The 144,179-nt window shown below is 47.0% G+C and overlaps 2 protein-coding genes, 1 non-coding gene and 1 pseudogene across 6 annotated transcripts; all 4 read left to right on the top strand.

The window, feature by feature from the left end:
* Positions 1-61,291: 61,291 nt before the first annotated feature.
* Positions 61,292-66,915, top strand: LOC115328984 (annotated as a pseudogene).
* Positions 66,916-81,470: 14,555 nt separating this feature from the next.
* Positions 81,471-81,554, top strand: Trnal-cag. The gene has a single exon. It is a non-coding gene; the product is annotated as a tRNA-Leu (tRNA).
* Positions 81,555-83,914: 2,360 nt separating this feature from the next.
* On the top strand, positions 83,915-84,884 carry LOC8040324 (RPA-interacting protein A). The gene has a single exon (XM_002414116.5). The coding sequence runs from the start codon at positions 83,935-83,937 to the stop codon at positions 84,634-84,636; it is 702 nt and encodes a 233-aa protein (XP_002414161.3). The 5' UTR covers positions 83,915-83,934; the 3' UTR covers positions 84,637-84,884.
* Positions 84,885-86,718: 1,834 nt separating this feature from the next.
* Positions 86,719-143,767, top strand: LOC8040323 (influenza virus NS1A-binding protein homolog B). Of its 4 annotated transcripts, XM_042292416.1 has the most exons (12): positions 86,720-86,995; positions 87,380-87,520; positions 123,092-123,331; positions 125,713-125,897; positions 126,439-126,563; positions 127,967-128,223; positions 129,663-129,954; positions 134,540-134,749; positions 135,459-135,698; positions 138,508-138,633; positions 139,599-139,772; positions 141,781-143,767. In XM_042292416.1, exons 3-12 carry the CDS (start codon positions 123,170-123,172, stop codon positions 142,119-142,121), a joined length of 2,112 nt encoding a protein of 703 aa, XP_042148350.1. In that variant the 5' UTR covers positions 86,720-86,995; positions 87,380-87,520; positions 123,092-123,169; the 3' UTR covers positions 142,122-143,767. The 4 variants fall into 4 exon arrangements, with proteins under 4 accessions (XP_042148351.1, XP_042148350.1, XP_040355529.1 ...); XM_040499595.2 differs by lacking the exons at positions 86,720-86,995; positions 87,380-87,520 and adding an exon at positions 111,139-111,373; XM_029990463.4 differs by lacking the exons at positions 86,720-86,995; positions 87,380-87,520 and adding an exon at positions 112,331-112,538.
* The last annotated feature ends 412 nt before the right edge of the window (positions 143,768-144,179 follow it).

The raw sequence follows: 144,179 nt of genomic DNA, 5'->3' as shown, positions 1-144,179 counted from the left end.
TGCTGTTTATTTAATTATATGGGTCTTCGTACTATGATTTAGTGCACTGTGGTTAGAAGAATTTGGAGGAGGGCTGCTAATTAGCGTTAAGTGTTAGGTCCACCTAAACGGCAGAGAGATGACATATGACGGCTGTCTAAACTGTCGCATCGGCCGCGCTTGGCGGAAGTTCCCAAAAACATCATTATTTTCTTTTAGCTATAACGTTTTTTAGGAACTCGTGCAGTCCTGATATGTGGGACAGTAGTGATAACAAACAAGTCGAGGATAATATGTTTTACACGGTTGTTACACAGCGTGGTTATTAGGCTTTCATCCATTTCTCGCGCCATTTAAAGAGTAACAAAGTACTGCAATCCGTCTCACCTAAATTGTGGGGGCTAGCGCGTATTAGCGATGCACTGTGGTGATGATTTCTGCGATGATTTGTAGGCGTTACCGAAGAAAAACGCGAAACACGTTACTTGTTACTTGCAAATAAAAGGAACGCGTTACCGTCCTACGTTACCTTAAAATAAACGGAACGCGTTACCGTTACCGATAAAAAGCAACGCACGTTACTTCTGCGCTACTTTCTATATACGAAATTAAAACGTTTTACTGTTGTGACGTTACCCCATGCATAAGCGTTACATATAAAAAAATGTCTGCAAATACTAACCCCCCCCCCCCCCAAAAAAAAAAAAGAAAAGAAAAAGATGCGCGATTGCGCACGAATAATAGTGTCTGCCTGCTCGCTCAAGGGCGTCGTGGTGACGAAGGTGACATCCACTGGCGTCCATAGTTTACTCCGTTCCTGCTCAGCGTAAGATTACGATTCGCTTCCACAACGCTTCTATAACGTGCATTGCGCACCACCGAGATTGCAGTTCTTTTCAGAAGATAACTGGGGCCTTGTTCTCAGCACTCTAAGAAAAAAAGGGTGTAGTCGGGTGCATCAGGCGCTCATGCACCTTTTTCCTGAAAGACGCACCCTCCGTTGCGCAGCCAGTGTGCTTGTACACCGACAATGAGCATCCCCCTCTCCCTTAAAAATATCTAGGTGTACCAATGCACCGCCACGCTAGCCACGCGCCCCGACCAGCTTGTGCTTGGATTCCCCCATGGGGGTCACTTTTTGGGTTGGGCAGTTTCTTAGGAAGTATGGAGCTATCCTGTTCCCTCGGTATTGACAGTAGAGTGGACGCTATGCTTGTTTTAGGCCAATCGGGTCTCCGGGTAGGATCACGTGAATACAGTCTCCAAGCTAGAGATAAGGCAGAGCACGGCATTTGCCTGAAGGCCAAGGCCACGGATAGCATCCACTGCACTATTAACTTTAGGTCGAACTTTCAAGAGGATATAAGCGACAAATCCTTTCATTGTTGGGTTGCCCCTGAAGATAAGCCTTTGCGAGGGCGCCTCCTTTTGGCCTTGAAGGAGCTGCTATTTTCATACTAATTTCTTTTTCTTTCTCGCCCTAAGCTGAAAGCATGGAAGAAGGCGCGCAGTTGCCGGACCAATGAACCGGAGGCTTTTTTTATGCCTCGACTCCTCTGTCTGAGCGCGCGGATAACGGCAGGAGCGTGATCATGTGGTAAAGGTTTCACGGATGGCGTAGTAGCTTTTTTCGACCTCGGAATGTATGCTTCCCGGCCTAGTTGCTTGTGTGCTGTGCTGCGACCAGCGGGGCTGCCGTAGATTTCGCCCGCGACAACGTGTTCGAGTGTACCAAGATTTCCAGTGTTTGAAAAGTCCTACGCGTATATCAGCAACAGGGGATTTCTTCAAAAAAGCCCAAGGAATTCATGTGATGTGTTTAGTGTTCGGTTCGGCAAATTACTGCTTCTGCCGCATCGTGTTGAATCTTCACGAACCCCTTTCTTTTCGTTTTTGTGTTTGTGTGGTTCTGCAGTGCCCGTGTCGACATATATATCGGATTACATAATTCAAGTCCGGTATTTTCATCGTAAGTGCACTGCAACCTACTCCTTTGCAACAATTCACCGTTTCGTTCCGGATTACATCCAGAATTAGGCAGTGTCTATTTCCCAGCAGCCGGGAGAATAATTTCCCCGAAATTCTATCGGCAGTTGCCTGCCATTAGCTGTCTACAATCATGTGACAACTGCAGGTGGAATACTGACTTTCTTATATCCTCCTGGCGTTTTGTGAAAACACGTTTTTGTCGATACACGTTTTGTAGACACGTTTCATCGACACTAACGTTTCATCGTCACTCGTTACGCAAAATGCACACTGTAGTTACATTTTGTCGCTCGTGTATCTCTGAGGCGCGTGCTCACCGACCCAGCCCATCCGTTCGCGCCGCTTCGTCTCGACAGTCTGCGGCGGCTCATTACAAAAATTATAACCCACCTCTCCCACCCATACACGTCACTTCGCGGATACATTCTGGGGCGGCTCATTACAAGAAAAGAAAGGAGAGAAGCTAATATAGAAAAGCTAATCTGAGCTGTCGATAAAACGTCGTTCGATGAATTAATGGCGATTTCCGGTGGAATTTTGTGGAAATAGTTCTACCGACTGCTGGCAGAATGGACACTACCTAAGACACCCCCGGTTCTTGTTTGCTTAGTAATCATTTCAGTTGTGTAACAGCTTCTTTGTACGTCTTCAGATATCACGGATTGCTTGCAAGTTTGTACTTGTTTACGGAATAGGCTGTCTAATAAACTTCTATGAGATTTAAAAACAATACCGTGTGTCCGTTTACGTGCCTTTTTGCAATCACCGGGACGCATACATTTTTTACTGTTTTCCTTGATGTCTTAAATAGGTTTATGAAGTTATTAAACGGGTGCATAAAGTGGTGTGACCATGCACCTTCGAATCGGGTGCATCTGTGTTCTCTTCGAATTCAGTGAGTGTAGAAAGAGGTGTAACAGTACACTATTGAACGGGGTGCTCTTGTGTTCCCTTTTAGAGCAGTAGGTGTAGAAAGGGGAGTAATGGTGCACTATTGAGCAGGGTGCATCAGTGTTCCTTTTGAGTGAGGTGGGTGTATGAAGTGGTGCAATGGTACAGCATCGAATGGGGTGCATCTGTGTTCCCTTTCATTTGATTGGGTGTAGAAAGAGGTGTAGGTGTACACCATTGAATGGGGTGCACCTGTGTTCCCTTCGAGTGAGATTTCTGTATAGAAAAAGGTGTAAATGTGCACCACGCCAACGGGTGTACACGTGCTCCCTTATTTGGGGTGCACATGTATTCCCCCAAAGGGTGTAGTATATGTGACAAGCACTTACACCCCCTATGGGTGTACCCCACGACACCCTTTTTTTTTAGAGTGAGCCTGCGCTCATCGTGTCGAACTCGCCTTTCGGCCGGCAACTTTATGAATTAATCGGATGTTTGATAACTTCAAAGCAAAGCAGTAAAACAGCCATGGCATCTTACCTGACTGATCGGAACTGCTTTTGCGACTAGGCCAGTCGTACGATTTGCGGTACCGCGGTACGAACTTTGCGTCACACGATGGAGCTGATCGCAAGGGTTGTCATCACGACGCTCGATCCGGTAGTTTCGCTTTTGCCGTAGACCCCCGAAACAAAACTTTGAGATAAGATATCTGCAAAATTACACGAGGCTTCGAGAAAAAATGACACCTCGTGATTCAGGACACTTAATTTCTTCACTAAAAGCAGTCGTTACCCTTAAATTCAGAAAATGTATCGGAGTGGTTCATCGTGCTTGGTCTGTTCAAGATGGTCGTAGGGAGCCAAAATATCTATCCGCCTTCAGCTTCCCGCTTTTCGTCCAAGATGCCGGCTGCTTCAAAACAGACTCTCATCGGGCTTTCTTCAATATTCTCCGTTCACCCTTAAAAAGACACTAACACTGCCCCCCTCCCCCCCCCCCCCCCCCCCCCCCAAGAAAAAAAATGTATTTTTCGTTATGCAATTTTTTGTCCAGGGATTACTTTCGTTATAATTATAATGCAATTAAATGCAAGGGGGCAAGCGAGCTGACAAAGAATGACGAAAATAATCCCTGGAGAAGGGGAACATGAGGGACAAAGGACAAACACAAATCTCCAAACACAGCTAGGTGACTGGTGAGCGTCATTCTTGTCCAGCTCGCTTGCACCTTTGCATTGAATTGCATTTAATTATAACCTTAAATGCAAGCCTTTCACCCTTGCTGGTGTTAGACAGGTGGCAGCTGATAAAACCTGTCTGCTCAACAAACGTCTAACCCCTGGTTAGCTCAGTTGGTAAAACAACAAAGAAAAAAAAAGAAGAAAAAAAAAGCTCAGTTAGTAGAGCGCTTCACTGGAAATGGAGACATCTCGGGTTCGATACCCGGACCAAGCGGATTTTTTCGGTGCTCACCAGTCACCTAGCTGTGTTTGGAGATTTGTGTGTGTCCTTTGTTACTCCTGTTCCCCTTCTCCAGGGATTATTATCGTCATTCTTGTCCACCTTCGGTTGGGCCGCCGCCATTAGTACGGTAAAAGTTAAATTGCCATTTGAGTCACCAGATGGCACTGAATTCCGGAAAGGGTCTATTATGGTGTCGAAACACTACCCAATCAATATTTTGCTACAGTGTCACGTATATTTTTAATAAAGTAAAAATACGCAAGTTTTCGAAACCGAAACCGAAACTGGACTGGGGAGGAAGAGAAGTTAGAGGAGGAGAAAATTGAGCTACCAGAAATCCCATGGCTGTGCAACTTTTTTTCTTTTTTCTTTTTTTCAGTCAGCGTATATGGTTGTTTTGTTCGAAATCACAAACAATGGGTATAATATTTTTGTCTATTTTTTAGTATTGTGTGTGTTCCTTCGATGTCCCACGACTTTGATTATCTTTGGTGGTAGTGTCTAAACCATAGAGACGGCCCGCGACCACCGAGAAGAGAGTGAGCGCGACTCGAACCGACCAGCTCTCGATCTGCGGTTTTCGGGTGGAAAGAAAACAAATTTCGAGCTGCACAATGTGTTCTAAGTTCTGGCTTCTCATATCTCATGTAAAATAAATACCTTGGGGAGCATAAATACCCTCCTGTCAGTGTCCTTTTAAGCCGAGGCAAGAAGCTCCGCCTTCAGCGCGAGCTTGCTGGCTTCCGCGGTGCTTTGGTTGCACTTGCCTGTGCGTGCACACTTACGTTAGCAAGAGCAGAAAGCTCGCCTTGAAGGCGGAGATTCTGCTCTCAGCTTAAAGGCCGGTTCAGACACTTGCGTTTGAGTGCGTTTGACTGCGTTGCGTCGAGTGCGGAAAACTAGTCACCGGCACATCTGTGCTTCGTATGAAGCGTAGAATCCAATCCAAGGAATCATCTTGGCACGCGATATAAGCAGCAGGGATGTCCTGGTTTCTCGCTGCCGCAACGCAGTCAAACGCAGTCAAACGCAACTGTCTGAACCAGGCTTTAGGGTGAACGGAGTATAGGGAGTATTCACTGGTGGGCATAGCTGTGTGCGCGAATGCTGAGCGCGTGCTGATGGCGAGCTTCCAGAGTTATTTTGCAACGTGCATTCCGCACCCTCAAGAGTGCCGGTCTTTGCAGCCTTTTGATGTGAGCTCGTTCTGAGCATGCGCTCTAAACAGTACCCACAAATTTGGCGTCCAGTGAATACTCCCTATACGCGGTGAGAAGCTCGCGAGGAGCGCCTTCTGTTTTCCCCACTCTGGGTAGTGCACCTACGCGGTTATGTTTTCATTTTTATAGTGCATAGAATCTTGGCCTTGCACGTGCTTGCAACAGCAGAGGAAGTTGAACTACCATCACTCTGGGTTGTGAAGACAGCACGGCTACAGGGCCCAGCTTATCTCTGTGGTATCCCGCCACATAATCCCCCGGTTTAAAGTGCCTGCTGCACGCAACCACAGATGGAGATCTATCGTTATCAACATGGTTACCCCTCGGTATACCACGCGGTGCATAGTGATTCATCACCGGCTAGCCGGTTGAAAGACACCCCATAAATCTTCCCCAATGTCTACTTGCCCTTCGGCACACCCCAGAAAATCATTGATCTACGCGAAACAAAACTTGTTGAGCAGCAGGGTGGAACAGTTCGGTCGCAGCGCCTCTGTGCAGAAAACTGCGAGTGCTTTCTTGGTCGACGGATCATGGGACCCTTATCTGAATGAACACTTGGAAAAAACGTCGGCGACAAATCCGGGTACCGTGATCGGCCAACGCCGCACTTAAACTTGGCGCCGGCCAATCATAGCCGCCGAATTTCTCGCCGACTTTTTCACCAAGGGTCCACTTTGGGGCCCCAGGCCGTATAAAAACGAAGCGAGCAGATCCTGTCCTGCTGTGGCGGACTTGTGCTCCAGCAACATAACGCCACGGAAGAAAGCGACACGGCGGGGCCTATACAAAACCCGGTTCACACAATACGTTTTTAGTTTTTTTTATTGCGTTGAAGTTAACGAAAAAGCCATTTCGGTCATTTACGTCATTAACTTGAACGAAAATTTTAAATCCGACTTTCATTTTTTTTTTTTTTTACAATTAGGCCTTTACGCAAGATTAAAATTTTAGGATTACGTCATTGGCAGTTGTTTGCGATAATAAAAACATACCGAAGTTGGGGTTTGTCGGCAGCCTCTTAAAGGGGCACTGACACCCCAAAGGTCGTATTTATTTTTATTGTCTAAAACGATGCAAGTTGCAGTCATAGACACGCAAAAAAAACCGCATCGCGAAAAAAAATTTTCCCGCGCGCGCGCGCGCGCTTTTTTATTTTTGGCGTTTGATTTTCCCGCCTTCGCCTCCTCGCTTCTTTTGATCGGTGACGTCAAAAATCAGGAAATTTAGAAGCTTTGTAGGCGACATCTCTATAACATTTAATAACGGCAATCGTAAAACATGTTTTTTAACGCAATTGCGAACGCACCACGGCCCTTCTTTTTGAAATACCAAAAATCGGGAGTTCGTTGTGGTGCCGTCTCCTGGATTTGTATCCTCCAACGGAAAACAGGCGACACCGCTCAAAACCGGTCCGCCGTAACGCCGCCGCTCACTCCTTTCCTCCTCGCTTTGGGTCGCCATGGCAACAGCAGGGAGTGGTGAAAGAAAGTCGACTCTCAGGTCTCCGCGATTTTTGACGTCAAGGCACCGGCGCCGATCACGCGGGAACTTCGAATTCGGCATTTGGAAATTGTTTTTTTACTTCACAAATACTGAATTCCCAAATTTCAAATTTTAAGGGTAATGTCCCGGCATCGTTTTCAATTGTTTAGGATAATAAAAAAAAATATGATTTTGATGTGTCAGTGCCCCTTTAAGGCGGATCTCTTAATGCTCTGGTTACACGGCAGCACTTAACTGACTAATGGCAATTTTCATCGCGTGTTTTCGAACCTACTTTCACGACTTCTTTACACCAGCAGGTGCCATAAATATCCGATTCCCTCAAGAGGGCTGCAGCGATCGAACACTTGCCGACGCAGCTTTGTTTTGGGCACTATACTCGTTTTCATTTTTAAAAAAAAAAAGAAAAAAGAAAGGAAGTTTTCCACATTGTTCATAGGCCGCACGAAATAGTTCTTACAAAGTTTGGTTTTCGAATCAACAAGCTGTGTTTTTTGGCGTTTCAAAACGTGTACGTCTTGATTAGGTAACAGATATATATATATACTTCGAAATTCACTTACATATACTTACCTCTCCATATAAAGGGAGATATTAGTAATACTCCACAAGGAGCAGTATTTTTTTTTTTTTTACCACGGTTTTTATGTGACGTCGATTTCGCTTAATTGCTTTTCTTTTCGCTTCCAGATATTGAGCGTCCATCGAAGCTGTGCAAGAGAACTCTCTCTACTTCGTCTGAAATAACTGTCCGTGGTATAAGGTGCCTTAATGTGCGCTTTGTGGTGATGACATCTAAACATTTGGTTCCAAGTGCTCTTTTTTTTTTTTATGAAGCGCGTGAAAAAGTTGCTTTTCTGCACGCGCTCTTGGTTAGTTGGTGAGTATTCACTGGCGGCCATATCCGTGTGCTCTGCTGCTGAGCGCGTGCTGACGGCGAGCTTCCGCAGTCCTTTTGGAACGTGCATTTAGCACCATCGAGGTAGCCGGTCTTAGCAAGCTATTAATGGGAGCTCGTTCTGAGCATGCGCTCTAAACATCGCCCTCAAATATGGCGTCCAGTGAATACCCCCTGTAATTATAAAAAGGTGATTTACGCTCGCCGACCTTGACTTAAGTCATCTTCTTTGAGCGAATGAGTTTACGTGTTTTTTTTTTTTTTTGTTTTTGTTTTTTAGATGAATTGTGTGAGTTTGGCTTCCTACACCACGTATGTGTGGAGGTGATAGAGGGTTGCCTTGCGATGCTCAGGGGATCCAGTGCGCAGGACCCATTCTTCAAGGCTATTCGGTCGCATTTGGTGTGGTAATGCCCTCTAGGGCTTCCCGTCTCATCTCTTCACTGCGGGGACAGTCCCAGAAGAAATGGGTCTCCGAGGCGGTCTCCTCGCAGTATTCACAGAGGCTCTCGTCCCTGGGCTGGGTCGAGGGTCCTGCTTGTGAGTCCTGAAGTTCTGCCTCGTGCTGTTTTGTTGCTAATCTGCTTTTCTTGAAAATGGCTTTGCGTTTAGGAACCATTGCTGTATGTGTGCGTAATCTTCTAATGCATATTTTCTCCCAACGGGTGTAGTTATCCGCTGGGAGGGGATGCGGATCTTCTCAAAGAAGGCTCCCGAGCCGCTCGCGGCGTGCCTGGCGTTCGACAGCCTTGAGTGCCAAGGGGTCGACTTCTTTTCCTTCCGGTTGGATTGGAGATCCAGTGTTCAAATTGTGTACGTCGTCGAAGTCAGTGCCAAGGCCGGGTAATTGATGAGGAGGGAGGGAGCGTCCGCGACGTCGTTCCCGGGTATTTCTAGGTGTCCCGGGATCCACCTTATGGTTACTGGTCTTCTTTCGCTTCTGTATATGCGTGCAATTGCTTTGACGGCTTGCACCGTCTTACTTCTGCTTGAGGGATTATGATGCTCCTTGAAAGCCCTCTTGGCGTCTGTGTACATATAGATTTTCTTGCGTGGGATAAAAGCTGCGGTTTCGATAGCCAGCTGGATGACTACGGCGACATTTAGTTTTTGGCGATTTCTTTCTATTTTTCTTGTGAGTGCCCTCTGTCGGCATCAGGCCCTAAAAAGGATTTCATCACCTTAAACAAAAGGGCATTGAGGCACCCTAGTCCGAGGGTATAGATTAACTGTGGTTAAAGTGACAATGCAACAGTTTTCCTAGTTTCAGTAAATACCGCTTAGCATTATTCCTTGATAATCATAGCCTATAAAACATGCGCTTGTTTTTTGGTTTTTTTACTTTTTGGCAGCCGCTGAAAAAAATTCTAGAAGAACCCGAAGTGTTAACTCACTCAACTCCCAGTTAGAGACAGTTAAAACAAGCGTCCACGTGATCTTTAGCCGCCAGTGACACCTCTGCAAGTGGGATACCGGCTTAACCTCGAACCGCGCGCCAAGGTGAGGCGGACCTACTTTCCAGCCAGGATGTTTGCTGCTTGTATAGACGCTTTACACACGCGCCAAATCACAGCCGCCATTGCTGACGTTCTCTTGTCTTACCATATGTCTTACCGAGATGCCGAGCAACTGAAACGGTAGTCGACGATCCTCTACAAAGGCCGATGCTTTAGAAAAGGACACAGTTGAATCTAATGTGGCAATAACCTGGCCTGCTATGGTAATGATGAAGTGAAATAAACGAAATAAAAGGAAACAAAAACTGAAGGTCAGTTATGGCGGCGTCCATGCACAGCTGCTGCAAAGCGTCTTATGCGAAAAGGCATATATATTAAGGAATGCTAGAATGAAAAACAGAACGAACCTTTGTCTTTGGAAACGTTTTTAGCACGCACTACGTGGCTATTTTCATCCCAGTTAAAACCAAAAAGAAAATATAAACGCTTCCAAACAATGCAAGCGGAAGGGACGTCAGGAGCCGCATTGCCATTGCATCAACGATGGCTGCGCTCGAGGCAGCACTGGCTTCCACGACGTGATGGAATCACGTCGTTATAAAGTTTACAACCATTAAATATGCCCCATCCTGCAATATTTTATGCCACGATTGTGTATGGCCATCTCACCCTGCGTTTCGAAACAGTAGATACGTCGCTAACGTGCGCTAGCGTCGGCCATCGGCGACGCAGCAGGCGCCGCCATCTTGTCCTCGCTCATCTCAAAGGCTCGCTTTCGCTGTTTTAATTATAAGTTTACCATGCACCACCGACTAGCCCACCTCCAAACATTAGCAGAACGTTGTAATTTCTGTTGTTTTGCTTTGTTATACAAGAAGCCCCTGGCGGCATGCATTGTACCAGGTCCAAAATGGGGGGATTTCCGTCAAGATCCTTGAAAAGAAACGTCCAACGCTGTAAAGCATGCACTTCGAGAGTCACATGCCAATGCTTGGAAGTATAATAATATATAGACTTCCGAGCTCGATGGTATTCTTTGCACACGCCATCGTGTTGCACTTTAGTTGGGCGTAAGTTTGTAACAGACACGGTCAACGGAACGCGTGATGGTTGATTTCGCTTGCGTGACTATGCGATTTCCTCAAGCATATCCCATCGCATTTGTGTTCCGAATTAATCGAATAATTACTACCTAGAAATATTCAATTCGCTATAAAATGTAACTTCATAAACAGAAAAAAAAAAACTATCTAATTTTTATTTTGAGTTTAGGAGACCAAGGTTGTGAAGGCAGGTTGACGAGATGTAGCTGTAAAGATGGGATGACGAGTTAGCTTTAGCATAGGCCCTCCCTTAGTTAAAGGGACCTTAATGGGCCGTGTGATAACGACATACCTTTCCCCCAAAGGGACCTTAGCTAAAAGTACATTTACGCTGCCGCGCGAATGGGCTATTCCTCTGTCGCGGGCTTTAAAGGCCCGTTCACGCCCTTGTGACCCCTTAGAACCGATTGTCCTTAAAATCTTTTAGGAGGAGCGAACACACTGGAACGCTGGCGCCACCTATGCGGTGACCCTGGAGCTCCATTTTACTGGAATTTAGGTCTTGCGGCATTTGCGACGTCAAATGTACGTACTAACGAGGAATGGTCGTCTTTAACATTGACAAGAACACTTCGAGCCAAGAGAGGAAGAATGATGCGAAGAAATAGGAAATATATGGGGCCGCCAAATGTTCAACTGCCACCCCATAGGTGGCGCCAGTCTGTCTCCTCGTCGTAAGAAATTGTAAAGGTTGTTACAAGACCCTCGGTCCTAAGAAGGCGCAAGTGTGTGAGCGTGCCTCGATGATTCTGAATGACGGAAATAAGCTTCCGGCGACTTCGGATAAAACTTCAGATAAATGGCAACAATGATTGTAGGCAGCAAGATGGCTGAAATAAGTTTTTTTCACTCGGAGGCCTAACTTACTTGGTGAATCTATTATCGCCTTAAAAAATGACACGAATCATGGTGTTGTTCGATATATTTTTTATATAGACAAGGACAATGATTTGGAGCGATACTATGCACATAAGTAGAAAAGAACGTAGCTAAACGACTGTCTTCACAAAACACGACTTACTCTGACTTTTCTCGAGATCGGGAACTCTCTCTCCACTCATATAAAACACAATACTATTCTCAAAAGAAAAAAAAGAAAAACGGAAAAGTTGTGTTTTGCGAGAACGACCCTTAGTAAAGTAATTCGCGTATTTTAAAGTTTCTCTATCATTCTGGGTCACTCGGGGGAGCACCACCCTCTCCAAAGAAAGAGCATTTCGACGCCGGATTCATATTGGTACCTTTGGCGCACTTAAAGGCCTTCGCGAATTCTCTACTATTGATCACGGCCTTGTTGCAACGAGGTGAAGCTGTCAAGTCTCCTTGCCTCTCGCAGTAGGCACGGCACAGGCTCATGAAAAATACCTGTTCCCCCGTATACTTTTCCGACAAATCTAGACCTTCGGCTTCCTCTTTGGCACTCTCCTTAAAAGCCCGGAAAGCGACTTCCATGGCGGGCACCTCAGGAAAAACACTGCTCCACTTGCCGCACTTCTCGCGTCTGTTGTAGCGGTCTTTGTATTGAGGAGTCCACCAACTGGTTAATACTCCCTTGGGGCTAAACTGAACGCCCTTGCCACTGAACGCCTCCACCAACCGCAGCGCGAAAGAGTGGCCGAGGCCGCCGTAGTTGATGGCAGGGCTGCCGTCGTGGTAGTACAAGGGATACTCCAACATCTCCACGCCCACGGAGATGCTGTTGAAAATATGCTGGTAGGCCATGCCTGCCGGAACTGGGATCCCAGGCAGGCGCCAGTTCTGAACGATATACGACTGGCGTTGGATGACTTCCTTGGACTTGAGGAGATAGTAAACAAAGGGTTCCTTCTTGCCGGAGAGGGCGCTGTAGATCCTGTTAACATCCGTGGAGTTCGGGAAACTCGAGTCTGGCCACAGAAATCTCTTCATGTGCCGAAGCTTGAGTTTGGCCAGTCTCCGACTGTCGGCGTCAATCCAAGTGGCCGTGTTCAGCGCCTCCGTTGCCGCAACGCCGATGTTGTCCAGAATTCCGTTGATGATACGCTGCTGGGACTGGTTGCCTACCATCCCAAGAAAAATGGGAAGCTTGAAGGCTCGTGCCGTCGACTGAGAGCATAGATCGTAAGACAGTGAGTCAGCGACGGTCTTGGACTCTCGAGAAAAAACATGTTGCGAGACATCTCTCGAAGTAATCATCAATTCCGTGAGAAAAGTCAACCGAGTAAAGTGTTTCAAAATAGTGCTTTGGTTGTTCGATTCCGTAAGGTTTTTAAGCATCGACAAAATTGAGCTATCTGAAACCATCACTTCGTCGCCTGGCGTGAAACTTCTTTGTTTTGTTCTCACGTGTTTGTTGAGCGCGTCCGTCCACACACTCGCGTTCCAGACGGGCGTGAAGCTAGCGATCTTTCCCAAAGGAAACAGCAGGGGCTGAGATTGCTCGCGCCTCGTCTTGTCGAGAGTGCGGAACACGCCATCGTCCATACGGTAATCGAGGTCCGTTGGATTAACGCCGGGTGCCAACAAGTTTATGTATCGCTTCAAAGATGTGCGCCGGTTTTGTAGGTGCAGGTTACTGAAATCGATTCCCAGGGACGCGCGAGGCTCAATGAAGATTTGCCTATTTCCGGTGTTCATATCATTCAAAATGGTCAGCTTAAACCAGAGGTATATCTGCCAGTTGACGGCGAGGTCTACGAGAACTTCCAGAGGATGCACGTTCTTCCCTGACGATAAGCTAAAAGGAAGTCCTCTCTCGGTCGTAAAATTGAGCAGATATTTTTTGTTCATAATGCTCGAATGATCGTTCAAGCAGACGTTGAACATTTCTCCAGCTGTTTTCAGGGCCGCCAGCCCGGTGTTTTCTACGCTTTTGATAAAAGAGTTGATATTTCTCAACCACTCGACGGAAAGGTCGACTTCTGCGCTGGACGAGACACTCTGATAAGGCTCCCAACTGGAACATATGTAGGCGCCGAAGTCGGCGCACGGATCCAGGCTTGAGTCGAGTTTTCCGAAGAGCGCAGCATGTTGGGAGCAACCCTCTGTTCGACACGAGTGCGTATCCCGAGTGGTCAGGACAATGGTAGGCCTGGCAATCTTCGCGAGCAACCAAAACAAAATGGTGGCCCCCAGGACCAAGACGAGGACAAAGCAGGCGCCCTTTGCAAGAGACATTCCGTCTTTCGCTGACTGGTCGTTGACACGCCGTTCTTGATAGAGTTTCTGCACCTGTTGGCGCCAAAAACCAAAGCGCATCGTTAAAAAATATATATAGTAAAAAATTGGCAGCGCTTTTTTTTTCTAAGATGTTTATTGCATAAAATGCAGTAGGGGAGCTAGTCCAGACCTAGTAGCCATCGACGAGCTCTCCTTCCCTTTTCCCCCTGTTTTTCTGCCATAATAAACGTGTCTTATTACCTCCACAGCATTTAAGGAGCGATCGTTTCAATTTGTTTACGAGAAATTAAACGGTCGTTGTGGGAGTCCAAAAAGCACCTACATTTCTACCAATTTCCCCGCTATATTTAGCGGGAAAGTATAATTGGTGTATAGACCGGTATGTCAAGTTTTAAGCCGCTAGACGACGTCGTCAGCAGCGCAATTCTCAAGATGGTGGCGCCCTTAAAGAAAAGGTCTACAGATCGCGTGACGTCGATATTCCCCGCTAAACTAAGTGGGGAAACTAGGGTGCTGCTCAGATCACGCGACGTTAATTTTCCCACTAAATATAGCGGGAAACTGAATTGGTGTGTAGGTTACGTGATGCCAAGTCACGTGACGTCAACCCCCCCCCCCCCCTCCCCGCCCCTAAATTTAGTGGGAAAACTTTACCGGCGTTTAGGTCTCTTGGCTTGAATGGTCAAGCTAAATTCATGGCGAAAACGGAATCGGTGCTTAGGTCACACGACGTAATGCCACCTGACATCAATTTCCCCTCTAAATTCCGCTGCAGATGTACGCACAAACGGATGGGCCAAATGTTGGGATTACTAAGGTGTTAAGGTAAAAAGCCTTTCGTGGCAGACTTCCACGGTACTCTTTGAAAGTAATACTTGTAATCAATTACTTTTTTAGGGTCATTCTGGAATTATTTGTGCGAATTTATTAGGAAGTGATCACTCGAGTAATCTGACTACATTTAAAAATACTAAAAATTACTTGTAATCGTTGCCTTTATTTTACCTCCCCTTTTTAATGGCATCCTTTGCCTCCACAAGTCTCCTACTAAGGAACTTTTGAACCAAATCTCGGACAAGAGGATGATCTACCAAAATCGGTGGATTTAGAAGATTGATAATTTATAGTGCGGTTCTTCTAACCAAACAATGAACGGTGCGGATGACCCGTTTCGAAAACGGCCGAAAAAAATCGATAATTTTGAAAATCGGAGGTGATCGGAAAAGTAGCGGTTGCATCTTGATGTAACGGTCAAATAGTTTTCTTCTCGAGTAATCTAGTAGTATAACTGAATAATTTTGTAATCAAGAGCGTAAGTAAGTGTAATCGACAACTTTTTTTTGTTTTGTTTTCATGTAACATAGACTGTGCGTTATGTGAGCACGCGGGGAAGGTCGTCTAAAATGGAGATGTGTTCGATTAATTGATCGGGATCTCCTACTCTCGCTCTCTCTCTCTCTCATCTCTCTCCACCCAAATTGTCCTAAATAACGTTATTCCCAATAATAATCTCTGTGAAGGGCGGGTTCCCACGTTTGCATTTGAGTAAGATTGAGTGTGCTGCAATTGCGTCACCGCTTTAAAACACACACACACACACACACACACACACTGACGCCACAATCGATCGGGCAGCCCCAAAACTTTTTTTTTTCATTTTTTACGTTTTTTTTTCACTACGGGTTTTAAATAATTCTTACGAAGTTATGAGCGATCATGTCCCATAGATAGTGCGAATATTAGATCTGGCAAGCACTACGACCAGAATTGAGTTCCACGTATGTCGTAGTGTTCCAGGACTGTGCTGCTAGATGGCGCCAGTGGGCCAGCCACTGTTACACGTTAATATGCAATGGTAAATCTTCGATTTTGGTAGCGAAACCTGCGGCAGACACCCTTTGAAAGTTGCGTGCCCCGCTGTAAGAAGGTTCGAAACCGACATAAGCAGTGGCCGAACAAGCGACACCACAAAAAGTGCGAATCTAAAACTACGTACACAAAAAGATATATTACACTGCGCGCTCAATTTTTCTTTCGTTATTCCTGGTATATGCATCAAACATAAGTATATGTCTACGGCCTTCATAATCCAACTACGAAAATATACAACTTTTCTCTCTCTTCTGGCTCTATAGGTGATCGGGCAATACTCCCACTCAAGTTGGGAAAAGTAGACCGTTTTTTTTTAAAGAAAAAAAAAAAGAAGGAAATAAAATAGTTTTGACCCCGCTGTCTTTTAGAATGTTAATCTGTCTATTCAAAAGCCCAAACGGCCCTCAAGAACGTTTCTTGCAATGCGACTTGAGAGTGGCGTGACACCCCAAAGGAGCCATAAAAACAACTTAATTTTAGTTCGTAATTGTTGTCCTAGGCAAGTTTTTACTTTCACATTTTCGTAAAACATAATAACCCACCATGCACTGCGCAGGAACCAAAAATGCAAATGCAATGAAGCACGCACAAGACCGGAAGCTCATGACACTCGATCCCGGGTGACCGGCTCCGCATTTAGAAAAGCTACAAGTGCGTTGCTTTGTTCTCGTCAATATTCCACGTAAAGCATAATATAGCTCCAGGTAGAAAGCATAAAACCCATATAAAGCCCAAATGAAAAAAAAAAAAAAAAAACTCTGCTAAAGTTGTTTGAAGAGAGTATGAGTGCGGCTGGCCCCTCACTGCATCATCGCTACACCCTATCCACGCCCAGCAGCACCCTATTTTGTAAGCGCTTGGGAGAGCCAATGGCTGCAATCTACAGAAGACCCTTCGGTTAATGAGGAGGTAAAAAAAAAATCAGAACAGTCACGTTCAAAGCCACAAAGCAAACCGATTTTTGTTTTTTTTCTTGGGGGAGGGGGGTGGCATTTTTTTATACGAGTAATGCATCAAGTCCCTTGAGTAGATTGCAGCAATAAACTATCCCGAGTACTTGGAGGGAAAGTAGACGCACCAGATTTCTAAAGCCTGGAGCCATAGACTCGTCTAACACAAAGTAGGGCGGCCGAAGTTTACGAAGCAAGCGGATGACTTTTGCAATAGTGACAACCGCTTTCTTTATATTTTTTAATTATTTTTTAGGATTTAGTTGATGAGTCTTACAAACTATTGGCGCCAGCTTTGTATTCGACGGGTCTGGAAACACCTTCCCCGTGAATCGAAAAAAAAAAGAACGGTGAATTTTGCATGGCGGCGGTCGCTCTGCACGTGGAATCAGAACGGTGGCTGTTGCGCCGCGCGAAAAAGGGACGACCACTGATAAGCCTGGTTCACATGCAGCGGTTTTGGCCCTAAAGCGGCGCGATTTCTGCCGTCGCGGCGCTCTGGCCAGCCGCAGCGGTTGAGCGTCACGAGCGCCGCGACGGCAGAAATCGCGCCGCTCTAGGGCCAAAATCGCTGCATGTGAAACGCGCTTTAGTCGGTGTTTCGTCGCATCTTTGCTTCCTGGAGTCCAGTATTTAAAGGGGCCATGAGACGATTTTTTCTATTTTCGCTATATGCTACTCAAAATCACTCCCTGACGTTAATAACCGAATAAACTGGCCTTAGAGCTTTTTTTTCTTCTTTCTAGTCAATTGCAGTCGCCGAAACAATTCGAGAAATACGAGCATCGTTCAATTTCTCAACTCGGAGCAAGAATAAGCGGCCACGTGGACTGGTGCCTATCCTATGCTGCCAATATTAATCATAGCTGGGGTTGGCAACGTAGAAAACGGGTGCTGAGCTCCAGGCGTTGTTAGAGTTGGGCTATTCTCATCACCGCAGAGGTTGGACGCGAGCCATTACCCGCAGTGTCCGCCGAGGCATTGATAGTTACGAGCCGAAGTCGAGTGCTCACGCAGTTCTCGTGTCCAATCCATGAGCCGCGCTCGATTGTCGTCAGGCGGGTAAACCCCACTCACAATTACGTCATCCAGCTTTGCAAAGGCAGGACTGGAATAAATCTAGTCCCCTTTTATCCTCGCAGTTTTACCGCGACCATGGTGACCGCGACAAAGAAGCTTCTGAATCATTGGCAGTCTGTGCAAGTATACTTGGGTCAGACTATAGGACTGGCATGCCCCTGCAAGGTCAAGAACATTCCAACCCGATATCATGTCGGGTTGGAATGGAGAAGAGCCGAAGTTACTGCACCAAATCAGTTAGGCAACTGACCATAGACGCCGCGCCTCCACGAGCAGTATGCCCCCTCCCTCTTCCCCAGCGTCCGCCTCCCGTCTGGCGCGCCACTGATTTTGGGGGGACGGCTGCTATGGTAACTACAGTTACACAGGTTTTGAAGCACAGCGTCTAGACGGCGTTTAACCGTAGAATCTCCGGAGAATGGAGTTTTGAAACACTAGACTTTCCACGGCGCTTTGAGCGACCGGTGGCTAAAGCCCCGCTTTACAGTAAACTGACGACATCATTGGAAGAATGCCACCTGCTATCTTGAAGTGGTACAGGCGGCGCTACTTTCGACGTGCGAATGTAAGAAGAGCGCGAAACAGAGGTAAAAGACTCTGCACGGGGAAACAGGAGGTAGATGGAGGGCTTATGATGCCAGAGCCATAGAGTTAATATAATGTACGCAGCGAGCTCATCTATGGCCGTCAGTGAATACCACCTATACTACATAGAGGGGCTTTACGGGGGGCGGTCTTCAAAGGGAGAGGGGGAGGTGGAAGAGGGGTATTCCTCTCCGAGGTAGTTCCACAAATTAGTTGTCCTGATTACGTTGACAGAAGCTCTTGGGACTCACCAGCGTCTTGACTCTCGCACGACGCTTCTCTTCGAGGGTGTCAGCCCCCATACTTCCCAGAGCAACGGGCTTGGGACTGCGTTCGCTGCTGTTCTGCGGCGAAGTCATCTCCTTCTTGGTCTCGGTCATGTTCGCTATGATTAGGCGACGGCGACGCTGGCGCCGGCGGCCACGGCAAGGGAGCGGGAGAAACCGGACGAGGCGTTCGATCGCCGGACTCGAGTTCCGAATGATGAAAACGCGACCAGCGAGCGGCATGTGCGGCACGCGCAATATTACCGCATCACCACGTTCACGCAAATTTTGCATGCCATCGAGACAAACTCACGAGACAAGTGTCATGATCGAGTTATAAAAAAAGATAAAAGAAGAAAACTTTTGGATAGACATTTTAGGGACTGCGAGAAGAAAAATCCTCCAGGGCATTGTCCTCACCTACCTAGAGAAGACCGGCCTGGGAGACGACATATAATTAGATTCTACCCCGATAGCCCTTGAGTTCCTATATAGGCTCCCTACGGGAGCCAGAGTTGCGCGTTCATCCCCGTAGCGCCGTCTTTCCTGCACGGCATGTTGATCCTGCTCCCCACGTGACTGCATTCGCCGAATAGCGGCGCCGCGCGTTCGAGACGCGCGGCGCGCTCAAAAGCAGGGGAACGTACATCGGGGCACGTACAACGTCTACTTTTCCAGCACAGCATTTGATCCGGCTCCACACGTCATCGCATCTCGGCGAATAGCAGCGCGGCGGCACGTGGAAAACAGACGCGCAATAGAGGAACTCTAGATAGCCCAACATCCCTGCCCCCTCTGGCCCTACCTTAGCGTAACTGCCAGCTGTACCTTTGCCCAACAAACGTTTCTCACACATGCATATAGGGTCCTTACACGAGACCATGATCCAACGCCGCTACCGGTTAGTACATCTCACTGCAACCCGCCAGAATCAACGGTGGATTCGTCGATGTTATGTTTTGTGTGCTTTGGGGCCGTGTAGGGCCGTGTTCGTCCGCTCACTCAAGGTTTAAAATGGCCAGTTGCGCCGTAATTAATTGTTTCAGCCGTAAAGTCGACTACAAAATGGAGCTACCGCCAGCAGTATCGTTTCTTCTAGAATTCCGGCAATCATTAGAAACAACGGGCAAGGCTAGAGCCACTAAATGAGCTACGGTTAAAGTATCGGCACTTTGTTTCCCGATATTGTTGTGGGCACCGCCATCTTGGTGCTTGTGGAGAGCAGACGCAACCGCCGATTGCCATGATTCAAAAGTGCGACTTCCTCAGCATTAGATTCGGTGTTTGGAAGCTCATGTAGTATTGCTTTGCTCTGTCGCGAACTGTTGAAATATTTGTGAAGGACTGAAACGCGTTTCCTGTGATTTCAAATAAAGCCTTAGCTAACTGGCAACCATGATTTTAAGCCACAAGGTGGGTAAGTGTCGTTACCCTGAGGCGTAGACAATTTATAGTGAGTTCGTCTCACACGCACTGGCACCGTTTGAGTTCTCTCCCAGAATGCATCGAACTCGTGGAGTGTCATTATGTGCAACTAGCAACGCGAATACGACAAGGAAGGATAGACAAAAGGGAGAAAGGATAGAGCGCTGACTGACACCTGCATGTTTTAAAAAGCATGCTCAGGTTATTTTTATTCTCTCTCTTTTTCATTAAACGTCAGTTGTCAGTCAGCGCTCTACCTGTCTCTCTTGTCTCTCATTCCTTGTCGTATTTGCGCTGTTAATTGCACTAAATAATCAACCAACTAGCCCGCCAGATGATCGTGATGCAGTTTCTTTCTTCTTCAATGGGCCGTCTTCCGTGTGTTTCTCTAATAGACTCTGTTTCTTTTTTATATCAACCTGATCGCCATCTCAACATGCAAGGAAAGATTCTATTCTGTCGGTGTCAGATACGGTGCAGTTCCACCGGACCTACAAGGTGTGTTCGGCTCAGCAAGGCCATCCCAACATCATGCTAGGAGGATCTGCAAGATCGTCCGCGCTGAGCTGTGGAGGCAAGTACGGTATTACCGAACGTGCCTCTGGGTTCTTGTAGAGTTCCTGCATAGGCTCCCTACGGGAGCCAGAGTTGCGCGTCTGTTTTCCACGTGCCGCCGTGCCGCTATTCGCCGAGATCCTATCACGTGAGGAGCCGGATCAAGTGCCGTGCAGGAAAGACGGCGCTACGGAGATGAACGCGCAACTCTGGCTCCCGTAGGGAGCCTATACAGGAACTCTAGGTTCTTGCTGGCGGTGGGGATCCTGGCGGTGGCCAAGGGCGACGACACAGGTCCTTCCTGGATGAAGCAAGTAGGGCGAAGGAATTCTTGTGGTCGTCTTATGTACCACACATAAAAGGCTTCCGAGTACAAAACACCAAACGCAGAGGAGAAAGAGTGACTTTGGTGGGAGATGTTACTCTACCCGTAGAATTGAGCAAGATACTTGAAAAAGGACCGAAAGTTTGCACAGCACCAAAACACCAGGGAGTGCAGCTGTTGTCTAACATTCATGGCATTGCTAATAAGGCTCACGAAAGTGAAAGAACCCGATGTATCGAGGACAGTGCCGACGTGCTTTTACGATCTGTGCCAGATGGCAGTCAAAGGAAGATGAAGATGTCTCGTTTAGTTAAATACTTCATCGCAAACGACTTAAACCTGCTAGTGTCTGATAAGGAAAGGGGCTTTGCGGTTATATCAAGAAAAAAATACCTGGAAAAGGCAGGAGTGGCCATAGAGAAGAAGTTTTACCATCTAGAAGTCAAAACCAAAAAGGTGAAGGCCATGGTGCTCCAACTGTGCACCAGGCTTGAGTTGATACAAATGAAGAAGCTGATATCGACTACCAAAAAATATCATTTAGACATGTTTTTCACAGCCAAAACTCACAAAGACGGTTGTCCTTTTCCGGTCGTTGTAATTGAAAAGGGATCATGGCAAGGGGTGATGTCACGCTTCTTACTGCGTCGCCTTTCTAACCTAGTACTGAATGATTCATTCGTGATACCAAACTCCGAGGAGGTTATACAGTACCTTCAGCAGGACACATCGACAGTCAGGTACGGATTTTCGCTCGATGTGGAAGACCTGTTTTATTCGATCCCACATTCAAAATTATTTGCAGCCGTCAAAGAGTATATTGAGGCAAATGGAACCACATCCTTTCAAAACGAATGTGGAATTTCGGAAAAATCATTTCTAGAACTTTTTGCAATTCTACCTCTCTGCCACGGTCGTTCCGTTTGAGGGCAAGACTTACTTGCAAAAGAAAGGAATTTGTATAGGGTCGCGCGTGACTCCAGTCCTCTGCGATATTTTTCTATCGCAGTGTGATCGGGCAATAGCCAATGCCCTTCCCACCGGCCAAGTTTCCCGTATTTTTAGGTACGTGGACGACTACCTGGTTCTACTCACACAACGTTCGACAGAAAATGAATTACGAATATTCGACATCATACAATCCACCTTCTTGGAAAAAGGACAAGAGCTCAAGTTCACATATGAGTTACCGGTGAACACCGTCTTTCAATTCTTGGATCTACGACTGTCGTTCTTTGAACATCATAATTGTTGGAAGTATGCCCCAAGGTCCAAAAAGGCCTCCTGCAATACGATATGGCACATTCGAAGATTATTAAGAGAGGAAGAGTAAAAAACTCCCTAAATGTGGCGCTAAAGAAATACTATGTACATTCAGCGGGAGACAGCTTTCATGATCAAGTGCAGCGTCTTCAGGATTTTGGCTATCCAAGTTCCATCTTGTATGACGTCGCCGAGTCCCTTATCACCTCACGCGGACGACAGAAGATAAAAAGGGACACAAATATCCGACCGGCTGTGCTTCGATACATTCACCGCATTTCCCATAACGTTAAGAAGATTGCATCGAAGTTTCACGTTAAAGTCGTGTTATCCGCACCGGACAAACTAAAGAAGTGGTGTCCAAAAATTAACAAGCAGCAGCAACAGGGCGTATGCGGAATTCAACATCAACAAAGATGCGTCGAATGCCAATGTGCAGTCGCATACGAAATACCGTTTACTTGTGGGAAAGTGCATGTGGGTCAGACAGAAAGGCGTCTCAACGATCGTATCGTCTAAGAGAACATGCACTGTTACTAAAGTCGTCGCCAGCAGGCCACTTTGCCATACATGTCGGGGACTGCCAGTGCTCCACCTTGTTCAGGAAAACAAAAATCCTGAAACGTTTCGGGGAACGACGAACTCGCGAGCTCTACGAGGCACAGTTTAATCTGTCCAGTGGGGATGCCTGCGTAAGCGCGCCGTCTGTGGCCTTGTCACCAAAATAAATTTATTTTTTTTATGTCGCGATCTTTAACGATCCTTAGCATCTGTGAATATTTTAGTCGTACACTTCCTCTTTCTTTTTTCCACCGGAGTTTCTTTGCACGTCGTCCCAGGACTTAATCGTTTTCATAAAGTCTTTTAAGCAAGCAGCTTAAAGCTTAGTATCCTTAGCAATTCATTTTTAGGCAGTGTATGGGAGCACCCTAGCTATAGCATATGTTTTTGCGAGTTTTCATTATGTATGTTTTAAAAGCATTCTTGGGTTCTTTTACCTCTTTCTTTTTCATTAAACGTCAGTTGTCCTGTCAGCGCTCTATCCTCTCTCCCTTGTCTATCCTTCCTTGTCGTATTTGCGCTGTTAATTGCACATAATGATCAACCAACTAGCCCACCAGATGATTGTGATGTCTAGGAGTGTCACACGGAGAACTGGAGTCAAACGAACTTGCCAAATGCACTGAGTGCAGAAGACTGATGCTGCCGCCATCTATGTTGTAGAAAGAATACCGATCTCAAACCGAAACTAGCGCCTTTCTGCTCGACGTGATGGGTAAGAATGCGAAAGGTTAGTGGCGTACCAACTTGTTCTTGGGGGGGGGGGGGGGGGGGGGGCCAACCAGACCCTCGTCCCCTCTCCACAGTGCAGGGGGGCCGTGCCCTTGGTATCCCTTGGGCGCCGCCGGCCAGTGTTTACCCTGCCCAGTGGCAGCTATTTCAGGGGGGAAGGGGGGGGGGGGGCAAAACACATGCCTTGCCCCCCCCCCCCCCCCCCCCCCCCGGTTGGTACACCCATGGCGAGAGTGCAGTTGCTACCAACGTTTATCCATAAACGCTGGTCGCTGCAACCTGTAGTTTTTATTTGCGATCGTTCAAGTAACTCTGCTGTCGTAGAGATATTTACAGACGGCGTAAACTTCCGCGACCAGCTGACTCCAAAGCAGCTGGGGTTCACACTTGAGAAAACTGATGATGTTGTCCGCGCAGAAGCTTGATCCGCTTGAGCCATAGAGATTATACATACTATGGTATTATGCGTGAACCAATAACGGTTACGTTTTAAAACTAGTCTGCAAGATTTTCCAGCAAAACATTTTTGTGGGACTTTAGATTTCGATTGTAGTTACAGGTGGACCAGATTTTAGCCTTGGTGAGGGCGTCGAGAACGAGAGCTTTCTCAAACAAAGTACGACGGGGCAAGATAGCTGACGTAGGTCAGTGTTAAACATGATGATGTTGCCTAAACCTCGGGTAAATTCACTATGTTTAGATGTCTCGGGGGCAAGCACAGATTTCTGCTGTGGGAGCTTTGTCGACAAATGCTCAATTTTTCACCCACGCACGAATGTTGATAAAGATCTCGGCGGCCGCTGGTGCGTTTGTTCTGAGCATTTCTTCACACACTGGTATATTTCAGGGTCTGTACGGCAACAGAGTGACTAAAATTCAGAAATAAAGAACGGGTTGTCAATTGCTTCCTTCATGAAATAGCAGACGCTCATAATTAAAGCTCGCGTTTGATTCCGTTGCCCGCGGGACACGATTTCTATCAGAAAATCTACGTTCTTTCCTTTCGGTTCCGCTGTACGAATGACATATCGTAGAAGACGAACCCTCGTCGTCTGCTCCACTCTTCGCCGAAGCGAGGCATGACGGGAATGAATCTTGGCGCACGCTCGATTTTCTGGGTGCAGCAAGTGCATGCACGTGTGCTGTGTCGGCGCTCAAACGAAGAGAGAGCAAGTGGAACCACTCGTAGAGTGCCGGCCAAAACGAACCCGCTCTACACTGCGAGTGGGCACGCGTGGGCACGAGTGCCGTGAAACAAACTCGCTATAACACAACCGCGTGCACGGTTGCAACCCCATGGCGGTGAGTGCGCCAGTGCCCTCTACCCGACGGAAAGACAACTACTGATTCTATGGGATACGTACGTACCCCATAGAATCCACTGCAGTTACCAAAGCCGTCATGCGCATCGGACGACGGGAGGCGAGTCGTGGTGAGTGAGGGGGGCTCCTGCTAGGGCCGCGAGTGCATGCAGCGTCTATGAGCAGTTCCGTAACTGACAACCAGGTAGAGGGGCTTAGAGTGATAAACCGGAAGTGATAAACCGGATGTGCTTCCCCGCTAACACTCGCGTTTATACGTCTTCGCAAAATAGCAAAGCAGAAGTTCTGCAGACTGACCGTTTCGTGTATGCGAATAAACAGTTGTCTCCAGAATCACTTCTCGCTCGGTGATTCGCTCTTCGGCGCTCTGATTCACTAGTGACGGAATCGCATTGCCCGTAGAGCGATAGCGAATTCCCCGGGAACTCGTCACGTATACATAATTTACAGGCATTTTCGGATGATGGATTACGTCTCGTTAGAAAATACCTTTATTTTCTCCCAACGGTAATAATAACGCCGCTCGTATACGCATCGTACAAAAGAACACGATTGTTCGGCGCAGACGTGACGGCAGGATTAACGGCGGACACGGCTCAGTCATGTTCGAAGTCCTGTTTGCTTGTTACGTGCTCCCAACGCAGTCTGCAGACAGCTTTTGTATGAGCAATGTGCGATTGCCGTCATAACAAGGCAAAAACACTTGCCAAAAGGGGGTCTTGAGACTGCTTTTTTTGTATATATACGATGTATGTTAGCACGTGTGAACGCGGCTAGGGAGAAGCTACCGCAATAACCAAGGTATAGTACAGCACCCAGCCTGATGACAGGACGGCCGACAAAAGTCGCTGTCTAAACAAAAAAAGAAGAAGAATAAAACGAGGAGAGGCGCGACAAGAAAGCGCGCAGAGACCTTGTCGCCCCCTAGCAGCGGTGGACGGAAGACCGTGGGTCGAAATGAACGATTGCTCCGAATGAGCGCCTCCAAGCTGTCGAAACGGGGTTCCCAATTCGCAGCGCGCCGCCGAGTTCTATTTGAGAGACGTGACGCGCTGCCGGCGCTGGCCCCGGATCGATCCTTTGCCCAACTGCAGGACGGACGGCGGAGGAAAAGGGAGGGGGCTTCCGAATATCCCTTCGGTCCCCCGTTGCTCCCCCACAGCCCAACCGCCGGGACCCACGTGCGAGCAATCCTCGCCGGCATCCGCGGCGGGCTGCAGCGCGTGTGCGAAGCGTCGCAGGTGTTCTTCGTCTATTCTCGAGGAGCGCCGTCGTCTCGCGCGCTAACAGGTTGCGTGCTGTCGCCCCGCACGAGGCTCGGTGTGTTGCTTTAAAGTGATCTGGAAGATGCGTGTGCTTGTCGAACCGACCGTGTGCGCCGATGTTTCCCCTCGTGACCACGTTCTCCCGGCCATATCCAGCACGAAGAGCGCGGCCGGGTAAGGAAAGGGAGGCGGATGGTGGGCTCACCGAACGCGTAGCCCCCGCCGCACTGTCCGCTTATCGGAAAACGAAACAACGCTCGAGATTCGTAAAAAGGACAACAACAAAAAGAACATTAATCGAAATGCGAGCTGTTCTCTGAGAAGCCCGACGAGTTCTCGCGAGCGGTTTTCATGCGTGAATGTGCGCGAATCTGTGTATGAGCGTGGACATATATGTGCTTGCGTGTATTTGTGTGAATATGCGTTTGTGTGCGTGTGTGTGATGAACCTTACCGCAAGGGTGGTGTCGGTTTTTGAGGTTGCCGTGTGAAGTGAAAACTGTTATTTGTTGTTTTCTTGTTTTCTTCCTAATCAAATACAGCGTGTGTGTTTGTTTGTGTGTGCGTGTGTACGTGCGCGCGTGTGTGTGTTTGCGAGACACTTATGATGGCTACAGGCTCACACTGTGCGACGTCGCATCAATAAAAATGCCAACAAAATGGCTTGTTTTTTTTGTTTTTTTTTTTAGAAAGAAAATGCATGATCGATGTTTATTCCGCCTACATTTTAGATTAGCCAGTTACGCTGGAATTGTCGAGAAATGTGTTGGATTTAAACCATTATGTCAACCGCAGCGACCGCATAAAAAAAAAATAAAAGCTACCCAGCAAACTATTCAAAATGCAATACCGTATCGCATTCTTACTGGGGAAAAGACGCGAACCACAGGCAAATCTGGGTCGGCGTGTGGCATATTCCGTAGGATCATAATCAGCCCAGAGAGCACGGTAAGCCAGTTTGTGGCCATCATTATACCAGACACGGTCCCGCATAAACCATATTTTGTGTTCCGCTTAAGCAACAGCCACACTGCGCATACATCGCACAAAGGACACCGTGTTCGCTGCCGACATGAAGGCAGAAGTATCTGCGGACACTCATGTTCGAAGCTTCGTACATGTTCGAACATGTCTGCAAACAGTTGCTGTATAGATGTTTTACAGCAGCTGTGCATGGGCGCCGCCATAACCGACCTTCAGTTTTTGCTTCCTCTTATTTTTATCACTTGCCTCCATCCCTACGACAGCAGGGCAGGTTAGTGCCATTTCAGATTCGGCTGTGTCCTTCTCCCCAGCGTTAGCCTTTGTGGAGGCTCGCCAAAGCCCTCTTCAGTGGCTTGGTATCTCGGTAAGACAGGAGAAGGTCAGCAATGGCGGCTGTAATTTGGCGCGTGTGTAAAGCGTCTATAGTCATCCAAGGATGGAATAACGGTGTCTGCATGCAGATTGTTTTGTGCGAAGCAGTGTGAGCGCGGCTTAAGGACGGCACCGAAGACATGGCGAAAGGCTAGGCACCAGATGTATTATACCTCGCTCATCCACACGAAAATCGTTCGTTTGGACCGTCCTGCAGCGGCGCAGACATTGTATATCGTATTTGTTGAGAATATACTCCTTCGGCGCTCAGCAAACGAACCCTTCCCCGTCAAGCAACACTGGCGGCCGCCTTTCCTCGTAGTACGAAGAAGCGTGTGACTGGACCCGAGTCGTCACCGAACGCTGAGCGCACGAACACGAGCTAGACAAGAACTACGATAAAAATAGTGCTTATTGCTCTACTGACGTCCAACTCATGATTAGCTCGGTTGGCAGAGCGCTCCACTCGATATGAAGAGGCCTCTAGTTTCGATATGCCAGGACCAGGCAGATTTTTTTGTCGGTCGCGCACCAGTCACCTAGCTGTGTTTGGAGATTCGTATTTCTGCTTTGTCCCCCTTGTTCCCCCTCTCCGGGGAATATTATCGCTAAACGAAGTTCGGATGATTGCAGCAGCAACCGAGCTAGTGAAACTGGCGATTACGAAACTGACAAAAACTCTGCCACAGTGACAAAAATAATCTGTCGCACTATATAAAAAAAAATTTAACTTCTTGCGTGCGAGACCATACCTTACAGTTACGACCAGAGTCAGTGTAAACAATATAATGAAGGGTATAGTTATGACCACATCCATGCACAACAGAATAGAGATCCCTAAAACTATCTTCTTTTTTTTTCAATTATTGCGATTTTTGCGAAAGGATTCCAGCAATAAGAAGAGGCTTGAATTTAAAAAAAAATCATTTCTCCGGGAGTATAATACTCCTCTAAACCCGTCACTGCGTGCGTTGAATTCTGGGAACTTGTGGGCCAGAAGCAGAGAGCGAATAAATTTCCCTTCACGCTGATTCGCACAATGCATGACGCGGCATTACGCTTCGAGTTATGGAATAAAGCGCCCATGAGAAGGTCAGGTTTTTTGGGCCAATAACATTGATCCGTAGCTTTGATACTCCGTTATTTTGTTTGCTGCTGTAGCAGTCAAAGGGAAAAGACGTTGTTGTAATTGTCCAGAAGGATAGCCGGGTGATATGAGATCCCCCGCTACTTTAATTTAATAAAATTGATTGCCAAAAAGAAAAAAACATTTGAAGGGGGGGGGGGGGGGGGGGGCTTGTTGAGGTAATTTATTTGACATAGGTTATTAAGGTGGTGCGTTCTTTGCGTAATCGGCTCTACTTGTATGGCTTATTTTCAGAACAAAGCAATGTTACGTAAGCACCGACCGGCACTGGATTTTCCCCCTTTACTTCGAGCAATTGTGACTCAAAAAAGGCGGGGCTTTATTCGTAATTGAAGTCTCGTTCTGTGGCTAGTCTATGGGCGACGTGCGCGGTCAGAAACGTCGCTGTGGTCGGCTTTCCACGATTGGCCGAAAGCTGACTATGATGTCAGCAAAGGATTTCTCATCGATGGAAATAAGAGTAATCCAAGATTTTTAATTCTGATGGTGTTGGCAGTGTTGGTTTCAGATCACAATGATTTCAAGCTTCTACCGTGCTCATTACGAACACCATCGAACTTGCTGTTCGCAAGGTAATGACGTCACGAGAGGAAACCGTATGAGGGCGCCACCGAAACATTTCGCCGCTAATAGACCGTTCCACTAGGAAGAGCGGAGAGATAAAAAATGCCCTCCCCCCTCACTCCGGGCGTCGTCTGCTTCGCCGATTGGGCTGTATATAACATCCGCCTGGCGTTCAAACTCGGTTGAAAAACGCATCATTTTGGAAATTTCAAGCGCAGATCTGCGGATTTTGCGTCGCGCGATGACAGCGCAGCAGAGGTTGGTTGCACTATTTCTCCACGGGGCGCGGTGCCGCCGGGGCTGAGATGCGCTCCGATAGCAAACCGAAAAAAAAAACCGTCGATTTTGTGCGGTTTTTCAAAAAGCCGTAAAATGCTTCGCGTGCCTTCTATCGTTCTGTAATTTGTTGGGTTAGTGTTTTTCAATGATCCAGAGCAATTTTCTAATTTAGGCCATGCCCTTAAACATTAAAAAAGTTAATTACGCAAAAATGATTAACACTTAATTATCCCGGGCTTTAATAATTTTCCTAAATAGGCTGCTAGCCCAGGAGCAAAACGCTACAAGCCTTTTTTCGTTGTGATGGGTAGTTTTCGCAGGAGCGATTTGGCCTGCGTTCTCTGAAACACCCTATATATATATATATATATATATATATATTTATATATATATATATATATATATATATATATATATATATAAACGGAAAAACTGTGTCACAGTGGCCTGTCTCTCCGGCGAAAAGTAAATCCGGTCGTTGTAGCTCTTTTATTACACGAAGTTAGCACTGGTGAAGGCCTTTAGCGACAATGAGTGGAAGGCTGGAATAATAAATAAAAGCCTGCTCTCCTGGCGCAATAGACGCAGTGGTTGAGAGTAGTACTGCCGGCTGACTCCACTGATATCGAAGTAATGAAAGATACGCTAGGTGGTCATTTACTGAAATAAAACAACAGAGCGCTATCAGGCTGATTTTGGAGTAGCCATAAATATTCTAAGAACGCGAATTACTTCACGACGGCAGCCACGAGCGAGAGTCCGATGTTCGGTAAAGACCGCCGATACAGCCCAAAGATGGAGAACGGCAACCCCCCGGTTTGTCGTCTGCTAGCGGAGTCGGGAGCGTGCCCTCTCTCTCGTTTTACCCAGCCGAACCTGCTGAACTTCCCGGATGTGTGGAGAGGGTGCTGCGGTCGAACAAAATGGCGCCGCCCTGAGAGCGCTAATTGGAGTGGTCTGTACATTTTAAAGAAATGCCCGTGCGTCTACTTTCCCGCACAACACACGGAGAGCCAACCAATCACTGCAGCTTGCGGAGGCAGCTCATCGAACGGCGATGCCGAAACATATGTTTAGATCAAGAAACGCAGTCTGAGTTGAAACATTAAGCAATGCAAAATGTCACGCTTGCATTGTTTAATGTCGCAACTCAGACTGCGTTTTTCGGTCTACACTCTAAAAAAAAGCCCGTGCGTCTACTTTCCCGCACAGCACTCGGAGAGCCAATCACCGCAACTTAAGGAGGCAGCTCAGCGAATGGCGATGTTGAAACATATGCTTAGACCAAAAAACGCAGTCTGAGTTGTGACATTAAGCAGTGGAAAACGTCACGCTTCCATTGCTTAATGTCACAACTCAGACTGCATTTTTTGGTCTAACCATATGTATCGTCATCGTCATTCGCTGAGCTGCCTCCATAAGTTGCGGTGATTGGCTCTCCGAGTGTTGTGTGGGAAAGTAGACGCACGGGCTTTTTTTAGAGTGTATAGTTCGTTTAAGCGTAAGTCGAGGCGCAGCCGAAGCTTCGAGCTAATGGGACCAATCAAACAACCTCAGCTTTTCTCTCCGTGATAGGTTTAGCGATGATAGAAAGCGTACATAAACGCGAAAAACACAATGATGGGCAGTTTTCGACGGTCTCTGATTGGTCCCATCAGCTCGCAGCGTCGGTTGCGTCCAGACTTAAGCTGAAACGAAGTATAGTGTTGATCGCTGACGTCTCTTCACAGCGCGTGATGAGGTGAGTTACTGGAGCCAAAAGGTCACACATACCGGAAGGGCGGTATAAGCGATTCTTGGTGAGCTGGTACACACTTTACCGTCGCTCGCTATAGCCTACAGTCCCCGACAACTTAAGAAACGCAGGGTGTGAAGAGGTCCAAGCATTTTAATAGTGCTCCTTAGCCAATGAGAATGCGGCATTGGCTGATAAGAACGCCGACAAACCAATCGCGGTGTGCGTATATTAGAAGTCACGCCCTGCGGTCCTTGAGCTGTCGATGGCTACAGCCAATAGGCGTGCGTGCATAAAAGCGGGAATTCTCGAAACATCCTTTCGAGTGAACACTGGAAAAAGAACTCCTGCCCTGAGAACAAAATACGAAAAGGGCAAAATGTTGACGGCTTATATTCCTATTTTTCGGTTGTGCGGACGCCGCCACAAGTGTCCTACTGGTTTGTGATGCTTTATCAAAAAAAAAAAAAAAAAAAAAAAACTTCCATAAATTTTGTGTTTTCTTGTGTGTGTGTATAGTTTTTATTGAACGGCAATTGTCTTTTGTGCTTCTTTGTCGTGTATAGTTTCGGATAAAAGACAACGTGGTCAGCAGTGACGGCGTCTTGAAACGACCAAGCTGGATGACAACTTATACTGGTAAAGTGATTCGGCTCCATGAAATTTGCTGTGGGAAAAAGTACACACGGAAGTATATATATATATTTTTTTTCCGGATAATAATAGAAACAAAATTGTGTCCACAAGACGCAGAGAATATTTACTTTTTGGTGCACTATCGAGGTCCTCAAACCAGGGTGCACGCATCACGTATACTTCTGACGAAGGACCGAATCGCCTAAATTCTTCCGTTGTTGTTTTCACCAGGAATCGTATAATGAAATATATATATATATATATATATATATATATATATATATATATATATATATATATATATATATATATATATATATATATACATATATATACACACTCCGGAAGCCATTAAAAGCAAGAACGCATTTCGTATTTGTTTTTGTCACGTTTTCAGGTGCGGTACGTTTTCTTGTCCTTTGCTCGTATCTGAAATCACCCATGAATGACGTCCGGATTTAATGTCCCTTGCTCGTTTGGCTTAGAACGCTCATGATGTCATTACTACGTCAAATATAATTCTTCGGGGTGAATTTTGCAAATAATTATTTGTTGATAGCTTTTGAAAAGCAAACATTTCTTTCTGTGAGCACAGAAGTCACGGAAATTTCGCTCATGTGTGCCGAACATTGAAAGATTAAGCTCGTTATCGTTATTCAAAGCGCGTGCTTGGAATAAACTCGTAGTACTCGTTAGACTAAACAAATACTCTATAGACCGTTAGAGCAGCCAAAGAAGCTACGGGAAGAGTATAAAAGCACTCTTTTCATCGAATTTCTTCTGGGTGACGCCATGTTTTTGCTTAGCGCAGAAATACGCAATAGACCGATCTCACCAGCCAGGTTGACTACGCCACCGCTGCCGCAATACATCGAGGGAACTTTAGTCTTTTTGCACGTGCGATAACTTCGCTGGAACACTTCGCGTTTAAAGCGCGAGAAGGCACGAGCCCTCGCGTGCATGGCCTTCTGCCGCCTGAGAACTAAAGTTATTGCGGCGTAACGCATGCACCGAACGCTTAAGCCCTGTTCAGACAGTTGCGTTTGACGGCGTTTGACTGCGTTGCGGCAGCGAGAAACCAGGACATCCCTGCTGCTTATATCGCGTGCCAAAATGATTCCTTGAATTGGACTCCACGCTTCATACGAAGCACAGATGCGCCGGTGACTCGCTTTCGGTACTCGACGCAACGCAGTCAAACGCATTCAAACGCAAGTGTCTGAACCGGCCTTTACTGAGATCGGTCTATTGGCCTTCCTTACGATCTCAAAATGCGACTTCCTGAGGTTTTGGCGCAGTGTCCGGAAGCTCATGGGATACTGTTTCACTCTATCGCGGACTGTTTTGACATTTTTAAAGGACGGTAAAGGCGTTTCCTGAGGTTTTAGATAGTAATTGCGTTTTGTGTATGCCGGAAGCTAGTCAGCCTTAATTAGTCAGACCCTTTCAGAAATTCGGTGCCATCTAGTGGCTGAAATATCAGTCCAAATTGTTCTATGATCATGGCGGACAAAATCTGGTACCTATTCATCGAAGTTACGATGTTTTTCGGTGCTTTTTGCTATCTGCTTCAGTTTCAATGGTGTCAAGAAGCTGTCACTCTGCACGAGGTCTCATAATTAAGTAAACCTTTTGTTAAAATTTACATTTTATTGTAATGAGCTGTTTGGTGCGTGGCGAAGTCGAACATTCCAAGGACTTAAATATGTAAGCCCCGAATACGTAGCAGATAGAAGTTTATAGACCTTTTTTTATGGCGAACGCCACCAGGATGTTCTCCAGTCTTTGACGTCCAAGAGAACTTTCGGTTTATAAAAAGAATAAACAACGCCCACCTTAACACCGCTGATTTAAATGTAGATGAAAGTTTAGCCACCAAATCTCCAGGTGAACGCCAAATACTTGCCCTCGCAAAATTCAGGCCTGGTGCTCGAGCGACAAATGTCATTAAACCCCATAAAAAGTGTCTACATGCACAATACTCGCAAACTTCTAACTTATCAATACGCATCGGAGAATCAAATCCTTTCAGAAGTCTCGTCCTATAAGTACCTTGGAGTTCTAATTAGCTACAATTTACATTGGAATACTCATGTTAACTACATAGTGCGTAAGGCACTGTCGGAACTATGGTACTTGCGTCGAAATTTCAAACAAGCTAGCGTCGATATTAAACTGACCGCTTATACGACATTTATTCGTTCTACTCTCGAATATGCTGCGGTCGTATGGGATCCCTACAATTCACATAATATTTCCTTACTTGAAAATGTACAAAAGAGAGCACTCCGTTTTTTGTTTTCAACAAATACGGTCGTCTTGACTCAGTCTCAGCCTACATTGCAGCATAGACGTAAGGTGGACAGATTGAAGTTTATGTTCAGTCTAAGTTCTGGTCATGTAAACCTGAATAAATCTTTGTACATAACACCACTTGGGGTCCCAAGACATCCTTCCAGAAATCGAAATAGAAGAGCCTTTGCCGAGTTTAGCTGCAAAATAGATGCTTTTAAGTGATCATTTTTTTCGCGAACAGTCAATGAGTGGAACAAGTTACCCGAGGAAATTGTTCATTCTTGCAGCTTGCCAGAATTTCTTAATCGCCTAAACAACTACCTGTAATTTTTTTCCTTTGCTCAGTGTGTATTATTTTTGTGAGCTGTGGCTGTAATATGTAGGGCGTATTCTTTTTGTGTCTTTCTTGTGTATCTTTTTGTTCTATTGGCGTGGTCGACGTTTGTATGTATGCTTCGTGGTGTATTTACATAAAAGCCCATTGTTCATTTTTAGGCACTGTCGGCTGTTGGACTGTTGTTTTCTGTATATTTGAAGTTTTTTTTTTTCGCTCCTATCATGTCTCCAAATTGGAGTATGTAGTACTTATAAATAAATAAATGAATAAATAAAAGAACGAAGAAGCGCGAGATCTGTGAAAATTTTTCGAGTATTCTCGTAAACCAACTCGCCTTCTCCAATATGCAATATTGTACAGCCGAAGGCCCTTATTCAATTTCCAACTTTGTTGTCCGTGTAGCATTTACTCTTTCTATCACTGGTGACATAAGGAAGCTCAACAGGCTTGCAAAGACGGTGCAACCGGAAGTCGCTTGGGACGCAGGTGGCAGTTTCTGTTTGTAAACACCAAAAGGGCGTCACAGTGACATCGAACAACAACACAGCAAGCTAACGTCTGGATGCTTAGATACCACATCGGGTCCCGTCTTCAAATTCTTCCTTCAGCAGCCATCAAAAGGCCGCCATTCGGATGTACAGATGATAGACACTTAGGTGATGATAGCTATCCAAGTGGCCAGACTGAATTTCAGAAAAAGTCTTTGTCACGTCTGGTGTCTCGCCTAAATATGAGAAATTTAGCAAAATTTAGCCTGGTGTCTTTAACGTGCACCACGCATTAGTGATACGCTTTTAGGTTAGGAACAGCTTGATCTTAAGAGGGGGAAACGTGAAAGTACAGAGATAGAAAACGAGGGAGAGATAGCTAAACTACCAACTACCAACTTTGGTTCAATACTTCTTTCTCTTCGTGTACCTTGATTATCTCTTTCTTTCTCTTCATTAATATAAGAGCTGTATATACAATTTAGTTTGATTTGACCGCATCATAAAAGGTAAAACACCGAAAATATTGTTTTTCTTTTGTGTTTAGCTTGATGGAAGGCACGCTGACATATGTTGCTCTGTTTTCTTCGATGGCCATGGTTTCAAGCATCTCTCGTGCATACAAGCTTTTGCTTCATGCAAGGGCGGGGATGCTGCTGGACGCTGCACCGCATTTACAGATGCGGCAATAAGCCCGTAGATAGCCTGCCGTAGTTCCCTTGACAGATGCTGCGTGCTCTCTTGTCCCGTCATTTACGCACCTGCCAGTTTGACCAATGTAACATATTTGCCACATGATGAAGGAATGTGATAAGCAACCCCAGCGTAATAAAGTGGAAAGTTGGGCTCGTTGGTTGCGGTTATACATAATGACAAATCACAGCGCGAAAATTTCAAAAATGTAAGAGACACACCAGACAGAACAGCGCTCTGTTCTATCCGGTGTGTCTCTTCCCTTTTTTGTCATTTTTGCGCTGTGTATTTGTCATTATGTATAACCCCAGCGTCCCACGGGGCATATTGTGTCGTATGGGAAATGTTGCACATTGTCTTCTTTATTCTGTTGCAGTTTTCTTTTTAGCACACAGAGTACGCCTTGTTTGGAGCAGAGATTACGACATTAATATTCTGCCTCCCGGCTATCCTTTTTATTTGTGAGTTATGCCATGAATGTAAGGTACTAGTGCGATTTTTTGTTTAGTTCTTCTCTTCTCTTTTCCATCTGTGTCGGCTGATTTGCGCTTCAATGATAGCGGTACGCGACCGCGCCCCGTTACGATGCTCATCCAGATCGAAACGGGCAGGGATGGGGATTGAACCCAGGCTCCCTGCGTTCATCAATCAGCGCGAACTTTCGCTCCACGAGTATTAATAGACTCGGTCACCGGCCCCTCTGATTTTAGATAAAGATTCTCATAACTGGCAACCGTGATTTTAAGCTCCAAGATAGCTGAATTTCCGTTACTCCGAAGCATGGCTTATTTTGTAGGTGGGGCAACGACGTCCACCTTCCTAAAGATCGCGTCTGTGTTTTTGAGCTCATACATGTACGGTACCTGACGTCATCGCACCATGTTAGTGGTCATCCATTTCCTACGTGTTTCTTCCGAGAAAACAAAAACTAGTGAAAAAAGTATTCTGCAGAACGTGCGCGCGCACAGCAGCTATGCCACTCTAGCCGTCTCGATGACCCCGAAGCAAATCGCCGGCCTATGGATCTCCAGCTGGCGGGTTCGAATTTCGGCCAAGGTGCCCGCAATCGACGCAAGCGCACTGCGGAAAAGATGTCGTGTAACCGAGATTTCGGTCGCACATTAAAGGATCAAAATTAATCCGCTGGGGCGTGCCAGGTGCCCTTCGTTGGTTTGGCTCTTAAACCCTCTAAATATACCTGAGCATTACCACCGCGATGACAGCCGATATGTGGCGGCAATGCAAGCCACGCATAAGCTCGCGGTCGCGGCGTTTCCTCGTGTAGTACGCACACGCTCTTAATAATACATCCACAAAACAACAACTCGATTCGAAGATTTCTATCACAAACGGAAGCGACGCAAACAGCAAAACGGGACGTCGCAGCTGGCTCGCTCAACGAGAAGCGCCCAGCGCCAATGCCGCGTCTAGAGCTGGGTGAGGGGCTGCGGGGCCAACGACCACTGCGGTCTCTTCGGTCGGCCCTCGTCCGCCGAGAGGCGACCCGAAGGCACGTCCACGCCAACGATCGGAACTGCCGCTGCCGAATGCGCCTCGCCAGCGGGGAAAGCCGGCTTGCGGGACTTCCCCCCTCTTCTCCTCGCTGCCTTCCCTTCCTCGTGGAGCTTCTCCGCGTAGCGGCGCACAGGCCGTAGCCTCGGCCCCCCGCACCAGCGTCACGTACCGAGCCCAGCTAAGACTTTCACGAGCTTCGCAATCTACAGTCATGCTAAGTTTACGCGCGTTTGTATTGCACCGGATCGGTTTTCACCGGATATCTCCGTTTAAAAGCGACGTCTCTCCTTCGTCACAAACGCAGTACGTGTTCACCTCGAAGAGAGTTCTATTTGAGTTTTCGGGAATCACCGGCAGTTATTCGGCCGTCACAAAAACAAAACAACAACATTTGGAACAGTATAGCCCTACGCTCGGTTTCTTACATCCGAGCGGTGAAACCGGGTAGGTGCGAACGCCGGTGTAACTAAAAGAAGTCGTTCCCTGGGCCGGCGGTATCACCATAAACTCGTCCTGGCATCGAGTACACTTTAGCTTTAGCTCGGAGAACGAAACCTAGGTTCTGAAGAAACTGCTGCAAAAGCAACCAAAATTATGGGGGGAGGGGGGTGGCGTAAAACATTCTTCTAAGTCGAATCCCGACCACGCTGAACCGAAACCGTCGACGCGCCGAGAACGTAAAGCAAGCTTCGCCCGCTCACCGTTCAGCGATGTGGTGCAGCCGAACGTGCAGCGATCAGCAGCAGCAGGCGGCGTCCCTGGTTTCCTTCGCGGCTCTTGAGTCGTGCGGGGAAGCACGTTGCGGCGGCGGTGGCAGCAGTGTGTCGCACGGGCAGAGTGAAGCCGCCCTCATGCGGAAGAGGAACCCACCTTCCCGGTGTTGCGGTCGTTGCTCGCAAAAACCGAGGGGGGACTACTCGGGGTCCACGCCAGACGAAGGGCCGAACCCTTGCTCTTCCCTATTTATCCCCTTGCGTCGAGAGTACGACGCTCCGCGCATGCGCGCGAGCTCGGGAAAAAGCGGCCGCCGCTTCTGCTCCCGATTCTGCGCCTCCTCTCCCCGAGTCTTTATCCCTCTCTTTCTCTTATCTTTCCCGCGGAGGAATGAAGAGCGAAAAAAAAAGAGACCGCTGGATTTCTATTTCCCTGTTTTTCCCTCTCCATTCATTCATTTTGTTATCCCTATGATTGTTTTTTTGTTGTTTCGGTTATGCCTGTCCTTGTTTTCTTTCTTTTCACCGGCATCTTCTCCCTTTCCTTCCGCCTTTTCGCCTCTCCCGATGTTCTCTCAAAGCCTCCTCTCTCTCCTCCCGAATCGGGAGCGTCCATTGACGGGGAGGGGGAAGGGAGGGCGAAGGGCCGGGCGAGAAAGACCGTTCCATGTGTTGAAAGGTTGAAACAAAAGGGAGGGGATCGAGGGGAGGGTGACCGTTCCACTTCGTTTCGCCAAGGGTGGGGCGGGGGAAGGTGGGCCCGCTCCCTTTTGAACCGGGAGAGGGAGCAAGAGGTGTAGAAAAGCGGAAAAGGGAACCAAGGTAGTAAGCGGAAGTGAGGGAGGAGGGGGTGAATGCACCGGCTCTTTCGTTGGCCTGTTTTCTTGTTGACGTTAATTTCGGTCTCTTCGAGAGAGAGCCTGCGTGTTTAACTCGAGTATTGTTCGCGCGGCGCGCACTCTTAATGAACTAATTCGAACTATTTGGGGATTTCGGACGCGCGTAATGTGCGGACGCCTTCAATGGTGAAAGATGCCGTAGAAGCGTACAAATTGAGTGCAAGCTTAGTGCTGGGCGGAAGCGGATGTCTGATTTTAAACTGGATTAAAGAGTCGTGGGGCGTTACTGTCTTTGCGTGAGTCAGAGCGCGTGCGCCTTCGTGACTGCCTTAGTACGTGTGTTTGCCCCTGTGTTTTTTTTTTCTTCTTTTTTTGTTATAACCTTACGGTACACAGCACACAGAACAATTTTAATATTCAGTTGCAAAAAAAATTCTTATATTCCTTACAGGACCAGTTCCAGTGTTCACAAAAAAAAAAACTGCAAAAATCACTGTCAAGAAACAAAGTTATATTTACTTTTTATAAGATTTTAGAGAGTTTCTTCGCACCCATGATAACGGCCAGCAAAACGTCTAATATTCGTATCAGTTTGTAGGTTGCTACCTTTTGCGCCTTTCGGGATGTTTCCTGTGAAGGGATCCAGAACTTTTGCAAAATGTCGCTCATTGTATTTTATCGGGGTGAGAATTAAGGAAAATTACTCACGGTATCACCGAACGCAATCTCGCCAGATTTATTAACAAGAAGCAACCTCCGACCACACAATATTTTTGGGGGGATAGCACGAGTTTTTTCGTTGTTCAAGAATTTAAGTATTTCCGGTGTTTTGTTATCAAGCAACCCTTCTTGAAAAGCTCATGCTGATTACTTATCCTCTAAGGCTAGTTGCACCTTAAAATGTTCTAGACGTAATTTGAGGCAGGGACCCGCAAAGCTCCGATAAACTTTATGAAGTTTCGTCGCATCTGACAAATTTTTTCCCCGGCGAGTCAACTTTCACGGCAAGTCGTTTCATAGTTTACGGGCATCTTTCCACTTCTGACTGAACGAAACGTGGTGAAAGTGAGTAACATTGCTCACACCAATCTGCGATGAAGCGTTCTGATGATAGCAGACATAAAGCACATTGATAAAAAAAACTATGACAAGCATTACACGATTAATTAAATATGCGCCAATATACTCCAAACTTCTGCCAAAAACCTCAGTCGGGAGTACAAACAGATTTGCACTGATTCTATGGAACAACACGCAGCGGAAACTGACTCGCTGGAAAAGATCATCACTTGGGATGAGACGGGGGCATTTTAGTACACTAGCACCTTTTCAAAAGGTTCGCACCGACGCACATGTCGGCCATTGCTTAATCACATACTCCGAGCATGTATTGGACACGAATATGAAGTCACCGTTTGGCGAGGATTCAGATCCAATCACTTGCTTCGTGTCCAATCGATGGATGGGTGGATGCATGAATATTGACTTTATATCGGGTGGTAGCTAGCGCCACCATGCCTAGTTTAGATCTCTTTTTTAGACTTTTAAAGCAACATTGGCGACCGCCAATAATGCTCGATGAACTTTTGAAAAGGCTATATTAGACCATTGTCAGAAGTCCATTGAGGGAAACAAAGGTACAATTGATGCAAAGGAAACCTCACACGTCACCGATGATTAAAACGATGAGGCAATACAAAGTTCGCACGCAACGAGGTATAAATAGGGGACAGAAGTATGTTAAAACCGATAAAATTAAGTTGTAAGATTGTTTTTAAGATGACATTTGGCCACCATTTAATACGCGAACCTCGTATTCTTTCATGACGAAATAAAAGCGAAATAAAATGCGACAGACGCAACGTGTGAACGTTTATTTTCTAATGACCCCCTTTCGTCAACAGTTGTTGTTTCTTACTGAATTCCTCGATAGAAATAATGCAGCAGTCGTTTTATTGCTACGAAATGCGTGCTTGTAAACCACTGTCCACGGAACGCGTAGAGGTTTTCAGCATGCGCTAAATTAAAACGGGCATCAGTGACCTTTGCGTGTCGCACCCTTTTGACGACAAAAATGGCATGGCGTCTAGAATAAGAGGACATTTCGTGTGATTAAAGTAATGAAGTGAAGTAACCATAATATTAATAAGGCAAAAACACAATGGTCATCCGTGTCTAAAGGCGTTGACACACCCACGCACGCACTTGCTTAAAAAAATGATGTATACAGCATTTAAAGTAGTACTGCGCCCGCTCGTTTATAAACTTCTGGCTCAAAAAAAAAAGTAATTCGGTTAATTAAAATACACATCTTTCTTCTGCTCCTCATAAGAGTACATCTTCAATTACTAAATTTTCACAAACTTAAATTCTTTTTTTTTTTTTTATCTTTCAAAGAAGATCGCTAACAGGCTCCACAAGTACAAAGTGGAAAGTGTGCCGGGAGCTGTATCACGATATTCCAAGAATATCCTTCAAGTGGAGTAACCATCAAAAAACCAGAATGAGTTTCGCTCTAATTCAGTGTATTTCTTCTGCGGCGGGTATATTTTTTTCGGATAAATTTATTAACTAATTCGCTTAAATTTATAACCCACTTCGTTCCTTTACATGCAGGTCTAGTCACCCGTGGCACGTGTTTTGTCTATTTCTTCACCTGCATGTTTGTATTAATGTTAGAGTTGTGTGTTATGTTCATAGCAACATCCCATTTCGTTTCATTTCTTTCTTTTTATTTAGACGCAATATAAGATTTGTAATTTCCTTGGATCTTTCTACTGTTCGCCATGACTGGCTGTATCCGTATAGCGCAAAAAAGTAAACTCACGTGCTCTTTTTTTTTTTTTTTTTGTAGGGTGTGGTTGTTAGCCTTTACTTAAACAAGTGAGACGACGGGCTAAAAAACTGCTTCATCTTATGGTAACACTGTATTACCTTTATGCGAGCACGACACTGATCCAGGAGTCTAAGTGAACAAGTTTACTTTCCCAGTGGCCCCTCTCCCAAAACGCAAGCGCGGCAGTCCATTGTGTCGTTCGATTTGAAATGAAAACCGGTTCGCGGAAAACCCCTTTCGAATCAGTATTCTACTCGACGAGAACGATCTCGACTCTTCATTGATTCCGGTGAATGCTTCTATTTCTCCCCCTCTCTCTATCTTCCCCAAGTTCTAATTAGAAGCTACTCCCCGAACATGCCGAACACGAAGCGCTCTGCGTCTGACTCGATTTTTTCGCGGTTCCTTTACTCGGTTCCCTTTATACGCGTGAGCGCGCGCGTCTGTTCGTGAGTTCACGAAACCACAAACAAGAGAGACAAAAACGCCAATCCGTTCGGTGCACAAAACACACAATGAAAGAGCGACTCGTCAGACATACCATGGTCATGGATCCCTTTCCACGCACAGTTCGAACAGCGACGGGGAGAACTTCGACATGTTGCGTTGTCGTCTCCGTATATGGGAACTCACAACTTAAGGAAGCATATCATTATAGCGCCGCAGCCAATGAGATGGCAGCATTAGCTGATAAGAACGCCTACGACCCAATCGCAAGAAGCCTAAAGTATATAGGCCACGCCTCGCGTTTCTCGGATTGTCGGTGGCCACAATCGTCGGCCGCCGAGGTTTCGAACAAGGAGCACATAGGGATGCGGATGCGAACGGCGAAGATCGGTTTATCGATGTATCGATTGATTCGTCCGCGGAATGTTTCCGCACTGCCGGAATCTGACCGAGGAGTGTACGTTGAGCAGTTGTTGGGTGCGTGGACACGTCGTTTCCGGCCGCCTCCAGCGCGAGCTTCCCACCTTCGATAACATGCGGCCGTCCAGTGAGCACGCGCGCCCGAAGTATGCGACGGAAGGCAGCCAGCGCGTGCAGCTCGATGTCTGTCACCACCAACATGTCTGTCGGTGCTAAATACAACGCATGATCATTCATTTCAATCATTTAACGGGTAAAGAATTTTAATTGCCGCTTGAGAAGCCCGATTTGGAGTATATACAGTTTGTGTTGCTTCAATAAACAGCCAGTTGAAAGTAGCGCTTTATCACTGTGTCTCTTACTTTCTGTCTCTGTCCTGCAACGCTTACTGTCCAAAAGGAACTACACTCTAAAAAAAAGCCCGTGCGTCTACTTTCCCGCACAACACTCGGGGAGCCGATCAGCGCAACTTACGGAGGCAGCTCAGCGAATGCCGATGCCGAAACATATGTGTAGACCAAAAAACGCACTCTGAGCTGTGACGTTAGGCAATGCAAAACGTCACGCTTGCATTGCTTAATGTCACAACTCAGACTACGTTTTTTGGTTTAAACATATCTTTCGGCATCGTCATTCGCTGAGCTGCCTCTGTAACTTGCGGTGATTGGTTCTCCGAGTGTTTTGCAGGAAAGTAGACGCACGGGCTTTTCTAAGAGTGTATGTACCAACTAGCCTATATACGTCACCACTGACGCAATTTTTTCTTTCTCGGGAAGGCTGTCAAAGGCACTGGCTTGTGTGCCCCCTCCCATTTTTTTAAAAGCGCCGATTACAGCTCTGTGCGCGCTCTCCTTCTCTCCTCCGAAACGGCGAGAAAAGTTGTCCCCGACTATAACGACCACGAGGGCGACGCAGCATATCTTGCACGCTGTTTCCAAAGAAGCCACCACGAGGTGCGGGGCGGGCAGACGCGCAGTCCCCACACGAGGTGTGAGCACACTGCGCGTGCGCAAGAATCAGATTCGTGTGAAGTGGGCTGTCTCCGCATGAGCAATGCCGATAGCAGCGCCACCGCAGCACCGTCGCTTCAAGGCCGCGTGTTGGTTAGGGAACGATAGTTTGTTGCAACATAAGGTCAGCAGTACATGCTTTACCTCCAGCGCGAAGCGTTTCTATACCTTCGATCACAGTTTCGGCGCACGAGAAGCAAAACACGCCGAAAGGCAACCAGCCCGAGGTGGGGGCGGGGCGTTGTTCATTTTATGTTGCAACAGGCTGTGGTAGCTCTACTTGAGGCCCCGACACTATTCTTCGACCTAACGATTTGTGGAACAATGCGTTACGAGTCGACAAATTTTCTAACTAATTATTCGGTAAAAAAAAATATATATATATATATATATATATACATATACCCTTCTATGGGGTTGTCCCATGCATCATCTTCGTCACTGTCAAACTCAACATCAAGAATTTGATTCCTTGGCGAAACTCCTGCTCCTCCAAGACGACATGTTTTTTGTTTGTTTGTTTTTATTTCGTTTTTTTAGGACACAATTATGAACTCTTTTTTTATGTCTAAATATACATTTGAGTAGAAATCTCCTAGAACCCATCTAGCGTCTAAATTACTTACCAATACACAAGTAGCATGCAAAGTGTCGCTGTCGCAAGCCGTACGATAAGGGGGATGAGGGATCAGGAAAACACTGCGGTACTATTTTAGTTTTATAAATCGTCTTATATTTAAATGAATTCGATATTACAATGTATAAATGACATATACCTCGCAATTTCGATTACTTCGATAGTACTTTCTACACTACTTGGGTTATCTGTCCATGACATCTGAATCTACACCAAAATAACCAATAAATAAAATGAAATGACTTCCTTCAGTAATACTGCACCGCTGATGCTTCCCAAATGTATAATGCTAGTACTGGTTGGAGCTGAGCTAGTTCGATCATATTCTTATTGCTGTTCAGCTGGCACCACCCAAGGGTGTAATGCTACGTACGTTTATCCTTTTGCAATTATTTAAATACGCTATCCGCCCGTAAACGTTAGATCCATGAGACTATTAGAACTTCAGAGTGGGCGAGTCTGTTGTTCATGTTGGTCGACGTTGCAGCGCACCCAAAACGGAGAAACAAGGAACGAGGAACCTGTAAGGCTAGTCGCACCTTAAACTTTCCTAAGAAACGCAAGGAACAAAACTCTCTCACACACTCAAACGTAATCTGAGGCAGGAACCTGTAGGGCCAGTCGCACCTAATATGAGGCATGAACCAGTTAGGCTTAGATAAACTTTACAAAGTTTCGTCGCATCTGGTATATTTTTTTTAACTGCGAGTCAAGTTCCGCTGCAAGTCGTTTTGTAGTTTACAGGCATACAACAAGGAACCCATTTCTTATGGGTTCCTTGTTGAGTACGCTGCAGTGGCTAGCATTACCGGTTCCTTGTTCCTTGTGTTCCTTAGCAAAGTTTAAGGTGCGACTAGTCTTTTGGGTTCTTGTCTCAAATTACCTTTGAGCGCTGTGTGAGGGTTCTGTTCCTTGTATGTGTGAAAGATTTGAGTGACAGTTTCTTGAGTGCGCTGCAGAGTCGATTAGACTATTTGTAAATCAATTAACGTTGACCAATTATACCCGTAAATGTTTTTATTCGATACAAACTCTTAGTGATAAAATATTCGTGAAAAATTGCGCGCGTTGATAACATGTCTGAAATTGAAAAAAAGGCAACACGACGACAGAAGAAAAAGAATAATGCCAAAATCGCTGTTACTGCTACTCTGATTCTCGATGAAGTTCGTTAGCATTCAGCTCGGGGGTTCGCTGTCTTCGGAGAGCCAGTCTGTTCTCCCGGGTGTCGGCAGTTCCGGATGCAGCCACCACAGCCTTTACCGCTCATTCACACTGGAAGCGGATCCGCGTTCCCAAAGCGGTTGCGAACGTGGTTGTGTAAAGATCTAGCAAGCGCACTCGATGACATCACGTGCGCGTGCAAGTGTACTGGATCTTTATACAACCGCGTTCGCAACCACCGCGGATCTGCTTCCAGCATGAATGAGCGGTTAGAGGAGTGCGTGCCAACAGCGGCAGGTCATTGGAGGCGAGCCAGAAGACTCTTTCCTTCTTACAAAAGAGGGAAAGTGGACGTAATGAGCGAATGAACGGAACGAAAAAGCACGGCGGGAACCGCGTAGCGACATCGCGATTCGCGAAACCAGAACGGTCCACGGTCCAGTCCAGTACAAACCAAATCAAACCAAACATGGCTGCATACGTCAAAACAATAAATGCTAACGCATAAAAAAAAACAGGTACACACTACACAGGGTGTCACCGACAGTAAGCACGGTAGCAAGTATGTCTACTAACAAACTTGCTATGCATAGTATGTATAGCAAGGGGATCCATGAGGTGTATGTAATACATACACTTCATGGATCCCCTTCGATGTCCGTTCTCCCAAATGAAAACGCGTTTTGGTGGGACCGAAAGTGGTTATAGACGCTTTAAGCACACGCCAGATTGAGCCACCATAGCCGAGAGTTTACGAGCCTCCAGAGAGGAATATGCTAAGGAAAAGCACGCAGTATCACCTTAATTGGCATTATAAGCTGGCCTGCTATGGTAATGAGGAATTAAAGCGAGCGTAATAAGAGGAAACAAAAACTGAAGGTCGGTTATGGCGGCGCCCATGCACAGCTGCTGTCAAGCGTCTATACACTGGTATTTAGCTGCACTATAACCGGCGAGGAAGGTTACATAGATTGCGGCAGTAATGACCTGGCCCTGGCCTCCGAGATAGCCGATGCTTCAATGTCCTGACTATCGATCTATGATGCTATAGAGAAATTTCTACCTCGCTCACAAAACAGGGGGGAACTGTCTCTCGTGCATATAGTATACTATAAAATGCGCGTAAAATGTAGGCACGCTGAGTTGGAATCTAACAAAAATTTGATAATAGAGCTTAATTATTTTTATCACGAAAAATGGGCATCCTTCTGAGGCGTCATCATTTCTGCAGCAGCGTACAGAAAGCGAAAGAGCCGGCGGTCAGTTAACGGGGTAGGTAACTGAAAAGCGTAAACTTGAAAAGTTCGGGAACCGGAGAATGGACATGCGAAAATCTCCAAAGCCTGCGTTCACGAATTATGGGAAGTTCCTAGATAATCATCCTTGCTCCCGTAACGTCTACCAAGCAGTGCTGCCGAATCGCGGTAAATTTTTTTTAAATATTGGGAGAAAGCATGACACCTAGGGAAAAAAAGGAAAACACAATTGAAACACAAGTAAAATGTGGGAAATATTTTTTTTATCAAAAACTAAACTGGCCTTATGTCGTTTTCTCAGCTACGTTGAACAAAAGGAAGGAACTTGGAAGTGGCACCTATCGGCTCCGACATTTTGCTGTTCTTAAAAGCGAATTCAAGAAGTTTCAGCAAAGCTGGCTGGAGGACCCACCGTTTAATGGCTGGCTAGCACCCGTGAAAGGTGATGAATTTCTGTTCCGGTGCGTAGCATGCAACGTTACTTTGACGTCCGTTGCATGCTTTGACGTGCGATGACTGCCTAAAAACAAGGATGTCAACTTGAGTTGTGTTGTAGGAACTGGTAGAAACCATAGTTTAAACAGTTTTAAAAATGCAATATAAATTTACTATACCATAGTGTGTTCAATAAAAATATTGTTCAACATATTCTGTTACTTCAGTTTAGTGAATGGGCTGCTTGCCTTCATTTGGTTTCCCAGATTAATTCAACCGATGAAGAGTGTGAAGAAAGGGGTGGGGGCAGGCAGTTCGCCGAACATTTCCTACATTTCGTAATCTAACCGACGAAAGTTTTTACAAAAAGCATGAAGAACATGTGTCAGCGGTTGCTGTTTACAAAAACACTAGGCGTCATGCATATCTTGAAAACGACTTTTGTCACTAAATTGGCTTTGTGGGGAAAAAAGGGAATTTTCGCCTCTCGACGCGGGAAATGGCCGAAGTGACAATGCAGTGACATTGCCACCACGTCACACTGAACAATGAGAGAGAGATAGAGAGAGAGGGTGCGAAGTTCTTTGCCTGACGTCGCCCGCACGGCTGCACTTCCTCCGTCATTTTGAATGTCACCGCCGTCGTCTGTTACAACGGGTTCCACTAGGGAGAGAGGAGAGCGAAAAATGCCCTTTCCCTCTCACCCCGCGCGTCGTCTGCTCCGCCGAGTGGGCTATATACCTTATACCCGGCTGGAGTTCAAACTCGATGAAAATATTCTGGCGGTCTAGTTGGTTATACATACTAAATTACAAATAGCGCTAGGACAAGGACAGACAAAGAAGTGACGGGGAAGATTTGTTTTATTCTATTCCCCATGACAAACTGTATGCAGCAGTAAGCGATTGCATTGATGCCAACGGGAGAATTAATTTTCAGAACAACTGCGGAACATCAGTAGAGGCGTTCTTAGAACTCCTGATATTCTACCTCTGTTCCACTGCAGTCTCCTTCAATGGAAATTCCTACTTACAGAAGAGAGGAATCTGCAAAGGCTCCTGCGTTGCACCTGTTTTATGCGACGTTTATCTGTCACATTGTGATCAGGCTATTGCTAAGAATATATCAAACAACCAAGTCTCGCGTATCTTTCGATATGTCGACGATTACCTGGTCCTCCTCTCTTTTCGTCCCGATGAATATGACAGTCATCCTATCAGAAGTGTGCGTGCCACATCTCTGGAACAAGCTGAACAGCTCAACTTTACCATTAAGGTACCAACAGACGGCATCCTACAGTTTTAAACCTGCAGATTACTTTCAACAAGAACCAGACCTGCTGGATGTACCACCCACGTTCTAAGAAACGGCTATTGCGCTATGACTCATCCCATTCCAACCTTGTAAAGCGAGGCATAGTGTCTAATTGTTTAAGCATGGCGTTAAACAAGTCATGTGAGCACAAAGCAAGATCAAGCTTCGAATTACAAGTGACTCGTTTGAAAGCTTCGGGTTACCCCTTTCCAGTTCTGACTGACATCGCCGAAAAGTTACTGACAAAGAACAGAAGAAGAGAAAAAATCAAAGAGAAGAGACGCCGTCCAGCTGTGGTGCCTTACATCCACAAGATTTTCCACAACATGAAGAAGATAGTATCCACGTTTGATGTCCAAGTCGCAATATCGGCACCGAATAAATTAAAACGATTGTTCCCAAAAATCAACAATGTCAAGCAACAACATCACGAATGCGACATAAACCACAAGAACCGGTACGTCAACTGCAACAGCGGGGTGGTGTATGAAATCCCTTTTACATGTGGGAAAGTGTATATAGGACAGACTGGACGCTGCATAAATACATGACTGAGAGAACATGCTCTGACCTTGAAGTCAACACCTTCTGTACATTTAGCTATGCATGTGCGAGATTGCTCCAGCACACCTTTGCTTTCGGACACAAAAATGATCAGACGTTTTAAAGACAAGAGGAAAAGAAAAATCCTTGAAGCACAGACCATACAAGCCAATGGATAAAATGCGTCTCCGCACTATCTTTGGCGTTGACTGACAAAGAGGTTCAGTACTTGAACCACTATACATAATCGCGTTTAAACGCGAGCGCGTAAAATGGTTATGCTCGATAAAAAAAAATATATATATAAAAAAAGAAAAACTATTTGAGTATAATTGCGATGTTACCTGCGCGCGAGTAAAAAAAAAACAAGAAAAAAAGGAAAAACTGTGTCAGAGTGGCCGGTTGCTCCGGCGAAAAGTAAATCCAGTTGTTATAGCTATTTTACTATACGAAGTTCGTACTGGTGTAGGCGTTTAGCAAAAATCAGTGGAAGTCTGGAATAAGAAATAAAAACGTGCTCTCCTGGCGCAATAGACGCAGTGGTTGAGGTGCCGGCTGACTCCACTGCTGTTGAGGTAACGGAACTAAGATACGCTAGTTGATCATTTACTGAAATAAAACAAAAGAGCGCTAAAGGCTGATTTTGGAGTAGCCATAAATATTCTAAGAACGCGAACCACTTCATAACGGCAGCACGAGCCAGAGTTCGATGTTCGGTAAAGCCCGCCTGCACAGCCCAAAGATGGACTACGGCAACCTCTCGGTTGGTCGTCTGCTAGCAGAGTCGGGAGCATGCCCTCTCTCTCGTTTTACCCCGCCGAACGGCCGAACCTGCTGAACTTCCCCGATGTGTGGAGAGGGCGCTGCAGTCTAACAAAATGGCGCCGCCCTGAGAGTGCTAAATGGAATAGTTTATACAGGATATTCCCAGCAATCCTCTCGGCGCCGCGGAGGTCGCTATTTTACAAATTTACTTTTTAGGCACGAACATTCTGTCACGATTTGGTAGGGAACTTGAACACTCCAGCTTCAGATTGTGTCCAATGAAGGTGACTGTGGAACTTCCTAACGTTGCGAGAATTCCTCACCGACCAAAACTTCATTGATCGATCCCCATATATATAATATAGGCACCAGTCAAGCCAGGCGCACAACGACTTTCTTTTCTGTTTGCCTTATCCTTAGTTTCTGCGAGTGCCCTAATCTTCCAAAACGGATGCTATACTGACATAGCGGTGTACCCGCAGAAAGGAGAAATATTGTTTCTTAAAAGACTTAGAAAATTCATTTCGTCTTTTTTTTCTTTCTTTTCTTCTTAGATTCTTTATCAGATGCTTAGCGTGGTAACAACCTTTCAAAACATAGCCATATACGTTGGACTAAGCCCTCTTTTTAATTTTTTTTTTATTGTTATTTTGTTCTCCCTCTACGAAGAACGTTATTAAAGCAAAAAAAAAAAATCGCAATCGCGTCGTCCTTGGTAAAACCTGCTCAAACAGGAGAGACAAAGTTACCCGATCCCGACTCAGATCCCTCATTGTTTCATACTTCAAAGGGGCCATCGTTTTGCATCGTCGTCTTTCTTACTCTAACATTTATCGTCGTCTCTCTCTTTTATAGATTTTAAAGGACGATCATCTTGCATCGCCTTCGAAACGTCCACACCGAGGGATCCACCCACGCGCATGCAGCAGAGAAAGAGCGTCGCTTTCACGCATCGCGTCGCACGCAGGCAGCCAGCGCGCATCCCACCCGCAGGCTCGTTCCCCATGGGGACCGGGCATGCGCAGCAGCAGAACCTTCCAACGCCCAGAAAAGACGATGCTGCACTTTACGACGCACCGACCACGTTTGCGTCAGTACGAGCTCCGACGCGCGGCTCTCGTGATGCAGTCCTCGCGCGGAATGCGCTCACAATTAACGACATCCTTCACTGGTCGGCGACGGAGGCACCCTCGCTTTCTATTTCCCCCCCTACATCCTTCCATACGCTCCCTTGCGCCTCCTGCGATGGACCGCAACCGACCGTATATATATACGAGCCATCCTCCCGGCAAATCCAACCCTACACCCAATCCAATCCAATCCAACAAGGAAGAAGCACGAATCAGATAGTGTTTGCAGACCGTCTTTAGTACGATGTATTTAGCAGTCTGACCGTTGCTTAATTTTTAAGACAGTCTGCTGAAGTGAGTCTTCTTCCTCGTACGACACCCCTGTTCCGTTGGTCATCGAGAAAACTTTCTGCAGACGTGTTCGAAGTATACGTAGGAAGGAAATTTGCTTCGTCCATGCTTGAGGCCTGTCCGCAGATATAATTCTATCGTCGTGTTCGCGGCCAACGCCGTGTCAATTTCGTACGATGTATGCGCGAGCGGCGTGACTGCACATTAACTAAAAGTACACTAATGACGTATGTTCAAGAACCACTTCACAACAAATATTTGAAATTTCCTTTTTGTTTAATGATAACCTGCTAAACGTACTCTTTTCTTTTTTTTTTTTGTATGGGCTTTTTTAGTTGGTAGACGGAGTCGCAAAAAAGTATATGTTAAAAGAATACTTAAGCGTGCTAGAAATGTATTTCAATTACTATATTCTTTTTTGGTTTCGAAAAAGTACAACATAAGGATAACTAATGTGTACCTTTTTTATTTTATTTATTTATTTATTTATTTATTTGGATTGGGAGCATCCCTGTGAACGCATCCCGTAACTCTACGCGCCCCTCGCGACGCTGCGTCCCTTCCCGAAGGTCGCCACGTGACACTCATGCGGCATTGGATTGGCTCCGTCGGTCTCGTACCGTCCGCTGCGGTCCATCGTTATGGGTGAAACGGAGTCTGCCCATTTTCCCTCCATCCCGTCGTCCCTCTTTTATTTTCGTCTTCCCCTTTTCCCTACATTCTTCCCTAACTCTATGAACCCGCATATCTTTGCAAAGGGAAAGGTCTGCGGCTTCTTTTCTTTTTTTCCCCCTCCCTCGCTTTCTCGAGCGCCCCCTCCTTCGGCTTTCCTCCTTCCATTGACACCGACCGGCTGTATATTAAAAAGTGCTGGGCACCAACCACTGGCCGCCTCCCGTGAGAGGGGAAAGGAGAAAAGCGGAAGATCCGAGCACCCCCCCCCCCTCCCCCCCCCCCCCCCAAAAAAAAATGTGTAGGGAATAAATAATTTTGGGGAAGAGCGACCGAAGGGAATTCAAATGAAGAACGGCCGTCTAACGAAGGTCGGAACAAAGTTCTGTCGATGTCCGCTCTGTAGTCACAAGACACGCTCTTTGTTCTTTCTATCTTTTATCCAGTATATAAAGTATCGCTCGCCTCGATTGTTTGCTCGTCTTTCCCTGGTTTACTTTTCTATGCATGAACGCCATAATATATTACGTATGTTACTGATAACTTAGAAAACGTGGATCCAGTGTAGCCGTTATTATTATTATTAGTCGTAGTAGTAGTAGTTCTTGTTGTTGTTGTTGTTGTTGCTGTATCATGATCATCATCATCATCAGTAAGTCGCAACTGCGAACCGAGTTGCAGCAAAAAGATCGTGTAAGTTTAAAGTAAGATTTGTTGTATGAAGTTTTGTACAGTGCGAAGTTAGTCTGTCCAAAAATGACGCCTGGTGCTTTCGCTGTAAAGGGGCAGGTTGGTCAGTGTTGGAAGCTCAAACCCGCTAACGATAATACGCCCGTGCGCCTGTAGAGTGCCCGTTCGTATTCGCAAATTCCAGCGATGGTGGTACCGCGGTGTGAGAATCGCGCTCCCTATAGTTCCTGGACGATCGGCTTCACAATAAAACAACTTGCCTACACCTTTCTGCACGCGAAAAAATAGAGTAAGGCTCTAATACTGCTCGTATATAGCAAAACTATAACTTCTTGCGCGTCGCAGACCCAGCCTCGTACTGCTGTTCTACGAAAATCATCCAGATGACAGCCATTTCGAATAGGCGCCAAAGCGCCACTGTGCGGAGAGCCAGTCGTCTGCCTTTTGCGCAGAAGTTGCGGTGACGTCATAACGACGCCGAGTTCTGATCGGCTTTGATTGAAAGGATAGTGAGTAGGCCTCAACGTTAGATGCCTCCAGGTGTTGCGTCGGGTGGGACGTATTTATCACTTAGTCACATCTAGTTTATTAACGGGTTAGGTTACATTGTTGAGTTGGAACCTTATGGCGGTTGCATGGAACAAGAAGCAGAATAGCGCCTCGTGCGCAAGCAGTCCACCGGAAGACGCTGGCCCCCTGATGGTCAAATACACATATACAGCACTCCTCCACACTAGCTATAAGTCCATCTGGTCTGGTGCCTTGCGTGTTCGAACAGAGCGTCCTAGTGGGGTAAATCGAATTTCAGGTCGGCTGTCCGGTATACTGTCGAAAAGGCTAGGGTCCGGTGTCCAATCCGCAGAAGTCTCTAGAACAGTTGAGTTATGGTGTCGGGGGCGCAACTGTTCGATGTGGCGCCTCATTGAGCCGTGGTGGGTCTCCACTATAGCCATGCGGTTTCCCAAAACCTTCGAGATGACTCCCGGCACCCAGCGATCACCAACTCCGTAGTTCTTTGCGAACACAGAATTCCCTTCTTTGAGGTTGCCGAGTCCTTTTGTGTCGTCCTTTGTCTCGCTGGTCGCCATGGTGGCGAGGTCCATGCGAACTTTTGGGCGGGAGCTGAGCATCAGGTCTGCTGGAGATTGGCCTCGTGTGGCCGATGGTATGCGACGATGCACAAGCAGCTATCTTGCCGAACGTGTGGCAAGGGAACCTCCCGAGAGTCTCTTTAAGCCATCCTTGACCGTTCTTACCTCTCTCTCTGCAAGCCCATTCGATTGTGGATGGTAAGATGCACTAATTAAATGGCGGATACCGTTCCGGGATACAAACTCGTTAAACTCTGATCCGGTGAATGGTGTTCCATTTTTGGACACCGAGCAAACAGGCAGTCCAAAACGGGCAGAACTACTTCTAAAGTGATCAACTGTTGCTGCTGAAGTTGCGGGTGGTGTCGGTAGTGTTTCAATCCAGCCCGAGTAGCTGTCGACCACGATGAGCACCATGGTACCATTGATAGATCCTGCATAATCAACGTGAATTCTTGTCCAAGGTGTAGTGATTGCTGGCCAGGCAAGTGGTTCTACTGCTGGTGGCATCGGTGCACCCTGTTGACACACTGTGCAAGCTCGCAGCGCATCTTCGATTGCATGATTCAGTATTGACCGTGCTAGCGCTTTGGTCGCGTTAATACCCATATGTGTGTCATGGAGCTCCTGTAGGAAAGCGTCTCGTGCTTTCTCCGGGATGACCACTCTCTCCCCCCTGCGGACGAGGAGACCGTCCAAGGAGAAGGTGTGTCTCTGCGGCTAGAATGGCTGAAGAACTGGATTTTGAACTTTCCTTGGCCAACCTTTCTTAATGGTCTCTCGAAGTGCCACAAGCACAAGGTCTTTCGTTGTGAGATCTTCCAGCTCCTTCCGAGAGACTGGACCGGTGTCCAAGATGTCGAGGGCGTGCACTCCCTGTAATCTGGTGTTTTCAGTCCTGGACTGGTCATGTGAGAGTGGTAAACGACTTAACGCATCTGCGTTTTGGTTTGCTTGCCTGCAGGCTTGTATTGAATCTTGTAACTGTATGCCTCAAGCGTGAGTGCCCAGCGCTGGATTCTGGCAGCTGCGGTGGTTGGTGTTGCTTTGGTCTCTCTGAATAGCCCTACCAAGGGTTCATGATCCGTTTTAAGTGTGAAAGTCCAACCAAGCAAGTAGTCACGAAACTTTGTTACTCCAAAAATCAGTGCCAGGACCTCTTTCTCGAGTTGTGAGTAGTTTTTTTCGGCGCTGGTGAGTGTCCTGGATCTGAAACAGATGGGTTTGTTGACCCTATTGACGTTGTGCGACAACACCGCTCCAACGCCTTCCGGAGATGCGTCGCATTCTAAGGTCAGTCCCTGAGTGGGGTCGTAGTGCACTAGCAGACTTGACCGCAGAAGTGTCTGTTTTGCGTAGTTGAGAACTGTATCTTCCTTGGTTTCCCACCTCCACCTCACAATTTGCCGGAGCCGGTCGTAGAGTGGTGCCAGTAGCTGGGACATTTGAGGTAGAAAGCTTCTGTAGTAGCTGATAAATCCCAGGAAGGAACGAAGCTCATGTAGGTTCCGTGGTGCTGGAGCCTTCATGATGGCTTCGAGCTTTTATTCTGATGGATGAAGTCCTTCTCTATCGATCCGCTGACCCAGGTTCACGACTTGTTCACAACCAAGTTCACACTTGTCTTCCCTTAGGCGGACGTCATTTTTCCGGAGTGTACTGACCACTCTCCGAAAGGTCTTTCCAAAATCGCGGGGTCTTCAGCGACTAGGACACCGTCCAAAAAGACTTGAGTCTCTAGGAACCCCTGAAGGATGCTTTCCATCTTCCTCTGGAATAATGCAGGTGCGGAGGCGATGCCGTGCGGAAGGCGGTTATAGCAGTACAGTCCTTTATGCGTGTTAATGACGCACGCGTTTCTGGATTCCTTGTCTAAGGCGACATGACAGAGTGCCTCTCGCAAGTCGAGTTTGGAAAACGAAGTAGCCGTGCACCCTTTCAAAGATGCAAACATATCCTCAATTCGTGGAAGCGGGTACTGCTCCAAGTCACAAGCAGTGTTGAGAGTCACTTTGAAGTCACCACAGATACGGATTCCGCCGTCCTTCGTGACGGGTGCCACTGGGCTAGCTCAGTCGGCATAAGGCACTGGTGATAATATGCCACTGCTACATAACCTGTCCTGCTCTGCTGCCACCTTGTTACGCATTGCATATGGCAGTCAGCGTGCTTTTAGGAACTTGGGGTTGACATCCTTCCGCAAGTTGAGGTGTGCAGGGGGACCCTTCATCAGGCCTGTTCCCTCTTCGAACAGGTCTTTGAACTCTTCTTTTAGTTCTTTGACTGTCGTTGCCACACTGTTGTGCGAGGGCAGCAGGCTGCCGGCGTGTTCAGCGGACAGAAGCTGTAGCTCCTGGATCATGTTGCGACCACACAGAATTGGGCCCGGATAGTCCATCACATACAAGACACCGTTTGCTTGCTTGTCGCCCTTTTTTACTGGTAGGTGTTGCAGAGCCCCCACCACTGGCAGTTTTCCAAGGCAGCAATATAGACTTGTGTCCGTTGGACTGAGTGGAGGCCATGAGGCAGCATGTTTGCTATATATGTCTTTGGAGATGACACACACGGGTGAGCCAGCTTCCACGATCATGTTTAACGTCACTTGCCCCCACTGGAGAAGCTTGACAATCGGTTGAACCGCTGACGGTGCCGTATTCACCGATTACAGGTGCTGCGAAGTATCGTTTGGTTCCCCATAGTCTTCACCAGTCGACAAGGTGTATGCATGAAACTGTTTGTTGGGGTCGTCCTGGTTTCCGCTGGTAGGCCAGGCCAGACATTTGCCAGGTGTCCTTGTTTCTTGCACTTGAAACATGTTGTCGATCTGTGAGGACAGTTAGGTGGAGTGTATGTGCTGTCACCTCAACGAATGCAAGGTTGTGCTGAGCTCTTCTGAGGCTTCTGCTGGGTTTTCTTTTGAAAGCGTCCTTTCCTTTCCGTGGCCTGCATAACGCTGACTTTAGACGTTTGCGGTAAAGATTGGGCCGCGTTAGGCAACTGGGTGACGTTTTCCGTTTCCACCTCCGCAGCTCTTGCGATTCCGAGCGCCTCATTCAGGTCCAAGGTCTTCGGCTTAGACAGTAGCACTTTCTTCGCAGTTTTGTCGCGCAGTCCGATGACGAAGCGATCACAGAGGTTCCGGTTGAGCGCAGCGCCGAAGTTGCAGTCGTCTGCGATCTTCCGGAGTTCGGCGACATAGTCTGCCACCTTTTCGTTCGGCCCTTAAGCCCGTATTTGAAAACGGTGGGTCTGGTAGATCTCCGAAGGCTTCGGGTTAAGGTGCTGTGCCAAGACCTTGAGAATTTCCTCGTAGGCCTCGTCCATGGGCTTTTTAGGCGCCAGGAGGCTTCGCAGACGTGCGTAACTTTCGGGTCCCACCGTCGTGATTAAATTTGAACGTTTCCTCCTAATGTCCTCGATGGCGTCTGCTTCGAAGAATACTTCAAGCCTTTCGGCGTGATTGGGCCATAATTCGATGCTTGCGTTGAAAGCAGCAACTGTTCTAAATGTCGTCCCCGACGTTAGTTGCGACATGGTGTGCTTGGAGCTGGATGCTCACCGTTTTCCGAGTAATAGTAACTTGCTCGTTCGGCTGCCACGGGTGGGTTCGTTCTCGTCGCCAGTGTTGCGTCAGTGGGTGAAAACGTACTTATCACGTAGTCACATCTAGTTTATTAACGGATTAGGTTACATCTTCTTACGTCGTTGAGTTGGAACCTCAGGGCGGTTGCATGGAACAAGAAGAAGAATGGCGCCTCGTGCGCAAGCAGTCCACCGGAAGACGCTGGCCCCCTGGTTGTCAAATACACATATACAGCACAAGGTCTACCCACTAGTTTCTTTTTTTGTCAATCAACCAATAAGCGTTTCGCGTTCTGACATCATCGTAACCGAATTCCGCATTGAACTAGAGGATTGCGTCAGGGATCCCCGTGGATCTGCAGCACGAGCGTTCGCTCCACTCGCTCCGAGATGAAGTGCGTCAACACATTCGGCCGTTGATCTTCTTAGTATTCGCAACTTTCAGCGATGGTGGTACCGCGGTGTGAGAAACGCGCTCTCTAGCTCCTGGATGATCGGCTTCACAATAAAGGTGCTTACCAACACCTTCCTAACATGAACAAATAAACTAAGGCTATAATACTGCTCGTATGTAGCAAAACTAAAATTACTCACGCGTCGCAGACCTAACCTCGCACTGCTGTTCTACGACGATCATCCAGATGACAGCCATTTTGATAGGCACCAGTGCTCCCCCTATAGGTCGTGAAAGTTGCGAATAGGTGTCATTGTGGCAACCAACATACCTTTTTTTTTTTTAAACAAACTCATCACAGAGAGAGAGAGAATAAGCTTTTATCTATCTAGAGCAGACGCTGTCTTCGTCTCGTGGTGGGTGGTCTCCTCAGTCCAGGAGACCATGGTCCTTGACTGCCCGCAGGGCCCTGTCGATCAACTTGATCTGTTCATCAGGGTCCACGCTAGTTAGCCGGCTCTCCCACTGCTCTCTCGTGGGTCTCACTATGGGTTGTATCGCTGTGCTGCCCAGGCATCCCCTCACCATATGGTAGAGGTTGTTGGGCACCTTGCAGGCCTTGCAGTCATATTCGTAGCCGGCTGGGTATCTCAGGTGGTAGAGTGTTCCACGTGGATAGGTGTTGGTTTGTAGTTGCCTCCAAAAGACTGCCCCTTCCCTGGATATCTTCGAATGGGGTGGTTGATAAACCCTTCTTCCATGTCACACAAAGAAAAAAAAAGTCTGCTGAATAAAAAAAATGTATGTCTTTGTTTCGCCAATACTTACCCCTATAGCAAAACGATGTCGTCTGAGTTTTCTAACAATGTATAGCTAAGACGAAGGAAGTCGCGCATTGTCAAATCGTAACAGTTGCGAATACACCGATCTCAACTAAGCCCTCGGCGCATTCGTGACGCCGCCATAATTTTAGTTGGCGGGAGGCTGACGTCGGTGCACGAAAGGACTCGTGCTGTATCGTGCTCTACACGTGCAGAGCTCCAGCGGGGTTCTCGCGCGCGCATAAAGACTACCTCGATGCATTGCGGCAGCGGTGGCGTGTTAGCGGCGAGATGTTTTTGGTGACGCCCTCCTATGGTTCCCCCTTGTGACGTCATTACCTTGCGAACAACAAGTTCGATGGTGTTTGTAAATAGCATGGTGGAAGCCTGAAATCATTGCGCTCTCAAAGCAACACTGCCAACACCGTTGAAATTATAGTTCTTTCATTCCTCTTATTTTCGTCGATGGTATACCGTTTCCGACGTCATAGTCAGCTTTTGGGCCAATCGTGGAAGGCCGATCACACCGACGCTTTCGGTCGCGCACGTCGCCAATAGTCAAACTGGCTGCTGAGATCGGTCGATTGACGACGAGATGTTTCGGTGGCGCCATCTTACGGTTCCCATCCCTGACGTCACAATCGAGATTATTCGCAGCGAGCGACAAGTTCGACGGTGCGTAAAAAGCGCGGTGGAAGCCTATAGACCTTTCCTCCTGTACTCTCGTCCCCAGCCACCTGATAGGCATATCCGGTATGGGCGACAAAAGAATAATAAAACATTTCCGCCTGAAAGTAGTAAAAAAAGAGAGGGGAGGCAAAAGGACAATGGGTGACAGTTACGCTTATATCCTAAATGTATTATATAGGCGTGGGGATGGCAAAACAATGTTTTCGCCCATACTGGAAGGGACGACAATTCAAGATGGCGGCGCCCTTGAGAAAAAGGTCTATAGCAATCACACTTCTCAATCAACATCGTCGGGGGTGACGGTCATGACATAGTTCTTACTTCAGTCGATGAGAGCAGCGATTTTCTACTCGAGACGTCATCGTGAGTGTTTGACCAATCGTGGATGGCCGATCACATCGACACTTTCGGTCGCGCACATCGGCAATTGCGCCCGCTAAGCACCCAAATGGCAAAACCCACAACAAAATCGGGGAACAGTAGTGGCTCTGGTTGTCGCAGATCTCGAGTCCTTGCGAGTCGTTCTGCCCAAGCTTGTGGTCCAGTCCCACGCCGCGTAACGCGTAACGTGGCAACGCGTCACGGACACGTGACCTTGTTGTAGCGCTTGAAAGCTACAGCTTGTCACGCCAGATATATATGGCGCTGTCTAACGCCTGCATGCACGCTACACCATTTTCTATTTTGGCCTCGGGTATTGCTTCGTGGCCTATTAATTGGAAAAGGAAGATAAAAATGCTCCTTGTTCGAAAGAAATGAAGCGAACGAAAGTTTTGAGATAAAACAAACGCTGTGTGAGAGCGATAATTAAGCCATTAATGCGAAAGGTACCAATTTTACCGATGGTTGCGTTTATCGTCCGCGCATTGAAAAATACGATAACGACTTATGGTATTTAGTAAAAGGGCGTTATCTGACGAAGAAGCATACATGAACGCTTATGATATTACTTTTTTTATTGGAGTTGAAAATGCTATTTAGTCCGTAGGCAGAATAAAAAAAAAAAGTGCGACTAAAAAACTCCAGTTCGACGGAGCTTGGAGGCGTCAGGGATATGGATTTCCCCAGCTCCCTGCGATGATAAAGACCTTTTGAAATGGGCTAAAAACTACATATTTTCACTTCGCCCTTTCTTTATATTTATTTAGCACGAGAAGCGAGAAAAAAGGAGAACGAAACGCAAAATGTGTTAATAAGATGGAAAAGTTGGCTCGTGAAAGTCCATTTAGAAAGTTCAAGCTTCGGAAGCGCTTGAATGGGGTACGACGCCGCGGAAAATAACCAGGAGTTACACTAAACAGCGGAGGCCGCTTATAGTCACGTCGGTTGCCGTCACAATACTGTTGTCACATTCCTCTCGGTTGTCGTGCACACTACAGTTGCTATCACAGTTGCCTTGGCTACAAATTACTTCCCCTTATCCGTCCAGGAAACTTCGATCATTGTTATGTACTTCGCCCAGAGGGCGGTTGTTGTCGCATTTTCCTCGATTTTCGTGTCAATACATGGCTTCCACGCTCCGTCATGGCACCATGCTAGTGGCCATCTTTATTTGCACCGAGAAAAACAAATTCGACGGTGTGAAATGTTTGCTGCAAAAGAAACGCGCTCAGCAGCAAGACCTCCAGAATGGACCCTGAAGTGACGTCAGTGCAAGCCGTGTATAGGGAGCATTCACTGGCGACCATAGCTGTGTGCGCGAATACTGAGCGCGTGCTAATGGCGAGCTTCCACAGTTCTTTTGCAACGTGAATTCCGCACCATCAAGAGTGCCGGTCTTAGCTGCCTATTGATGTGAGCTCGTTCCGAGCATGCGCTCTAAACAGAACCCACAAATATGGCGTCCAGTGAATACTCCCTATACGGTTGTCGTCCCATTACTCCCGAGTAGCAACCATTCCGTCCTCCCTGTTTAGAAAGTGTTCGGTTATTGTCACATGCACTTCGCTAAAAGGGCGGTTTCACGAGCCTCCCACCTTTCCTGTTCCGGTTTCGGAAGGCTGTCTGCAACGATGATGGTGAACCTCTTCCGCCATTTTCCCTGTCGGAATTGCGAGCAAGCGACATTCTATCGGCGTCATGTTTGGCTTCAGTCGTTCTCAGAATGCGGGTGTCTGTCGCACCGGCGTCGGAACTCCAAGAGGCATATCTGGAGGGCGCTCACCTCTGTTTTCGTAAATTGTTCCGTTTATGCAATACGTCTCGTCGGGAACGTTCAGTCGGTTGCTCGAATACCGACTTGTCTTTATCCTGGTAACAGATCACCATACATTTTGCACACCATATGCCATACCCATCGTGATTGGAGAGGAAAAGTGATTGAGAATAATGTCGTTCATTATGACATGAGCATCCTCGTTGATAGTTTACCAACATTCCTGAAAGGTGTCAACTATTCCAGCTGTCTTGAGCTCACGCTTCGATCTTCAGACTTTTCAAGTGATATGAACTGGAAAAGATGTAGGTATAGACACCCGAGGCAGTGGCCTGCTTGATACTCGTTTATCACCCCTGGTTAACATCGCCGTAACCATGTCACCGTGCGCCTGATACAAACTGGAGGGTGTTTCGCTTTCTTGGGATCAGACAGGTAAAAGAGATGCGCACAGTCGAAGACTTCGAATGACTCGTGAGCATGAATTTCACCAAAGCCACTATAAAGGTGCTTGTTCAAAAGGTTGTGCTTTTGAAAACTCTGAGTACAAGAAGCGTCGAGCCATCTGCCGCAGCGCTGAAAGACGATATCGGAGATCGGGAAGAGCAAGGGACGATCGCGAAGCCCATCGTATCTACACTAAAAGGAGTCGGCTTTTCCAGAAACTTTCTAAACGAGGGTGATGGAAGATCTCTGGACCACTTTCAACTTTAAACCAGGTCACTAGAAAATGAAATTGAGTACGCTCTTTGAAGTCCCTAATACTAAGCGAAGAAGTTTCCGAGCGTTGTCGCCCTCACGGGGCAGTCTCCTAGTCATTCGCCGAGGCAGTTTATGCGGCGGTGCTAGAATAACGCTGGCTAGAACGCTATTTTAATGAAAGAGAATGAGTTATGTTGCTCGCTCATACAGCTGGGGGCATTCAGTGAAAACCGCATCTTCTAAAATACTGTGCACTACGCGAGGCTGTAATGAAAACCATTCACGAGGTGATTACCTTAAATAACTCACAAGGGCTGTGATTTGAATTTTCGCGAACTAGATGGTGCACCAAGGTCTATTTATATGTGCAAACCGCCTGACCGTGACTAAATAACATGTGAAGCACTTGCAAACCATGATCACGAAACAAACCTTTTTTTGATTTTCAATGACACCCTAAGAGAGAAACTATCATATTTCATGGATAGTGGACAAGGTCATTCCAAATATACTCAGGTGTGGGAAACCTCCAAGTGCGCTAAAATAATTTAGTGTTTTTAGCTATTTTGGAAACGTTATGACAGATTGGCACATGTACTAGTGGTTCAAATCGAACTGTATGTTACGATAGCAATTCATTGTTCTTTTAACACGCCAGAGCACCTCCGAGGATTTTTTCCTCGGAGATGCACAAGAAACATTCGTCCTCAAGCCCTTGTTACCACTGTCGAATATGAACATAAATATGGGAATTTAGTTATGTGATGTTCTTGTGTATTCTTCCCTCTTTCCATACACTGAACGCAAATTTCCTGCATGCGCGTGGCTCACAGTTCATTTGCACGCTGGTCAGAAACTTTCTTCCACCGGAATATAATTAGAGCCGCGGGTGAAGGAAGCAAGGTAGCGCGTTTAGTCTTCCCTTATTCAGCGTTGTCATGGTTGGATTACCGTAACGGCTTTCACCAGTGCTCCAGTCCTAGACACACGGGGGAGTGACCATTTATCCAGCATGATACCTATAGATGGCTTCCAGAAACTTAATTGTGGCACACAGTAAAAAACTACATACTAAAAATTGTCTTCTTTTGTTATAAAGAAGAATGTCTTAACAACAAATAAAAAGTTATTTCTCAGCTTTTTTTTTTTTATTTAAAGCTTTTACATTTTTACTATATAACTTTTATTACACCCGACAAAAAAAAACACAAAATTTTGCTAAATACGGAAGGTTACACGCAATACGAAGATCAAGAAGATAAAGACAGATTAATAAAGACCTCCTTGAGGCTCGTAGAGCGCAGTTACGTAAGACGTCAATTTCGCTTGTCATCTAATCGGAGGTGCATTAATCTACTGTTAGCCATTGTATCCGCGAAGAATTTCTGTGTTTTCAGGGTTTATTTATTTTCGAAGTTTGTAGAAGGGGGGGGGGGGGGGGGGGGGGAAAGGGGGGTATTGGGGTTTTCTATTTTTTTTTTTTTTTAACAGACTGTGTTTTTCGGTGAGAATTTTCTCTCTGGGGTATTAAATCGGTGTTTGTCGGTGCTTACGTTGAAGAAAATAGGACACTGGCGTGGTTTTCCCTAACCACAGCAAACATGCAGGCGTGTAGTCTGAATACTTACAAAGCGACCCGGTACCGATAAGAGAGTGATGCAAGTGAAGTGGTTCTAAAGGAAAAAGTAGTCCCAAGGACATTTCAATCTCCTTGGGACTTCCGGCTTTCTTTTTTTTTATGTGCTGTTTTGTTGCAGGGTTTTTCGGTTTTTACTAATTTCGAGAAAACGCTCTGGGGGGTTAATTATCGAGGTTTATCGATATTTACCAAAAAAACCGAAATCATAATTACTAGCTCATGAGTCTTGTTAGACTGTGGCAGAAAAGCAGCAATGTCTTCCCTACGTCACTGAATACGGGTAGAATAACATCTGCTTCACAAGACTCGGATACACCCTTAAAAGAGCCCTCTAATGATATTTGAGCTTCTGGGCTATTTATGTAATTACCTCATTAGTGGTTCAGACTCCTCGGGGAACAGGTAGTAGCCATGAAACATTAGCGCATCATATTTGATTCGATCAGGCAAAAATAACTTAACGTCCGGTGGTGACACCGTGTGTCGAAAAAACGTGACCAGTGACGTCGCCAAATTGTGGGAGACAGGCGGCGTTCTAAAAACGTGGAAAAAAGCTGAAACCATATCTGTGCTATAGTCAGGCTCACCTAGTACCCTGAAACCAACATTACACTTCTAGAATGGGGGGGGGGGGGGGGGGGGGGGGGTAATGGAAAAAGCGAAACCGATGTCAACGGGAGGCGCTGTGCCCAAGAAAAGCGGAGGCCGCTTCTGGCGCTGCCGTCGACCCCCGAGGAGAAATCTGCTGCGACGGTGTTTGCAGCTGTGGAGTATGGCTTCGCGGAGGCCGCATAGTTGGAAAGTTTTATCATTTTTTGTGTTTGCTTTTGTGCGGTGACGGGCACCAAGGCTCCCAGCGTGGTATATATTTTCACGGACGCTCGTGTTTCGTGCTATGGAAACGAAGGCGGACACGCACTGCTTTGCCCCGGGCTGTGAAAGTAGTTATCCCGGGCATCGTGGGGAAAACGCGCGACGCTTGTTGTTCGTAGCGCCGAAGGATGAAGATCGCCGAAAGGTTTGGGAGAAGGACTTGAAGCGTAAGGACAAACCTTTTTCTGAAAGGTCGACGGAGCGCGAAAGACATTTTGCAGGGAATTTTATTATTCGCGACTACGTGCACGTCATTGGCGGTAGTGAGGTGCGGATTCCTCGAGGGCGGCCTCTCCTAACTCCAGATGCGGTGCCAACTCTATTACCGGACCTGCCGGCCTGCCTTTCCAAGCCCGTGGCCAAACCAAGACCACCCAGAAAGCGCCGGGCAGCTTGTGTAACTGCATCGAAAAAGAAACCTCGGGTGGCTCAAGTTGCGCTTGCAGATCAGAGCCCTGGGCGTCTTGTGCGAGCGGCATTACAACTTGACGGTTCCAATGTCACACTTCAGGCCATGCCTGGGATCAGGCACGTAGCGGGGGGGGGGGGGGGGGGGGGGGGGGTGCGGCTTTGGGGTTTGGCTTTTTTCCCCCTCCAAAATCTTCCGTTTTACTGGGACCTCATTTGCCCCCCTCCGCCTCATACAGATATTTTGTCGAATCCCGGACAAAAGCTCACCGGACAAAAGCTCACCGGACAGAAGCTCACCGGACAAAAGCTCACCGGACAAAAGCTCACCCATTTTTTCACAGACCCGGACAAAAGCTCACCAGGAGAAAATTTCATTTTGGTCTTAACACGTGTGCGGACAACTAAGGTGCATGCCTACGACACTAAAATACAACGACAAATTAAATTAAAGAAAACCCACGGATTCGTAATGAAGAGACATTGTGCCTAATCTTTATGTGCGCGTTCAGCGTGACATAAGCGCAATGAAAAAGCGAGGTCAAGAAAGGGTGACTTCGTTTCTTCGGTCACTCTTCGGGTTCAAAAACTTCGGTTCACGAAGTTTCTTGGGCGTGGCACACGGGTGCTCCGACATACCTTGAGTCAAGCAAGCTTGAACTTATCAGCTCCATTCAGTTTCAGTGACCTAAATGTTGGTCCCAAATCGTTGCTTCTCTGCCTGTAATGGCTTATCTGTCGACACCTTTGCATGGGATGGATGCCAGTTCTCATAAAAATGGTGGAATGTCCATCGCGTCCGTACTTTATCCCAGCCCGTGTTTCACCTGGGGTAGCAAAAAATGAGGTGAGCTTTTGTCCGGGTCAGTGAAAAAACGGGTGAGCTTTTGTCCGGTGAGCTTTTGTCCGGTGAGCTTCTGTCCGGTGAGCTTTTGTCCGGTGAGCTTTTGTCCGGTTACCAATTTTGTCATGGGCGCCCCCCCGACACAAAATCCTGGCTACGTGCCTGCCTGGGATCACACGCTGCCACATCAACCCGAACAGTTTTGAGAAGATGCGTGTTAGCTGCTTTTCGGCTATTTGGAGACACAGTTTTGAACGGGCTTCGCTTTTACATGTCTGAACTTGAAGCCAGGAACGGGAGCCTAAAACCTGTGCTGACGTTTTTGGGGTAAGTTGATTTCTTCACAAATTTTGATGCTTGAATATTTCTGAGAATTGGCACGCACAAGACACATGCAACGTTTGTCGTGTCTTATGTCTGCCTTTTCTTAGTCTTCGGTTTCAGTGAGCGCTGTTCGAGTTTTATCGTGTTTTTTCGTTCCTTGAAGAATTCCATCCTATATTCCAAAAATAAGATGGAAAAAAGCATACAGCTAATCTGATTTAATTATTGCCGTCTACAAATTAAAAAGGAATTAATAACAATGTACTGTGCTTTTTTATTGCAGGATTATTTGGGACTTGATTCAAATCATGACGTCCCGGTTTCCTTGCAAACCCCCCTGGCCTGGATCTGATGAAGAGGGCCAGTTCCTGTCCTTTATGGCATACCTAACAGAATGGGAGCTCCGTGCGGGTGGACAGGGTGGCTTTCTGTCTATGTCTACTGCAGTTGGCCTAAGGGTCACTATTTCAAGTGTTCTGTCCTTGCTCGACTACCTGGCGCAGCAAGTAAGCTACGAGTATGTTATGATTTTTAAACTTAGTCACGGCCCTGTTGAAAATCTCTTTGGTATAACAATGCAGTACTCTGGGTGTAATACGCATCCAACTCCCTAGCAGTCTCTGGTCACTGTTCCCTGCTTAAGCTTTTTTGGACTTGCCAGGTCTGTATCAAATGGCAATTCTGAGCCAAGAGTTCTGACGGTACTCCTTGTACCAAGCGCAGGGCACACCAAGCCAGGCAAAGATGATTTAATACAAAAGTTTGTGAAGATGGGGATCTATCTAGCGCAGAGCACCACATTCAGCAGCTACATGATGTAGCTCCAGACCACGCTGCATGCATTTCAGCCAAAAGTGACAAGCGGCTGATATACTACTTTTACGGCTATGTTGCCAGGAAACTCGTCCTCATGGCAAACTGCATACAACAACTGTCATGCACTGCTGCTAACGAAGAAAGAGTCTGTTGAGTTGCTAAAGGCAGCTGAATTACACGAGGCTGCGGAATAAAGGTGGTTTGCTGTACCCCTCTGGATACGCGTTCAGATTCATTCAGGAGCTGAAAAATTTGTTTGCTAGCTGTTTTAGTATGCAAGAACTTCATCATGAGAGTGTAATGGACCAAATCGCTCTTGTTTAACAGCAACAGGATGACTCTATTGGATGTAATCGCCATTATTCACAATCATTGATGGCTCAGATAATATCTTTTTATGTTACTACTAGTTTACATTTTTTTGTCAAGTCCCTAAACCGTGCGAGAGGTAACAGGCGTGAGGCTGCAAAGTATTTGAAAATGAGCGGCTGTATATAGACTGTTTTGGAAGTTTACAGGTCAGTAGACAATAGTTCATGGCCGTGTGCATTCATAATGTTTTGTAAAAAGAATATGAATGTTATGCTCTGGAAAGCTTGATTCGTTTTGCACCGTGCTGTGTGAAATAAACTGTGTTTGCAAAGGTTTTGTTTAAAAAGATCCGCGCATATTGCACGCTCCAGAAATAGTGCCACAAAAAGTGCCGCAGCGATTACGCGTATTTGACCTACTTTTCCTGCGTTCAGCACGTTCCAAATTGAAGTGTAGCTTTTCAACAAATATATTTTTTTCACAGTGACACGTTCTTTATTAAAGGCGAGTGATACACGCATTTGTTATGGCATATAACTGAAAATCGGAGCAGAATAATAATAATTGTCTTTATTAGCAAAAAGACGAGATACTCTGGGTGCTTCGCAAGGCTAAACAGGTAGACGGGCCCGTATGCAGGAGTGTCTGCTAGCCAGCCAGCCAGAGCAAACACTACATCGCACCGAAGACATAAAATCACTACATTGCGCGAGTAAACATTAAACAATAATTCACAGACGCTGCAACACTCATAAAGCACAGATAGGCCACAGTAATGCACCGCTAAGGTCGAAACCAGCTACGCTTGGAGTGGGCTCGCCGCTGCCAGAGGTGCTCGGGAATGGAGCGCCAGCGCCACCTGGTAGATTCTACACGAAGTGCCTCACGCGGAGGCCGCCGCTTTTTCCACTACCCCCCTATTCTAGTTCACTGTAGTTATGACCCGTGTATTTAGGGCAGGGGTCTCCAAACCCTCGTCCCGTGGACCAGATCCGGCCTGCGGATGACCGCTGTCTTTCCAGTGACGCCCCGCCCGCGGCACGCTGCTACTAGCGCAAAAAATAAACGCCCGTAAAAAGATCGTACCGCGAAACGCGCCAAAAGCGCAAACGAAGGTATCAGAAAAAATGAGAAAAAGCTGTAGTGTTGTGCGAATATTCGAACTTTCAAATAATACGCTATTCGATATTCGCTTCGAGATGAACTCTGATATTCGTATTTTTCGAAGAGTTTACGCGCGCGGGTTAGCCCGGTTGAGCGCGCCTCATACTGAGCACTGCGGAGAAGCAACACCCAAGTAAGCGAGCTCCGTGGGTGTTGCTTTTCTGCAGTGCACTGGTGCTCGGTAAGAAGCGCGCTCAACGGGGCTAATCCGCCTCACACTTCGAAAGGTACAAGTATTGCAATCAGGGGAAGCAGAAAAAGTTTAGAAAAAAAAAAGAGTTGGAGGGGAATGTTTGCGTATTTTTGTCCTGTGAATTTGCATATCCCAATATGGCCCGAATGTTTCACTAGAGGCGAGAAAAGCAGAAAAATCTAACCCCTAGATGTGACGTCATACCCTGAGGTTTAAATGGCCTTGCGCGTGCCGTTTGTGGGGTGACGCGTGCAGCGCCTTTGACCTCTCGGAAGGCCTGCAGAAGGCGCGGGAATGTTGAGATTTCTGCATATTAAGTCACGATTCCCTCCTCTTCCAAACGCGTCGGGAAGAAGGGGCTTCAGCACTAGTTTGAACGCGCTGTTGTGGCTACTTGGCGCAATCATCTGAAATATAATTTTGATATTCGTGAGTATGAAGATTAAATAAAAACGATTTAAGTGTTTTTTTTTTTTTTTTTTTTGTGCTTTTTCAAATAAAGAATTGCTTTAGTTTTCCGTTAAGAGGAAACACCATTTTCAGAGCGGGATGGTGTACGCGCGCGCGTGCTGTGTGTAAAAAAAGAAAGGGAAACTTTGTGAATGTTGATATCTACACTACAGTAACATTTTCAAAATTAAACTGTGGCTATTATGCAACAGTAGTGTGTAAAGGGCACAAGATAAGTAAGTCCTATACTCCTCATGCATTTTAGGCCGTTGAGGAATCTTTTTCTGTGTAATTATTAGGAGTATTGCTGTAGTATATATATAATACAGAAATTCTCCTAATAATTACCGAGAAAAATGTTCCTCAACATGGCCTAAAATACATGGGGAGTACAGGACTTACCCCCAACGGATGGTCGTATTTTTGTGAAAGAAGTGCGCGCTTGAACAAGGCCAAAAAGGCCCGTGACGTCGCGATTCTCGTTTCCTCCTCTTCCTGCTTTAACTCCGTGAGGACGCGAAGAGGGAAAAAAGCAAGGCCGTTTCCCCTCCTCCTCAACTATTCTGCAGGAAACGCGACGTCGCGATTCTCACTCAGTCGCATCCTTATTTTAGAAAAATAGGGCCATCCGCTTGAGATATCTTTTTATGAGTGGTGTTTTGGGGGTTGTGGCGCCCCGTTGAACACTCCTGCTACATTATTTTGTGATATCCAAATTTCGGTTCAGCATCCCTTTAAGGAAATAATAGGACATATCCACTGAAAAACACTGTTTTGAGATAGCTGAGTTTAAAGTAAAAATAGAGGTGAATAACAAATTCCTGTTGACACCAACACCCTCAGGGTCTTTTTTTTTTTTTTTTAATAGCCTTCAGTTTGGTAGTCATTGTTAGAGTCATGTCTTCGCTTTTCGGCTTGTGTTTTTGCTTGCCGGGTCTCTTTTGTAACCTGTCCTGTCGCTCGGTCGGCAAAGTATAGTATTCGAGTGCGGTCAACTTCCCTCAGCACTTGATGGTGTTCTACTCAGGGTTCAATCTAGAGAACTCCAAACTAATTGGCTCGTGCGTCGTGGGATGCTACCATGATTGAATGAAAGAACAGCATCCAGTGTCGCAATTTGGTCGTTCTAAAACACAGGCGCTTGAAAGTACACACGTGGAAAAACGTACACAACGTCTCGGGATTGTCTTGGCTAAAAAAAGAGGTATGCAATAATGGCCAGATTTTTTTTTTTTTTTTTTGGGGGGGGGGGGGGGGGGGGGAGAGAGAAGGAGCCGCGAGCCGCACTTTAACACTTGAAGAGCCGCACCGTGGTGACCCCTGGCATATATGAAGTTGGGGGCCAGGGTTGGGCAGAAATACTCAAAAATGTATTTGGAAGTACAAATACTGGGATACATTATAAAAAGTAGCCAAAATACTGATACTAAAATACATCTGTAAAAATGTATCGCGATACGTATCGGAAATACATCTGAAATAGAGGCAAAAAGTATTTGGAAATATAAATACAGGAGTGCATTTTAGGGAGGGCAGAAATACAAATACAGAAATACTGATACTGCAATACAGTTTTCACAATTTTTAGAGACGCCAACTGAGATGAAGCTTACAGTTTGAAGTGGCAGTTTTTGACCCCAAAATTACTTTCCCGTAGGCTTGGCACTTTGCCTTGAAGGTAGTGGTTTCGGACGACTAAAAGTCGTCAATGGACACACACAAAAAAAAAAAAAAAAAAAAAACGTTCCATCAAGGATTGACCCCGTCCCTTCCCTGAAATTCTGTCTTTCTGACGAGGGATGCGAAAATACTTCGACCTCTAAATAAATTCTATGACAGCCTAAATCCCATCAAAACGCCACCACACCCCTGTCCAAGGGGGACGTCCCTGTCAACATTGATTACATGAAGTCACGCTGGAATAAACTGGTATTTTTTATCCGTAGGTGTGGCCTAGAGCATTAAACTTTACCACGCTGCTGTATGAAAGTACAATAGGTACTTTCCTTGTAGGTTCCCTCGTTGAAGATCGTGCAGGCAGTGTCATTTGGAATTTTCGAGAATAGTGGACCACCTGAAGCATCCTGGAACACGTGTCTCACCTTCTGTTACGGTTGAAAGAAAAGATAAGATAGCATTCCTGTTGTGAAAGTTCTTCCTGCAGACCCTCCGCCACCGACACATGGATTGCAGTCATCAAGTTTCGCATAGCATCCCCCAAAGAGAGACCTCGCGGACTGCGACCTGATATTGCCGGCACAGGTGCGAGCTCTCCGAGGAACGGCGTGCTCGAGACGAGTCGCAGGTGTACGAAGTCTGGGTCGGCACAGCGAGGCCACGACTGGCCTCCTTCCTGGGTTTCGGATCCCCAGAGCAGCGGGTCACGTTCACGTCGGCTGATGACGTACGCTTGAGCCGCGCAATTTTACGGGCGCAGCCGCAGACGCATTCGAATATGTGTTGAACTTCACTGCGTGAGTCATCCTACTATTTCAAGTCAACCACCGCAAGGCTCGTGCTTCAAAAGACTGTGTGTGACTCAGCCTTGCCGGTTGTGTGTACTGTGTACGCTATGGCAAGAGTGACATTTATAAACCGACATTATATGCCAGCAAACAAAAACTCAAGAAATCCCTACCCAAGGACCTGCGGCAGAAGATGCTCTTACTCCACTCCTGGCACGCCACCTGGTTCGAGTCCCCGACTACGCAACACTTCTCAGAAGAGAGAGGAGGACATATAGAAAAATAGTCTGGAGAATCGGAAGGAACCTTGGTCAGCATAGTAACAATGACCCAGCATCTCCTTAACACTGATGCCCTGAGAAGTAAGAACAAATAAAAAAGTATGCGTTCGGACTTGTTTGTTTTTTGTTTGTTTTTTTCGTGGAAGGGGGGGGGGGGGAGTATTTCTCAAGAAGTGTAACGAGATACATTTCATCCTGATTGTATCGCGATACAAAGAAACATTCCAAAATGTATTTCGATACAGAAATACAGATACTGGTGAAAACAGTGTATAGCGATACAGAAATACAGATACGAAATGTATTTCTGAAATACTATCGCGATACATTTGTATCGCGATACTGCCCAACCCTCAACGTCCCGCTTTTTCGGAACCAGCAGATGACCACGACCTTTCGCGCCCGCTGTATGAGAGAAGACGGCCCATGACAGTAAAGCGAGCAACGATCCCTGTGTCACGAGTAGTGAAATGGTACGAATGTGTCGTTGACACGGAGTACGGTGACGACCACCCAGGAGGAGTCACTCAGAGTATTGCAGAAGGGAGAGTAAAGGAAGTGTTGCCCACGAGGATGAGGACACCATTGCCTTACAATATTGGCGGTCAACAACAGTTCTACCCGCCTAAACAACGCCGCGTGCGCGCTAAGACCGGCGGCGCGGGACAACAATGCCGGAGACGCACACGCGAAGAGGGGCCGGTTCCGATAGGGATGTGAGAAAATCTTGAATGCAGCATGAAACGATTCCGCGTATTTGCCCTAGAGTTCCTGTATAGGCCTCCTAGGGGAACCAGAGTTGCACGTTCATCCCCGTAGCGCCGTCTTTCCTGCCCGACATGTTGACCCTGCTCCACACGTGACCGAATTCAGCGAACAGCGGCGCCACGCGTTCGAGGCGCGCGGCGCGCTCAAAAGCAGGGGAACGTGCGCCGGGGCGCGTGCAACGGAGCGTCTACTTTCCTGCACGGCATTTGATCCTGTTCCTCACGCGGTCGGTCTGTCTGCTGGAAAAAGCGATGGAGAAACTTCATCGTGACGTCGCCGGTGGGAGGAGCCTAATCTCAATCAGCGGCGAACTCAACTGGCAGGGAACTTCATCGCGGCGCGTTCATGACGTCGACGAAGAGAGGCGATTGAGTTGTGACTTCATCGGGATTTATACCCAAAAAATGTCCTTAGAGGGAATCGTTATGGCCGACGGTGGATTGAAAAAAATGAGTTAGAATTGGATTCTAGTGTATTTTTACCCCGTGAACCTGAATATCCAAACCATTTGCTGCGCAAGTGTTGTTAAACGCGAGAAAACGCGAAAGACGGTCGCCGTACGTGACGTCATCGACGGATCTTTTGGCTGCCCAAGGCTAGGGAGGCGGGGCTTCAGCCCTATTTTGAAATTGCTGGTATGGCTCTCCGGCGCGTCGCATTGAAATATAATTGTGATATCTGTTATTCTAAAGTCCAAATGAACGCAATTCAAGCGTTTTTTCTCAAATGTAGAAGTGCCCCATCTTCCCTTTAAAGTGCTCGTGTGTCTGTACGGAGATTTGCCTCACTTTTGGAATTTTCGCTGTCGCTGGTGGGGGACGTTAACCAAGTGTCGTCGATGAACGCGAGGAGTAGGACAGAATCTTGGCCCCAATGAGAATGGTTCCTCGCAAAGACACGGAAGAAGGCGCATGATTTCGAGGGCGGACGCGCCTCGTCCGCCGCCACAGAGCATCTCGGCTGCAGTTTCGGAGAGTGCTGGGAATCTCAATGGGCGGTTATAGCGTAGCGTTGCCGTGCGCAGCGAAATTGCTACTGGAAGCTCGCGCTGTAACTTTGAAGCATGCTTTCTAGCGCGCTCAAAGCCTTACCAGCCGTACCGTAGCCACCGCAGAACAAGGTAACGGTCTGCTAAAACTTGCTACTCGCAGTAAACAGACACCGTGTTGTTTATGGTCTTATTGACTTTGCACAAGTGAGCTGCCTCGTGATGTTTCTTCGAAAGCTCGGATCGTAGCGCTCAAGCTGACGAGTTAATTTCTTTAGACCTGTGCATAAGGCACTCCTATACCTGAATTCTAAAGTCTAGGCAATGGGCATTACATCAACGCGGAACCGGAAAGGCTGTCACCTTTTGTGCGTTAGCTTGTGTTTAATTGGATTATGCAGGACTCATCTGCTGTGGACAAAGGTGCTAGTGAGGACCCAGCACAGATGGCAGCTCCACCACCACCAAATGGTAGGTATAAAAAACAGTCTGCGGATTCATCTCCATGATACGTGGTTTGCACCTGTGTCAGGACATGTATCATGCATGAGTGCCGTCGGTGGCCACTGGCGGTCCGTGGTTGCAGCTTTGCTACACTGTGATCATGGTGAACTGCTCCAGTGGCCCAAAGTGACAGCTTTTGTACCCGTCTCAGCAATTGCACAAAAATGTGAACATGACCTGCACTGTGCATAACTATGAGGAAGGTAGAAGAAGCTGTCATTAACATATTGTGCCTGGCCGGTAGCTCCCAAGGTGGCTGTAGGTCCTACCTTGTTGATGTTTCTAGCAAGGTGACACCTTAGCAAGACTCACAAAAACTTAAGTGTACACATTGTGCAGAGATAATACACACATGGTTACTCGAGTTTTGTGTCGGACAAGACAGCAGATCCAATGGATGAGACTAAGTATCAGTTTGTAAAAAAACTGTGTCTCCGATCCTGTTTTCCAACAGCGGCCTGCTTCCGCCAAACAATCTCGGCACCACCACATCTACCCACCACGCTGAAATTGACGAGAGAATGACACTAAGACAAACTGGTTCACCAATTCTAAAACCAGTGTCTGCTATTTATATAGTAGTTCCACTCCTAAAAATATTTGGTGCAAATGGCTGTGGAAGCAGGACGCACCTTGCTGGGCATTGCCTGTCGAACTCGTCAAAGTCATCGGCGTGCAGTTTTGCACACTTCTCCTAATTTTTTGCACTCATGTATTCAAGCCCTTCACCTTCGTCTAGAGATCAGTCTGTCACAGCCCAGTTGAGAGTAAGTATCAGATGGTTCTTGCCACCACAGGGCAATATTTTCTGCGTACTGAACTGGACAAACTTTGTCGTCATCACTTGACGGTTTAAACTTCTGCCTAAGCTTAGCCCAAGTACCTGCACTAGCACATATTGCCCCGCACGTCTCCGAGCAAGCGCGCCCGTGGCCGAATGGTTCTCGTGCTTGGCTCCCACATAAAGGGCCAAGGTTTGATTTCTGGCCGCGCATGCACCTTTTTGTTAATGTCCCGCACCTCCACCAAAATGTCACAAATGACAGATGATCAGGTGACGAATGAAGAGAAACTAAACGTTTAATTTGGCGAACTTGTGCAAAAACAAAAATATAAATAGGTAGCATCACAGGCATCGAAGGTCGGCGGAGTAGCACGATCGAGCGCAAGAGCGAGACTCTCTCCGTATCGCCACGCGGAGCTCCTCATGTACATGCGTGGGCTTCTGGAGCAGTCGGCGTAGAAAGTTCGGCGCGTAGAACCACGGCCGGACTGGAGGCGCGCGCTCTCTTTCTCTTCTTACGGCCTTTGCAATCGCCCGGGAGTCAATGGCATTTTTTCTCCGTATGTAGTTCACTTGCTTTCCTCTTTAACCTTACTATGGCCGCCCTTCCGTTTTCTCTGAAAACATTGCCCAAGTCTCCTGCAGCTCTGCACACCGCGATATACGCTGACGATGCAGCACTCTGGTGCGTCGGTCCTTCAAGGGCTTCAAAAAGTATCGGCTCACAGCTGCAAAGAGCACTTGACGAGGTTGTGAAGACCACAGAAGACCTCGGGCTGACTCTTTCTGTCACAAAAACCGCGTTTCTTTGCTACCGTCCCAACGGAACCCCCAGCCGACCCGTAGCTAATGCTCCGAAGATAGGTAACATCCCTCTTCAGCATGTTACGACTCAACGATACCTGGGCGTCCTGATCGACAACGTGACCTGGCGCCCTGAAGCAAAGCGACTACTCATCCAGTGTCGTCAGCTGATGGGCGTTCTTCGCTGCTTCCGACGAAGGAACTCGGGCCTCTCTCCACAGGGACTTCTAGCTCTGTACCGTGGACTCATCCTCTCAAAAATACTTTACGCTGTACCACTACTTAACCTTGGCAGACACCAGATACAGCAGTTGGAGCAATTTCATCGATGCGCGCTGCGACTGTGCCTTGGGCTTCCACGATTCTCTGAAAATGTAGCGACGCTAGTTGAGGCAAGAGAAAACCCGATCTCGCTTCACAAAAGAAAACGAGCAATGCGCCATCTAGTGCGACTCCAAGACGCCTCATCGACGACATCTCTTCTATCCAAACTCCGCTCACGGCCGCTATCCTGCCTTGAAACTGTCACAATAGAATTCGAGGACCAGATCGGACCACCCAAAAGGCGATTCCCACCGACACCACCCCACACAACCTTACCACCGTTGAATGTGACCGGTACTCTACCGTTCTTCCAACGAAAGTCATCTGTCGCTCCCATCGTAGATCGTTCCCTCGCTATGGATCACCTAGATAGATGGTATAAAGGCTGGCTACATGTCTTCACTGATGGGTCGACTAAGCCCGAAACAGCAACATCTACAGCGGCATTTCTGATCCCGTCCATGGCGGTGCAGCAAGCTGGTAGGCTTAATTTTCATACAACGTCAACAACTGTGGAACTAGTAGCTATCTGTAAGGCTCTTGAGGCGCTGCTTGTACTTGAGCCTCAAGCGGCAGTTATACTAACAGATTCCAGAAGCGCCCTTTGTCATCTTGAAAACCTGGAAGATGCTCCACCACTCGCACAGGAAGCCGCCCATGTAGCCCGCAAAGTTGAAGCCAAGGGATGGAGACTGGCATTTCAATGGATTCCATCTCATTGTGGCATTAAAGGCAACGAGCAGGTGGACTCTCTGGCGGCTAAGGCTCATGGCCAGGAGACCCCAGAATACTTCATCCCCCGATTCAGTGAGGCCAAGCGTCTTGTCCACCTGATCACACGAATGGGACATCCTCATGACGGTGTCGCCTCTGGCAATGCTCCTCCTCCCAATACCGGAGTCGAAACTCAGCCGAAAAGAGTCTAGCCTTCTGCATCGCCTGAGAACGGGCTGCCCGTTTACGGCAAAAACGTTGCACAAGATTTCACGCAAAAATAGTCCGAATTGCGACAGCTGCGGGACCCTGGAGGACACCGAACACGTGCTGTGGTCGTGTCCAAAATACAGCAGCGCTCGAACTGTGCTTCACACTGCCCTGCAAACATCCCGCACGTCGGTGACAACGCCCCGCCAACTGATGTTCCCGAACGGGGGCAAGCGCCTCGCAGAACACACTTTTCGAGCATTTCTAGAGTTCCTGGAAGCAAGTGGCCTTGCAACTCGGCTGTGACGCCATTGCTTTCCGCCACAGAGCTGTGACGCCATTGCTTTCCGCCACGGTTTAGTACTTTTTGCTGCAGATACTTTTAAGAGTACCCGAATTTTTCTTCCAGTGTGAGCATGTGTAGTTTACAACGCGGATGAAACTATACGCCACCCGACTTTTATGCCGCTTGGTGTGACACTTCGTGTCTCCAAACCTTTTATCCGGTGTATCCTAACTCACTCCGCACATTCTAAGTTTTTTCGTTTTTTTTCCCCCCTTTTAACGTGGTTTTAGGCATCCCCCCTCCCTCCAATTCTGCAACTAACTATTTGAATATCTTAATATGCCGCCACTATCAAAATCAACCTTTCCCTTCTCCTCCCTCTCCTTTCACTCCTCTCTCCCAAGCCCGTGCGAGTCTTTCCCCCGTTATGGGTGGATAATATTTACGCACGGGCTTTTCCCATTTTCACGATTGTCATTACAACAGCAGCAGCAGTCAAGGTCCAAAATTGGCTGGAAATGATTGTTTAGAGAACCGTCGAAAGAAAACCTGTGTCATATGGCATTAATGAATTATTCTAGGCCGAGTTTCTTCCGTCCCGTCTGTTTCGCTGTACGTTTCAAAAAATAATGCCTTACCAACACGCTCAAGCTTCCATTCTGAACGAGTTTCTTCGTCCTTGCTTTATTCAGTTATAACAAGAGCAGCTCGTGCTCAGTCTTTGGTGCTTGCTCAGCGCAATGCGGAAGAGCTGGCCTTCCACAGCACCAAAAACATTGATGGGAACAACAGTTAACTTGTCATTAGAAATCAGTTATGACAGACAGTTATAGCATAAAGGAAGGTGAATGCTGGACTCTTGTGTTTTCGCTCCTTTTCAATTTCGGACCTTGTGTCATGTTTTGAAGTAACTGATTTCCAACTTCTCTCTTTCCATTTTTCACGTGATCGACAGATCAGGCCTGTCTGCTGCAAATTAATTAGATCAAGCTTGATGCACATTGATCAGGGCTGCTTGTTTCATAGGTTGCGTGTTGTACTGGAAGACCCACAGCATGAGTGTGCTGGTCTGAGCACTTCCTTGGTTAGGAAGGTGCTCGCATAAACGAAATGTCTTTCAGGGGTGTCACATTCTTGCTATTTCTAGCACTGCATGAGAGTTTTAAAAGAAGGTAGAAGCAATGGTATGCCATACACTACTGCTCACCACACCCCTGGGATTCTCTCGTTCTATGTAATTTCTGTAACATGGTCTTTAAAAATTATTTTTTTTATAAGCATTCACCCTTTTCGTGTACTTTGTCTGCAGGCTATGGAGGGACAAACAGCTGCGCATACTCAGCAGTCATCTTCACTGACCACACTCATGCTGCACCTCATAGGGGTGCACAATTTCCATCCACAACAAAAAATTGCTCCCTAGGCACCATTTTGCGTCTTTCCTGATTTCAATATAGCATCGAAAAAAAATTTGCAGCACTACCTTGGTCATACCCGACAAAATTGTCATACATAGAATACAAAGTATATTTCATATACAGGGAACCAGAAATTTCACAATTAACGGTGATACGGCGGTGCAAGTCCAATCGTCCAGATACGAGCAACCACAGTTAATTCTTCACCTTTTCTTCCTCTATGCTTGAAACAATAAACTGTTAGAGCAAGAATGCTTAGGCAGTCGATGAGAAACAAGATGCCACCCATGAGGAGGCCCTCTTTTATTCTCTCTGTTGTAATGCCTTGACGTTTCGCTTGTGCGATTTGCATTTTTTCCAGGTTACCCTTGCCAAAAACATTGTGTTAAAAAGCTTTTTCAGAAGCAGCAACTTATCACAAATATACAAACTTCCATTTTTAGGAGCCATACCAAAACTCCGACAGCACACGCTTGGTGCTGTGTTTCTTCGGCCCACGCACCACGGCAATAATAAAAAAAAGAAAAAAAAGAAAATGTACTTGTCATATCTATCTTTTTCTGTCTAATAGGAAACACCATTTTCTGAAATACCAAACTTGCCTGCCATAGGCTTGGGGTAATTTGTTTTGATGCATAAGCAACTTCTTCAGACCAAAAAAAAAAAAAAAAAGTGTCCTTGTATCAAACTATTTTATCCATTCTCTCGGGGTCTATAAAAGACCCCGTGAGAATTGAATGCCACTTGAACTGCCTGCTAGGTAGACCCCTCTACAGCCAAAAGGACTTACGTGTCTACTTGTTTTGGCAAGTTACAAAGTATGACAGAACATTGCAAGCGGATACATACAAGTATATTTCGCAGAGGTGACGAGAGGCAAAGCTCGTAGTAGCCTCAACAGCTGCCAGGCTTCAAGTTTGAGCAGGGAGACCCTGGCAGGTAGCACATCCTTGCAGAGGCGGCCATGTCTCAATTTTCAGTGCTGCACAGCTTGTCCTCTGCTGTCAAAGATTACACCGTCCTCGGGGTCGGACTCTTGGTGCTCAAGGGGTAGGCCCCAAAATAGAGCTATACGAGTCCGCATTGTGCAGAAAGTCAGATTTCTCTGCCTAGTACCTTTGCAACCGCCGGAACCTGCTTTTGAACATCCTATTCACTGCTCTACAACAATCTTAAGGAATGCTTTTTGTTAAGCTTGGCCTTGGGACAGCACAGCATCCCTTGGGGTTGCGAGGAATTGGTGTGCAAGCATGGCTTCAGGGTTTTGTCGCTGTCACCTGCACACAACAGTGAGACGGTATCTGACATGAATGTTTCATAACCTTTTCAGTTGTCCAAAAGCAGATCAACACTAGACAGAAATTATATATGCTAATGCAGCCTCTACTTGGAGCTAGTAGTTACATAGCATACAAAAAAGGCTGAAAATGTAATAATAAAAAAAAAAGTTTAAAAAAAAGTGGAGGTATTCCACTTGTCTTTCCCCAAAATTATGCCTTCAGAGCAAAGAGGTGCAGCGTCAATCGAGTTTATAATCTCTTTATTTTCCTTCATATACAAATGTGGGAGATGGGGCATATAATGTCAAACGTCAAGTTGCATGGCTTGCAGCGTCACGAGGCGCCCTACCCCGTATGGCAGAAAAGCAGCAGAAACGTTTCATACAACACAAGCAAAAAACAAGATACTATACCGATTTGAACCTCAATCGTAATGTGAAAACGTGCACTACGTGCTGCCGCTGAACAATTTCCAGATGTTGAGGCCCGAGACATTGGGATGATACACATGCAATCACGAGTAAGCTTGAATCCGTGCGACTATCTCGCGCGACACTCATCACGGTAAATGAGGAGCCCGTTTTCTACCGAGATCTTTCGTGCAAGCGCATTGAGAAAATGTTCTATTCAGACCGTATTAGAACCACGTGATTAGAAAACAGCGTATTAAGCACTTACCGACAACACCGCTGAATTCGCATCGCTGAACTTCTTAGCTGTCGTCGCCCCTGTAACATCCAAAGAACGCGACTCGCAACACACCGACGCACGGTGATGTCTTCGTTGCAGCAAAATGTGTCGTCAGCAACGCACAAGCTGAGAGCACTTGCTGCTCGGCTGTCGGCAAAGAGGGCCCCTCGCGACGCCGCCAAAGCTTCCGGGGCAACTGTCAAAGCCAGCGAGTATCGGGTAGTATTCCCCGATTACGTCCCTGGCGAACCATGAGCCGAACATATAAAAAACGTAGCGATGGTTCGTAAAAGCTCGATTTGGCTCGCCCCGCTTGCAAGCGTGAACGCCTCCATCTTCATTGCCTTTGGCAACTTTGGCTGCCTGACTACTACAAAGTTATCTCCATCGCCAAACTCAATCGTGACGACATTCTGACGTCACCGCTAACTTTATTATTTCACCAGCATAACTCGAACTTTCTCGGAATCCGCAGAAAAAACCTCAATCGCAACGTCACATCACGTGACCAAAAGGGCAGCCAATCAGCGACCGATTGAGTTAACTTCATCGTTGACTTTGCCATCTAGCATAGACAGACGGATCTCGGCGAATAGCGCGGTGCGGCGACACGTGGAAAACAGACGCGCAACTCCGGCTCCCGTACGGAGCTAGTCGTCTGCTCCTTGCGCACGAGTTACGGTGACGTCAGAAAGACGCCGAACTCTGATTGGCTCTGACTGAAGAATAGTGGGTAGACCTCAAAGCAAGCTGCCTCGAGGTCTACCCACTGTCCTTCATTCAGAACCAATCAGAGCTCAGCTTTCTGACGTCACCACATCCCCTGCGAAGGAAGCAGACGACTTGCTCTCCGCATAGAGGAACTCTACAACAAATATTTGTTATTTAATTGCAATAACGTTGTGAATGCCAAACACACACCCCGTACTAGTATTTTCCATCGCACTATCGTGAAAGCAAGTGTTAGGTTGGCAACGCTGTCACACTATAAATGCAGAGTATGTGATAACTGAGTTAAGCCAATCCGTACGGCGGCATGTTTGAAAAACCCGTTACCCTAAATAACGTGATCGGCTGGTCAGCAAATCTAGGAATTCTGCAAACGCCCATCACAATAGCTGAGCTGGAGCTGTGGTCGCAGCTGGAGACCTGCTATTTATTTCGTTTCGGGTACGTAAAGTTTTCCACTCACAGGAGTAAAACGCAAACAAAACAGAAAACGCCAAGATGTTCACGTCGGGTGATGTCTGTGCATTAAAAGCCCTATTGTTACTCAGATTTCTCTTAACGTCTTTAACTCTTTGATGAAAAATATTTTTAAGTGCATTCACTCTTGCGTAAGTAAAGAGTTGCCATTGAAACTACCAGCTAGTCAAATCATCCCTTGAAGATACGGACTGCTAATCTTCAACTGCGTCGTCAGGATGGCCGAGCGGTCCAAGGCGCTGCGTTCAGGTCGCAGTCCGGTCTTCCGGGCGTGGGTTCGAATCCCACTTCTGACATCACTTTTGCCGGGTATCGATTTGCGATTTGTAGAGGAGGTTCGTCCTGGGCCCTGTGGGGGCACTAAAGAAGATTTTGAGTCTGTCTTTTTGTGGTGTAAACTAAATCTATGTGCCCCTGCGCATCTCAAAAAACCTCCCCAAAAAATCATGCGTAACCCTTTTTTCTGATTAAAAACACGGCTAAACGTCGCGGCACGACACTTTTTTCTTTTTTTTCAGATATATCTCAGAAAAGGGAAACCGTCCCACGTAATTATAATTTGGGATTTTCTAAGACGCTTGGACGCATACATTTAATCTTAAAAATACGATTTCAAAATCCAGTTTCGTGACCCCTTTAAGCCGGTGGTATTTTTAGCTACCTAAAGTTAACACATTTTGGGAATACCCAAGCTTTACTTTTTCCGTCATACTATTTATTATCTCTGAATAAAAACCTGACGGGCACTTACTCACACTTGTTAGCAAATGTGTCACACATGAACCCACTCCGCTAGTGTACATATAATGGCAGAAAAAACCCTAGACCTTTCTTCTATAATATCCTGAAGTTACCCGGAGACATGTAATGTGGTACTTAACCAGCAAACATAAAATATTAAAGTCAAATGCTATTGTGCCCTACTTACGCCAACCTATTATTATGATATAGCACGTGTTTTACCTGGGGAAAATGTCACTTACCTTTAAATAACACGTAAGTGAACAAAGCGAACTATTCTTTACACCGCAAGGAACCGGTGATCACGTCAAAACTAGAGCACCAGCGGACTAATGTTGTTTTGGAAGTCTTAAGGGCCGCCCAGACTAGCGAGAAAACGCGCGTGGCACGCCGATCGCGGCAAGTAACAAAATGTCGCCGAAGCACAGTCAGCGCCACGAGCACGTGCAGAGACACGCCCTTTATCTTCCCGCTTAACCGATTTATCGGCGCGCCGGGCGCGTTTTCTCGCTAGTGTGGGCGGCCCTTTAAAGAGCGATAACGTCTTTCCGCGGAAGTACGGCTCCACAAGCATAGCAAAGTTGAGTGTTGACTACCTGAGTACTTAAAACCAATTTCACGTGGGTATAAAAAATGTTTGTTCAGAAAAGCAACAGCTGGTACTTATTCTTGGATGGAAAGCATGCTGATACGCACATATGGAGAGGGGAAAATAACGTAAACTTGTTCACATGACCCCATCAATTTTCATTTACTTCCTTTTTCTTCGTTACTCGTAATATTTCAATTATTACTTTGCATATGTTCCGGACATGAAAGTTCGTTTGTCTCGTTTATTTTTAAACGCTTATCTTTTTATTTTATTTTTTCTTTACTTTTTTTTTTATAAATGTTTATTATTCTTTTGTGAATCATTATTCCGCTAGTATAAGGTTGCGTTACAAACTTCAGAGCTAACAGACAGAAGAGGGATACACATATTTAGGTTGCGACATTATACGATAAGCATGTCTTTCACAGTCAAATGCCCGAACTGCCAGACAAACTCGCCGTCCGCGACTTCTATGAGTAGACGTAAAAGTCTCACATTTTAGGACAAACAAGAAATATCGTGGTAGGGTTTTACCTCTCAAAGCAACGGACAAGGGACCGCCCAGAGTATTACACACAACAAATGACAAATACGGCGTAATATCTGTGTTTCTTTTTTTTCTTTTTTTTTTGTATGTCAAAGGTTTTGTTTTACTCTAAACATGCTAGGCGTGCACCAGTTCGCCTGCGTTTTTATCATTTTTTCGTTTACGCGTTAGAAGCTGTCGCTCTATCGAGTCAATGACCACTGAAGTTGAAACCATTTAGAAACCATAGTTGGAATGAGAAAAGGGCGAAAAGTCGTCATTTGCCGTTCAACATAGAACCCTAGCTGGATTTAGTGCACTGCTTCGTATTCACGGGCTATTGGTGTCCCAAGACTTTGCACAAAGTTTACATTTGCGGTGAGTTCAGACGTTGCCAGAGAAAACAAACGATTGTTTTGCGTTTTAAACATTAAAAATAGCTGATATTAAAGGCAGATAGGATTATCCTGACTTACCACAGGATTGAGACGCTCAGCGAGGATCCTAACTTTTTTAGAAGTGAAAACGAGCACATTATGCTCCTTCTGTAATTTGTGATGTAAACAAAAGGGAAAAGAATCGTGCAAATATAAACTTAATGCATTGCACGACTACTAAACGGGCCTTGAACAACATTTAGAATATTTCTTTAGTTGAGGCAAATAATAACTGACGCGCAACAAAAACGACGCAGCCATTGAAACGAAACCGAAACCAGATTAGCGACATTTTTTGGCAGCTCGATGGACGGCGACAACAATTCTTTCGTCACATCCGCATTTTTTATTTTCCTTCCCGCGTGATTCTCGAGCGTAAAATGGCGTCGCCCAGTTCGCCCGCGCTTTCGTCGCGGTTCCAGCTGTTGTACAAGGCCAAAACACCGCCGTGGAGGGAAACCTACCGCAACCGGTGCCGTGACAGCCTTCGAAGGAACCGACAGACCCTTTTCCAGTCCTTCCGCGATGCCGGAGACCAACGCGAAAAGCATCAGCAACTCGTGGCGGCCGTGAGCGACGTTGTCCGAGACGAACTCGAGAAACTCCACGCGGGACCCACCCCTACATCTCGTCATTCGAGGCTGACACCGCTGGCCGGTCGTGATGGGGCAACGCCGCCGGACGACGCCGACTTCAGCGAGAGGCTACTGGAAGAAACCCTGGCCGAACTGATGGAAGAAGAAATGCAGGTTTGGAGGCTGTACGAAGAGACCATGCGCGCTCAGGAGATGGAGGTTCAAGCCGCCGTGAGCCATTGGAGTAGCGACGACGGGGTTGTGTGTCCGGTATGCCTACGTCTCGACCTCTCCAAGAGCGGTAGGCTGATATCCTGCGCGTGCGGCGTGAGGTTGTGGACCGAGAAGGACTTGGAAGACGTCAGGCGCTGCGTCGGACAGGCCGTCGAGTCGCATTCGCGTCTCTGTCCGTCCAGGCTTGTGTTTTCGGCACTGAATTCGGCCGCGGATCATTCCGAGCTTGTGGGCGTTTGCCACGTTTGTGACTTTATGACGGCCGCACTGTGATACTTGGCGCGCGAGGAACAAGCGAAATTGTATAGTGACGGCAAGTTTTAGTCACGACGGCGTACCTGTTTTGATGCGGGAGATGTTAATTGTAGTTGAAGAAATTGTGCACACAATCGTAGGATGTTGTTTTTACTTTCCTCGTGGACATGAGCCAGTTCAAACGCGTTTTTGTCTTCTTGTGTTAGATTTATGCTTCGACCCTCAAATTAAGTCTGTTGCAAAGAATAAATAGCGCTGTTTCCCAATATTCACTCGGACAAGCTGCTTATTTCCACTGACTGGGAATCCAGTCTTCGTGGATATGCGATGTGCATGTTGCCAATTTTCTAGCGTGTCGTCTTTTCGCGCCGTTTGCACCCCGTTTGCACCTTGAGAATACGACTACAAAGAACGCAACTTGCCTGTTGGACAGTGTGAGAGACACATCAGAAGCCGTAATCCTCAAGAGCCCGACTTTGCCTCTCTTGTCAGATGTCTAGGAAACTTTATACAGCCCCTGACCAATGAGAGCTGTCACTGTGGTTGACCATCGCTGTCTCTTACCGAGGCATGCGCGGGACATTCGATCTAGTCCACGGGAGCGCAAGTGGCATTAGATCTCGCCGCCGTATGGGATCTCTGGTTACCGCTACCGAAGCAATTGTCTTGGTCGATGCCGACAGAAAGTATGAATGCCGTCGAAGTAAGCCTGTCGGTAGTCGTCTCGTCGATCTTAGTCTTCTATTCGACCGCCTATGTTCGCTTGGCGTTAATCGAATTGACCACGCGTGGTGGCTGTACAACTTCTACACGAATTTTGTTTTCTGGCTCTACCACTTGACCTCTTCTGCTCTCCTGTTTCATGTTTTGATTCTATTATTTACTTATTCTCGTTGATTTTACCCTTCATGGGGTAAAATACCCATTTAAATGTAACAGAAATGACAGCACCAAAACAACAGCTCATGCTAAAAAATCCGCATGTGCTGTTTTTCTTGTTTTTTTTACTACAATTAAATGGTTAGTTTTCTTGTCTGCACCTTCTTTGGGATGGTGCTGCCATCTTTCTCACTCGGAGCGCACTATGCTTGGACGCTCCCTATGAGGTACGGGCCGCCAGGCCCAATCAGGTCCGGATCCACGTGCTTTTCCGACGTGCTTACCTGACGCGCTTTTCTATAATAATCCCTCGAGAAGGCTTAGTATGTAATATGATCTCTGTGGGAGAAGGGGAGCACGAGGGATAAAGGACAAACACAACTAGGCGACTGGTGCGCGACCGAAAAAATCCGCCTGGTCCTGGTGCTGGCCCTCCGAGACGCGCGCACTGATACATACGCGCCGCGGTTTCTAGCAGGCTCATGGTCTGACCAGTTTGACCGTGGCCAGTAGCATCGGCCTTTGGTCTGTCGGAGATACCGGCAGTTTTTGCTGTGCGCAGTTCGCACGCTTTGGCACGCAATCATACAGCGGATCGAGGCGGACACCTACAAACCGAAACCAGAAACGCCATACCACGTGATCTCGCGCGTACGCATTATAATTTTTCAAGTGTTCAATAGATGGCGCTGTGTGTGCAAGAGGCTTTTATTTGTGGCGTTTATCGACCGGTTTCGTCTGCTCTGCTCAAACCCTCAAGGCGGTTCGTTTCGTCGTAACCTTGGCCCTAACCCTCATAAACGTCGATGACGAACAACCACGACACAAAAGAGATGCAATTGAAATAAATACGAACACAATCAGCCATAGACTATTGCCAGCGGCGTCGTTACGAGCCGTAGTTCTTCCCAGTTATTCGCACGCGGCAGCAGATGCTGCGTTGAAATATTTTGCTTCACTAGCTCTGGATAACGCTCGCAGGCAGTCGTCATAACTAGTCCTAACCTTATCTGACACAAGCATGATGCCACAGATTAAATTGTGTCCTCATAATGATTTAAAAATATATATATATCGTTTGGGGGCCGAACACACACCGAGCAAAGAGTCGGGGAGTACCAAATTGCATAGGGCAGCCTTTTCTCTAGCTTCTGATTGGTTACCAAGTGACGTCACTTTGTTGTTAGGATCGGCGCCTGCGCTACGTGTGGTGGCGCATCATCGCCGCTTCGAGACACTTCGAGACCGCTGCCACCGCTGCTTTGCTCGCTTTGCTCGTCGCCGTTTCTCCGGAAGAGTCGCTTATTTTCGGTTCGGTCTGGTCTGCGCCCGAACAGAGAGAGGGAGAAAAAGAAAAACAAGAAGGAAAAGACCACGACCACGTTGTCGTGTCCGTGTCTCTCGTCTGGCCCGACACTCTCCGAGCAGCGCCTCTTCTCAACGCCATCCCTCGAGTACGGTATCGGAGCAAGACTGCTGCCGCACTGCATTTCGTGAGGTGGGTTCCTGACGCCGGGTTTGCCCTCGTCATGTTTTCTGCCGGTAGACGTTGTCGAGCTACCATCTTGAAATGCGGCATGAATGGACGCGTTAGGAGAGGTCTCCCGCCCGCACGGTTCCGACACTCGATATTGCTCTCGTTTCGCGACGCAGAACGTGCGATGACGGAAACTAGAGCCGGAGATCCGATACACTTCCCGACCGCACACACACACACGTAGCAACCGACGGCGTGTTCCGCTTGTGATTAGGTTTAGCGAATTAAGCGTGCCCTTCGATCCGCGTTTTCGTGTGTCCTCCGGTCAGCTGTTCGGGGTGCCATTTCCGGCGGTGGCCGAGCAGCTTTTAACACAGTTCGTCGCGTACTTTTTGTCCGATTCAGGGGCGAGATCGTCCGCCGTCGCGGTTCCCACTGAAAGGGGCCCCATCGTTTCCGCGCTGCTCCCGTCGTGGCACTTCGCTGCAAGGCATGCACGTGTTCTTATGACGGCTGCTCTTCGCCAAGCCAGCCTCCTCCATCAAGGTGAGCCCTTTTGACCTCGTCATTCATTCGCTACGCGGGGCACGCGCCCCTGCGTTTCTTTTGATGTTGGGACAGTGGAGCAGGTGTGCAGTATGTTCGGGTAGGCTTCGTGAAAAGGGCCGCGTATTACCTTGGCATTGCTTCATTTGACCAGGCAAATGGAGCACCAATCTTCGGTGGTCGCAGTGGCACATCCTCGTGTTATGCTTGCTATAATTACTGAGTGTCCCCTCTTTGGTTAGCTTCTTGTCTGCATCCGGTACTACCAGTTCCTTCACAATCTTAGCGTTCCCTTTATTTTTTTATTTTCATTTTTTTTTTTTTTTTTTATTCGTAGTTGAGGTGTTTTGTTCGGGGACTAGCTGTTGCGACCACTGATCTCTGTTATAATCGGCTGGGTCGCTGATCGAGGCTTGACCTGCTAGGGTCGAGTGGCACCACCGAAAGCCATGACTTGGCACCAGCTGATGCATATGACTCTATGGGGAAAACGAGAAAGTGTAAGTTCCCCCGCCTCTAAGCTGTTGTCGTCACTGAAACTTTTTGACTGCTGTTCAGGAAGCCAGTCAGATAGCTTGTGCACAAACATTAAAACTGACAGTCTCCACAGTTCTTATAGCTCAATGTTCAATCAGATAAGAGTTACCTAGAGTTACCGCAAAATCGGTGGCAATTCTGATGAGCTGGGTTTAGCCAGGAAGGCTTTGCTGCGCGGAAATTGCTTACTCCCTGAAAGCCGCTGTCAACATGAAACTTTTTTAACATTCATCAACTTCTAGGCTTCCTTCCCCAAGGGCGGTTTTATTGACGGCAAGTTCCTTTGTTTACTCCACTACGAGTGCAAGCTTGCCAGTTCAGCCATGGGTGCTCTGGCACGTTTGATTTTCTTATTGGCGTTCGAACGCTTGACAAATACCGATTCGATCCCCAAACACCCGATATAATGATCGCAGCACATTATAAAATACTAGCCTTCGAGCTCAGCGCACAAGCTTCAATATTCCTACTTTTGTTTGTTTCTCCCATAGACTTGCGTGTATTGCCTGATGTCAAGTAATGGCCGCCGGCGGTGCCATCGACGGGCTCCCGATACGCGATCTAGTTTAATCAGTGGTTGCAACGCGCTGATACCGACTACCTCGCATTCGACGAAACGCCAAATTCAATCATACGTCGCCTGGCTTCCTGCCATTGATCAACACCCGGCGGCAGACGTGAACTGGTATTGATGACGCTGCTTCGACGGACCGTAAACACACGTGTCGATTGTCATAGATCACCGTGTGCTCGCCGTTTCATTGTACTGGGTATGCGAGCTTTGATGGGGTGAAGGTCCGCGTCAATCGTTTTGCGCCTTTTTTTCATTTTGTTGTTCGTTTATATTTATGTAGCATTGACGTAGCCAGTATACACCATTCTAATCCTCAGCCCAGCACGCGCCATACGCACGAGTACTGAAAAGTGGGCAGGAGCACTTTTTTGGAAGGGTCTATACGTACGGAATGCAATGTATCATTGTCGAGAGAGATAGAGAGAATGCTTTATGGAAATAAAGTTGGCAAATGTTCTGTATATTGCTTCTGGGTAGACAGCTGAACTTTCAGATCACGTGAAGCGGTCTGACTTCCATATTCGGGCGGAGCCTTTACACGGACGATGTAATGTTACGAAACTTCTTGACAAAAAAGAAAACAAGCTGGCTGGTAGCTATTTACAATTACAAACACCTGGGACCGATGAACTCGTAGAAAGAGGGACAGACACGAAGTCTCGGAAGAGTCTGTTTTGCCCCATTTCCTCTGTGTTTATCAGTCTCGGAGTTTTGTAATTATGAATAGTTTTTTATTACCGTCTGTATCAAGTTATTTATTGATATATTTGCCCTAAAAGATCCTTGTTGGAGGACTTTACATAGGGGATGTTCAGTGCAATATTATGTGGAGGGTCTAATGTTATTGTAGCACAAATTTGTAAACGACCAGACAATCGACAGACCCTCTAAGTGCACTCCTGCTCCTGTCTGGCTTCGACGCCGTCTGCAAAACTGCTCAGTGACCGTTTCCAAAGCAAATAAATAAATAAACAATAAAAGAAGGAGAAGGTAAGCGGGGGATGGGGAGCACCTTGCCGTCCTTGAGGTCGAAGTAGCCCTCTTTGGGTGGGATGCGAGGTGTGGTGTTTAGGAGGGACAGCATTTCGAGGAAAAACGCGTCTACAAAACTTCCAAATAACTGGTTTCGGTGGTCAACCGGTACGTGATGGGAAACTGCTTCGTGCGGTGTGTGCTCTCCTGCAAAAGGTTGAGGGTACCAGCATGGCCAAAAACGCTGGGCCAGCGCCCGGACGGAGCGGACGCTACGAGCTATCCTAGCCAATCGCGCTTTGTGGAGGTAGCCCGTGATACGCTTTCCGCGCATCGCTGTGCCCCTCTTCAAGATCACGTGACACTCACACGGCCTTGGATTGGCTGGTAGACTGCGCATTTACCTGTTCTCATTGCTCTAATTTTGCGCATGCTCTCTATGAGAACGTAAACTTGTGCAAGGAGGTAGAGCGTATGGGCGAGAGGCATTGCTGACCTTGGTGGCTGTAGGAAAACATGTCCCCGGAAAAAAAGGCCCCAGGTGGGGAGTAGGAAAAAATGTCCCCAAAGGATTCTCTGTCTCTGGGTTTCCCTGATCCTCGTGGCCTTCGGGCGGTCCGGTCATATCTCCTTGGGGAAAAGGCACCCTGTGGCAAGTAGTAAAAAACGGCCCCAACAAATAAGGAAATGTAAGATTCCCCGAGGTACACATCGCGACACTGTTAGCGCGAACACGACATCGGCGCATTTTCACATTTTACTTGGAAAGAGTTTTAGTGGAAACGAAATTTTACCGTCTGCATTATATCCCCCAGATGAGCACTTTCAGTACCTATAATAACTTTGATGACAACCTTCCTTTCGTTTCCATGAAAAAAAAACAGAAAAAAAGAAACTAGCGATCTTTTGTTCGTGTTAACAGTGTCGCGCTTTTTACCTATTTCGAAATGATGCAGAAGTACCTCTCAAGTTTCCCCGAATACAATAATTTAATTTGGATTACTTCGGTTGCTTTGTGCGACTTCCAGTCTCCCTTTCAACCTCTAGGTGGGTCAGGTCATTTGTGACCGGAGAATGACAGGACCGCCCGAAGGCCATGAGAATCTGGGAAAACACAGCGATAGTGAACCCTTTGGGGACATTTTTTCCTACCTTCCACCTGGGGCCTTTCTTTCCGGGGACATTTTTTTCCGGGGACATTTTTTTCCGGGGACATTTTTTTCCGGGGACATTTTTTTCCGGGGACATTTTTTTCCGGGGACATTTTTTTCTGGGGACATTTTTTTCCGGGGACATTTTTTTCCGAGGACATTTTTTTTCCGGGGACGTTTTCTCCGGGGGCGTTTCTTCCGGAACCCGTCCTGGGTCTCTCCAGGAAACTTTCGTGTATTCCAGATCCTGTAATGGATTAAAAAAAAAGAAGTGATTTAGAAATGAGCTTTTGAAATAAGTGAATTATATGTAGCCGTGCAGTTCTGGAAGCTTCGTGCATGACTGTAGCGATGTCTTGCCATTACTTCGTCATATGCAATTAACAGATTGGGTTATCAAACCAAACGCTCGACCTTCCCGATTGGTATTTTCCTGAAAACTTGATATGCACAAAGAGGATTGTGTTTCGTAGCCATGATACCCTTGTCCTGCCATAAGCTCAAGCCAAGTGACCTTCAGTCCTCCTCTACTCCGTTTCATCGTACTTCCCACCTCAACCGAAGGCCCGAACGCATACAACCACTGAAAGTGCCTGTCGCTGGGCCTTGGTATATATATATAGATATGTGATTGATTTAACTAGAACACGTGTAGAAACATGACCAACACAGTTACGTTGCGCTTTTGACGCTCTTTGATTGGTCCCATCGACTCGTAGCTTTTGGTCGCAGGTTTGATGAGGCTTGCCACGTGATCCAATATGTTGTTTATCTCTCTCTCCTGTGTGTCTGACGTTGGCCATGTTGGCACATGTCTCGCCGAGCGGATGTGCGCCTGACTTCATATTGTAGCAGCTGTTTTTCGTGTTTCTTTTTGACTACGGGAAAACTACTGAGGTTTTACCGTTTTACTTTTTTTTTATGCGAACAGTTGTTCCTATATATATATATATATATATATATATATATATATATATATATATATATATATATATATATATATATATATTAGAATACAGTATTGCTGAGGCGAGTCTTCACATTTTGCGCCACTCAAATGTGGCACGACAAGGAAAAATAAGAAGTGAATCCTTGCTCTCGGGGCCACAAGAACGTGACGGCACGATTTGTTTATTTTCGGCTCCCGGCCCCCGCGATTATATTGGTTCTAGTGCATGGACAAATATAGCACCGGGGGGAATATTCTGAACCGCAAGGAGAAGATATCTATATTGTAAATAAACAGTTTCAGGTTAATACGCACGCTTAGGTCAGGTGACGCCGATAATTGTTGGCCTGCAAATTTCAATTATTGCTTAATAAAAAATAAAAAAAGGTTGATTTGTTATTTTAGACAAAACCCCGAGACTGGGGGAAGAAAAAGGACACTTCGTGTTGTGTTGCCCCCCGCCCCATTCTCGGGGTTTTGTCCAAAAATGTTAAACCTTCACCAGCTTGTTTGCGCCCTAACCTTTTGTTGATTTGTTAGCTTTTTCCTAAACATTAAAGTAGATAATTTGCTTTCAATAGGTTGAAGTAGCCAGCTTTTCATGGTCAAGCAATTGTCAGGGAATACGGCCAAAGACATTGCGAGAATCAAGGAAGTTCGTAAGAAAAAAAAAAATGCTGTGATTTATTGCATAGTTTTGTTTTTGAAGAGCCGCACATTTTTTACTTATTTATTTATTTATTCATGGTATTTCAAAAGCCCACTTTGAGGTAATAGACCCCTTTAGAAAGTCACGCGCCAATCATTCGAAGGTCGGAACCGCTGTACAATGGCGGAGTGACTGACATCGTGGAACGTGCAAGTCATTCCATAAACTAGCGAACGTCGGAGCGTGGCCAACGCTAGGAGCCGTCGCGATTCAATCACACAGCGTCGTAAGTGCAACGTCGCTGCACTCATCCCCTTTCCTCTTTTCGTCCAATTAAACGAATAAAGTGTGCCGTGACGTTACGGTTTTAGTTTGCCATTGTGCAGGAATTCCCCAGCTGCTAACAAAAAGGGCAGTCTTTCGAAAGAGGTGTCTGTTGCATCAAGAAGCAGAGAAAGCTCCAAACGCAAATCTTTTCTTTTTTTTTATTTACATGAACAAAAGTTTACCGGTGAAAGACAGTGGCCGTCAAAATCGCGAACAGGAGCGATGATCGTTTCTTCAAACTGACCTCCAGCTGTATGACGCGAAAAGCAGTCTACAAACGGACGCGTTAAAAGCTGCGCGCGGGGCCCGCCGCTCCAGCTCTAACCGATAAAACGAGGTAAAAAGCCTCGCCCCTCTCACCTCGACTTTAAATAAAACGCGTGACACGTCTCGGCTCATTGGTATATAGCATATGCGGTAACCGGACAGAAGCTCACCGGACAAAAGCTCACCCGTTTCTTCACAGACCCGGTCGAAAGCTCACCTCATATTTTTCTCGCTACCCGGGCGAAACACAGGCTGAAATAGACAGCGGACGCGATGGACATTGCACCATTTTTAGGTGAACTTGTTCCCCATCCCACGCAAGGGTTTACTACGGTTGATCGAATGCCATTTTCCTCGAAACATGTTTTAGAGAACGGGCACGTTTTGTTGAAGCACGGTTTAGAGAAAGCAGAGCCTCAGTTTAGAGATATGCCGTTTATCGAAAAGGTGACGCTATTCAAAAAAGGCGTTTCTACTTCGCGCGTGTATCACTGTTAACCGAAGCACCCTCTGCTCTCCCGCTGCTTCGCGGCGGTAGTCTGCGGCGGCCCACTCCTAAAATTTAACTCGCCTGACTTTTATCCGTACACGCCGCTTCGCGGTGGCCGAATTCGCCAAAAGGAGGCTCATCGCCTTTTTTCTCTAAACTTCGTTTCTCTATAAGACCAACATGAAATTTTCTCCAGGTGAGCTTTTGTCCGGGTCTGTTAAAAAATGGGTGAGCTTTTGTCCGGTGAGCTTCTTTCCGGGATTCGGCATATGCCACTCTCGTCCCAAAATGTTGTGCGCCTTTTGGCCCGCGGGCCTTGTCTCGGGTTCTCTCAGGTGCGTACCTTGTTGCCTAAAAATAAAAGATTGGAACTGTTGTTTTGCAATAAAAACTTTAGCCTCCTGTTAAAAAAAGACTATATCTTTTTTGCTTTTTGTTTTTTTCTAGCTAGTTTGAACGCGTTTATATTTTTTTGGGGAAGGAAACCCGTGGAAGAGGCACAAGAAGCCTATTCGGACGGGAAAAACAGTATAGTCTTCTAATGATGGTATATTCAGCGGCCCTGCCGTGCTATAAAAGATGCGAGTTCCGAGCCAGCGGCTTAGGCGCGATGTGCTTGTGTTCTGTGCTACGGCAAGGCGTGGCACAAGACAGAACTCAGCGGCGCCGTAGTTCGAAAGCTGTTTCGTTAGATCAAAAATGGCGTTCGCATGTTTTTGTACGCTTTCTATCCTCGCTAAACGAATCATAAAACAGAAAAGGACCTAGTGACTTGCAATTTTCACGCTGTTTCATTGGACCCATTAGAGTTCTGAGGACAAACGTTAAATCGGAGCTGATTCTTAGGTTCTACAAAGACCGACGCTTTTCTGCACGGAAGATAATCCTCGTAGTGCTGCCCTCTCCTAGGCAGCTAGGAGAGCCAATGCGTAGACTGGCAAAAATGGAAAGAATAGCGTAACAACCGGGTGCGCAAGAGAAGAAAACAAAAAATCTTACCGGTCAGTTCCTGTTTTTGATTGATTTTTGGGAGCTAACGAGCATGATTTTTAGCCTTGGGTCCTGCAAACATTCGGTGCCTAATGCATCGATTTGCTTAGCCGTTTCGGTTCATCACTATGCAACGTAAAAATGGGAAATCGGGTCGGATCGGATGGTGCGAATCTCCACGCTTATCCGAAAAGCGTTTTTAAAGTCATGTAGTATGTTCCGACAGTCCCGAGCCTGTTTCATAACATCTTCTTTTTTGTGTGTGTGTATGTGTGTAGTTTTATAGACTCGCGTTGTAGTGTGTGTTGCGCAGTTTTGGTGCGCTATTGAGTAACATTGTCTGCTTTCGGGAGGCAAACGACCCGACGTCAGTTCTGGGGCTCTGGTGCTAAAAAAAAGAGCTCAAACGACAGGGGGGCGTCCCCCCGGGCGCATGAATGGAGGAGAGCTTCTTGCTCCCACTTGCGTCATCTTTAAATTCCTCTTCCGTCGCGACGCAGAGTCTGGGTGAAGTCCAGGCTGCCACCTCTGACGTTACAACCGCTCTCGCGTTTTGGGGGCCTCACAGACGCTGCAGTTTGCCACATTTTTTTCATTCTCTTTTTTTTTTTTTTTTTTCCCCTCTTTTTCTTTTTGGGAGCGCGTCACCACGGGGAGGGAAAGAGTTACCTTTGCGACTATTTTTATTCCGATTCCGGTTTCATTCACTGTTTCGAGGCGGATTGGGTAACCAAATGTCTGCACCCCTCCCGGTGCTTAAAAAAACACACACACGCACACAAATTTTAAAAAAAAATTGTGCGGATAGATTTTTTTGCAGGTATCCCAAAAGGTCGCGCGCGAAGAGGCCAACCCGTTGACTTGGGCCGCTTGGGCCGCCAGTTTTTTTACATGTTACTCCAAAAAAAGTAATTCATTACAGTTGCAATTACTCGTGCTTAAAAAATGTATTCAATAAAATGACTCGATTACTTCGGAAGAAAAGTAATGGGCTGTTAGTTGAGAAACTAACCGTTTCTTCTAAAATCCAAAATAACAACAAAAAAAATAATTGATTATTTGATTACTTGTAGCGTACAAGTCTGTTGGCACACCCATCCGTTCCTTCCCGGAAGCGGACAAAATCTTCGGTTCCACTCTTTTTTTACTTGTCCGGGAAGTCGGAAACCGGCCGTAGTGTTCGGGTTCGTCCAGGTCTGATTTTTCCAACTTTCAGCTCAAAGTTCAACAGAATTCCATTGGCCAGCCTGGCAGCAAAAAACAAAAAAACAAAAAAAAATGCAACGTCTTTTTTTTTTTTTTAACAAACTTGTTTATGAAAAGCTTACAGATTTGTTTTGGCATTGTGTAAACATTATAAAATAAACCTTTTTCTCTTTTTTTTTTTTTTTTTGAACATACCCGTGCGAGGACACGATCCCCGCACCACCATTTGGGAGTTTGAATAACTCCCAAATGTTGGTCCATAACGCAGAGAATAGAGAATAACTAGAGAATTGGATAAATTTAGAGAGTAATGGACCTTTGTATGTGTCTATGCACGTAGTACATATATGCAAACAAAGAAAGGTCCATTATTCCTAAAAACAAAACTTTTTTTTTTTTTTTAAGTTGAGCATTGTCGAATTTTGCCAAAAGGTCGAAGGAGGTTCGCCGTAGCAGTTGAACCTTAGGTTTGGCCAAAGTTCTCTTAGTGTGGCGCGTTTCCAGTTTGTTTCCTTTGTTGTCTCCCCTTTGGTTTTTGCCTTCTGCCGGGAATGGGCAAAGGCAACGAAGATTCGCGGAATGCCCGCCCGTTAGATGGCCTCCCGCTAAATGCAGGCACAATGGCGAGAGCAAAGGCGCCCACTCTTGTGAGGCGCGGGGAGCGGACTGCTTCCTTTGTGGAAAGCCACGGGCGGCGGCCGTCCTTTCCTGGAATCCCTGTTTCTGTCGCCCGGCTGTGTTACCAGGCGTGGCCGTCGAGCAATACCACGGTACCACCTAGAAGACAAGGCCTGCTGATGATGTCATCGTTGGATGGATGGGGCTGAGCCCTTTGAATCGGGCTGCGGCTTGCGCCACCCAGCCAGTGATTTATTTATTTATTTCTGAAGCTCGGCGAGAGGCCTTCTTTCTGAATAACTTTTTAGGGTCTCTTCGGGATGTTACCTCGGAGGGTGCAGCAGCACACCCATTGCGTGTGATTACCGTGTGGTTACCAGGACCACGGGCGCATCTTTGGGCCCGCGGTCCTGCACCCCGGTGGTCGCGGTGCGAAGCCACCTCCTCGCCTCCCTCGTAGAATGGAGGGAAGTACGTCTGTTGCGCGTCTCAGCCACTGGGGAGCAGGACTGCGGGCGCGGTGATGCGCTCCGATAAGAAACCGAAATCTGGAAACTGGTTCAAATAAAACATTTTTACAGAACGCCGTAAAATTTTGCCCCCGCGTTATATCCTTCTAAAAAGAGTTGATTTAGTGGTTTTCGATGATGCTCGATCAACAAGTTTATATTGGAAACTATATGTCTGTGTGCACTAATCAAAAAGTTAATTAACACATTTTACTCGGTTAGCCGACTAATAGTCGTGACTGACCCCCTCGCCGCATAACTCACCTGCACAAACCCCATAAGTGTAGCTTTCACGTTTTTTTTTTTTTTTTAAACAAATCTGAAATAATACAGGAAAAAAAACCTGCACATTTGACTTAGACAAAGAATGTTCCGCGCCTTTAAACCGTCGTCCGTGGAGTTTTAGTAGATCGTCCCGACAACTCCGATAACGATATCGTGCATGAGCAAAGGCGCCGGCGAGGTATCGAGTGTCGTTATCGGAATGATCGGAACGATCTGCTGAAACTCCCTAATGACCACAGTCGTCGAAAGTGGGCGGTTTTCGGTGGAGTCAAAATGGGTAGATGCTTGCGGCAACGGAGGTAACTTTGTGACTGGAGGGTCTCGTTGCGGTTGACGAGAACGCCGAAGCCGAGAAAGCGTCTGGTCGCGACACTGTGCCCCCCTCCTTGGCCCCCTTGCTGGGACTGTTGCCAAGGTGCTCTCTTTCGTGTTCGCTTTCGTTGCAGCGGTTTCGTTTCATTACTTTTCTTTGTACTGTCATTTTTGTGATTGTTGCATATAGCTTTCGGAGAACTTGGCGCCCCCCCCCCCCCCCTTTTTTTTTTTTTCTTTGCCCACTTTTTTCTTTCTTTTCTTTTTTTGCTCGTTTAACGTTTTATGTTCTGCTTTGCCAAGTACCGAGCAAGCTCCAGTTCGCTCTGCTGGTTTTTCTGCAGTACTTTACTTCCCGCTCCAGTTAACTTTTTTTATGTGGGAAATTTTGTTATCTGTTTTTTTGTTCCGCGTGCTGGCGGTGTACAGTTCCGAGTTGTCGCTTCGCGGTGTCTTCGACGTCCCTGGCCTAATAAAGCCGGCGCGCAGGTGAGCTCGGAGCGGAAGTTCCCCGTGCGAGCGAGCTGTCGCGCGGGGACGGTCGCCGTGCTCGTAAATCGAGGAACGGAAAAGGGGAAACGTGAAGGAAAGGGATATTGGGGAACACGTGGACTAAGATAAAGGCAAGTTCCTGCAACCCTTGTGCACTGTGTTTGCTTCTGAACTGGCAAAATGAAAAGTGCACAAACGTCATGGGTCCAAACAAACCGTTTCTAGGGTCGTTGTTATGGACAAATACATGTGGCTAGGTTTCGCTACGAAAACCCGACCGTTCAAAAATCAAGAGTAGCATTTAAACTTCTAAAAATCACTGATGTAGAAAGCTTGAATGTCATGTATGTTTCGACAGAAGTGTGCCAGTAATCGTTTGTTTCTGAAATATTTACAACCCGAGAATGCGGGTAAACGACACAACACTCCTTGTTGTCCTTGTTTTTTAGTCAGAGGTTACGTTGGTGGAAAGTGGCATTCTTTGGGGTTCTCGCCCTCTCTCCCTTTTTTTCTTTTTTATCGAAGTGCCTATATAACCAGGTTGCGGAAAATAAAAATTTCAACTGTGTTAGAGACTTTTTAGTGTTCTGTCGTTTACCCGCAGTCTCGGGTTTTTTTTTTTTTTTTTTTTTTTTCAGCCATGTGCAATGTACACCAGCTCGTTTGCTCCCTTACATTCTGTGCAAGAAGTATGCCGTGTGCCACACGCCGGCAGGCCAAGCCGGCGCCGTCTTTTGAATCGTGTGAATAAGGACGGTATTCTGATATTGCATTTGTTGATATAATGCTATGCAAAATATGGTTTATCGAAAGCTAAAAGATCGCATTGGACCCGTGAGAAAAGCACTTCAGGCGATCGGTCGACATCCCAAATTTTGTTTGTGGACTCGCGCTTTGTGAGGGTGAGTCGTACCTGGTTGTAACCATCGCTGCAATGGTTACTGAAAAATCGCGATAGACACGGAATTCTTTAATTACCTGACAACCTCAATAATAATAATTATAATAATAAACGAATTACCTTGACGGCGTACGATTTGTTGCTCATACTGGCCTGCATTACGCCGGTAATGCACTTCAGGTCGTCGTCGTAACTGATCTGCATGACGTGGTTTGATTTTACGGCATTTTCACCCCTCTGAACTAAGCTGGGTTCTTCGCAGAAAAAAACGCCCATTGCGGGAGGCCTCTACGCCGACCCCCGCTGCAACAGATGCCAGCAAATCTATCGTGTCGTCTGCTACCAAAGCAAAGCGGAGTGTAATGCTTCAGAAATGGCTTTCATTCTTGCACTACGACACTGAGACGACAAGAACATCTTCATAATTAGATATCTAGAAGTTAGGTTGCTTACAAAAAATTATTTACTTGTAAGCAAAGATCTAGCCTCATATGCAGTCTCCATGCATTAGTCCATAGCAACGTCCCTAGGAACGGTTTGTTTGGACCCACACGCCATGTTGTGACGTCATCACTTACGGAATCAATTATCCTTAGGGGCTGACTTTGCGTCGATGCGTATTGCGTGCCCAAAACCACCATTAATGTTTTAACATTAATGCGCAGCAAAATTCACTTTAAGAAAAATCCAATGTGCACAGATATAAACGCAGTTTTTTCTCTGTTTTTATTTTGTTACGCATCGCCAACTCTGCCGAGTTTACACTGTTGTAGAGTTTAAGCTAAGCTGACAGTGCAGGGGAAGCTACGTGCTTGTTTGACCAGTCGTACGTCTTTTTGTGCCCACGTGATCACTCTCCCGCCCATGTCCACGCCCCTTGATCAGGGGAGGGATTGAGCGGCCGTGTCCACGCCGCGCAGAAGAGAGCAGGGTCAGGTGGTGAAAGGGAGGCGGTTAGCTGGTGCGGCGAGCCCGTGGCTCCCGCCGCACTGTCGGCTTAGGGATGAGCGGAGTGCAAATTCTCGCTCAAATACGTTGCAGTGCAGTGCAGCGCGTAGCGTGCCCACACTTGTGTTCTCTACGGGATCAGTGGCCTTTTTCCAAAAACTTTATTGCTATGTTTTTTTTTTTTTTTTTTTTTTTTTTTTTTTTTTTTTTTTGCTGTTTTACGCTACAGCGTGTTTGCTTTCCGGTCGTTATGTGCGTTGATATACGGGGACATCTTTTATTTTAAATGCTTTGAAAACATCCGAAATAATTGCTTTGTTGGAAAACATCCGAAATAATTCTATGGACAACTGGTCGAGGGGTAAGATCATACGCCATTATTTTGATTATTTATTTAATTGCGTGTTCGTGTGATGTAGCGAATGCGGTATCTGCAGTAATGCTTCGTACTTGGATGTTTCAGAGGTAATTGCATTTTGAAGCAACATGTATCTTTAAAAAAAAGCGAAGGGCTGCGTTTTTGTTTCAAATTATTATTAATACTGTTATGTGTGCAATATTTGAAGCACTGTCAAGTCTGAGGATTGTAGCGGTAGAACGATCTTTTAATGGGTTTAAAACATACTAGATTGACAGAACGTTCTAAAGAAAGTTCAGTATTAACCAAAAACCTAAAACTCGGTAAAAAAAAAAAAGCTACAATTTTTTTACAAGCTTAGTGCGTTGTTAAACTTTTTTTTTATTTGCTCGGGTACACAATAAGTATGATCAATTTAGCTCACATATTTTATTTGTTCCTAGCATCCTAATATGCCACGAAACAATACGTTTATATAAAGCTTTTTTTTTTTTTTTTTGAGGGGGGGGATTTTTTTTGTCTGTCCTACGACACACTCCTGCTACTACGCCGTCTGCGCTTCACGTGGCCTTATTCTTTTATCAGCGTATAAACATATGAAACCGAAAATTTTCCACAAACGGATCAATTGTCGTAGGCCCATGTTTTAGTACCAGTAAAAAGATTAAGGCAGTTTTTAGAAAATGCGAATTTGATTTTGTTTAGTAGGATATCATCGGTATTAGATTTGAGTAAATGCCAAGGGAAGCCTCACTGAACTACCAGAAAAAAAACGGGGAAGAAAAAAGGTATCTAAGATTTGCATTATTCTGCGTCGAAATTGATCGGTGGAAAATATCGAGCTTGAAGGAGCGATACTGATCAAGATGGCCGGGACTCCCCACGCAGTGCGAACCACGATGCGAACATGCCTGCTTGAATGGAATGGTATCGCTACACCAGGGCCGAAATCGATGGCGCGGTGACGACCCGCCCCCTGTCGCTCACGGGAGGCGGAAAGACGCTCGATTTCTTTCGTGGCGTCTCGGTAAACAGTGGAACGGCGACGCTCGCACTTTGACCTTGGACCACTTCGGGCATCGGGACGTTGGGCTGCCGTTCTTCTCGCGCTCTAGGTGGCCCCTCGAAAGCAGCATTTGCCGTGTGACGATTGTCTCGTCCTCTTCCGGCATGCATGAGGTAGCGATGCTTTTGTTCAATTTGTAGAGGTCTGGAAATATGGAGAGCAAGTGTTCCAAAAAGCGTCCCTGGCTCATTAGAACGCCGGGAGGAGCTCGCTGATCAGAGGATAACACAAAAACGCGCAGGGAATACGTGATGACGAGACAGGCGAGCAAGCGCCGGCATAGGTTGAGAAGGTAAACAAACGCACGAGGTGCGCAAAGGACAGACGATCTTGCCGTATATGGTTCGAATCCGATCGTATGGTGCTGCGTCATTCGTATATCCTTCACAATTCTAGGGAACCCCACGACATAGTCGCTCCCTTCGCTGTGTGGAAACTGCGTCGTTCGCTTCGAAACAGTATTCGTCCACCCCCATCAATTTGTTGAGTCGCGCATGAGTTAGTTACATGATCGAGCTTTGCGCACCGATGAAGCACGTGCTCTCAACTCCAGAGGATGCAACGTCATCTAGTGGCCGAGATGTGACTTTTAGAAACGGGGGGGTCTCCCGCCTGTCGAGATGCGCAGCGAAAGCTTCCGCGGCCTGGCGACTAAAATGTGAAACATCAGCGGGGATGGAATGCACACAGCTGGAGCCGGGAGTAATGGAGCGTCTTATCGGAGGTACCGTATGATTAGTAGTGGCAGCACAATGTAGTATTACCATGGGGGACGTAATTGCAGACTTGTCGGAACGCACATAATTGTTTCCTCTTTGTAATATCCAAGAGCAGTACGTCCGGGAATCTGCACCGTTCCCGGGAGGTGGTCTTGGTCTTGTGCTTCAAAAGATAGCGGGGTCATTTTCTTTTTTCCCCCTTTTTCTCTGTTTTACATTACAGCGTCCCGGCCACACCATTTTTTTTTTTTTCTGCTCTCTTTTTTTGTTTATTTTGGGTTGAAGGGAAAGCCAGGAGTGGGTGTGGTTTTCCGGTAAGGGTAGGCATTTATGACGAAAGACTCTAGTTATGATTATCCGCAATCAGATTACTCTTCGAAACACCGTCGAAAACAAGCTTCGCCATTCCAAGGGCTTGAATTCCATCCTTCTTTCCTGTTTCACATTTTCGCCGCAAGGCCGCGCCAGTTTGCTTTGCACGCTTGGCTAGGCGGTACCTCCTCGCTTCTCTCCTTTACGTTTTCTCCGCTGGGTGGCGTCCCCTTCCCTGTACTTGTCAAAGCTCTGGCTAGGTGGCGCAAGCCGCCGTCCGATTAAAGGGTTCGGCCGTATCTATCCATTTTTAATAACGCGGTGTTTCCAACTGCTCAATCAAGGTGACGTGTTTTACGGACCGCGTTCGCAATACGAGCTGCAAGAAAGTGGCGAACGCGGTGATCGTTTTTCGCCACCTAGCCTGAAAACCAAAACACCCGGGGCCTCTCCCCGCCCTATACTAAGCCAATTTCCTTCCCTCTGCCTTTTCGTAGCTATCACCGGGTAGTGGGGGATATCGCCAGGATGACTTCTGAGGTATCGACAAAAAACAAACCAAGCCTTTATTCCCGATGAAAGTGTTGCCAATTTTTCCCTGGCCAAAACTTGTCGGCGTTACCCCAACACTGGGCCCACTGGGAGACAGCGTCGAGACTTTGGGCCGGAGCCACCCAACGTGGGAAAGAGTCGCAATTGTCCTCTGTCCCACCTGTCCCCAGCTGTGCCATAGTCGGTGACAGGCCAAGAGTGAAGTGGAACCAAATACTTCACCCCCTCGTAAAGTATTTGGTGGAACCTTCCTCACCTCTTTCCAGCTTAGCAGAGCAAACGCTTGTGAGGAGGCGAGTTCCTCTGTAATCCTATGTAATTTCACCAATCTTCGAACGTCCCCTTTGCTTTCTTTTCCTTCTCCCCTTCGCGATAACGTAACGCGTGCGCACTTGCGACCGATCTGCGCAAGTGCGCACCATCCGCCATTAAATTGCAAACGTTTTCCATGGTTTTAGTTGCGTGGTGCGACGACTCTTCGTTCTCGGCTCTCTACAAATAGCTCGGCAAGACGTCGGCTGCGTGGTGCGAGGGCACGGATCGGTCACCTATCGTGTTTAGGTCGGATTTTTTGTTGTTTTCTTTTCGCCGCAGCTATCTAGGGACCTCGTTGTGTTTAGAGGGGAAACTTCGGCGTCGCTGCGACGACCTCCGCGTTCGCCTAATCTGCGGGTCGCAGCAATTCGCTGGATAGCGCGGTGCCGAGACCCGCCATGACGACCGTCTAATCTCACTCTTCGAGGGGCTTCCCTCTGCGCATCTCTCCTGGCGCGCACTTTCTTGTTTCTTCTCGTGTTTTTCTTTCGTTTGTTTAGTGTTTATCGGTATATGAGTCACCCTTAATGAGATTACGTTGTCTGCTGAAGCGATCGCCCGCACGCAAAAACAAGCGGGCCCTCGATTTTGAAATGGGCAAGTTCGTTCGCGCTTCTTTGCCTAGCGAGTCGCCGTCGCGCACGAAAACTTTTCTTCTTTTCGTATCACATATTCATCTGCTCGCTTCTGCGTGAAGATAGGGCTCTCCTCAGCGTGCATTTGTTGAATATATTTTTGTATCATTATTTATTGAGAAAGAAACAAATAAAATTATTTTCGTCTTAAAAAAAAAAAAAAAAAAAAAAGCAGCTTTCAGAGCGGGCTATTTGCAGTGGATGGGGGGGGGGGGGGGGGGGGGGGGGGAATGCATGGATACGATTGAACCGTTTTGATCGGGTGGCGTCTTGCGCCACCTAGCAAACATTTTAATCTCAACACTTAACTAATTTCAGTTTCAAGAAAAGAAACCCAGTATAGTTAGGAGGAAACATTACACAGCGGAAGTGACGGGAAGGAGAGGCGCAGGGATCGAGTTATGCAGCCTATCCAAGTGTGCGGCGAAAATGTGAAAAAGGAATGGGAGATGAAATGCTCGCCGGTGGAGCGGCGAAACTTGTCTTCGATGGTGTGCGCAGTGCTCACCTGCCAACGAGTGGAACAGTGGACAGCAAAAGAGTTTTAGCATAGCGCTGCTTACGTACGCATACCACTATTCAGCACGTTATTTAGGCGCCCAGCTCTGCGAAAGGAAAAAGCAGCCTACGAAGAAATCATATTTTTCCTCATCGTCATCTCGATTAAGTCTAATTGCGTTATAGCTTGCGTCACGGTCCGGGCGCACCGAGGAACTGCGTTCACTGCCATTTCACTCATTCATGATTGTTAGGAGTCCAGCACGATTGAGGAAGTATTTATTTATGGGAAACCTGAAAGGTCCTTTCGGTAGAAACATTACATAAGGGAGGTGACAAACAACATTTGAAGGGGAAAAGGAAGCGAACAATTTGAAGCGCCAAAGCAAAACACACTGAATCAGTCAATAATATGTCAAATTAATCAGAATTATCCAAGTTAAAAAGAAATAAATTATAAACACCAATCAATGAAGTACAAGTCACACAAACCTGCTTCCCTTCTATGACAGCACTCTCCAAAATGCAAATCTCTGCCTCCCCTAAATGGCTAGTAACGAGAGCACGAAAGAAGTGTAATCGGGTAAACGCCTTTCTTCGAACTTTCGAATCGCATAACTGCTAAAGAAATCACTACAATTAGGCTGCACTACAATTAGGCTGGTTGATGTATTGAACGGCCTACTCCTCCAGAAGAGCCGGTTTCATATCTTTTCTTTTGGATAGCAAGGGGACACAAATTGGACGTAAACGCCACACACCCGCGAACACGGCTGTGTTTTCTAAGCGTCAGTATGTACGCGAGTTGTTGGTGTTGTCCCCGACCTGATCTTAAGGCCGGTTCAGACACTTGCGTTTGAGTGCGTTTGACTGCGTTGCGTCGAGTGCGGAAAGCTAGTCACCGGCACATCTGTGCTTCGGATGAAGCGTGCAATCCAATCCAAGGAATTCATCTTGGCACGCGATATAAGCAGCAGGGATGTCCTGGTTTCTCGCTGCCGAAACGCAGTCAAACGCAGTCAAACGCAGTCAAACGCAGTCAAACGCAGTCAAACGCAGTAAACGCAACTGTCTGAACCAGGCTTTACCGCTCCCCGCCAGTGCACGGTGCAAACGCGACGAGCCGTTCGGGCTTGGGATATGCCTGGCGCCGCACGTGCGCGCGTACCTTGTTGTGCGCACGTGACTCCCTTTAATCCGCCCGTACTTGGGCTGCCCTTGATGCACAAAAATGTACAAAAAAAAAAAAAAAACTGCTCCAAAGCGATGTTTTTGCGCTGACGCCAGCAGTGGTGCGAGTCTTTTAGCGTACACGCTTCAACTGCTTTCCTGCCTTTTTTTTTTTTTTTTTTTTTTTTTTTTTTTTTTTGACCGCTTTTTTGGGGGCGAATTTGACGTTTTACTTCGTTTTGTCGCTCACCCGCTCTATACGTAAGTACGTGCGCGCGTGGCTTGCACTTTTTTTTATTATACAAGCAATGTTGTTTGTCTGTTTGTTTTTTGTTTTGTTTTTTTCTTCTTTATATCAGCTTTTTTTTATATAGAGAGGACTTTTAGTAGCGTATTTTAGACTTACGCTTTGCTAGCGGGAACTCGTGCCGTCATTTTCAAATCATAGATGCCGATTTTTATTTTTTTTTATTGAGTAAATAAATGTTGTTTAGTTGCGCCGAATCGGTTGAGAAATGAACGCGCGGGAAGGCCGAAACCTCACTGCGACTCGGTTGTTGTTTGGCAGGCGCATTTTATTTTTAAAAGAACGCGGTTATGTGTGCCGGATTTTTAATTTAATCTAAATTCGAAGCAAGGAAGAACAAAAACGCCGATATGTCGCACACAAAGTCACCGGGGGGCGGAGACTCGTCGTATTTTTAGCGTGAACGCGTATTTCCAGAGAAATAGTACATTACGAGAGAATTAAAATCCCCAATTCTTATTCTTCGCGCAAACATAGTTATATAAAAAAAAAATGTTCAGGCAGCACTTTCTGCTGAGAAGCATGGGTGTATTCAAAAATTTGGCTTTCGGTATATTTTTTGTAGGATTCCGCGTTTTCGGATAAATAAAAAAAAAAGAAAAAAAAAAAGAAATCCGGGGAAACACTGGCCGGTAAATTTTCCGTCAATTAGGATTTATCCCCCCCCCCCCCCCCCCCCCCCAAAAAAAAAAAATAATATTTAAAGAAAACGGTGTTTGACAAGCAACTTTATAAGAGCACAGCGTCAGTGGCCCTGATGAGTTGCCACTTCAGTTTCCTTCGAAATCTAGGACTACTGACAAAACGGGTTTGCCTTTTAGCTCGTGAAGGTCCCTTCAGGACAAGGGGCCATGGCACCCAAACTTTATTTATTTCGTTTTTTGAATTTCTCAAATTTAAGAACACGGGAAGATCAACTCAGAATTTAAATGAATTGGTAATCTAACAAAAAATACTCCGAGGGACTCCGCAGTTTTAGCGAAAAATAAACTCGGTGAAACCCCCTCCGAATTACACGAGAAGCATACTCCGAAATCCTAAGTATACGATATCAGAAATGGCAAATGTTTTTACCGTATGATGTTGTCCGGATTTTTTTTTTTTTTTTTTTTCCAGGTGAATCCGAAAATTTTAGAGTGGATTATCACTTATAAGTGCTGGCTGATTAGATCGGTTGTGATAAAGTGGCCCGGATCGAAGAGTGGTTACAGTTGCAGTGATTCCCGGCTTTGGTCTTAGTTACTCGTTAATTTGTTTCTTTTGCTCAGACAGGGCCGTTTACTCACGCATGGTCCTGTCTTCGGTTTGAGGGGCTTCCGCTCTTGATTTGGCGAGATGTGGGAGACTAGAATAGAGAGCCTCTCTTGGCGAGCGCTCATCGAACGCCCGCGATCCGTGTTCTTTTTTAGAACGGCGTAAACGTTGCGCAGTGTTTCCCAAGAGGTTTCGTGACATTGTTTCGAGCGGGGATTGGGCAGCCTCCGATCTGGTGTTTCGACGTGGCAATATTCCTTCTTACCGGGTGTTCCGTTAACGGACACGACGAGCCAGACCGAAGCCAATCCATAGCCTGGAGCGCGTCACTTGACCTTCCGGCTAGGCGGAGCGGACCGACGCGGGGGAGTGCGAAATCACTTGTCAGACGCTAGATTGGCGTGCGTGGGTCGTAATATCCTTTGCGGTATACATCGTAAAAAGAGCATTTGCGTTCTATGTGCGTGCCAGGAAGAAGTAGCAGCTCTGTACATCGCGGGGTGACGACTCAGAAGCGAGCACTGTAAGTTTGGTCGAATGTTGTGGAGATAAGCAGGAATTAGGGAGTTTTCGTAGACCGCGTATCGCCCTCCGCTATGTCCTCCGCAACGAAGAAGACGCTACTGCGCTTGCGCGTCGATGCCCTTGACTGTGGAGTTCCTGGTATCGTAGCGCTTTGCGGAGAGCGTTGCGGGACGGCGAAAACTATCCTAGATCGTTTTCGCCGTCCCTAAAAGGCCCGTTCCCACTCTTGCGACCGAGTACGACCGAGAGAGACCAGACCGGTTTTTAAGCCTCTCGCGATCTCTTAGGACCACCTCCGCCGCAGTGCATCCGGTCCTAAGAAGTCGCAAAAGGCTTAAAAACCGGTCTGGTCTCTCTCGGTCGTACTCGGTCGCAAGAGTGTGAACGATGATTGCGATTTCAGGGCAATTTTTCTTTTTTTGCCGCAAACCATTTTTTTTTTTTTTTTTTAGTTGCGTGAATTGATATGTTTGCTACGAACTCTCCTTGCCTGAACAGGGATATACAAAATTTGTTCGAGAACCAATTTTGCGCATGATAAGTTTGTACATTATGCACGGTGAAAGACAAAATGAGGACTCGTTTTCTTCCACTGCGTGATGCCTAGCTGTGCTAACTTAGGTTGGCTGACCTTCCCAGAAGCGGTCTTTTTTATATTTATGTATATACCGACGTTTGCGTGTAAGCTCCGCGGTAAGTTTTTTTCTTTTTTTAATGTACATTAATCTATAAGGTTTACTTGCCTTTATGTGCGTGTGGGGAAAAAAAAAAAGGGGGGGGGGGGGGGGAGAGATAATGTTTACGACAGCAACCTGTGCGTGTTCTTGGATATGATAGTGGCTAAAGTGGCATTGCACGCATTGACATTCGCGTGCGGCTCTCCCGGCGTGGCATATACGTCTGCATTGCAGTTTATTTTTGACTGATCTCATTGAAATGTACCCGTTTTGAAACGGTGGTGGAATTGATCGCCGACGGGTCTTGGAGAGTTAGGAAACTTCTTTTACAGTAAAGAGATACGCTGAAGGGAAATCTAAATTTGTGAGTTTAGCTGACTGCGAGGCTGCTGAAGGTCGGATAAGCAATCAATGTTTTTTTTGTTTTTTTTTTAGGATTAATCTGGGGGTGTTGGGAAGGGTGGGAGGGGGGTATAAATTGTTGCATCAGCTGCTGAAACAAGCTTACTTTCGAGGTGTATAGTTAATATATATATTTGCAGAGGAGTATTATAGCATCCGTGAAGTCCCGTCCTTCGGGAAACGTGTGGATTGAGACCTCTTTTGGCGGGACTTGTTTTTCACGTCCGCGTCTGGCAGAGTCGATACGAGGATCGATAAGAGTCGGAACTGTCTGGCACCCTATCCGAGTCGACGCTGTCGACACTGATCGGGACGCTCCACAATCTCGAGCGTGGATCTCGTCGGAGGAGGTACGATGGACAGTGCACCGGCCGGAGGCAACTCTTCGAAATTGCTAATGGCGAGTTCGTTTCACGGCACTCGTGCCCACGCGTGCCCACTCGCAGCGTGGAACGGGTTCGTTTCGGACGGCAGTCCACGAGTGGTTGCACTCTCCGAGTTCGTTTCAGCGCTGACACCCCACGCGTGCATGCACTCGCTGCACCGAGAAAATCGGGAGTGCGCCAAAATGCAATCCCGTCATGCCTCGCTCCGGCGGGGCCGGCGAGGAGCGGGAGCAGACGACGAGGGTTCGTCTGCTACGATGTGTCGCGGAACGGGAGGCACTCACTTGATCGAATGACGTTTTAGCGAACGCCCACGTTTCATCGAACGACACTTTAGCGAAAAGTCGGACGCCGCGAAGCGGCGTTTTCGGGTGGGCCAAGTGAGTTCATATTTTTGTAATGAGCTGCCGCAGACTGTCGCCGCGAAGCGGCGTAAAGCGCAGCGCGACGGATGGGTTAACGCGCGCCCCCGTTATTCGCTAAAACGACCATTCGCTCAAATGTCGCCGTTCGCTAAAATGTCATTCGCTCTTGTGATATGGACCCGAAATCGCTCTGTTGCCGTACAAACGCTGAAATATACCAGTGTGTAAAGGAATGCTCAGAACAAACGTAACAGCGGCCCCAGAGATATCTATCACCATCCGTGTGCGGGTGAAAAATTTAACATTTGTCGACAAAACACCCCCAGCAGAAACCTCTGACTGCCCAATAAGCACCAGAGAAAGCTAAAGATGGTAACTTTACCCGAGGATTGGGCAACATCATCATGTTTAACATTTACCTACGTCAGCTAACTTACCCCGTCGTATTTTGTTCGAGAATGCTCACGTTCTCGACGCCCTCACCAAGGCTAATATCTGATCCACCTATAATGACGATCCAAATCGAAAGTCCCAGTTTTGCTGGATATTCCAACAGGCTAGTTTTAAGCCGCACCCTTTCAGTGGTTCACGCATAATACCATGCTCAAACAGATCATGCTTCTGCTCGGACAGCATCACAGTTTTCTTCAGTGTAAACGGTTATAAGAATTGAAAGATCGCAACCAGCTGCTTTGTAGACAGCTGGTTGCGGAAATTTACGCCGTCTGTAACTATCTCTACGGCAGCCGAGCTGCTTGAAGTCATCGCAGCTATAAACTACAGGTTGCAGCGACCAACGTTTGTAGATAAACGTTGGTAGCGACTGCATTCTCGCATTCCCACGCATCAGTTCGATCAGAAAGGCGCTAGTTTCGGTTTGAAGTCGGTACCTTTTCTACAACATAGATGGCGGCAGCATCAGTCTTCTGCACTCGGTGCATTTGGCGAGTTCGTTTGAGTCCCGTTTTCCGTGCAACACTCTGTGAGTGCGATGCATTCTGGGAGAGAACTCAAACGGTGACGCAACGCAGAAAAGGGACAGAGCGTTTTCCCCCCTTTTGCCTGTTGCATCGAATTTTCGCTGTCTTGAAAGGTTAGGGCTGCGGTCTTTTTTCTATAGGAAAAGGGTCTCCAAACGTGCTAAGGGGCCGGATTGAAGATCTGTTGACATCTCGAGGGCCGTAAAATAAACGAGTAAACATAGATTAGGAAATATTAAATAAATAAGCATAAATAGGCATACAAATACGAAAACGAGCTTGTACTAGAGTAAGAAAACTAACTGTTCGTGAATAGGTGTACTATATTTTGAAATTCAATATGATGATAATTATGACGTTAGAAAATAATTGTGACCTAGAAAACTCGGCAGGTATAAATCAAAGTGCGTAGGAACTTCGGCATATTTACACGGGGCAGACGACTACCGGGAACGGTAGACCCGACGACGACTTTAGGCAGCAGTTATGACACAAGCACGATACACGAGAGAACGCAAAGAAATTGTAACGCAGTTACGCAAACATGAAGGAGGGAACTGTGAATAGTATAAGGTGGGTCATGACAATGTACAATAAATGTGGCGAGAGAATTCACTCGCCCTTTCTGATATCTCCGTTTGCGCTTTTGGTAGTGGACCGCGGGTCGGCCGTCGCTGGAAAGACCGGGCCGAAAGGCCTCGGCGGACCAGATATGATTTGCACACTTCCGTGGCACGGGACTCGTCGGAAGATTATCGGCCGTTGTTTCGTCTGCTTGGCGTCCATCTTATACTACATCATTCACTCTTTTTTTTTTATGGTAGTTAGATGATGTGACAAACACGCTGTTCGTACTTCACATCGCTGCGTTGGCGTTGCCAGGCAACCAATTGCAGTCCTGGTGGTACAGTAGCATGTGCCCTCGTGGTGGCGCCTTGGATTCGGCGAGGGCTCCGTGGGCGCAGTCAAACACGCTGGGCAGTCGATGAGAGCGCCAAGATTCGGCGTCTTGTTTACGCTATACTCGAACGTCGTAGGGGCACGCTGCGCAGCGGCTTTATTGGGAGGAAGCCCGACTCCGCCAGCTTGCCTCTGTCCGCAGAACGAGATGAAACGGCGCGCTGCCATTTTCGGCTTCTATTTTGTGAAAAGACGGTGAGTCTTTTCGGCTTCTATTTTGTATCTGCTTCCTGCCGGTACCCCATGAGGACGATGCAAAGTGCTCAGGACCCGGGCTTCTCTTTTTCCCCTTCGCGGGCTTCCTTCCTCAAAAACGGCTCACTGCGCATGCTTTTTTCTTTTTTTTTTTTTTATTATCGTTTGTAGTAGCCGCTAACCAACCCGCTGTTTGATATTAGGAAGTTTTAGTAGATAGTGGCGATAACTCCTATACGTTGCATGTGCAGAGGCGCTACGCTGGCGACATATCGAAATCGTTATCGGTTGGAACGTTTTGTTTTCACTACTGTTTGATTGGTCCTTTCAGCTCGTAGCGTCGGCTGCACTGTGACGTTAAATATAGGCGCGGAAAAAAAAATTAATAAAATCAACTATTTTTTTTAATGATTTAGAATTAACGCGGTGTCCCTGCAAGAAAATGTATGCACATGATGATTCAGACATTGTCATGCACGTACTACATATTTGTGATGGTGTGCGTGCAGTCGTGTGTCGCTACTGCGTGGTGCACGTTAAAGACCCCAGGCTAGCAGTGGTTCAGCACTACTTCGAAGAGAAGGAACATATTACTACTGCAATAATCGTTTAAGAAACAACGAACTGCGTTTGTTCGTTTGTTTTTCCGCAGGAAAAAAAATACTTCGGTTGTCAAAAGGCTCATCGCGTTTCATCGGCGCCCAAACGTCAATGTCTGTTGTTCTAGTAGAACCATAAGGCATGGAGAATTCATTGACCCATTCATTTAATGACTATCGTTACCAGGCGACGCGGGGCTATATAGTTCACGGGCCTTAGTTCCACGATAGTGGCGCGAGGTCTCGTCTGCTACGGGAGTTGTCGTCTGCTTTGGGTTACGTCACGCGCCCCGAGTGCGTTGTCTCTTTGGTAGCGATAGTCCGTCTCTGGGGACGACCGCGCCGACTTATCTGTCCCGACAACTCCTGGCTGTGCGGGGCAACGGAGAGGAGTGCAGTGGTGCTGGTCTCGTCCAATCGTGCTTTCGAATTGCCGCTGGTGATCTTGTCTCCCCGCCGTCGTCTGATACCGCGAGGCTCGACTTTGCGCGAGATTTCCATTTGCGAGCTGACCTGCGCGGATCGCTTGGCTCCTCCGGACGCTTCGGCTTCAAGCGCACACAAGGGCAAGTCGTCTTTATTTCCTTTTTTACCCTTTATTTCCTTGGTTGAGCGCTTTTTTGAGATGGTGCGAGGCACCTGTATTCAAAAACAAGCTAAAAAAAAAAAAAAAGCTTGAACGCTTTGAGCAGATAAGCACGCGGAGAAAGTGAATCCGTGCGGTGTGTTGTAACGGATATGCTACCGGTGTTTCACCTAGAGTCACTATAAATAAGCTGCGCTAAGAGTATCGACACTCCATTTCCCGAGCGTCCTGTAGGCGCCGCCATTTTGTTTGCTGAGCACAGAGCAGGCGTACTTACCATTCCAAGATGGGACTTCCTGAACTTTAGACACTGTGTCAGGACGCTCGGGCGATATCGTTTTCTTCCATCGCGGACACTATACTAACATTCCTGGAAGACGGAAAAATTGTGTCCCGCTATTTGACATAAAACGTGGACTACTGACAACCATGATTTTAAGCAACAAGATGGCGGAGTGTGTCTACTCCGGAAGTTAGACTATTTAGTGACTATAGTTTCATCGTTGTGGACGAGTGACTGCACGGACCAGCTGTTTTCTGTCGTTACATTCGCGTAGACTTTATCGGGATTTCCAATGCACCGTGGTCTTTCTCTCTCTTGCGCACGTTACTCGAAAGAAAAAAGTAATTGATTAGAATTACAATTACCTTGGGCTCTAAAGTATTCAATTAGATAACTCGATTACTTGACAAGAAAAGTAACCGAGCATTACTTGAAAAAGTAACCGTTACTTGTTCCGATTAAAAGTTTTTCATTAAAGTTTAAAAAGTTAACCGTACAAGCCTGCTTCTCTGTTATAATAAACAGACAGGAAATGGAGATGAACAGAAAACGAGGCATGACCTCCATTATCGTCCCTGACGTTAACGAGTCCGCGTGATATCTGTTCTAACGACGTCTTTGTGATAAAAATGTTTACTGGTGAGAAAGCGTTTCTGGTTGATTAGCTCCGAGATTTGCTGTTCTTGCTTACGGTGGGCTGATGCAAGCTATACACCTAGGCCCGAAATAATAATGAGAAGAAATCCTACAAATTCACGAAATAGACCGAGGGCTTCTTGTAAACTTCATGGCCACTTCAAAATTGGAATGCCCTCGATGGCTGTGCCATAAAATAATTGTTTTTGCAATCAGCCCCGATTCTTTTTGAATGCTCTCCAGCCCAGCTCCGAGTTGGGTATTCGTCGCAATATAAGATATAAAACAAAAACAAAGAAAGAAAAAAAAAAAAAAGGGGGGGGGGGGAAAGAGGGGGGAGGGGGGGGAGGTTCTGACGTGCTCAAATGTCTTTATGTCATCCCGGGGATAAACAGGTCCGAGCCCGTCTGCTGGGACTGCTGACGTCGTGAATGATGCAGGCTGTTGGAAGCCTGCCGTTTCGGAGTCGGGGATAGCCCTCCTAATTGTCATTCTGAGCGCTCGCTCGCCCACCACGGCTCGCCTGGGCACGGGATAGCCATCGCCGTGACGTCACTCGGTGGACGGCCTTGCCCAACAACTGCTTCCGATGGCGCCGTGTCGCCACCCTTGCGCACGAGATAAACACGTTGCATGCGGGATGGACACCTTGCACTCCAAGGCCGTTCAAGTCGATCTTACGGTGTTTTGAGGTCACGCATTTCACCGCACGTGCGCAGATTTGTACACAGTGGCGCCCATTGGAAGGATGGCCGATTATCCGGCATAAGTATGCGTGCTAAAGTATTTTAACGGAGAATGCGTTTCCAGTTTCGCGCTCCTGAAACTGAAGATCATCTACCGCGTAGTGCGCCATCGTTGGGCGGGCACTGGTATTTATTTTTTATGTGCTATATGGGGGGGGGGGGGGGGGGGGGAGGGAGGGAGGGAGGGGGGGAGTGCCAATGCTGCTGCTTATTAATTCTGACGTGCGGAGCGCGACGCAGTTAGCACGAACTAAAGTCGCAAACAAGGGATCACCAATGTTTTTTTTTTTTTTTTTTTTTTTTTTTAGCAGTTTAAAAGATTAATAAAAACTTCTTCTGTAGGGGAAAGTACTTAGCCGGGGCATTAAGCCAAGCAAAAAATGGGTGCTCGTCGATACTCTTTGCGACTAAAATGCGGGGAGCTCCGATGTGGTGTTCGCTCTACCACTGTCGCGCAGTGTACCTGTTGTGGTCGACTTGGTCTATAAACGTTTCGTCTCGTCCAACTGCATCCTTCTGTATTGCCACCTCGATTTTTCCTGTCCGTACTTCTTTTTTCTCGTTATACTTCGGTGCTGATTGGTCTCAATTTGATCGGTAGTACGATTCAGTCGTGTGCTCAATAATAATGGTGATAATTCTGTATTTTTTGTCAAATAAATAAATAAATAAATGACGGCCGGGGTCGAGGGGAGAATGCTGCACGCATGCAGTTTGACGAGCCCTTGGCCCTAACGACAACAGTGAGCACCTGTTGCCGTTTGTAAACGGCAACAGGTGCTCACTGTTATCGTTAGGGCCAAGGGCTGATCGGTACAGTGGTAAGGGGCGGCACATGTTGATTGTTGTCTTTCACAGCGCAGTGAATGAAGGGTTTAAGTGCGCATCGGTCTAGAAGAAACGTTTTAATTGTTGAGGAGTGCAGAAACTTTTTCTTCCAACAAGAGCCACGACGAGATAAATAATCGTGCGGACGTGCATGCCTATGGGATGCGTGGAGATCGACTTCTTCAGGGCACTGTGCTCTATGGTATTCTCGAGTTTTTTTTTTTTTTCGACCGTGCCCTTGGCGCGGTTGTGTCGATTCGAGGAGGAAGTTCGGGCAGTCATCCGTCGCGTCCGCTGATGGCGCCCACCTCTTGAGATCCCGTCTGGCGCCAAGACCCGGTACTCCCTCGGGGTACGAGGACGCCGCGCTTGATCCAGCTCCCAATAAACGAGTCCCTGGACCCTTTTGACGGCCCTTCTATTTTTTCTCTGCGGAGAAGTCGAAGACAAAAACAACCAAAAAGGAGGGCAATGTTATTTTCGTTGTTTATTCGTGGTGCCGCCGGCGGTCCGCGGTGGGTATACGTAGGTAGCCTTGCCACAGGACGTTCTTGCGGGAAGTGCGTGCAAAGACAACGGCAAAACACGCGCTGCGGACTGCTGTCGGGGAGCCCATGGGGCTATCTAATCTCCGTCTCCGTGTTGGGACGCTGGCTGGCCGACGCGGCTTCCCTCGCTGGGACAGCTGTACTCTCGCAATCGCCTGGTCAAGAAGGTGATAGTCGCCTCTCGCGTTGTCGACGTCATCGGCACTATTGCACTGTCTCCAACGTCTGGGCGAGCCGAGTTCGGGGAACGACGGCGGCGACTTGTCTGACTTGTAGCCGCTAGTACTTCAATCGTTGGGACGTGAAGGGTTGAAAACCTCGCCGGACTTTCAAGTTGGAGGCTAAACAAGCCGGGGTTCTTCTTCGCGCTCTTTCTTCCTCTTTGGATGACCAGCTCTACCTCTGTCTTTCGTACGGCGAAGGTCCCGGGAGAGACGTTGCGTCCCGTCTCTGCACGCCATTGAGGGACGACGTGCCCACGAAGCTTGTGCCATTCGATCCCTTGGTCTCTTGCACGCAAGCTAGCGTTGGTTGACACACTCGGGTCTTGGTCGATTGGTCGCCGGCGAACAGTGCCCTTGCGCAGTGAAAGGAACAACTTGACGATTTTGTATTCGTGTCTGCCGGTTTTACTGAGTGTATATTCCTGGACCGCGGTGCTCACCATACCTAAACCGTGAACAGGCTTCTGCTAAGGTATGCGCACGGTCTGATGAAGAAGGAACCAATTTTTATGGTATAAATTTTACAGAAGTCGCATTCGTTTCCGGAATATTCCAGATCGTGTACATAGCATGACGTGTGCTTGAAAAACGTTTGCCTCCAGTACTCTGTCGTCATCCAATAATTAATTGTTGCTGTTTTTTTTTTTTTTTTTTTTTTTTTTTTTTTTATTGCGTGGCGGTAGCTGGGGAAGGTCATGATATATACTGCCTCAGACGTGAAAACACTGCGCTCGCTCGACCGTGACAAACGCTGTTATCGGGACAAAATCGTTAGGCGCAGGAGCCAAATCTGGAACGTTTGGCCTAGAGTCACTGTGGAAGTTTGGGTCGTTGCGGCGGTGCAGTGAACCTTCCCTCTTTGTATGCGCCTCCGCTTAAAATAACCTTGGCAGGGCCGCACTCCTACATGCGTCTAGATTTCATCGAATCCCTCTTGCGATCGTTCGAGTTCGTACATATGCGTCCCGTGACGTCGATGATATGTTAACACCTTCTTTTGGGGATGTGCCCGCAAACGAGCTTGTTACCGTAATTAAGTTCAGGGCAGCATGCGACGCCACAAAAATACCAATGGCCCATGCTGAGGAAGGTCGCGTGTTTCTGCAACGATTTCGAAAGATCCCCGGGTGGTCCAAAGAGTCCTTCGCTGGACGGTGCCAGATGTCCTGCGTTGGTTTGCCACGCAAACCCCTATACTTCGTTTCAGCTTCGGTCCGAGCGCGACCGATTCTATGAGCCGAAGGGCCAATCAAACACCGCAAAAAGCGCAGCGTCATGGCGTGCTCTCTGCGCTTGATAAGACTGGCCGGCGGAGGAGCACGCACAGAGAGACGGCGAATACCGGCTGGTCCTATCAACTGCAGAGAGCACGCCATGACGTTGTGCCTCTGTCGCTGTTTGATTGGCCCTTCGGCTCATAACAGCGGCCGCGCTCGGACCGAAGCTGGAACGAAGTATAATAGCTTTACTTTTTTTTTAGTTCAAAGAACTGATTGGACGCAGCATTGCATAGAAAAAATAGACGTATGCCCTTTCTCCTGATAGGATCGATAGCTCGTCGTATGAAAAACGACGCATAGGCACTGTCTGAGATAGGGCGTGAAGGGATTCTACGAACACCCACTGGTTTACACGAGTGATTGTGAGGGTTCGAACAAGAATTCCAGCCGAACGGCTGACGCAGCACTCGTGTCAAGTCTGTGCCCCGCGCATGACGGAGCGGTATGAAAGGTCGTCGTGCTAAGTGCCACATTATCTCAACTTTTTTAGGGGCGAAGCTCCTTAGGGTTTAGCCTTGTCCGGCGTCCGTGCTCACATCAATTGCCATCCCATCTGTCTTAAAAAAAAAAAAAAAAATGTTTGCGCAGTCGACAGGATTCGAACCTGTGCGGGGAGACCCCAATGGATCTCGGCCACGACTGCGGGACGAGTAGGGGGCTCTGAGATGGGGTAGTAACTCAAGAGCTGGGGATGTCATGGATGAAACGTTGCATGTAGCGGCTTAACGTCTATACAGGAGAGGGCGCTGCGGTCAAATGCGTATTAATCGCGTTAAACTTTGCACCATCAGCACTACCTATGAACAAAATCAGTATCATCAGCACCACCAGAGCTTCGCCCCCAATCAACATCATTCACCACGTGCACGGATGCGGCCATTTTTTTTTTTTATATTAAAAAGTTTCTCCGCGATTTCGTCATTTGCTCCCTCCGCTAGGTTGCAGTGATTTGCTAAAGGCACTCTTAAGGCCCCGAGTTTCGGCACCAAACGTTGCAGAGCAAGAGACTCAAAACTTGTCAGGTTCGAATGGTCGAAGCACGCCTGCGCGGGTTCATCGTCATCGCTTATTTCGCAACAATGCGAGAAAGTGGACTCGCTGGAATTTGTAGTGTACGACTAGCGTTTTGTGTGCACGTTACTGAGGCACATGTATTCTACGTATGTATTCTTCCTGTCGCTATTTTAGGAAAGCGGCCTTTCTTGTTGTTGTTGTTTTTTCTTTCTTTCCCTGACTGGGGTTTAAATGTGCGCACGTGGAACAATCCGAGCCAAACAACAAGCACTCCGTTATCAGCGGAAGCTAGCGGTGAAAGAAACGCGAGACGAACTACGTCCGTATGCCGCGGATGGTGACGAAGGCAGTCCAAAGCCTCGTTCCCCTTTTATTGTCCCGCTTCTCCGTCCTTATCCAATCTACTGGAGATTCGTTTCTCCGATTGTGCTCTCGAGCGCCCCGGCAGCAGTCAGCGGCAGCCGGGCTGATTTCGATCTGGCGGTGGGCGCACGTTTCCCCCGCGACGAGGCGGCGACCTCGGGGTGACTGCATCGATCGGGAATCCTCTCTCGGCCGCCGCCGGTGTGGGGGCGACAAGGACTTGGCGGCGTAAACAACGGTCGGATCGGCGGGAGGGCCGGCCACCATCTTTCGGGCCGCCCCGCACGCGATCCGAAACGAATCGTTACCGCTACTTTTATCCCTTTCGACTTTGGGATGGTCGATCTTACTTTCTTCTTCACCTTTACCTTAGGATGGACCACTGCGGAGGCTATGAGCCATCCAAGCCAATTCAGGACTGTGGGCACATCACGTGACTGGTTCTCGCGCGTCGCTGGCAGTCTGGCCAAGGTCACATGTTCACCCGCACGCTATTGGATTGGCTTGGATAGCTCGTAGCCTCTGCTAAGGTTCAAGGAAAGCGGCGCGAATGGAGAAGGCCGTAGCTGTGGAAAGCGGTTCAGGGTGTTCAAGGTCAGATCCAGCCATACGCGGTGCGCTCTCATATAAAAAGAAATACGAAAAATTTCGTAGAAAAAAAAAGTTAATATATTTTAAAAAATGTTTATAGTATATAATATTAAGAGAAAAAGAAATGGTTGGTTGTTGGAGCCGACACTGTCCGCTGCAGAGTCGTGTGACCTTGAACATCAGTGGTCACGGGAGGAGGCCCATGACCTGTTAGAGGTGCAGGATTGGTGCCGGACCGGTCAGCGAATGCATTTCAAGAACAGTCTCGGAGTTTGAATATTGGTGTATATTCAAACTCTGCAGGGTTCCTTAAAGGGGCCCTGCAATCATATTTAAGCGTCTACCTTTTTTGCGGTTTCCACGTCTCTTGAAGTTCGGGCAAGCCAGCGGGCACGGAGAGTGTAACTAAATATCAGTGCGTCATATTTTAACCGGACGACGCGGAAACCTCCTCCACCAACGAGGGCGACCCGCGGTACCGAAAGCGCGCAAAATGTGACGTCTTTGGTCCTGGGCTTACTACTGGTCAGAGCAGCTAAAAGCTTCTTTTTAGTCGAAATACAAAATATGAGTGTCGCGAACCGTTTCAATTACTTATAAAAGTAGTTTTTGTTCACTATTTTAGATGAGAAAAGAAACAAATGCAGTTTATAAAGTACGGAAACAAGAAATGACCCGTCGACATACCCGCCACCAAGCGGTGGAAAAGGCGGCGCATACTAGAAAGACGTAGTGGGATCAGGCGCCGACACGGAAAGGTCCCGGATGTACGCGGCAGCGCTGCGGTCGTATGGGCAGGAGGATCCGACCGGCTCCGAGCCTTCCGAAGGCCGTCGGCGAGATGCTTTGTCTTGCGGTTTGGCCGTTTCGCGGTATGGCAGCGCGGAGTGGCTCCCACTCTAAACTGATCTTTACCCCGTGCTTGCTGTCGTTTGTGGCCAATGAAGTGTCATGCCGAATTAGTGTTTAATCACGCAGCAAAGGCAATGAGAGCCGCTCTGGCTGCCCGCTGCATACAGCCTGACCAGAACTAGGGAGGCTGTAGTGAGGGTAGCCGCAATTCAAAACCTGGAGAGCGTTTGCAATTTAATAGCGGCGCCTGAGGGAGAGGATACGAGAAAGGATATGCGCCAGTGTTGCCTGCACGAGAGCAGGCGCCCGCTCTGTTGCAACTCTGTTGCTCCATGCGCCTTTCCTCCTCTCGCCTCCCATTGCAAGCAACGAGCTCCTTGGCGCAGCCTTTCTCGCTTCCTTCTCGCTCCGAGAATTGCAAACGTCGAGCGGAGAAAGCAAAGTTGCCAGACAAGCAGCAACGTCCAAGATGGCGGAATTTACCATTTTTCGCGTTAAAAAAATACTTAACCTATCGGAACAAAACTGGTGGCTATGGAAAAGTAATCATTTATACCTTGTGTAAATTATTCTAGCACCTTAATGGGCTTTTATGACCCGAGTTAGGAAAGAAAACGACCCTTTGCCCCATAGGCTCCCAGCAAAATTTAGCAATTAAATGGCGTCCATGTCCCGTGATCGCCGATCTAGCAGTTGCACCCACCCTCACTTGAGCCTCCCTATCCAGAACATGCTTTAGTGGCGCCCTCTCGCGCCGTCGACACGGAATGCGGCAGCCGTGAGTGCTCGCGATGAGCTCACTACCCCCCTCTAGTTCACGGCCGCTCAAGCAACCAAGGACGTCATGAGGGAGGTTTTTTGCTTGTTTTTGTAATTTTGATTTGCCTACAACTTTTAAAATAAAGCGAATTTCAAGAAAATAAAAGTTACACTAAGTTAGTACGTTCAGTGCACTCATTTTTGGTGCAAATTAAAAATTAGTAAAAAAGTGCTTGCAGGGCCCCTTTAATTTTTTTCGGATAAATCTGATAAACTCCGAAAAACACTCGCTGGTACAATTTTCGTCAATTCTGATTTATTTGAACAACTCCAAATTTCAAGGCCACGATGGCAAAATAAAAAGCCAGTATTTTGCGAATAAAGTTTGTGAGCACAGTTTTAGTGGTCTTTAAAAAAAAAAAGAAAAATATACTTTTTTTGTTTTTGTTAAATCTTGGATTATTGACAAAAGGGAGTTTCCCGTTTGTTCAACAAAAGGCCTTGTGCAGCACAATGGGCCGATGTACTTCTGTTCAGCACAATGGGCCGATGTACTTCTGGACCACAAAAACAGCCACGATTACTGTTTCCTCGCTTGAACCTACTAATCATGCTTGTTAGAAGGAGGAGAGGTTGTGTTTTTATAATGGTGAAAGATGTGAACTTGTATATTTTCTAGGATGGGATCAGGAGTCTGGCTATTTCAAAATACAGACGTTTATTGAATAGCACTTGTTTTCATGATTTGTCGTGGGACTGTACAGTTAAGCGCCGCTCAGACATATGCAACCGAGTAAGACCGAGAGAGACCAGACTGGTTTTTAAGCCTTTTGCGACTTCTTAGGACGGGATGCGCTGCTGGGAAGCTGGTTCTGAGACGTCGAAGAGGCTTAAAAACCGGTCTTGTCTCTCTCGGTTGTACTCGGTTGCAAGAGTGTGAACGGGCCTTTAGTACCACCAATTGCAAGGGTGCCAATCCCAGTGCAGCTGCAAGAATACCTTTCAATACCAATGATTTAAAAAAAAAAAAAAAAAAAAAAATATTCGAGAATTTATTGCGCTTTTTTGTCTAAACAGAATTTATTTTTATTAAAAAAAAAAGTAAGGACAGAGTAAAATTAAACTCTTGGTTTCGGAGGATTGGGAATCTAACAAAAATAAACTCTGAATTTCTAGCAAAAAATGAACTCCAAAAAACACGCTCCTAATTTCACGAAAAATAATCTCGTCAAACATGGAATGCTACATGTGGGGTATATGGCGGTAAAAAGGGATGATTAAGTATAGTGTTTCCAGGTAAATGCATGTTCTCCAAATTGTCTCTAAATTCTGACTGTCTACTTTTCATACTCATGAATTCCTTTATATTTATTTTATTTTGTAACTTTTTGAAGTCACTCCAGTGGGCAGAATATATGTCCTCCATTTCAGATCATTGACTTCAACAATACTCTAGCTTCCGCATTGTATGGACTGTATGCTGGATTGTATGCATACATTGTTGTGCTCACCTTTTCTGGCTCTTTGGAACTTTGAACTGTTTGCTGCTGGGTTTCAATATCTTATCATGTTTGGACAACTGGTGTATTGATGTAGAACACAGTCCATTGACCCTCAGGTACTTGATGACTTAGTGCAGGCTGTATGTTTTTTTGTTGATGAAGAAGACCAGAGGCTGTTTTTAGATATGATAGGATTTGTTTAGTGTGTTGCTAGGGTGTATCTATAAAAGCTTGTAATCTTTGTGCATTTCTTTTATGTGTTAGTTAAAATGTTTTGTGTGGGTAGAAATAATAGCTAATATTTTTAATGGCATTGCTTTTGACCCTGTGTGTATGATAAAACTATTTTTAAAGTGTCCACCAAGAGCCAATGGCCTAAATGGTAGTACTAACTAAACCTTTTGAAACTAGCATTGGAATATTCTGCAGTGATATTCCATTCACCTAAAAATCCTTGTCCCCACATCAGCCGTTCAAATTTCAAACTATTCAAAATATCAAGACAGACCGAAAGAGAAGCACTGCTCATTCCTAACCGAAACCATTTGGTTAAACATATTTTTTGTTGGTACATAGTTGTAATTGTTTTTAAAATATACAAGAAACTAATTAAAGTGCATGCAAAAAATATTTTATAGGTTGTCAAGTTGTGCAGTCTCCTTTCGACCTTGGAAAGTGGAAATGAGGCCTAAATAGAATTTGGGTCTCTTAAAAGGGAGTTACATTGTGATGAAAGATTGGCTCTGAAATGCTTTTATGTGTTTTATTTAAATTTATTGGCTATGCAGTTCTCTTGTGTTTGTTTTATCTGGTCAGATTGACTGACTATGAAATGCTTTTATGTTTGTTTTATCTGGGAAAATTGACTGGCTGGTACTGACCACTGGTTTTGCTGTCTTTTGTGCAGGACTGTGGTCTTCAGCCTCTGACTGCGGCATCTCTTAGTAGTGGTTGTGCCCTCGTTGCAACGGCCCTTACTTCAGCCATGGACCCGACTCTGGTCATCAGCACGACGGACGAGGAGGAGTCCAAACCGGCGAAACCCGCTGAACTGCTCGTCTTTGATGACTCCGCCCACCTCAACAAGGTGCTCATGAACTTGAACAAGCTGCGCAAGAACAAGCAATTTTGTGACGTTGTTCTGCATGTGAGTATGGCATCTTTTGCCACCCTTTGTTTGCGTTTGTTTCACATGTTTTCTGACAGTCCTGCTCAATAGAAATTGCCCAGAAACTCTCATTCTAATTGCAGTCATCGTGGGAGAAAGATTAAATTTATTGGGAAGGTTTACGAGCACCAACCACCATTTACACTCTTATCAAGAAGCTGACTGCAGTGATGGAAGTGCTGTGCCATTTGCGCCAAATCGCACCATGAACGAAAGTCTGCTACATCTCGCTCCAAAGTGCCAGTTTCGCTCAGAATTGCGCCATACCTGCACCAGGATGAGCTTAAAGCAAAATATAAAAATATTGGTCGGCCCTAATATTTAGAAAAGTAGAAGGAAAGAAAAATGGTATGAATATATTTCACGGCTTTTTCACTTGCATTATAATTTGTTACATCTCGAGTCTGAGCACAGTCGAAAGCTCAACACATACAACCTCGAACACGCATACTAACAGTGCGAGTCACAGGACATTCATTGCACCCGATTAATTTAGCCTTTGAAAAAAACACGCACAGGGAGATGAATGCCCAGATGTCGCGCTTTTATGTTGTTTGATTGGTCCCATTGGCTCGTAGAATCGTCTGTAGTGTCGACTTCAGGTGAAACAAAGTATAGGGATTGCTCATCAATCACTCTGGCCGGGTGATGCGCTAGCCTGTTGATTGCCGACATCGTCTAGATTACCAGACAATGTCTGCGATGTCAGGAAGCAAAAGTCTGGAGAAAACCCTGCGAAATAGTAGGATGGTGATATACTGCGATAAGACAGAACCGGGATCTTGTACTCCTGGTGAAATCACTCAGAACCGGGATCTTGTACTCCTGGTGAAATCACTCGATTATCGTGTCTGCCACACGCCTTCGTACCATGGCTGCAGAGTACCGTGGCACTTGCGCCGCTCGCGTCAACTTTTACCACACCTGGCCACAGATCGGCGTGCATGCATCGGGCTTCACTGCTTTGCACCGGAGTGCTAGGAGCAGCGGCTGACCTGTTGGAGGGTTGGCGCGATAAATGGCACGGAATTTATGCTAGGATTATTACAGATCGACCTTCTTTGTCTTCATTGCAGATTAATCTCTATGAATATTATTAAAAATGGAAACAGCCAAAAGAAATTGGGTGTCTCTATTTTTGGATAATTACGGTAGTTCTTGTGCAGCTGTCGAATGAACGAGCAGGGAACTTTGATTTAACTCTGGTTCTAACGCCGCTGAAAAGCAGTGTCATATTTAAAGCACAAGTGTAGGCTTTCGAAATATTTGTAAGCGGTTGTTTTTGTAGTTTATGATAATAGAGTCTCGAGTGTGGCAGGTTAATAAAACTTGGGGGACGCGTTTTTATTGGTGTTGCAGATATGCTGGTTTTTGCTGGCATTTTTCAGAAAATATATTTTCGGGCCAATTAAACTACTGAGTGTAAAACGAGGATGGGAGGGAGACTTTATCGCAACTGAAGGGTTGGGCTACGATTTCTTTTTCGGCTATATTTAGTGCCCGCTTTAAATGGACCCCACTCTGACCAGAGCCTTGTTTAAAAAAAGAAGGCTGTATGTTCCTTTTGCATCCTATCTTTTTTATCACAAAATGTTATAAGTAATATGCTCTAGTATCGAAGTAGAAATGTCAATCATTACCGCAGACAAACTCATTTAAAAATGCAATCACTTTTTTTTTTTGTTTTTTGTTTTTTGTCATTTTTAAGCGATGCACTCTCAGATGTTAGCATCTGCTCCAAAAGCGTCAGTGGCTGCTCCAAACCAATGTTTTGAATGCTCCAAAACCTGCTACAAAAGGATCAAATGCTGCTTCCATCTTCTGCATTGTCATGCCATTTTATTAAATATATAACTGATTTATGTTATGAGTATCTAAGCATTCACAAGAGGATAGACACAGTGCCATTGGAAATGTTTGAAAGATGGGGGAAGGAAGGGGGGCATGGGGGGCACAAAGGTGGGAAGGAGAGAGGGGATGCCCCCTCCACCCTTATTGTTTACTAGAAATCTAAATGTCTCGTGGAGTGGTCACCCCCACCCCTGTTTGACGGCCCTGGACAGGCAGTTGTGATCATTAGTTTAAAAATCAACATGGTTGTCCATCCAGTTTCCAAAGTTAGCTGGAAAGCTAACCTAAGGTGTTTCCAACAGTAAGCTTTTGGCTATGTTTTGTGAGGTTTTCCTTTGTTTGTGCAATGTCAGTTGTGTTCAACTTTCACTTGGGGGTTGGTATGTTCCACCTAGGACCCACCTTGGCAGCAGCATTGGAGCTCGAGATGCGTCTTGACCACATGCCTCTGGAGGCAGTTGGGGCAGTGAATGGGAGCGAGTCTATCAATGTTGTTGCACATCTTGCAGGTTGGTTCCGGCCAGGACATGCATGAGATCTATGCGCACCGTGCGGTGGTGGCGAGCGTGAGCCCATACCTGTTTGAACTGCTGGCCCAGAAGACCAAGGGCACCATGCAGAACCAGTGCAAGATCAACGGCAACTTCGACATCAGCGCCTTTGAACGCCTCGTCGACTATGCTTACACCTCAAGGTGAACAGCATTTAAATGTGTGGTGGCTGACGTGTAGCAGTCACATCAGATGGTTAGAATCTGGAATTACAATTGTCAGTGCCCTTCTAAGAAAATGTTGGTAACAACCAAGTGCGGCAAAAAAAAAAAAAGGCTTTCAAAGATGGCTTATATCTTCTCTACGCATTCTTTATGGTACTTTTTCCATTCCCTTTATTGAAATATTAAATGTCTAATGATTTCAAGGACTATTTTTAAGCAGGAAATGCATGTGTAAAACATGCCTAGTGCTGAAAAAGTTTAGCTGTTTAGCTGTGACATATGCCCATGTCACATAAAGAGGCTCTGAACTTGGAAGTTATTTTAATGAACAGTAGAGAGGCTTGCTTTTTTGTCAAATTGTGTATTGTGTGGTGCGAGGCCATGGCTTCTTTCAAAAGGAACTTGCAGAGTCCTTGGTAGCTGTGTCGTGGGATTTTACATGGAGGATGCCAGTGTGCAAGCAGTGCTCATACGCTTGACTGTTCCATTGGCTTCATTGAAGTGGCCTCTTGCGGTGCAGGTTGGAGGTCCCCAAGCCGAAGATGAAGGCGATGTACCTCGTGGCTGCCAAGTTGCGGGTTCAGCCTGTGACAAAGTACTGTGGGAAATACCTTGTAGAACACTTGACCCCTGACAACTGCACCGGTTAGTATATCTATTATCATTGTTGTGAGTACCTAGTTTCATCATCATGGTTGCAACTCCCGTTCCGAATATGTTATTATTATGGTGCTTCAAGCATAACAGTGACCTATTCTACCAGATCTTACAGAACATAAAACATTGCGCTCATTGCATGTTAACTTTATTCTCACTTTTCTAGAAAATTGGCTATCAACAAGGTAGAAAATATGCATCCATACCACTGCAAGTGCTCTAGTCTTAGTAAGTTTCAAAATCTAAAAGTTTTAAAGTACACTAAACGAAAGTTTCACTCGAGCGAGCATTCACTCCCAAATTTTGACATAATTATCTCATGATTTGTGGTGAAAACTTGTCCAGAATTTTACAGTTGCAGTAAGTATATTAGATGTTGCAGATTGTTTCTTTTGTAAACCCTGCTTCAGTGTGAGTCTGCAGCCTTCAAATATATTTCAGCTTCATGTCCAGGATATCAGTTTGTGCATTGCTGTGCCATCATTGAAGCTGCAAGGCTTGTGTCAGAAGTGCTAGAGCACTCTGTGTAAAGAAGCCAGAGAAAGTCCAAGATGCTAATTGGCAGTATGCATGCCTTTCAGAGGTTTCTGTAGCTTGGATTTTGGCCTTAGTGCATTGTGCTCTCCAGCTCCAAAAGTGCAGGGTTTGACATAGCCTTTAAACATATAATCCCTCTCAAGAGTTCTGTGCACTTAAGTGAGGTATGGCCGTTAGCACATGGCTTTAGGATGGGCTTGTGCAAACAAAACTGTTAACAATGGTTTTGCTCTTGCCCCCGATACATTGCTTGTGCCACACACAACTTGTGAGCTGGAGAGCAACAGCAAGGCATCCACCACTCTGTGGGAGCATCATCCACCCTCCAATCTCTTCCTTCCAAACCTTCCTTCCATACCTTCCTCTCTTATATTCTGCCTATACTTTTCTCCCATATCTTGTCCCCATACCTTCCTCCCAGTGGCAAAGCCAGGAAGGGTGCTTATGGGGCTTCAGCAGCCTCCCTCCGCACCCCAAGTATGGACATCCAAGCCACCTCAACCCCCTCCCCCACAAAATATTTCTGGCTATGCCACTGCTTCCTCCTGTATCTTTTAGTATTCTTCACTCATTTCCTCTGCCAGCATCCTCTCCCAGTATCCTCTGTCAGTACCTTTGCCTATCAGTTCCACCCGTGTGTTTTCCCCGTCTTCCGTTTGTCTTAGTCCATGCCTTCTCCCGTATCTTTGCCTCGTATGTTCCTTCCATATCTTCCACCCGCATCTCCTACTTGACATCCCTTCTGTACCTTCTAGCTGTACCTTCCACCTGTACCTTCTGCCCATATCATCCACTTGATCTGTCCATACCATCCACCCGTGTCAAGGGCTCATAGTCTCTCCTACCCATGGCAGGGGTGCGGGCCATCCTGGTGGAGTCAATGGACCAGGAGCTGGTAGCAGAAGTGGACGCCTATGTGCGGGACAACATAGCAGAGGTTCTCAAGAGCAAGGAGCTGCAGTCGCTGCCCCACATCCAGGTGGAGCTGGTGCAGCACAGCAACCTCGAGATGGACGCCACCAACAACAAGCACCTATGCCACATGGTGCTCGACTGGATGCGCGCCTCCTTTGACCAGGAGGGGGTGCTCATGGAGACCCTCACCGAAAAGGTACACCGTCACGTGGCACTAGGGGATATCCAAGGCCCGTTTCACGATGGTTAACTAACTTGAGCAGCAAAACTTTGCATTTGCCAATATAATTTTGAAGTAAAATTCAAAGAAGCACCAATGACCTGCGATTGATGTCACACATACAGTTTATGTACCAGAAGCCTGGTGCATGTGGTACTAATGGTTTGCTGCTAATGTGGTACACTGTACGACATACATCAAGAGTGTTTTTGGTGCAGTTTTTATATACCACATGCACTGCATGTCAGTGGTATTGTGTAGTGCCAGAAGTCATATAAATTATATTGTCACGAATGACAAATGATGAGGCAGTGAATAACTGAAGAAACAAAATGTTTAATGGAGCCAACTTGTGGCCAAAAAAATGGAGAAAGGCTAGCGTCGCGGGCGTCGAATCCGGCAAAACAGCAGGATTGAGTGCTGGGGCAAGACTGACTCTGCTTGACATCTGGAGTCCCTTATGTACCTGCGTGGGTTTCTGGAACATTCGGCGTAGAACTTTCGGCGCATAGGGCATTCGGAACTCAATTAGATGAGAACGTTCTCGAACTTATGAGAATGCCAAGTTGAAAGAATAAATAAAATAACATTCCACTGACTGCAATCGAACCTAGACCTTCCGCACGACAGTCCAGCGTGGTAATCATACGGCCACGCATGCACGCGCTCGCTCGGCGACGCGCGTGGCAATATGGACCCATAGGTTGCCTGCCAGCATTTCAGTTGTGGCATGACAAATCTACTGTTCACTTGAATTGGAAAATAGAACCGCACACATGGACATGTCTATTTTGTTGAGCAAGATGCAATGAACTCAAATCTAGATAGCAAGGCGTGAGGCAAGGCTAGTTAGGTACAACAAATCATTAACCGGCATCTGAATATTGCTGAAATGGTGCATGCAAACCCTCGGGTACTTTTCAATCGATACATGATGAGGTGGCTTCTTTCACTTCCCTCATTGTGCCAGTCTTATTGGAATCCACATCTAAGGTGTATATATCTCAAATTGAGATTTCAAGGATCCAAGAAAAACTGTACCACTTTTGCAGAAGTGCCACTTATCAGAAGCCAAGAAGACGACAATTTGCCAATTTCATTTTGCTAGAAGGTTTCACTTACCAGTCTTCTTTCTGCTGGCCCTCAAACTGGCTTCCGAGGAACCTAGGGCTTCCTTAGTACCCTAAGGGGTTCCGTAAAGCCCCAGATTTTCTTGGCCATCCCTGCCCCCTAAGTGAAGTGTTCTTCCAGTTTAAGCACGGTATATTTTAGCAGACGTGTGCCAATCATGGAATCACAACTATGTCCCAAACATGTCCCATGATTGCACACAAGGTCCTCAGCTTTCAGTCAAGAGACATCTCTCGGGATCAGAGTCTGAAAATTCCCTGTCTGTGTTATATCTCCCCCTGCAGGTGCACATGCTGTACCTGAACCTGGACAGGACGCTGCACGACTGCAACGACATTGAGACGGGGGATTCCAAGGATACGGAAATGATCCAGGACTATAAGCGGTTGTCCAGGAGGCTCTCCCAGCCCAACGGGAGCAAATCCAAGAGCAAGACAAAGGGGCGGGCCGGCGTGACGGTGTCCAACCCGGCCAAGCCACGCCAGTTTCTCTACACCCGCTCAGATTCGAGCGGATCCTCTTCCTCCGACGAGGAGGACAGGGACTGGAAGATTATTGCCACCACTTCTACTGGAGGTGGGTGTTGTTCCCATTCTGAGAGGCAATGAGGGTGCACACATCTGGTATTATGCTCGTCGATTCAACATTCCTTCTGATGCTATGTATTAGCCAAGCACATTGACTGCAACCTGCACACTTTGTGCCTTTTCCTTGAGAGTTGTGAGCATCCATTCGTTTCTTTATAGGGATACAGTCGAACCTCGATTTAACGAAGTCACCGGGACACACTAATTATTTCGTTAAATCGGGAACTTCATAAAGTCGAGGAAGGGAGACCTCGTGCATAGGCTGCACAGGGAATCCGAATTTGTTCGTTAAATCGGGAAATTCGTAAATTTGGGTTTCATTAAATCGAAATTCACCTGTATCCGCCACATGAGCAGATATAGAGGCTGTCCTCGGGCGAACCCTCCATTGTAAAACGAGCCGGAAAAATCTGTGCCTACACATGGAAGGCTCAAACTTTCACCATATGTGCTCTAAGCAGGTCAGTCTTACCGTGTGAAATTTCAAGATGAAGTTCTCTTTATGTAAAAACATGAGAGCAAACAACTTGCCAAAGTCAATGTTGGGTGTGTTCGCAAACTGCCGAGTTACCGACGCTATCAATTTGTGGCGCCCCCTCCCGACGGGCACAGTGAGCAGACGATGCAGTCTGCACTTATCGGGAGGTGGCACCACAAGTTGAAAGTGTTGGTAACTCTGTCGTCTGTAACTGTGCCTTGAAATTTCGCATGATAAAACTGACTAACTCAGTGCACATTCGGCAAAAGTTGTTTTCTATGTGCAGGTGCCGATTTTTGTGGCTCGTTTTACTGCGGAGGGTCCACTTGGGACACCCTCTACAGTAGGATCTCTTTTTTTTTAGAGTGTAGCCCTTCGGCGCCCGTTTCCGGTTTGAGTGGCGTCGCCATCGTTGTCAACGTAACCGCGCATGGTGCATTATGGAATGTTTTCCAGCAAAAGCTAGCAGGAAAATGTTTTTGCTAAATTTACAGGAGAAATGTTTCCACTAAATTTAGTGGGAAAAATTTCTCGCTAAGTTCAGTGGGGAATTGTTACCACTAACTTTAGCGGGAAATTTTCCTGCCAATTTTAATGGACAAATTTCCCCCCTAAATTCAGGGGGGAAATTTTCGCTAAATTTAGCAGGAAATTGAGTGAAAATTTCCTGCTAAATGGGTGGGGAGCAGAGGAGGAGAGGCATACCCTCCCTTTTGCACCCTCCCCTCCTCCTCCTCCTCCTCCTCCTCAAGTACTGTGCTCTAATTCTGCATTACAGAGAATTGTAAACGTCTTTCATTTTCTTTTTTTTTTTTTTTTAGAGCTGCCTGCTCGTAGTCATAAATTTTACAGATTCCCAAGGAGCCTAGAGATCAACCAGAGCCATTGTGGTACAGCAAAAGCTCGTTAATTCGAACCGTCAAGGGGGCGCCACCTCAGTTCAAATTGACGAAAGTTCGAACAAACGAAAGTGAAGTAATGGCCTTTCCATCTCCCGACACTCCACGGAAAACAAAGTCGTGACGCTCGCGGAATCAGTGCACCCACCCATCTGAAGCAGCAAAGTCGTAACCCAGCTGCAAGGCGAAGTCGGCTGCCTCGCCAGTATGACAGGGCTGCTCAGTGGCATATCCTGTGCACGCGTGTCCTTAAAGGGGCCCTGCCAGCACTTTTTTACTGGCTTTTAATTTGCACCGAACCTGAGCGCACTGACCGTAATAACTTAATTAAACTTTTCTTTTCTCGAATTTCACTTTATTTTAAAAGTTATAGGCAAATTAAAATTACAAAAACATGCAAAAAATAACCTCCCTCATGACGTCTTTGGTTGCTTAAGTGGCCGTGAACTAGAGGAGGGATAGTGAGCTCAGCGAGCGCTCACGGCTGCCGCACTCCGTGTCGATGGCGCGAGAGGGTGCCACTAAAGCATGTTCTGGATAGGTTGTATACAGCGGGCAGCCAGACCGGCTCTCATTCCATTTGCTGTGTGATTAAACACTAATTCGGCATGCACTTCATTGGCCACAAACAACAGCAAACGCGGGGTAAAGATCAGTTCAGAATGGGAGCCACTTCGCACTGCCATACCGCGAAACGGCCAAACCGCAAGACAAAGCTGCTCGGTGAAGGCTTTCGGAACGCTCGTAGCCGGTCGGATCCTCCAGTCCGTAAACGACCGCAGCGCCGCCGCATACATCCGTGACCTTTCCGTGTCGGCACCTGATCCCACTACTCCTTTCTAGTATGCGCCGTCTTTTCCGCCGCTTGGTGGTGGGTATGTCGACAAGTCCTTTCTTGTTTCCGTACTTTATAAACTGCATTTGTTTGTTTTCTGATCTAAAATACTGAACAAAAACTACTTTTATAAATAATTGAAAACGGTTCGCGCCACTTCTATGTTGTATTTTGACTAAAAAGAAGCTTTTAGCGGCTCTGACCAGTAGTAAGCACAGGACCAAAAACATCACATTTCGTGGGTTTTTGGTACCGCGGGTCGCCCCCGTCGGTGGAGGAGGTATAAATATGATGCAGTGATATCTAGTTACTCTCTCCATGCCTGCTGGCTTGCCCGAACCCCAAGAGACGTGGAAAGCGCAAAAAAGTAGTTGCTTAAATATGATTGCAGGGCCCCTTTAATCCAAAGCAGAAGCACTGTCTTGAGGTCGGAATATTTTGCAGGCCGCATCCTCTTCCTTTCATTGGCAACCTCTGCTGCCAAGGCATTTTAATAGCCCTCTTATTCTTTATGAAAGTAGATAGCGTGCTTTTCGGTATCGCACGCTTCTTCACAATTTCTTGCTTCGACAAGAGTCCGGCGTCCATTTCCCGCGTGATGTCACTCTTCTCTTGCAGTGTTTTGGCACGGTATTTGCCTCAGGCACATGCCATCTTCAAGTCGCAGCTCTGGGTCCGGCGCCACACCACTGATGTCCGCCGAAACAAACTTCAGCCAAGGCTTAACAACACCACAAAGAATCGCGATGGCCGGTACCTTCAAAGCTGAAAACAAACGAGCACCCCCGACGGAGACTTCCGAGACAGATGTGTGTGTGTAGGCGTTGTAAAAGAAGGGGGAGGGAGGGAGAGAGGGAGGAGGAGAGGAGAGGAGAGGGCCAATTGTGTGTGCGCATTGGAGATTTTCAAAGCTTCCGAGATCGGCGCAGGCAAGGAATCTCGGAGGTCACGTGCATGTAGAACGGACAGAAGCTAGCCGTCACTGCCTTCTGACCGCCTCCGTGCTGGTTAGATTTTTCCCAATTTTGCCTTCTCTCGCCATTCTCTCCGTTTCGGAGGCGACAGAGCCTCGTGTGTAGGCAGCGGGTGCGTTTCTCTAGCCGTGTGCCAGGCGCAAAGCCGTTGGCGCAATGGCGCGCAGTTCGAATTATCCGTGGCGGAACCCACTCGCATTCGAATTAACGGGTTTTTTTATACATGGACATCTACGGAGCTTGGCCAGACCAAGTCGTACAGTTCGAATTAATGAGCTTTTACTGTAGTGCAGGGGCTGAAAAAACAGCAGCAATTCATACCACTCGTCTGTGGTCTACCCTCCCACAATGCTGATGCAACATCGGAGTCGGCAGAGTGTCTGGAATCTAAAGCTCTAATGTTGGACATGTACGGCGTTAGTGTTGTAAAGGTGTTACTGTTATTCCCAGCATTGTAGGCGTTTTCAAGAAAAGCATGTTTATTTTTTGTGATTGCCACTCCTAAGTGAGTTATTTCGGTGTGACCAGGAATTGATTTTACAGCGTAGCTGCTATGGGCTAGTTTCCCCAGTTTTATGTCCGGTACCAAACAAATGTCGACACAAAACTACACAAAAGCTCTGGACAGCTACCGCCATCTATGAGGGACGGCGTCAACCATACAACCAGTCTGGTTGCTTCTATCGCTCATAGATGGTGGCAATCTTTCCATCAAGGTGCGCGATGGTCCAATGGTTGCCATCGTGTACGTCCTCCCCGCGACGCCCAAGAGAGACATTGAAGCATTCATGATGAACTTCTTCGGCTGGGTAATGCTCGGCAACGACACGTCTGCCGTAGTGATGGGTGAATTTAACGTCGACATAGCACGCCAGGAGGGAAAGTCATTCACTTCATTTATGCTCGAGAGCTTCGGGTTTGTGTGTGTGAACGAATTTACGGTGCCCATTGCCAGGCATCGGACATGTATAGACCTCGTCTTCATGAAGAACATGCCTGCCGTCAGCGTACACCCTATGGCGGTGTACCACAGCGATCACAAGTCCATGGTCACCGTGGTTACGAAATAAATAACAACCCCGGATCATTATATATATGTCCGATTCTTTAATCGTTCAAATAACCAATTACCCAATCGCACCTTAATCTTTACATTTATAAATACTTCATTCCCACCATAGTATAGCTTCGCTGGTCTTCCTTCTTCACCAGAGTGAAAAGGCTGACAGTTTTTTCTTTTTTTGTTCCTCTGTAGGGGGTGGCGTTTGAAGGAGAGGGAGAAGGAGGGTTGGGACCCAAAAGCTTCTCTCTGCCTACACCACTGGTTATGAGTGATTCTGGCTCGCTCAGAGCTCTTGGCTGACGGTGCAACACTGTCCTGTACGCAGCACACAGCACCATGGGCCTGGCAGTGGTCTCCGGCAGCATGATTGTGCTGTCCGTGGTGCAGCGGCTCAACTTCAACGGCGCTACCACCACGGGCGACAGCTCTCCCGAAGTGTGCGGAGGCGGCGTGGGCTACACCACCCTCCCGCCCATGATGAGCTCCCGCTGCGGAATGGGCACCGTGGAGTTCCAGGGAAAGCTGCTCGTCTGCGGTGGGTCTTCTGTAGCTTCCGCGTCGATCCCCGCTCATTCGCAGTATGTAATGATAGATAATTTATTAAATATTTCCACCGTTGGACCCTGCGGGGATGACGCATGTTGCGTTCTAACATGATCTGCTACTTTGTTGTACGTTCTGTCGTGGTTCTTACTGCGTATGGGTGCCCACGACGGCTCCTAGCACCATAAAACGAGCTGAAAGAAGTTGAAACTTCCACCAAATATGCATTTAGGTGGTGCATTTTACTTAGCAAAATTTCAAGGCACAGCTCCCTTCCTGTAAAAAATGAGACCAACGAGCTTGTCAAGATTAAAGGCAGATCTGTTCACAGACGACCGAGTTAGCGATGGTTGCAACTTGTGACGCCATCTCCTGACAGGCGTAGCGAGCAGATAACTCACTCTGTTGTTTGCAATTGCTGTGTCCCCACCATTGACCCTGGCGAGTTCATTGGTTTCATTTTTCGCAGGAAAGGGGCTACATCTCGAAATTTCGCCTGGTAAAATTGCAGCTTTCGTGAAAGTTTAATAAAGTTTTTACGCAGGCGCCGATTTTTCTGACTTGTTTTACGGTGCTAGGATTCATTGTGGATGCCCTGTATATTGGCAGCCTCTTGAGTTACGAAGCAGGCTCGAACCTGCACCAGTCGGTGAGGATTGTTTTTGAGCTAGGGACGGGACGGGGTTTGCTCTCATGCGCAGGTGGCTACGACCGTGGGGAGTGCCTGCGCACTGTGGAATCGTACGATCTGGGCACCAACCGCTGGAGCCCCCTCGTCTCCATGGGGACCCCGAGGGGACGAGTGGACGTCACAGTGCTGCATGGCCACGTCTACGTCATCGGCGGCAGCGACGGCACCAAGGAGCTCGCCTCTGCCGAAGTGTTTGACGGCGCAGCGTGGAGGCCGCTGCCTGCCCTCGGCGTGGCACGTTCCAACGCTGGTAGGTGGTCCGACCAACTCCTCGTCTCGCGTGCAGCGTTTGATTTTTGACATTGGACTCAAAGAGTGAGAGCTGCACCGGCAGACGGAATGCTCCCTTTAATAGATCTACGCTCCTTTAAATGTTTGGCTGTCTCCACTTTAAATGTCATGAAATGGGATTACGTTTTCCCTCGTTGCTCGTGAAGATTGTGGCCAGTGGCAAGACCCACGTTTCACACAAGGATAGGGGCACGTGTTCCGTCCTTATCTTGCTCCCGCTCCCCTTGCCGATGCAGCTTAACACTAAAAGTCTGAACAGGGCACTTTCCCAGAGAAGCCAGGCCGACCGTCTGAGCGTACTGCGAGGGCAGTTTTATTGGGTGGAAAATAAGCCTTCGCTCCTGTTGCCATAACCATTAACTGACCTTGTCCGTTCCTCACGTCGCGTGCGTTGTCGTCGTCCCCCCTCCCCGATCGGCACGCACCACGGATGCATCTGTGACCCTTCGACGGCAGCGGTGAGCCTCAAAGCCTCTCTTTGCAGCTTCCACAGGGCTGGGCCTTTCTCGGGGCTCTGCGTGCTGTTCCCTCGTAATAGTGTTAAGCTCCATCGTCTCCCCGTGCGGGGGTGTCCCGTGTGTTTGTGTCCCTCGTGTGCTGAGTGTGATGTGGTCGCGTGTGAATTCGTCCAGAGTGCGTGGGTGTGCTTGATTGATTTGGAGGGGCAGAGGAGAGAAAGCGAGAGAACCGTCTCTGTTTGGGCAACTCCCCTCCCACCCTTCCCGGCCAGCAGGTGGCAACAGTGCAGTAAAAGCATGTAATGCTCCGTTTCCGTTTTTGCTGTGCTTTCAGGTTGAATCGGCGAGCGTTCGGCGTCTGCTCCTCCTCCGCCCTTCTAGCTGCCCTGCCCGCCTCGTCTTCCACAGCAAGAGATGGTTCCATTGTGCCGTGCAATGCGAAATCTCCTCCCCCCCCCACGAACTCTTGCGCACAAATACAGTGACGGGATAGGAGGGCAGGTGAGAAGGCCCAGGAGCAGCTGCGTGGGGATTGCAAGGCGAGAGAGAGTGCCCCGGGCGAGGAGCTTTAGGAGGACCGCCGCTGCAGGCCTGCCGTTTATGTTGCCTAGCTCGTTGGATTGCAGTTGCAGTCTGCCACAACGTTCCGCCAACCTGCGTCTGCTCGCCCCCCCCCACTCTTTGGGTGCTGGGGTGGGCCGGCTCTACTGCAAGACTTCGGCGTCACCGGCCCCTTTCTTTCCCTCCGCCCTTTTTGTTTCTATCTTATTTAACTTTGTTTTTTCGTTCTTGTCCAAGTCTAGTCCTTGCTTTCCCCCTTTTCTTCTTCCCCGTAGATTCAAGGTTCGTTTTTTTTTTTTTTTTTCCTTTCAGGGGAACTTGAAGCTTAAGTCTCTCGTATATAATCCGCAAAGCCTTTCTTCTTCTTCCCTTTCCCGCAATATATTTTTTTATTTTTAGTTTATGTGGAATGGCTGTGTTGTGTGGGTTGTGAAAGAATGGCAATTGTTTCTCTGCGCCCACGCCCTGCCCTTTCTGCCACTTGCTGTAATGATTTAGATAAGGAGAGTGAAATGCGTGGATGGGTAGCCTACGTGCCTGCATGCTGCTTAGTTGCAAGTGTGGGTTCTGCTATGACCACAATCACTTCTCGAGATGGCCGAATGACCCGACTTCCTTGTTTAAAGCAAAAATACTTTTCTTTTTTTTTAGCATTATTGTTTGGCAGGTGTTTTTTTTATATTACATCCTGCTTTATGCTGTTCCTTATTTGCAGTACTTTGTCTAGCATGCCCAAATTTACAATGTTCTAAAACCACACAGAGGGATATACCATGCTCGTTTCTTGTTAGCATCAGTGTTGCCCGACTTGGTTATGTGAAAAAGTTAAAATATTGAACCATAATGCACTCAGTTTATTGATTGGCTTAATTTCCGCACTGCAACCCTTTCTTTTAATTTGCCTTTTTTTTTTTGTGTGCTCATATGCCACTCCCCAGAAGAGGGCATGTCCCCCACATGTGTTTTGAGAGGGGTAAGCTACGACAAAACCTTGCTTTAAATATTGAGAAAGATCCCAAAGCCCTAAACTGGGGAAAATGGTCCTTAAAATTGGGTAAAGCTCCAAAATTTTACACTTGGGAATCCTGCACTTTACCTTTTTTTTTTTTATATATATTCCCAAATACCTTTTTTTTTATATATATTCCCAAAACGGTAGTCGGGTGTCTGGGAAGGAGGCCTTCTACTTTTTACAAGTAGCTTTTTTGTGCTCTTCTGGAAAGGCTACTTGTATGCTTAGCCTTATATATTAACATGTCTGCTAAGAACAACAGACAACAGCTAAACCAAAAAATCCATCTCGAAAAAAAATCTGCAAAGTGAATGTTTAACTTTAAAGGCATGGCGGAGAGCTATTTGGGCTTGCGTATGAATGTCGAAGAAGCTGCGGCATGTCTTGAACATAACTGAATGGCCGTAGTCAAAACACTAAGCGAGCAGATCACCAACAAGCGTGAACGTTCTAACAAGGTTTTGCCGTGCCGCCCTGTAACTACAGTCGTGCACAACCTGCTTTGGCTGGCTTCCAGCACACTCTGCCGCACCCTGCGCACCCCCATTCGCCCGAGTTTTCCACCTTACTTTGGCAGAGTTTGATAAGCAGTCCGATGTGGTTATAAGAATGAGCTCTGTTGATCCCTCCCCCCAGCCCCCTCGGTGTGAGTGTGAGTGAGTCCGGAAGGGGGACGGAGAGAGGGGCAAGGCAGGGGTCTCTGAGGGCTGCCCCCGGGGGCACTCTTGGCTGTGCAGGGGTCTGCAACCTGGACGGCAAGGTGTTTGTGGTGGGTGGCTGGAATGGCCAGCGGGGGCTCACCTGCTGCGACGTCTTCGACCCCCTCACCAGGACCTGGTGCGGTGTTGCCCCCATGCAGCTCGGTGAGGAACTCTAACCTCAGCCTCCTTTCAGAAATCTGCTGCTGGCTAGTTCAAATTTCAACTGAGGTGTCAAACTTGCCTACGTGAGGAAGGTCGGATATTGCAGTTTCAGCATACCATTGGGCTGTCTTGTTCGGAAACCCTGTTAGGTTATGTCAAGTTCGGCATCTTGTTGGGTTCGGCAGCCGGTCTGGTTTGGCGGCCCGTCGAGTTTTTGCAGCCCGACCGGTTTGGTAGCCCGCAGCTGGTCAATTTCGGCAGCTGGTCAATTTCGGCAGCTGGTTGATTTCGGCGGCAGCCGGTCGATTTCGGCAGCCGGTCGATTTCGGCAGCCGGTCGATTTCGGCAGCCGGTCAATTTCACCAGCTCGTCGAGTTCGGCAGCTCGTCGGGTTGTCGGTTTGGCAACCTGTTAGTTACAGTAGTGCCTTAGATTGTCAGGTTTGGTAACTTGTCAAGTTCTGCATCTTTTCAGGTTTGGCAGCCTGTCTGGTTCAGTAGTTCATTGGATTGTCAGTTTTAGCACTCTATTGTGTTTGGCAGCCCATTGGGTTGTCGGATCGACAGCTCGTTAGATTTTCGGGTTTGACAGCCCTTTGGGTTATCGGGTTTGGCAGCTTAATGGATTGTCGGGTTTGGCAGCCAATTGGGTTGTTGGGTTCGGCAACTCGTCAAGTTTGGCAACCTGTTGATTTCGGCAGCCTGTCAATTTCGGTAGCCCATTATTTGTCTGGTTCGGTTCGGCAATCCAAATGGTTGCTGAACCCGACCTGAAACACAAGATAGGCGATTTTGCAGGGGTAGATGATAATTCAAGATTTTACAATGTGTGTAGATTTCTTGTACACATATAGCTTTGTTGCATTGCAGCATTTATGTTAGAGCTAGAGGTCTCTCCAGAGTATGGAAGCTTCGAAATATTCCTTCTCATTCGAGTGGGCCTGGATCTCTTGCCGTTGCGTGCAGGGCGTTACCAAGCCGGAGTGGCCTGCCTGAACCGAGAGGTGTATGCGGTGGGAGGCTGCGACTCGTGGACGTGTGTGGCCTCGGTAGAGAAGTACAACCCTAGCACCAACACCTGGGTCCAAGTGGCACCCCTGCAGAATGCCAGGAGGGGCTGTGGACTTGTTGAGTATAATGGTGCGTGCCAAAAACGGCTTGTTCCCGTCTCAAAGCAATAGCTTTGTACAAGAACCCTGCAATAACCTTGCTTGCTAGTGTTAATTGGTTGCACGTACCGTGGCTATGGGTATAGACTATCAGCAATGAAGCACAGCTGTTGATTCGGCATTGTAGCTTTTGTGACCAGTGGCATTACACCATGGGGAGTGGGGTGGAATGCAAGCGCTGCACTAACACTTTCTATCTCCCCCACTCCACTGCATAGGAACAGGCTGTGTTCTGGTTTACAAACTGCGTTTTAATAGAATAATTCTAGTAGACATGGAGGCATTTGAAAGTGTGACTCGTTAAAAAACCCATTGTGCAATTGTAACCGCATTGCATTTTGACACCCCGCACCCCACCAAGAATAAAAAAACAATAAGAGCATGAGAAGCGAACGAGAAGGCCATGCGAACGGGCCTCGTTAACGCTATTGCATTCCACTTTTATTGTCAATATCTCATAAACTCCCAGTGCCATATGCTAGAGCAGCTATAGGCATTCTACCATAACTGCATAGGGACTACTTCAGAGCAGCTTTCTGCAAAAATTCCTTAATATTTAAGCAAGAATAGTAGAAGATCAAAACGAAACATTTATGACTCAAGACGATCACAAGAGCAGGACGGAAGGAGGCGGTCATAAAAATAAGTTAATGTTAAAGTGGAATAAAAGCTCAGACGGGGCCCGTTCTGAAACTGGGGAGTCGCTGGGAATTCTTTCATCTTTATTTGTATAAAAAAAAATGGTAGAAATACCCTATTTCTTTATTTCTAATTGACTTTTTAAGTGCAAAGCATGCTTGGGAACAGAAAGAGGAACCTTTATTTTTATTTTGTCTATTTATTTTTGTTACCCTCTACCTCCTTTACCGCTTAGCTTGCGAGTTCGCAAACTGGCTTCCTACGAACCTAGGGGTTCCCTCGAGTACCACCACGAATTCCTAAAGCTCCCAAATTTTCTCAATCAACCATTCCTTCCCTAAGCGAAGCATTTTTTTTTTTTTTTTCCAGTCTCGGCCTGAGCTACTTATTGATACATAAGTATGAGCCAGACACTCTTTAGGATGTGTATCATTGTTTAGAAAATCCGTAAGCTTCGCCGCTCTATTGAATCAATGTTGAGACTGAGCAGTTCCTCGGCTGCCGTTCGAGGCAGCTTACGAATTTCAAGGCCCTGCCTTAGGTGACAGTGTGTTGCGAGCCACGTTCTCGATGAGCTTAGTCATTCACCATGTGACGACGCTATTGCCCATACCCACGCACAGAGAGCGGGTTCCCATGACGAAGAGAGGCGGTCGATTGGTACAGCGAGCATGTAGTTTCCCACCACATTGTCAACTTAAAAAAGCACATGCAAAGGAAACAAAATTGTCAACTTAAAAGCCATCTGCAAAGGAAATAATTTTTTTTTTTTTTTTTAGACAGTCTGGATGGCAAGGGGATGCCACAAAATAAAATCCCCATGAAAAAAAAAAAAAAAAAATGTGAGAGCTATATTTACGGTGCGAAACGAATTTGTAATTGACGCCCGCGAGAGCTTGCGTAAAAGCGACTGGCCGCTAATCACATGTTGCTTTCGCTCTTTCGGGAGCTTCCTATGGGCTCTAGAAGTTACTTATTAACCCTCATTCTTTTTGTAGCACTTCAAAAAAATATAAATAAGTAAGTTTTAAAGCCCATGGGAAGCTCTCGAAAGAGCGCAAGCACCATCTTACTATGGGCCAGTCACGTGAGTGCTAGTTGCCACTTTTCTGCGAACTTCCGCAGGAGCAAACTACCGATATCTTTCTCGCCGTAAATATAACTCTAAGAAAAAATAAAAGATTTTTTTTGTTCTAAATTAATTTTTTTACATCCTTTTTCTATCAAATTTTTTTTTTTTCCTTTGCATGTGTTTTTTTAAGGGTGAACAAAGTATAGTAACTATGTAGAGATGGGTTGAGATGGGCCACTGAAATGTGCTATGTATGTACCCCGCACAGGCAAGCTGTACGCCGTGGGCGGGCACGATGGTGTGCGCTCGCTCTGCAGCGTGGAGGTGTACGACGCCCAGACGAACACGTGGAGCCCTGGCCCGTCCCTGACGAGCTGCCGGGCCAACGTGGGCGTGGCTGTGGTCGGGGGCCGCCTCTTCGCTGTGGGCGGCTTCAACGGGAAGGCCTTCCTCAACACAGTCGAGTTCCTGGACGCCCGCACCAACGAGTGGACCACCTTCGTCGCCAAGGCGCCCGTCGCCTATCAGGTCGGCGGCGGCATCATCCACGAAGATCACGACGAAGACAGGGACTCTTCGCGCGAGGGATCCGCGGAGGAGTTCCGTTGACCGTGTCAGCCCATTCCATCTCAACCTTCTTTCTCCGCTTCATTGTTTTCACTCTCCCTCTCCCCTGCTTTCTCGTGGTTCTAGCTTCGTATATGTCCCGTTCCGTGCTCGCACAGTCTTGGTTTTTCGCGTTGACCTCTTGCGTTCATTATACGAGTTGCGACGAAGATCAAGGGACAGGAACTGACGGCGTTCCTGCAATGGACGCACGCAGGTACGTCGACGTGCAACGGAAAAAAGTATTTATAGATGTCGTTTGTGCATTAGAACGTTCCGTTCGAGGTCGGCATCGCCGCAACTGCCACGAGGTCGCATCGCTCTCGTCGGTAGGTCAACGACACCGTTGGATAGCACTTTCGGTTTGTAGAGCTCTTTGCTGTGCTTGCTGTACTGGATTGTACGGGAAACTGAGTGGAACTTCTCGTCATTAGCGGGTGGGCAAAGGTTCCGAAAGAATGGCAGTGTTTGGCGCGGCGAGACCTAAGCTGCTGGCCTCTGCAAGCGTTGCTCAAGGTGTTTGTGACAATGGGTCCGGTTGCATCTCGTCAGTGAAGTTTTTTTGTTGCAATTGAAATGAGCGATAAGTCAGCTGGTTGGCTCGCGCCTGCCTTGGATTAACGCCATCTATAGCCGTCGACTAGGTGTGATGAAAACATTGACGACGAATCAACATGGATTGACCACTCCGGTTTTACTTGGATTTATATTTTAATTTTTTATTTCGCATCTAGTTTGCTCAAAGGGACAAAAGTGTCTTCCCAAATCAAGAGCGCGCAAATCTGTGGTTACAAAATCTCGATTTCAGACATGCAATTGTTGGGTGGGGCGTTGTGTACATCACGAGGCGGCAGCTTAGAGAGCAAGCCAAGGGCTTGCCGTCCGTTGGGATGCGAAAGGCGTTGCAGGAATCGTCATACCCTTCAACTTACACAGCTCGAGGGATCGAGGCACGTTTGATGCCGTGGTGCAGGATTGAACTGGTCGACGACCGTGGGACTCAAAGAAGGGGCAGCGTCCTCCTGCCGTTCTTATTTACACCCGTCCTCGGAAGATGGACAATCAGGACAGGCGCTGCTCGACCATCTTTTGTTGCACATACTTTCCCGTCACACGTCCTCCCCCACTGCCTTTTTGAGCCTCGATAGTGCACGAACCAGTCTTCGAGACTGGACATTTGCGACCGCATTTTACAGAGGGCAACGACTGCTCCCCCCAGGCCTCCCTCCATAAACGACATACCAATCTTTTTTTTTTGTCGACGGACATTAGATTTGAATCTATGGGGTACCGCAGGAAACCCTTGGTCCAATCTGCCCAATTGCACATGCCGGAGGTTGTCTAATGAAACTGCCCATAAATTTCTTACTGGAAGGGGTGTTGTGGCCCTTCTCTATTGCATGGCAGACCCCGGCTTCTAACATGTTTACACAGTTGCGTGCCCCTTGGCACCAGCTTTTGTTGGAGTTGTCCAGGAGGAATTAGAGGAGGGACATTACCATTTTATGTTTTCACGGGATCAATGTTAGCAGGGAACATTGGGATTTCTTTTCTTTTTTAAGGAATGGGTATTGGCATACCTTGTGTGCTTACACATGCTGTTTGCATATGACAATTTGAAAAGATATTGAATAAAATGTACATATGTATGTGTTGTGGTCTTTGTAAGACAATTACACCATTCGAGTACCCTCGGCTCGGAAGAACCAGCACTACTGTGAGTATTGGCAGACATTAAAGGGAGGGTGCAACAATTTTAAGATTAAAAGAATTTGCATCTCGTCATTTTTACATTGTTTATTGTGTCCCGAAGGATACAGAAAGCATATCCTTTATTAAAGAAAACTCTCGATTCCGCTGCATAATTGCAAAGCAAAAGTAGAGCTTTTTCCCCCTCGTAACTGCGAGCGGCAGCCGAAGGAACTAGGGCGAAAGGTTGCATGAGCTCGCTCCGGTCTAAGCTGCAGCATAACGCCTGCTAATGTCTGCAGAGAAGTAGGGGAAGCGTGCTCCGAGAGCACACTGGAAGCTACATTGCATCCGATTTGTGTCGCTAGGAGG

Source organism: Ixodes scapularis, unplaced genomic scaffold, assembly GCF_016920785.2.
Source record: "Ixodes scapularis isolate PalLabHiFi unplaced genomic scaffold, ASM1692078v2 PGA_scaffold3__209_contigs__length_174095766, whole genome shotgun sequence".
NCBI classification, from domain to species: domain Eukaryota; kingdom Metazoa; phylum Arthropoda; class Arachnida; order Ixodida; family Ixodidae; genus Ixodes; species Ixodes scapularis.
The sequence above is the reverse complement of the archived record's forward strand: the minus strand, read 5'-3'. Positions and strand labels throughout refer to the sequence as shown.

Coding starts and splice junctions, on each gene's coding strand:
- LOC8040324 (XM_002414116.5), top strand. CDS start 83,935: ATGGCGTCGCCCAGTTCGCCCGCGCTTTCGTCGCGGTTCCAGCTGTTG.
- LOC8040323 (XM_042292416.1), top strand. CDS start 123,170: ATGGACCCGACTCTGGTCATCAGCACGACGGACGAGGAGGAGTCCAAA. Junction 134,750..135,458: donor GGGAAAGCTGCTCGTCTGCG/GTGGGTCTTCTG, acceptor TCTCATGCGCAG/GTGGCTACGACCGTGGGGAG. Junction 138,634..139,598: donor TGTTGCCCCCATGCAGCTCG/GTGAGGAACTCT, acceptor CGTTGCGTGCAG/GGCGTTACCAAGCCGGAGTG.